This window comes from Watersipora subatra, chromosome 1, assembly GCF_963576615.1.
Source record: "Watersipora subatra chromosome 1, tzWatSuba1.1, whole genome shotgun sequence".
NCBI classification, from domain to species: Eukaryota; Metazoa; Bryozoa; class Gymnolaemata; order Cheilostomatida; family Watersiporidae; genus Watersipora; species Watersipora subatra.
The window spans coordinates 40,316,034-40,423,044 of NC_088708.1; the positions used below are offsets into that span (position 1 = coordinate 40,316,034).

At 36.5% G+C, this 107,011-nt stretch overlaps 6 protein-coding genes across 7 annotated transcripts; 3 read left to right on the forward strand and 3 right to left on the reverse strand.

Annotated features, from left to right (window-relative positions):
• Positions 1 to 1,256: 1,256 nt before the first annotated feature.
• Positions 1,257 to 6,116, forward strand: LOC137403394 (uncharacterized). Its single transcript, XM_068089742.1, has 2 exons — positions 1,257 to 1,466; positions 4,425 to 6,116. The coding sequence occupies exons 1-2, from the start codon at positions 1,419 to 1,421 to the stop codon at positions 6,114 to 6,116; spliced, it is 1,740 nt and encodes a 579-aa protein (XP_067945843.1). The 5' UTR covers positions 1,257 to 1,418.
• Positions 6,117 to 6,158: 42 nt separating this feature from the next.
• Positions 6,159 to 29,948, reverse strand: LOC137404285 (vacuolar protein sorting-associated protein 28 homolog). Its single transcript, XM_068090821.1, has 9 exons — positions 29,867 to 29,948; positions 28,112 to 28,170; positions 25,004 to 25,070; positions 24,630 to 24,719; positions 24,387 to 24,489; positions 22,768 to 22,869; positions 12,942 to 12,995; positions 9,806 to 9,897; positions 6,159 to 6,718 (listed from the first exon to the last, which is right to left on the reverse strand). Exons 2-9 carry the CDS (start codon positions 28,119 to 28,121, stop codon positions 6,598 to 6,600), a joined length of 639 nt encoding a protein of 212 aa, XP_067946922.1. The 5' UTR covers positions 28,122 to 28,170; positions 29,867 to 29,948; the 3' UTR covers positions 6,159 to 6,597.
• Positions 29,949 to 33,326: 3,378 nt separating this feature from the next.
• On the forward strand, positions 33,327 to 45,251 carry LOC137403411 (sperm flagellar protein 1-like). The gene is made up of 6 exons (XM_068089431.1): positions 33,327 to 33,494; positions 33,597 to 33,708; positions 35,830 to 36,008; positions 40,490 to 40,544; positions 41,405 to 41,525; positions 44,223 to 45,251. Exons 1-6 carry the CDS (start codon positions 33,353 to 33,355, stop codon positions 44,331 to 44,333), a joined length of 720 nt encoding a protein of 239 aa, XP_067945532.1. The 5' UTR covers positions 33,327 to 33,352; the 3' UTR covers positions 44,334 to 45,251.
• A 344-nt stretch (positions 45,252 to 45,595) lies between these two features.
• Positions 45,596 to 72,715, reverse strand: LOC137387514 (cilia- and flagella-associated protein 337-like). The gene is given in 18 exon segments (XM_068073961.1): positions 45,596 to 45,952; positions 46,758 to 46,907; positions 47,476 to 47,682; positions 48,704 to 48,874; positions 51,753 to 51,898; positions 54,064 to 54,200; positions 54,497 to 54,613; positions 57,452 to 57,624; positions 57,975 to 58,127; positions 60,211 to 60,375; positions 62,315 to 62,587; positions 63,121 to 63,312; positions 64,059 to 64,300; positions 64,659 to 64,809; positions 66,274 to 66,444; positions 66,915 to 67,079; positions 69,856 to 70,002; positions 72,470 to 72,715. Coding segments are annotated over 18 exon segments (3,345 nt in total). The 5' UTR covers positions 72,698 to 72,715.
• Positions 72,716 to 77,503: 4,788 nt separating this feature from the next.
• LOC137387523 (keratin-associated protein 21-1-like) lies at positions 77,504 to 81,983 on the forward strand. The gene is made up of 2 exons (XM_068073970.1): positions 77,504 to 77,544; positions 81,440 to 81,983. Exons 1-2 carry the CDS (start codon positions 77,504 to 77,506, stop codon positions 81,981 to 81,983), a joined length of 585 nt encoding a protein of 194 aa, XP_067930071.1.
• Positions 81,984 to 83,953: 1,970 nt separating this feature from the next.
• Positions 83,954 to 99,607, reverse strand: LOC137405033 (PDZ and LIM domain protein 3-like). 2 transcript variants are annotated; one of them, XM_068091262.1, is made up of 8 exons: positions 99,506 to 99,607; positions 93,478 to 93,626; positions 92,706 to 92,763; positions 90,873 to 90,942; positions 88,203 to 88,356; positions 87,798 to 87,920; positions 86,389 to 86,457; positions 83,954 to 84,537 (listed from the first exon to the last, which is right to left on the reverse strand). In XM_068091262.1, the coding sequence occupies exons 1-8, from the start codon at positions 99,605 to 99,607 to the stop codon at positions 84,324 to 84,326; spliced, it is 939 nt and encodes a 312-aa protein (XP_067947363.1). In that variant the 3' UTR covers positions 83,954 to 84,323. The 2 variants fall into 2 exon arrangements, with proteins under 2 accessions (XP_067947363.1, XP_067947360.1); XM_068091259.1 differs by having other exon boundaries at positions 90,771 to 90,942.
• Positions 99,608 to 107,011: the final 7,404 nt, after the last annotated feature.

Genomic DNA, 107,011 nt, shown 5'->3' on the forward strand with positions numbered 1-107,011 from the left:
TGTTATACATTCAGCTCATAGGCACTAGTCGCTTGACAAGCGGTGCCGCAGCCGCCTTCCGCAATGCTCGCAGCACCCGTGATCTTGCTGCATTTTCTAGGTAGTCATAAGGCAGTTTCCTAGTCATTGAATAGCGCTACCATTCATTCTATGAACTATTACTAGTGATACCTTTATCAATACCATTCTGATGGCATACTCACATTCTGCCATTAACCAATGATAGTCATTAACCATTCTGCCATAGTCTCTCGAGTAATAGCTGTTGTATATCTATTCCTGCTGCCTGATTTCCCTAGCCAAATGATAGCTAAAATATTGAAACACTCGGCAAAGACTACAAGTTATTTATAGTCATCAATTCAATCACTTTAGGGAAGTTTTTATTTTTAGGAGCAACTTGCGAAGGTGTCAAAATCAGAGTGGGGAGAACCCGTAGGAAATTCATTGTGCAATATTTGCCTCACTCAGTTGTCATAGCATCAATATGTGAATATCATCATCACATCACGTGAATAGCAGGAGAAAAAGCAGGGTTGAAGTGTATCAGCTTTTCACCTTTCAGACAAACATTATATGATTGCACTTGACTAACAACATCTACTTAATAAGTATTCTCATGTATTTGTGGGAGCTGCATTTACTGTTGTTCAAATCCTTACAACATTATTTTCAAATTTATACTTGAGTAGAGAAATTAGTATTGATAATGCTATGCTTTTTCAAATAATTCTATGGCTTTATTCACTTTTATTCTGGAAGGCTTATACCCTTCTATAAAGATAGGATATTTTGTTCTCTAACAACTGGTAGACAATAAATAAATTGCCACAACACTTGGCCATGCTAACTTAATTCTGTGTAGTTGCAAGTTCTACAACTTTATATGGACATATTAATATTTCTTGATTGGCTCCAAGCTACGACATCACATCACCTTTTTTGAGGTCAAATCAATGCGAAACCTAACTACATGCTTCAGTTTATGATGCAAGAAATCATTACAACAAGGAAGTCTCAAGGGGAAGCCATCAAGTCCTTAACAAAGTCCATATGATGCTGGTAAGTTACGGGCTATGATTAAAGTCCATATGATGCTGCTAAGTTACGGGCTATGATTAATGACAGCTAATCTTTCTATGAAAACTTCTCAGTAAGATTGGCTGAGTGAGACAGAGCCATGGATCAAGCGTCTGTGTCATGCCTAGCGGAGAGAGCTGGTCTGTCAAGCGTCTGTGTCATGCCTAGCGGAGAGAGCTGGTCTGTCAAGCATGACAGGTAATTGGTAAATTGATATCCATGTATTAGCATAACTAGTTTGTATCAGTCGTTGCTGAGGGAGGGAGTCAGACGTAGTTCTATAAAGATAAAGGCGTGAGAGAAAGAGGTTTGCTGGTCAGCTGTACTTATATATAGCAATGGCTGCAGACTGTGTACCGCAGGTCAAATGGAGTCACACATCGCAGGTAAAAATGTTATATTTTGTACCAATCATATCTGCTTTATTGTAAAACTCTGATCTTGTAATCTTGCTCTAAATCGTCATTTTTCGTGTGAAGTTTTAACGCAATGTCCCTAAATTAATATAGGCACTAAAGCACTTCAAAGCCATCTATAAACAACACTCTGTAAGCTATGACCAGTGTTAAAACATCAGTTATTTGGAGAAAAAGAACGGTAAAGGGTTGAAAACTTAAGTCTATATAGTTTTTAAGCTGAGAAATAAATAAGTGTGGACATAATTACCATATTGGAGTCAAGTTTCAGCCATAATCACCATACTGGAGTCAAATTTCAGTCATAATCACCATATTGGAGTCAAGTTTCAGTCATAATTACCATATTGGAGTCAAGTTTCAGTCATAATTACCATATTGGAGTCAAGTTTCAGTCATAATTACCATATTGGAGTCAAGTTTCAGTCATAATTACCATATTGGAGTCAAGTTTCAGTCATAATTACCTTATTGGAGTCAAGTTTCAGTCATAATTACCATATTGGAGTCAAGTTTCAGTGATAATTACCATATTGGAGTCAAGTTTCAGTCATAATTACCATATTGGAGTCAAGTTTCAGTCATAATTACCATATTGGAGTCAAGTTTCAGTCATAGTTACCATATTGGAGTCAAGTTTCAGTGCAGAAAAACTTGCGTTGTGGTGATTAAGCTGAACTCAAGCCCTTCTGTCTGTTTTTTCATTACTAAAACTTATTAAAATGCGATCCATTCAACATCCAGCATGAAACATCCAAATATCCCATCCGAGGAACGGAGTTAAGTAAAACACAAAAGTGCTAGATCCTGTACATGTTTCTTTAACTAGCAATACACATTTTCAATACTCATTACAGTATTTCCTTAAATTTAATTTGATTTAAATTTGTTCAAGTTGTGTGATTAGAGATGCAGCAAGACAGAGGCAAACATCCTTCAGTTACTGATTCATTGAGAACTTTTGAACAGGTTTAAATCACAGATAAAAAGTTGATAGAGCTTTAAGGATTTCATACACATTTCCTCAGTTTTTCACCGATGACAGACTGCATGTCCAAATAGCAGGCAGATTAACAAAAGAATCATAGTCATTCTAAGTAAAGTAGCTTCTTTAGCTAAAACATTGAGGCTCTCCGCTGCCTGTAAAAGAACTCAAATGCATGCTGAAGGAGTAAGCTGATGCAGACAACGATTTTACAAATTTGAATTGTTTCGAGTTTTTTTAAAGCTTGTTATGTCTGAGTAAATAGCCGATCTGAAATTGTGTTGAAATTCAAACAGACGAACATTGTTTCAAAATAAAAGCATTTGAGTGCTTTCCTTTTGAAACAATTTTACTACCAATAGTATTTACTGTACGTTAGATTTGACGCATGCTCAAGTCTAACCCTAAAGAGGAGAGTACTGGAGAATTTCTCTTTCAAGTTGGTCGTCAAGTAGAGGCGAGTCTGTTTTAGTTTGGCCATTTTACTAAAACTTAAATACTTTAGTAGTAACTTTGGTATTCGGTTAAGATTGGTTTAGATTTGTCTTTTAAGCATTTCAGTGAACACCCATACTGTCATTGTGCAACAGTATAAGCAACATCTTGTCTATAAAGCAGTATTTCAGTGCAAAAAGAACAGCTAAATATGCATCATACTCTATAAAGTGTACTTGTAATTGAGTCCTAGTGAGCTGCTGTCTGGAAACCTCAAATTAGCCCTGAAGTGAAAACATCCCGGTTCACTTTCAAACATTTCAATATACATAAAACACGCAAGTTTGCAATGACAGCCTGTTGGTTCGCTGAGTACCTATACATCAAGGTAGAGTGTCTATGTATTGTAATTTAGATTAATGATTGTGTTTACTGTTTGGTAATCTTCTATAAAAGGTATGTACATTGTATTTGTCTTGCTCGACTTGGAATTTGAAAGTTAACACAGCAAAACTTCCTTTGTAAATTATATTCAAGTTAAACCGATTTTGTGAAAATGGATGGCCATCATAACTCAAATGTATGTGGTTGAAACTCAATGGTCAAAGACTAAATACAAATCAGATATTTAAAACTTAAAGACTAAATACAAATCAAATATTTAAAACTGAACCCAACAAATTTTGCGCTGGGCACATAAAACTTAGTCAAGAACTCCCTTAAACATGGTTTGTGAAGGTAATTGCTTGTTCGACCTCCAGTCAAACACTAACTAGAAATTATCCTTCATCACTCATCTTTTTCTTTGTCACTTTGGGTCAGTTTGGGTGTTCCCAAGTCATAAACCGAACGAGCCGTCTGTCACAACTCAAAGCATTCGATTCCCAAAGTACTAAATAGGCGCATCAATCATAATTATTTGGTGTGTATCCAAGATTATGCACTCCTCCCTGCCAACCATGTCCTTCTCAAAACAGTTCAGCGTTACTGTCTGAAACTGCTGGTTATAGCAACAAGAAGATGGACCCAAAGCATAGCAGCAGCATTGTGGAAGTAGGCAAGGGTGGGCCTCTTCTTGAACCTCCATTTACTGTCATATGGAAGTGCCAGAATTACCTGTTTAGCAAGTTCCTGCTGCATTAACATCGCTGGTGTAGTAAAATACAATCATTGTAACTCGAATAAGCCTGTGTTCCGAACCACTAGTAACTAAATAACTAACTACTGCTATGGCAGGCCGCTGTAATATACATGTAGCATATAGAACAGAGAGAAGGAAATAGATACCAAGCTTGGGTGTATTACTTGACAATGCCACTTGGATGTCATACATGTAATTTACTTTTTTGTTATGGAAAAGCTATTAGTAAATTTAATACTCTTTGTTTTCAGCTCTTCCACCAGTTGCTTCCTAAAGATAGCATGTGCATAATTGCCCTATTAACTACTATAATTACCAGTTTCAATTGCTAAATAAAATTATAAAGTTTGATTTGATTTTTTTTTAGCAACTCATGCTGAGGAAACACAAGGACCTTCAACAAGAGATGCCGTGTATTGTTCGAATTAGAGACAACCCATTTAGCTCCCATTTGCCAGACAAATTTGTTCGCGAAGATCTGCTTTTGCATTCCGTTGTCACACACCGCAAGGTCGTCTGTCAGTGTGTAGATTTCATAGGCAAAGACGGACAATTAAATTTTTCAAGTCAACGTTTTTCTGTGCCTCTAGCTTACACGGGGTGGTTAGAAATTCTCTCAGAAGACGGTAAAACTGTCAGCCCTGTCAAGACAATAGAGCGAATATCAGAAATGGCAGTTGACAAGTTTTTGATTAGAAGTAAAATAAAGGCATTTTTGTCTAACGAAAATGGCAAGCTGGACATTGATAAGACTGTAATTGTTGAAAAGGGCGAAGTTATGACAATCGTAGGAAGGCTAAGCATCACACATGGTTGGCGTCGCCAAAAGAAGCAAATCATACATTGTCTCAACTTCAGTGGCCAACATATTTATTTTGACATCAAAGCAACTGGTCAATTTAGTCCCATTGCAAGTCCGACGAGCATCGCCGGTGTCCACTCTATAGAAGGCATCATCAATCAATTCCGCCTTCCGCTCACTGTCCGAATTGTGTCTGGCCAAATCCCACGAGTGGCCAGCCAGAACAACCGTCCAGGCGTGTTCCGTCTTTTGGAGACCCAAAAAGACGACACAGCTTTATTTCTTCCTTTTTTAAGTCACCAGCGCCTAATGCCAGTTTCAGTGCGAACAAACATACAGTTAACTAAAGCTTGCAACATGCTTGACATCAAAGACAGTCAATATTACAAGCAACTTCTCAAACTGTGCAGCAAAAAAGTAGAAAAATATTTTCGAACTATGCAAGTTCTTGTAAGCGCTAAACAGCAGAGAGCTGAGACATACACAGCATTTACATTGCCGACAAGACGCAAAGTCAACAGCATCAAAGTTCCCACGCAGAGACAAAATACTTTAGAAACTGAAGAGGATGTGCTATTTGCCGAAGTTGATGATTTGTATGCCTATGTGAGACGAGGGGGTGCCCCACCCAAGCCTCGGCCACGTTCCTGGGCTAATCATTGTGAAGATATAGATGTACCTATGGTTGCGAATGGAATGAGCGCTTCCCAGCCTTCGCTTAATGGCGAGAACAAAGCGCGGGGTCTCCTTGCCATGCTTACTGCGGGAAAGTACCCTACTAGGCCAAGTACGCTAACACGGTCCAGCAAAATGGACCATTTTGCTTCAACAGCGCAGTTCAACACAACAGCAGCCCTTGAGCCAAAGGATATACCAGTCACAAAAAGATCTGACAAGATACGCTCTTATATTGAAAAGTACCATGGATCTCTAGATTCCTTGCAAACAGAAGTGGATCCTTATGTCGAGGAGGCCCACTACAAAACTTCGAACGAAAACATAATCAGCAAGGTAAAACCTGCAGAAAGCCAGCAGCAAGCCTCCAGACCAAGAACTTTGTCATCTTCTATAGAAATAATGAAAACAGTTAGCCCTGTTACCTCCCCGACTGAAGGACAACAAGGATATAAAGGCTCCATATGTCAGTTGGTGGTGGTAAAACCACGGATAAAATCCTATCACCTTTCTGAAAACCAATCACCTACAATCAAGTTTTTGGAAAGCAAACCAATTCATCGCGCAGTCAGAGCAACGTGATAGAGGCCCAAGAACAGTCATCCATGCATTTATGAGAGTCCATTAATATTTGTTTATAATTTATTTATAACAATATCACATATTCAATTGCACAGTATATGAAAGAAGCAATGTGAAAATAAAATCTATAGTTTATATAAGCCTCAGACACTTCAATTTCGTTTTAGCTCGCTACCATGGTAACCAGGCCTACTTGTTATGACATTTTGATTGGAATACTGAATTATGGGAAATGAACAAAACGCGGAGTGTGCCTAGTTATATGTCATCCAATAAAAACCAGTTAGTTGTTTCTCGGAATAAATAGCCATGCGAATAGCGGATATCCTGCATTAGCTATTACGCACAGCATCAGATAAATTAAAGTAAATGGCGTACACGATTCATAATCTACAAGTCATATGCATTTCTCTATTCCATGCCTCATGCATAACCCTAAAGTAATTATGATATGTTTATGTCTTGTAATATAAGAGAGTCTTCACTGGTTATGAAGGAAATTGTTAAATTCTGCATAAGAAGAGTCAAGATCATGCAGGAGTTGACGTATCTGCGAGTCATCAAGTTCGTCAGATGCCTGCATAGAGCTCAGCGTTTGCAGCCTGTAAGACAAAGAATAATACAAATTGTGTTTGTCAAAACATGAGTCAGCTAAACAGGGAAACATTAATGAACTTTGTGCAATGATGCTAGTGATCAAATTTCACAAAGATTGGGCAAATGTTGAAAGAATTCTTTACAAGCAATAATTGGCATCACCATCTATAAAATAACTTGTACCACGAACATAAATATGTTTAATTTAGCTGGAAACTAAATCTGTTTTATTTCAAGTTACAGTATTAATTTTATTTGCTGAATGTTGTGAACAAGTTGCTACAACATACGTACAGATTACACTCATTGGCTAATTTGTGATCAAAACATAACATGGCGATATAACATGGCTTATGATTTATAATGATTTATAACATGATTTATAACATGGCGAGTATTTTTAGATGAAACATATCAATACAAGATGAACAGACATCAACAGCATGCTTACTGAGTAGAGACGATCGAAAACTCAATATTATCTTTACCAACACGATGAGTTCAGCTATAGGCTACCCAAAATTGCCTAACATGTTTGTATCTGTTATTTAGCTTGGCATGCCAATCTCATACTACTACATGAGACAAAATATATCATGAACAACATGAGATTTAGCAAGTTATAAGCAAGAGCTATTCAGGTTGGGTTTGACTGCTGGTTTAGAGCAAAGTCCAATTATGCATCTCTTACTCGAGCATGTTACCCAGTTGATGGCTTGAGTTGATAAGTTAGACCTTCAGACTTGCTAGAGCAACATGATCTACTCTATTTATATACTCAGAACAGAGAACACCCCAGTCATGTGTCCATTTCATTGCTCATCAAATCACCATATGTCAGTCTATTAGTAGCTTTTAAACTTAACGAACCACCTTAGCAAAAGGCACCTTAGCAAATACGTGCTAACATACAGATAGTCATAGCAAGGCTACGGTCGTTACCATACAAATAGTCATAGCAAGGCTACGGTCGTTACCATACAAATAGTCATAGTGAACCTGTGGGTATATGAGTGTTAACATACAAACAGTCACAACTAACATTGTAATCCTGGAACTCACAAGCAGATAAACAGTACCTAGCAAATGTAGATCTGCACTGGATATGGAATTTAATCATATTTTCACAGCTTTTTGCTTTTTTCCTATTTGCAATGCATGGCAACCCTACAGAATGGACACATGGCAACCCTACAGAATAAACACATGGCAAACATGGCAACCCTACAGAATGGACACATGGCAACCCTACAGAATGGACACATACCAAACATGACAACCCTACAGAATGGACACATGGCAAACATGGCAACCCTACAGAATGGACACATGGCAACCCTACAGAATGGACACATGCTGTTAAAAAAAGGAAAATACAAAAGAACCCACGGACATTATTGAACGAGTAAAAGTACACCGCGGGAAGAGGTAGCCAAATCATAGCTGACTCGCCAGAAAACTATTTAATCAAATGAAAAAGGTTTCTCTCTAGCAAACGATCATGTGTATGCGTAAGTATACATTATTTGTTTGTTGCTCGTCACATAATAGTAGTATAAAGAACTCTGTGTTCTTACTAGACCAGGGGTCCAAGTTGAGAGAATTACTGCAATATGTTTAAGTACAGCCAGAATAAACCCGAGCACCTGCAGGTCTATCTGGTATAACGTCTTAGACAATCCTATACCAGTGTGAACCAGGGCTTAGCTTTTCCAGTGACTGTATATAACACTGAACAGAGAGGTTGATTGGTTGAAAGCAGCTCTGTCTGCGCTTGCAAAATTGATTTTTAAGCGTTCAGAACCCTAAAGAGCTTATTTGTAATTCTTACTTTTTTGCGATTGAGCCAAGATTTGAGTCAATCAAGAGATCAAACGAACAAAGAGCCTATACACATCTTAAGTTTGAATCTAACGGCTCGTAGGTAGAAAAAGGCCAACAAAACATGAATTATCTAATCTTAGTAATTAACGGCATGGTTATAGTTTTGAGTTTGTATATAAGAAAACAGGAGCAACTGCTAAATTGAAGCTAAAAATAAACAGAGACTGCCAACAAGGACTGGAGACATCAAGTGTGACCTCTGTAGCATCATAATGATGGCCTGCTTAGTTTGGTCATGAGAGGCTCCCATAACAGCACCAACTACAGCACCAGCTACAGCCAGGTGAACACAAAAGGCCACTTATAGCACATGTACTGTGTGACACCATGGGCTATATCATGGGCTATATCATGGGCTATCAATTATGTTGCTTACAAAACAGTGCATCCAGCAAGCTATAGACCCAGTCAATAATATTTTATGTGAGTCAGGAGTCATTAATGTCAGGGGTAATAAGTCTTCCCTGGTGCTTCGAGAAGATGAGATAATAAAATCCTAAGAGACATGAGGGTTCAAAGTTTGGTTGTCTCTCTGATGACTAACAGATTCACTACCAGATTCACTAACAGATTCACTAACAGGTTCACTAACAGATTCCCTAACAGATTCACTAACAGATTCGCTAACAGATTCACTAACAGATTCACTAACAGATTCATTAACAGATTCACTAACAGATTCACTAACAGATGCAGTAACAGATTCACTAACAGATTCATTAACAGATTCACTAACAGATGCACTAACAGATTCACTAACAGATTCACTAACAGATGCACTAACAGACTCACTAACAGATTTGCTAACAGATTCACTAACAGATTCGCTAACAGATTCGCTAACAGATTCGCTAACAGATTCACTAACAGATTCATTAACAGATTCACTAACAGATGCACTAACAGATTCACTAACAGATGCACTAACAGACTCACTAACAGATTCACTAACAGACTCACTAACAGACTCACTAACAGATTCACTAACAGACTCACTAACAGATTCACTACTCCCCGTCAAACACGTAACATTTGCCAACTTTGAGCCAATTTTAAAACCAAAGTGTAAACTGCTGAGATAATTGGTGATTGGTCAACCAATTTATGTAAAGATTGTTAAAACGCCGAGAAAGCCAACTGGTATTGATAACAATAAGCTAATGAGATTCATGAGACCAAATCAGAACATGGGAGTGAAGTTGACCTACCAGCCATTTATTTTAGTTTTGCCATCAAAGTTGGCAGGAAGGCTGCTCAAACGGTTCATGGTGTCGTACAGCTCTCTCAGATAAGGTTGAACCTGTTGAGACACAATATCATTATTTATTTTAGACAATCATTGCTTCAACAACACTTCAACAAGAGTGACATTTCTGCATATGACCGACATGGCAACATAAAGCTGTGATTCACAGGCTGAAGTGTACGGCACCGATGTTTGATAGCTACCCAGGCCGAGCATGTATATCAATCTACTTTTCCTGACGTCTTATACACAAGTGTTATGTTTAATAATACCTCCATCTGATGATATATAATTGATAATAATACCCACAATAGCTACGGTAGGCCTATATGCATTTTACAATAATATATACATATATATATATATATATATATATATATATATACACACATACACATGTATATATATATATTGTATATATACATATATACAATATATGCATAATAGCCAAGGAAAAACTATTGCGATATGGATTTACAATTTCGCTAACTTTTAAAATGAAAAAGTAGAGCGCTGAGCTAAAACAGAGTAAGCCAATCAGATGTGAGCAGTAATCATGTTTTCCAAAGAAAAATTGACACGCTCAATCGGGTGCTGATGTTACGACAAGCGCGTGCCAGCTTGTCGATGCTGTAGAATAATGCTTCATAATTGTAGTATACTAATGTATACTGTAGTATACATTATTGTAGTATACATTATATTGTAGTATAGTAATGCTTCATAATTGTAGTATAGTAATTGTATGAGACAGGAGCTAAATCTATCTATATATATATATATATATCTATATATATATATATATATATCTATATCTCAAAGTGTGTGTATGTGTGTTTGTGTCTCTCCAGCTATAGCTATTATTAGAATAGCTGTAGCTGGACAACGCTGACTCAACGTCATGGCATACCATCATTAGAAGCCTAGCGCTTATTAACTAGCTTACTGGAGTTTCCCATTGGTATCGTGCCAGGCTAATAGCAAGTGGTAGGCAACTTTCATCACTTCTCATTGTTTATAAGCTGATTTTTTATACCCGGGCAGCGCCGGGAGGCACAGCTAATATATATTTATTTCTCAATGTTGGTAATCTGTTGTTGTATATGTTCATCTAGCAGCTATTAAAATTTTGGAATAGAGAATCCGAAATGCAGAAGATTTGATCTCGGAACCTCCCATTCACCAGTCCGACGCCTTACTAACTAAGCCACACAAGCTTCATAGATTCGCTAGACAATTATATGTGTTGCTATATGGGAGCAAATAAGCTACTGCCTTTGGTCACGATGCAAAGTGATGGCATAATGTCGTAAAAAGAAGTAGCTCTTATTAGTAAGCTTACTCAAATTATCCATTGGCAATGTGCCAAGCTAATAGCTAGTGGCAGGCAACTCTCATTGCTTATAAGCTGATATTTAATACCCGAGCAACGCTGTGTAGCACAGCTAGTTTATGTATAAATCTCAGTGTCTGTTGTCTGTCCAGTTATAGCGATAAATTTTTACTAATGGAAAAATATGCTTTGCAGAGGATTTGATCTTAAAACATCAGGTTCTACAGACGCTGAGCTTATCTATTAGACTACATGTTCAACTAAGCATAGCGATCAATAATGGCGAAAACATTCATTATATCGGTTAAAATAGGCATAAGGTTGCACCACTCATAACGATTACTAGCTGGTCTCATGAGGTGAATGCCCGGCATTACATGAGTGATAAAAACAGCTTATAAACAGTTGCAGGTAATGTAGTGTAAAGATAATGTAGTAAGGAAATGTTTATAAGATGTTTTTTTATTATCCGTGCAATGCAGGGCATTCGGCTAGTCTATACCTATATATAAATCTCAGTGTCTGTCCGTCGGTCTGTCCAGCTATAGCTATTAAAATCTTGGAATGAAAAGCTCGCTTCGTGCTGGATTTGAACTCGCAGAGATTGCAACCACAAGTTTCTAACCACGCATTTAACCACTGAGCTACACGGTCTTTAGAATTCTATCACTCTTATCATATACCGTATACCTTTTTCTCGATTGCTCACGCCAAATGACGTATTAATTGATATATTGCTGCGCCCGCGAGTTACGATGCCCCTGTTACAAAGTATTTCTCGCTTAGCTCTAGATATGAAACACAATGGTTTTTGGTCCTCGCCATACTAGGGCAAATTTATTTTCTGTCATACGATATCAACAATAATTTATCTCAAAATTAAAATTTGGCGATTGTTGAACTGATTACGATGAAGTAACAAAAACGTCGATGTGCTAATTTGCCGATATCTCAGTTCAGCTTTATCCGTTATGGTTAAAACGAATTCGCAAATAGATAAGTGATAAAATTTTAGTTAAAGCTTTGAAGTTTACTAAAATACATACTAAAACTTCCTTCAAGTATGTTTTTAGGAAACTAAATTCAGTTAAGCTAGATTCAGTATTTATATTACACAGCTGTCTCGAAGATAATAACTCTACACGTAGCACGTTGGAATGTTACATTTTCTTGCAGATCTTAACCACGAAATGCACTAAAGTTATCGTAGGTAACTATAGTTACTAAAGTTAACATATTTTTAGTTACTACTTTTAATGATGATTTTGTTCAGGAGGTGATTGCGTTAGATAATTACTATGGGTTTCTATACCACTATAATATACGTCGTCGATACGATATTTTCGCCTTATGAGGCCAACCCTGAAACGAACTAAAATCATATACAAAATAATTTTACATAATTTTACGAAATTTAAAAGTTACAATTGTTTGAAAAAGTTTGAAAACCTTTATAGTTGTTTTATTTTTTCTCTTAATCCATTTGAACTCAACAAAAACACTTTTCTCATGATATGAAGTTTAAAAGTTATAATGGTAAATGTTGTCTATGTCAAATAAAAATAAATTTTCTGTCCAAAAACTTTTTTATTACCCGAGTAACGCCGGGCATTCAGCTAGTACTGCTATAAGTTGAACTGAAATGGTAGTAGCTGATACCAATGATAATTGATACAAGCTGGGGAAACAGCAATGGCTAGACGACAGAAGTCACCAGCATGTACAGGAATAAGAGAATGCAGGCGGTGCCAGGGTTTACTCTTACCTCATCCACTGACCTCTGGTCTAGTTTTAGAGCGTCCATTGTTGTTATGAATCCCTGCAATTAGAAAAGGCTGGTCACATATGAGCCTCACCATTCAAGCGATATTCATCCATTCTTATGGAAATGATATTGGCAAACAGAGACACCGATCTCCTCTAATGAGATCGTTGACACAGGCCAACCAACCAGTTCATGACAAACTAAAGCCTTTATGGCTTTGGAAAAAGTTATCAACCTCTGTGCTGATAGCGTTTGTAGCCAAGTGTGCATACATAGTCAGACAAATTTGAGTATAAATTAGACATATGAGTGCTGATAGTGTTTGTAATCGAGTGTACATACATAGACCGACACATTTGAGTATAAATTAGACATATGAGTGCTGATAGCATTTGTAACCAAGTGTACATACATAGACAAACACATTTGAGTATAAATTAGACATATGAGTGCTGATAGCGTTTGTAACCAAGTGTACATACATAGACAGACACATTTGAGTATAAATTAGACATATGAGTGCTGATAGCGTTTGTAACCAAGTGTGCATACATAGACAGACACATTTGAGTATAAATTAGACATATGAGTTGGAGTTGGTTGCGATGTCAAAAGTGACTGCCGATAAGCCGATAAGCAATCGTAGATGCTTTTGTAGATTTGCGATTGTAGATCCATCCATTATTATATTTAACTATAGCTTAGAATAGGAAGGAAAGACAATTGATATAAAACTGTAAAGGAGAACAATAAACCAGAGAGCTGACACTGAGCAAGACAAACGAGGTACATTAACGACCTAGAACTACATAAAACTACATTCCTTACTCGCTATAAGTTAAATTAACATTTAATAATGTTGCTCCAACTAATTGAATGTGTTTAAAGTCTTTAAATTGCTTTGAGTTATTACAAACCGTATATCTTTGAAAGAGTGAGAATGTATTTACATGTAAGTAGTAATAAGTTAATGCAACAATGGTATTTTATTTGTGGACTAACTTTCTAATCTTTTCTCTCTAAGTACCATGTCATGTGAGGACGTAGGCAATCATGGTTCGCCCCCCATTCCTATAACCACGACTGTTTTTGGCGGGTTTCAACAATGGTTTGCCATTGCTTTCTGTTGGGTGTTTTTATTGAGGCACAAGCTCTAGATAGCTGGCTGTTAGCTTGCAGAGAAGCTCTTCCACCCTTTTTCAGGTTTTGTTTTTAATCCTGCAAAGTTGCTAGCCACCCTCCTCATCCATGCTGGTACGCAGATGGGGAGGGTTGCTAGCCACCCTCCTCATCCATGCTGGTACGTAGCTGGGGAGGGTTGCTAGCCACTCTCCTCATCCATGCTGGTACGCAGATGGGGAGGGTTGCTAGCCACCCTCCTCATCCATGCTGGTACGTAGCTGGGGAGGGTTGCTAGCCACTCTCCTCATCCATGCTGGTACGCAAATGGGGAGGGTTGCTAGCCACTCTCCTCATCCATGCTGGTACGCAGATGAGGAGGGTTGCTAACCACCCTCATCCATGCTGGTACGCAGATGGGGAGGGTTGCTAGCCACCCTCCTTATCCATGCTGGTACGCATGACTCGACTGAGCACAGCAGCAATCGTAGTTGTATGCCCTTCCTAACACTACCAATGGTCCTTATGTGATTCAAACCACTGACCTATTGATCATAAAGGTGCATTTACACCAGGCCGATTTGTCGGAGTTGTTTCAACTTCGACAAAATCGGCCTGGTGTAAAAGGCAAATCGGTTGTAAAAACTGCATCGTCTCCGTCAAAGACACAAAATCGGTGAAATGCTACATACTATGTTGGTCCGATTTTGACGGCCGTCCTTGTCGGAGTGAAACAATAAATTGACCAATCATATCTCGTAAAATTGCAAAACTTCGCAATTGCGCGGGTAATATCATTAGCAATCGTAGCAATCATAAAACATGGCTGTTTATTCCGTTGTTCCTAAAGATCAGTTAAAATTAGCATTGAAAACACTGAGCTCTGAGCAGTTAATCACAGAGTTACAACCACGGTTCTACATATGGAACCATACGCATCCGGAGCATTTTTCACGGGCTCAAGGACAGTATGTGGATTTAGCCAAGTCGCTGAACAGTACAGGTTAGTAGGTCTAGCAATAGTGCGCAGTGTAGTGTTATCTATTGTGTAAACAGCTGATCTAGCAAAGGTAGTAAACATGTAGTAATTAAAAATTATTAATGTTTATGTTAATAGTTTGTTTATTACAACAAATTTAATAATGATCGCTTTTATTTGAACCCTCGCCAAACTGCAACCTATTTTCATCAATGCTGATGGTTTTATTAGAGATCACTCTCGTTGGTTTACCTACACAAAAATTCAATGTGTTAATTATTTATTTAGTTTTTTGTCTCATTTTAGTTCAAATTGTCAAAGCCAAGTATCAAGGGCTACGCACGTACTGGCTTAAAGAATACAAAAAAGTCCTCAGTTCCCAGAGGTCAGGTGCAGGGGCTGGAGATACTTATCAACCTTCTTGGCCATACTACACCAGCCTAATGTTTCTTGCAGCGACGGTGCATGTCAATCAGACTGAGTCGAGTATTGAGATGCCTAGTGAAGGTACGTAGTTCATATAGAGAGTTTTATTATTTGTACATGGTACATGTAACAATACCCACGCTACTGTATGACAAATCGACAACTAACTCATATTCGTCATCTTTTTCAGCACCCGCAGACTCAGCCAGTCAAGCTGACATGAATAAATCCGATTCAGCAGTGTTAGCTGTACCAATTGCCTCGTCTCCCAGTCTCGAGGAAATGAATGGTGATAGTGCGCCTGAAACTGCAGTTCAGCCATCCCGGTCGCTCAAGCGCAAGAGGGCGGAGTCTGAAGAAACCAGAGCTAAAACCTTAAAAGCGATAACAGACACTATGATGACAGTGCAGGAAAGTAGGAACCCAAAATTGGATGAGTATGACTATGCTGGCAAGATGATTGCTGAGCAGCTCCGCCAAATCTCAAATAAACAAGTAGCCTCGACCACATTGTTGAAGATTCAACAAATTCTTCATGAAGCTCGGTTTCAAGAGCAACCACCGGCACCTATATATGGCCAATCAACCGAAGCGGACACTGATCCGAGCTATTTAATATTATAGTACTAACAAGTTTTCATATAATCATAAACTTATATTTTCTGCATATATATACCTTTTTTATGGGAATACTAAACTTCTCATGTACAACATGGTTACCTACTGTTCATTTGGTCCATAACCATATATTATATATTGAATGTATCCCTTTTTTGTCCTTATTTTAAATATGTAAATCAAACAGTTTATAAAATTATGTATTTAAATCACTATGTAGGCTAAAATCTGAACATTTCATTTTTTTAATTTGCAACATTTCAAAAAATTGAAATGATCAGAATTCAGCCTACATAATTATTAAAAAATATAATCTAACAGCTGCTTTGTTTATATATGTGAAACAAGGACAAAAATAGGAGTAATTTAACATATAATTTATGGCCATGGACTAAGTTTACTATGGCGCCTTACAGTGCCTCGCCTTGCGCGTTCACAACTCGAGTTGTACAACTCGAGTTGCACAACTCGAGTTGTGAACACGCAACGCGACTTTTCAAAAGTAAGGTGCAATATATCGGTATTACGGTAGCATAACCGTAGATCTAGTTATATTAACAATGGTACATCAATAGGCACCCGTTAGCTAATAGAAATTAAACTGTATGTACTGTAAAACTAGAGCTAATAGCGAATTATTAGAATTATACTGTGCCGAGTTTGCAACTCGAGTTGTACAACTCGAGTTATATTTACAAACTCGAGTTGTACAACTCGAGTTGTGCAACTCGAGTTGTACAACTCGAGTTGCAAACTCGGCACAGTATAATTCTAATAATTCGCTATTAGCTCTAGTTTTACAGTACATACAGTTTAATTTCTATTAGCTAACGGGTGCCTATTGATGTACCATTGTTAATATAACTAGATCTACGGTTATGCTACCGTAATACCAGTATATTGCACCTTACTTTTGAAAAGTCGTGTTGCGCGTTCACAACTCGAGTTGTGCAACTCAAGTTGATCAACTCGAGTTGTGAACGCGCAAGGCGAGGCACTGTAAGGCGCCATAGTTTACAGACTATATTTACAGTGGATGACAAAGTTTGTAAATGAGATTTTTAGTTTTTTAGAAACGTGGTCCAGTTTATTTTGCACACCACTGTATATGTCATAAGTGTGTGATAATATTTTTACACAGATCAATAGGACTCAAATATTCAATAAACATGCACTTTACAAACTGTCTGTACCATTGAGCAAAATGTTAACTGCTGTACGGTAGATGGCAAACACCGTAATTGCTTCCATAAAAAATGAGCTCTTGTAGTGTTGGTTGATGTACATCGAATATAATAACTCATCAATCCATGACTGCGTTACCATTGCTTGACAGATCTAAAACATAGGTAATTCTCATTCACTACTGCAAGAGACAGTCTTAAATATGCTCACCAAACTACAGGTGAACCGTGTGAAAAATTTTGAAATTATTGCAATTATTTGTATCCCTGCACACAAATTGCTGATGAGAAATGTCAGAACACAAGAGATGAATTTCAAGCAGCCTAGTTATAAAATGCTTTAAAATCAAGCTCACCTGTATCATTGTAACAATGCGTACCCTCTCTGCCACCAGACTGCTCCATCTTTGTTGAGATAATCACAATACTGTTCCCGAACCATCTTAGCAGCTTCAGTTGGTCTAACGGGTCGAGCTTCAACACTAGGTATAGTGTCTGCTAGATTAGACGGTTCTCGAGGTAATGGTGGCACTGTTCCTTCAGGAGGATGGCAAGAACTACGAATCAGATTGTGCAGAGCGCAGCAAGCCAATACAATGGTTCTAGTTTTATCTGGCTGAAGGTCAATGCGACGAAGTAAAATTCGCCATGTCGAAGAGAGAATTCCAAATGAGTTTTCAATTAGTCTTCTAACCCGTGACAACCGGTAATTAAAAATTCTTCTCTCATCTGTCAAAACCCTTTTCGGGTATGGTCGCATCAAGTGAGATTTTAAAGGAAAGGCCTCATCGGCTAGTATTACATAAGGTAAAGGTTCTTTACACCCTGGCAGCAAGCGGGCAGGCGGTACGTTAATATTATTGCTAGTCAATGATGCCTGCAGCGTACTGACTTCAAAAACACCTCCATCTGAAGCTCGACCTTGTGCCCCAACATCAACATACGTAAAAGAGTAATTGGCGTCACACATAGCCAGCAAGATAATTGATTCCTGTCCCTTGTAGTTATGGTACTCAGACCCAGCACGCCAAGGCTTGTTCATCATCACATGTTTGCCGTCAAGGGCACCAATGGCATTTGGTATATTCCATTTCTCTTCCAAATCAGTCGAGATGTTGAGCCATTCTTGCACACTAGACGGAGTTTTAATAAAGTCGTCTTTTAAACAATTGTATATTGCTCTTGAAGTCTCGGAAATTATTTGTGATAAGCTTGCAACTGAGATATACCATTCATAATGCAGTTGAGTTAAACTAGAGCCGGTAGCTAAATATCTCAGTGTTACCATCAATCTTTCTTCGGCAGTAATAGCTTCTCTATAGTGGGTATCTAGCTTCTTTATTTCTAGCTCCACTTTCGATAAAACTAAGCAAAACTCTTCTTTAGACAATCGGAAATAATTTTGGAACGTGCCAACCCGGTTGGACGGTAGCTTGTCATCGCCAGTAGCATCGATTAGCTTGGGCACAGTTGAATAAAAAGCACCATGTATGGTACGTGATCCAGTAATTGGACCGACCCATGGTTTACCCTTTCTCAAATCTTCCTACAAATATACAGAACATGCAGTAGTACAATCATGTGAAAAGTCGGTTTGGGTCACAAACCGAGGAAAGATTTTCCCGATAATTAATAGGCAATATATATATATATGAGCAACCTTTATTGTGATAATCAATAGTCATATTTTACAATATGCTTTCCACAAGGTACCACAGCTAGTAAACTAACTAAAAAGCAATGTACAACAAAAAGTATTGTTTAAACAAAAATTGGACAAACAAAAACTCCGTGAAAATAGTTATGCATATCTATGACAACAAATTTCTAGTTATGAAAACAACCAACGTATAATGTTAAAATAGGTAAGACTAGATGGTTAATGGTATTATTGGTCAGAGAATAGTAGGTGTAGTTTGAGTTTGGTTTTAAAAGATTTTACAGGTGTTGTAGGGTAGAACACATGTAGGCCATATATAAGATAAGAATGGATAAAATTATAGTAATATAGTCTGGCAATATCAAAGTTCATAAGATGACGAATGTTATAAAATAAACGTAGGTTAGATGATGTTATTTGACATGAATGAGATGTGGTCTGGTTGATGACAAAGCCAAGTAGTTTAAAAGTAGATTGCCTTGTTAGGGTACTGTCGAATATAGAAACTGTCAGAGGGAAATGCAATGGTGGATTTACTAAGATATAGTGATATTTCGATAAATATTAGCAATATTTTTTCTAACAGTTTGTCTAACCGGGTACAGTGACAATTAATAAAATTACGTAAATTGAAACATTGATGAAAAACCGTAAACAATATTGTTAAATTAAATGTTAACAATATGAATAGCTTAAATAATTGACTATACAATGTATATCCAAATTAAAATATGCGCACGTACCTGTTTTTCTTCGACTTCATCTAAAATTATAACGGCTGCAGCTGCAGCACAACATAGTAGTAAATCGTCGTTGTCTTGTTCCATCCTTGAAAAAAATTACTTTTGACGAACTAAATTATTACTATTGTTACTATAAGAATTATGGTAAGTTGAAGCTGTGTGGGCGTGCTATGAATCAATGGCAAGGTTATCGTTTCCGTTTATGGTGATAAACGCTCAAAATGGAATAGGTATCGATGTTGTATTTAATTGGTTAAAATAGTGACCCATTTTGTATAATCGGAGTTGAAGTTGGTCCGGTGTAAAAGCCTCTGCAAAAACGTATTTCAAATCGTAGACAGACTAGAAGCGGTTCCAACTCAGATTTCGTCGGAGTTGAAACAACTCCGACAAATCGGCCTGGTGTAAACGCACCTTAAGCCAGCATCCTAACCACTGAGCCACGACTGCCTTTAGTCTTAGTTCAATATTAGTGATAGGATGGTAAACTATTGTTACCCTCTTGGTATGAGTACTTTATGATTTCTGACATATTTTAAATTAACAAGTTAGGACAAACCATAATAGTGCAATCATTGGTTATGGAATATTATACACTGAGAGTGCCGCGAATCATAGCCATACTGGTTATGTGATATCCTTATTGTGTTCAGATGCTTATTGCAAGCCATGGACTGGGACAATATCACAAGACATCAACATCCTGGTGGTCTGAAAGCTATATTGCACCAAAAAGCCAGCTGTTGAAGGCATCCCTTTCATCACATTATTAACTGGAGGTATTCGATGGATTAGTTAAAGTATGGCAAGTAAAAAATGCAATGAATTGCGAATGCAACTGCGGACGGACAACTGGAACAATTTTATGACAACAGATACGACAACAGCGAAATCTAAGAATTCGCCAACTCATTATGAGACAAGCAACGCCATCTTATTGGAAGAATTTACTTGTGGAACAATTCATAATCATTCATCTTGCTTGTGCATGAGCATGTGCGCTAGTCAATGACTCACTGACGAATAGTATTTATTGTCATTATAGCCGTCCAAAACTAATATAACACTTACTGCTATATAGCAAACTATCCATTGAGTTAATAAAATAATTTTATGGTATAGGCAACACATTAATACTGTACCACCTTCTTTTCTCTGAGGATTATCTACAGAGTTGTTTAAGTCCGATATTCTTCACAAAAATAAATCCTACTACAAAAATGGATACAGACTCCAATTTTTTTAATGTGTCACAATGATGTTGAAGTCTATTGCATGCCACTGTCAGATTATCACAATATAAGATCACCATAGCAAAAACCAGCAAGATTTAATTTCATTTAAATATTTGTTTTGTTTTTATCAAACTTGATTAAACTTTGCGAAAATTAGTGTATGCATATGCAAAATTTCCAATTTTCAGCTATTCAAAAAAGATGTAAACAGTAAATTTTTAACACTGTTTTGAGGCGTATGTTTATAAGAAGTACTGCGTAGGCAACACTGTTTTGAGGCGTATGTTTATAAGAAGTACTGCGTAGGCAACACTGTTTTGAGGCAAATGTTTATAAGAAGTACTGCGTAGGCAACACTGTTTTGAGGCGTATGTTTATAAGAAGTACTGCGTAGGCAACACTGTTTTGAGGCGTATGTTTATAAGAAGTACTGCGTAGGCAACACTGTTTTGAGGCGTATGTTTATAAGAAGTACTGCATAGGCAACACTGTTTTGAGGCGTATGTTTATAAGAAGTACTGCGTAGGCAACACTGTTTTGAGGCGTATGTTTATAAGAAGTACTGCGTAGGCAACACTGTTTTGAGGCAAATGTTTATAAGAAGTACTGCGTAGGCAACACTGTTTTGAGGCGTATGTTTATAAGAAGTACTGCGTAGGCAACACTGTTTTGAGGCGTATGTTTATAAGAAGTACTGCGTAGGCAACACTGTTTTAAGGCAAATGTTTATAAGAAGTACTGCGTATGCAGCACTGTTCTGAGGCGTATGTTTATAAGAAGTACTGCGTAGGCAACACTGTTTTGAGGCGTATGTTTATAAGAAGTACTGCGTAGGCAACACTGTTTTGAGGCGTATGTTTATAAGAAGTACTGCGTAGGCAACACTGTTTTAAGGCAAATGTTTATAAGAAGTACTGCGTATGCAACACTGTTCTGAGGCAAATGTTTATAAGAAGTACTGCGTAGGTAACACTGTTTTGAGGCAAATGTTTATAAGAAGTACTGCGCAGGCAACACTGTTTTGAGGCGTATGTTTATAAGAAGTACTGCTTAGGCAACACTGTTTTGAGGCAAATGTTTATAGGAAGTATTGCGCAGGCAGCAAAGGTGAATAGTTAGCAGCATTTGAGCATCCCGATATAAGAAAGCCAGATCAAGGGAGACAAATATGAATTTGGTTTAACATAAATTACAACATATTATGGTGCGAGTGAACTGTTTAGAAGAATCAGCAGAGCGATAACACAACTCCTTTGAAACTATTTCTTACTGAAACATGTCAATGATACTAACAAAACATCGGCAATAAAGAATAAAATAAAACAATTTGTCGAGGTTAAGTTAAATAGGCTCCCATGAAGTATTGTATCATCAGATATAAACTGTATAGTTAGCAGCACGTGACCGCACTGCCTGGCCAATTACAGACTAAAGGCAGCAAATTTTCATTCTATTGTTAATAAAAGGTGTAAAAACTTAAAATTCCTCTGTTCATACCTCCAACTACATCTCTAATTACACCACAAACGGCGTTACATATTTGTTTGTGGTCTTCCTGGCAACCTTCAACTCGTTGGAAATAATTATAATAATTTATACACTAGGCACAATTATACAATTATTATACTAAGCTAGTTGAAATGGTACCTATAAAGAATTGCTTGCTCGCATAAAGCAATGTACCGAGTAGATAACTCCCACGTAAAGCAGACCTGATATGAGTGAATAGCGTTTGGTCTTATCCTTCAAGATATGAACTTAGGTAAAGCAATGCGAGTAAACAGTACTATGTAAACTTTCCTATTTCCAAACGGATGAACTAAGCAATGTAAGAGAAGAGAAGAGAAGAAGGTGACACGTACCGACACAATATCTGCAACACATTTAGTAGTGTTGCCAGCATCATCCTTGACTGTAAGTGGTCGACCTTCTCTAATCCGTTCTAGAGCAGCTGCACAGTCCATCTGAAATACAATGACAGCGATTCATAAAGTTAAAACCAAAAAAACATCACAGAGGGTGTAACTCGTATGTGAAATACAATGACAGATATAAAGTTAAAACCAAAGAAACATCACAGGTGTAACTCGTATGTGAAATACAATGACAGCGATTCATAGAGTTAAAACCATAGAAACATCACAGGTGTAACTCGTATGTGAAATACAATGACAGCGATTCATAGAGTTAAAACCATAGAAACATCACAGGTGTAACTCGTATGTGAAATTTAACAACTAAAATAAATTAATTTTGGACAATAAAAAATGGGGCATGAAAGGCTAGTTTCTCATTTAATCAAAACTGTTGCCTTTTTCAATAATTAATATTGCTCTTGACAAATAGAAACAAATTCATGGCAGAAACCATCATAAAAATAGTCAAAAGTTGCATTTTTACAGATTTTACATATAAGTGTTGCAACCTTTTGCATTTATAAAAATGGAGCTGCAAGTACTCTTCTTTTTTGTGACATGAAAGTCTAACATGTATAATACAGAAATAGGGAGGTATAGAGTAGTGTGGTAGGAGACAAGGAAGAGAGCACAGGGAGGTATAGAGTAATGTGGTAGGAGACAAGAAAGAGAGAACATGGAGGTATAGAGTAGTGTGGTAGGAGACAAGGAAGAGAGAATAGGGAGGTATAGAGTAGTGTGGTAGGAGAGAAGGAAGAGAGAACAGGGAGGTATAGAGTAGTGTGGTAGGAGACAAGGAAGAGAGAACAGGGAGGTATAGAGTAGTGTGGTAGGAGACAAGGAAGAGAGAACAGGGAGGTATAGAGTAGTGTGGTAGGAGACAAGGAAGAGAGAACAGGGAGGTATAGAGTAGTGTAGTAAGAGACAAGGAAGAGAGAACAGGGAGGTATAGAGTAGTGTGGTAGGAGACAACGAAGAGAGAACAGGGAGGTATAGAGTAGTGTAGTAGGAGACAAGAAAGAGAGAACAGGGAGGTATAGAGTAGTGTAGTAGGAAACAAGGAAGAGAGAACAGGGAGGTATAGAGTAGTGTGGTAGGAGACAAGGAAGAGAGAACAGGGAGGTATAAAGTAGTGTGGTAGGAGACAAGGAAGAGAGAATAAGGAGGTATAGAGTAGTGTAGTAGGAGACAAGGAGGAGATAATAGGGAGGTATAGAGTAGTGTAGTAGGAGACAAGGAAGAGAGAATAGGGAGGTATAGAGTAGTGTGGTAGGAGACAAGGAAGAGAGAACAGGGAGGTATAGAGTAGTGCGGTAGGAGACAAGAAAGAGAGAACAAGGAGGTATAGAGTAGTGTGGTAGGAGACAAGAAAGAGAGAACAGGGAGGTATAGAGTAGTGTGATAGGAGACAAGGAAGAGCGAGAGAGAGAGAGCAGGGAGGTATAGAGTAGTGTGATAGGAGACAAGGAAGAGCGAGAGAGAGAGAGCAGGGAGGTATAGAGTAGTGTGATAGGAGACAAGGAACAGAGGCTAGTACGGTGAAAGACAAGCTTCCAAGGTGTTACCTTATAGGCCTTCATGAACTCCTCGACAGTCTTGTACATGCTCTGTACCTGTTTGAATGCTGACTTGTACTGGGCAAGGAGAGTTGCACATGCCTTCTGATAACTGCAAATATGGCATTTACCTAAACACAAGATTTTTTGCACTCGCAAGGCACTGGTGTCTTTTGTCAAGGCAGGTCATCAAGTTTTTAAAAAGTAACCATTAACAATTTTAATCTAACACTCATCAAGATGCCAACTCACTCTTTGGCGTTGACAGCGTCCTTGATATAGGCCTTCTCGAGGCACTGCAATGTGTTAATAACAGCGAAGAGGTCTGCCATGGTATCATACCTAAATATAGAATATTCTTGTCTAAAAATCTAGCATTAGAGTTTTGTAAAGCATATAAATATATTAATTCAAATGTAGGCCTCAGATAAATACAGCTCCAAACTATGATTTATTTAATAATTTGTATAAAAATGTCAGATAAAGCATGAAATAAAAGCCAGTTACAAAGTGCATCTAGTATTATGGATACTGCTTCAGAATGCTACTAAAGGTTGCTGCGAGTTTAAGCAATAAACTTCAGTTAGCAAAAATGGCAGAACTCATCAATTACTATACGGACTTACTTTTCTCGTTCTCGCATATTTTTGTAAAGTTTAACCTCATCATATAACTCTGGCCAATTAGCACTAGCTGCAATATATGAGCAACATATAATTTAACATGAGATTAACATAGTAGAGCTAATACAATATGCCAAATAAAGTTGAAATAATAAAGCAGATTGGCTACATAAATAATAACATTGTCTGCGCTCATTTTACCTATGAAAAATATTGTAAGTTTACCAGAAAATTTTCATATGAATTTTATACTAGATAGTAGTAGAAAGAATTTCCTTAAAAAATGATAAGTGCAGTAACTCTAAAATTTCCCTTATAGTTATTTTAACAAGAGCAGAGTATACTGCGTTCAGACAACCACATACTTTTGTTGAATACTCCAGGAAAACTGACCATAAAAAGAATATTACTTTTTTGTGAATTTCAATGGTTGCTATCTGTAAAACCTACAATTCGAAATTTGACTATTATACCCTTTGTGTGCTGACATCTTTTAAGACCTTGACAAAGCAGTTGAGACTAGTGAGTGGAATACCAATGAACATCTCTCGAATGTTATTTAAAATCTTACATATCCAAGCAATGCCTTAACACAAACTGGAAGAAACATGTGTCGTTTATGATTACCGTAAAATCTCTAATTGAACGCCACGGCGCTCTATTTTTCAACCTTTTTTCAATGGTGGTGGTCGATTGGAGGCGGTGTTCAAATAGAGGCTGACAGTGCATTTTTGAAATGGCTCATTAGAATTTTGGGAAGATAAGTTAAGCCCTTTTTCGGGCAAAGCAAATTTTTGCTATATGTTGCCCTCTTTTTACGGCGGAACGATATTAAACATTATGGATGCAAGAAATCTGCTAACCTACCTCCAACTTGTCAAAGATCTCTTAACAAATATGCATTGAGAAACCGAGAAATATTTCTAGCAGTTGATATCTATTGCTTGTAATTAACCTGCAATGATATTATAGCCTGTATATTGCTTTGCAATTTGTTCGATCTTTCAATTTTTATTTCATTCTAAATTTGAAGACATTTTCCCACGACCAAACAAGAGCGAAGCGATTGATTGGGAGATTTATGATAAATGCACATGTGCACACAACTCCCGAAAAATTATCCGTTAACGGCCGTCACCAAACCCTGGCAACGAAATCCTATCAACAAATTTAACTATTTTTCAGTGAAGTCGTTTAAGTATAATAATGATACAAAACGCATATGAACCTATTTAAATATGTTACCAAGCCTTTGAAAGGTTACCGCAACTTCCTAGAACTAACCCATCTGATCAGATTATACACAAATAGACAGATTAAGTTGGACGAAAATTAAATTAAAATAGGAGTACAGAAATCGTTTCATTTTTGCCAATTTCAATTTTTTCATTTTCATTTGCCGACACATTTGAGTACTTTCGTATTCTAACTGATGTCCAACGCAGTGTAAATAAAAGAAATGACGATGATGTTTTTTTAACGATTCTTATGAGATTATTACAATAATTAATTATAAGTTTGGATGACTACAGAACAATGACTACGTAGTACAGATTTTCTAAAAATCTATATAAATATCACAACTTCGTGATATTGTTAGTTATGACGTTTTGAAATGTAAACAAAATTGTGCATTGGTTTTATATTATTACTATATTAATAATATTGGTTATTCTAATAATATCAGTGCATTTTACTTCTAATATTGGCCAATATTGCATTTCTCTTTTTGCAGGAGGAGAGATATAAACATATAATCTTTTCCTTTCATTATTGCTATTTGTTGTATATAATAACACCCACACCTAGTACATTACAGCTACCATTGCAGTTATCCTATTTGACTGCTAATATTGCATTTCTCAATGATCAGTACCCTTTCTTTTTTCCAATATCACTTTGGCCGTGGGCTGTATGACAGTGGAATTTCTAGTTATTTTATATCTATATTTACCAATGCTACCTGAAAGCTCGTTGCACTCATTGATATGTTTGCTACAGTTTGCAGCAAAAACTAATTTTTTATGTGCAATAGAAAAGGAGTTACGAGCGTCGATCAATTGGAAGATCAGATCACCGCAATGATGCTATTAGATAATATGCTATAAATCTGCAAATTTGTTAGTTATATAATGATAATCCATCAAATGCTACAAATATATGCTCATGAACAAATGACATAAATGAACCATACTTATATTACATGCAAAACAAAAATTAATGTTTTTAAAACAAAAATATTTGCATCGTTTGTTGGGATAACTGCGTTCTGATTGTTGCTTTCGATTGCATGAACATCTTCTGGTTGTTCAATACCTTCCACAATGTCATCTGATTTCAACTCTTCTTCTGCATTGCTGAACTAGTCGACCTTACCGTCCAAACAATTTTTGGCAGAGCAAAACTTTTACGCGTTGCATTTAGCACTAATGCAACGTGTAAAAGTTTTGCTCGCTAAACGTAACCTTTGGCCCAAAACTTGCAAACCATTTTTTTATATATGTACATTGAAGTATTAATTAAGGCTGGGTTAAACAAGGAACTACTATTAGCCTGAGACAGTTACATTGTATTAATTATTTCTATGGTGCTGCTTTCAAAGTTCATCTACCATCATAAGTTTAAACCATTTTTTATGTGCAGTACGAAGTATCAAGACCGCATTAAGCAGAAACCACTATTAGCCTAAGACAGTTATTAACTATTTCTATGGTGTTGCTTTCAAAGTTTTAACAAAAAAAGTGAAAATCTCTGGAGATGGACAACGAGAGAATTGATTGTTATTAATTTGAACGATTCATTATTAATACGTTCTGTGGACACTTTTCTACTGATCACTTGATATTATGGGTTCATAAAGATAGTTAAAGTGGCGGTCAAATAGAAGAGCGGTCAAATGGAGGTGGCGTTCGAATAAAGGGTGGCATTCAATTAGAGGTTTTATGGTAATTCCATTTTAATGTACAACAAAGAGTCATTGAGAGGTCCAACTCGATTAAATGCATCATGCATGCCGGAGGTTTGCAAAACATCCATTCAAAACAATACACACTGCGAGTAAACTAAGACAGCTAGAGCTATGCAGTAGTCAGTAAAGCTAGAATTTGTTACCAGCTGCCATGACGTGCTCAAATCTTCCTCTAGCACAAGAATGTGGCTTGAACGATCGCCTGTAAAGAAAATGATTGCCACCTTTCACAATGGTGAGTAAACTCCATTACAGCTGCTGTCTCATGCAGAGTAATAAAGGAACACTGATTTTACATACTTATATTACGCTGTTATGTATACATGTTTGTATGACTTGTTATAATATGTATAACTATCAAATAACAGACCGTTCTTACTGTTGTATGTGCTGACATATATTATATGACAAGGTGTCTACAAATATTAAAACTTTGTGTCCCACTGTATCCACAAAAGCAGTTGGTTTTGTGTGCGTCTGTCTTGTTATCACAGAGAACTAAAGAATTGCAGCTATAAATACCTGCCTTAAATAGTTATCAAAAAATTAAATGCTGTAATAAGACCTATATTTGATTTTTCCTGTAAAAGTAATTAGACTAAATTGACAGTTGATGAAAAAAATCATAACGAATGCGACCTAGAATGAAAATTCCAAATTTTGCTTGACTCATACATTGGCTAGAACTACCATCAACATTGCCAAGATTGAAAGAAGTGTAATAACAAATGCAAACTAGCCTGGAATAAAAATAAGAGAGTATATCCAAAGCTATACCGTATAAGTTACTAATTTGATTATTTGAATGACGACTCATACTAAAGCCTAGTGCAAATGCCTCCATAACTGACTCGATAAAAAATACCATGCCGCAGTTAAGTCCGCAAATTTTAGTTTCTTCTAACTTTTACAACGCTCAACGCCAACATAGGGAGAATGGTGTTTGTGCAAACTTCTACCTGGGACAAGTTAAACCTATAATTGCACGACTTGTGTATACCAAGTCTTTTGACAGATCACATTGTAAGAGTGTGATAATATGACGCATTGTAGATTTTTGACTGGAAACTCAATATTGTAAGGGCAGATAGAACTATGATGAAAGGGAAATATTTTAAAGACAAGGATAATTTTTTGCAAAATTCAGCATTATTTTCCTTGAATTAAATGACAAAAGTATGCTCACAAAGGTTAAATAATTACTAACTATTTCTTTAGGTAGCTAGTAGCACCAACAAATGTTGAATACTTCTTACTAACTAGTGAAAAGGCCAAATGGAACCAATTTTCTGTGATACGTTATGAGTATGAACCAAAGTTTGAGAAATCATTTCAGATTTTAACAGTGTTGAGGTGATCCAGCAAAGCAAAGTAAATCTAAAGCAGTTAACAGTTCGACTAGGCCAGCCTTTTCTGAAAATCCCAAGTCCTGGAGAAACTAGCCAATATTGTTAACCCAAAACTTATAAATGTTCAATTCATGGTCACACATATCCTAGAATGTAAACACACAAACGATCTACACAAGACACTAAACAAAAACAATACTGCTTTAATTTTGGGCTAACCATAATTTTCAACCAAAAACGTCTGCGGTTAAAATGAGTCCATACTATTTAACAAATATATTAGCGAAATACTAAAACTAGTGAAAACCACTGAGAGATAAAACGTTTAAAAGCTCAATCTTCATAACAATGAATAATATCCAGAAGACTGAATTTTCAAAGAAGCTTTTCATCAGAATTTATTCGTTTTGTTTTCCGGAAAAAAAGTTCAAAAGGATTAATACCGTCGTAGTTGCTGAATGAACTACTAGCCCTAAACTACAAAAAAACCGAGACATTTGTACGTATAATAGTTCATCGTTAGTAGAAATTTACAAAGCAGCGTCACACCTATAGTAAGCGATCACGGCTTATTTTGGTCAAACTAAGTAACTGATGAATCATGTAGACGCAACTAGAAAGTTACAAAAACCACAGTCGATCTTAAACGGAAACATTGGGAAACAATTTCATAACTGCATGGTTCGTCTTGGTGAAGTACGGAAGACGTCAGTTTGATCGAAAACCGAGAACAATTTTGCAACAACCTATCGAGGCGTCGGCTTACCACCTCCGCGTTATGAAGAATCTTTGCTAACAAATTGTTACGCTTTAACGGGGTGTTGTTGCGTTGCCATGTTCTTCACTTTTAATCGGTCGCAATTTCTTTAAGCAGTACATTTGTTGGAACATTCGTGTAGTTTTAAAGCGATAACATTCAGAAATTACTCGTGTAATATAATTATTCAAATTAAGTACGAAAACTGTGTTGTTTAAAGAGCCTAAAATTGTTTAGATAATTCATTTGTTGTGCGATTGTGCTACGGCTTTTTATGGAATACCTATTACTAGACATGCTGTTTTCATCTGTCTAGTTCATAGTTAACAAAGCCAAAATTAATACTTTTTGATAACGTTAACATTAAATAGAAAAAAATAATTAAAATTATGGTCACTAAATGCTTAACGTTTTCACCAATTAGTCTTGGATCAATGACATAAACCCCAACATGGGGGGGATTTTATATCATTGCTTAGATTATTTGCAAATTTACGAAGTTTTGAAAACAAAAGAGCACCGACAGTTAAGCAGTCAATTAAATTTATTTAGACTGATGCGAAATTTATGAAATTTTTTAAATCACGAGAATAGTGTTGTGGAAGTCAGCGCTGACTATCCACTTGCAAGTGGGTTCAGGCCTGCCAACCCAAGAGTGGGGCAATGTTTGAGATTTGGTTTTGGGGCAATTGATGCATCAATGGTAGTATATATAAAATTGGGGAAATTGGGGCAAAAATCTCACGCATTTCTCACTCGTTTTCACTTTTTCTTTTGTGTGATTGCGTGAGTCTCACGCCCAATGCATAAGAGTTGGCAGGCCTGAGTGGGTTCTGGTTACAAGTTGTCTTATACCTTATGAGTATTAGCTCTCATGCACAACTATAATTGTTGCAAGCAAGGTGACTGGTGAATGAGTATGGTTCTTTATTATGCAAGCTCAAGCTGCACAGAGATGAGTTAATGTTACTACGCCGTTCTTAATGATAATCAAGAACGTAACACTCAGTCTTGTAGTTTCGCCACTCGCAGTCCGTATCTTGTGTTCTTTGTTCTTCTGTCACTAGGGTATCTTCTTTTGTTACATATTCTTACCCATCCTGTTATACACTGTCTTACATATCCTTATATACAGAGTTATGTGATAGTCCACTGGCTTTTTATAAAAGCTGGCTTCCATATTACTACACTAATCCCAGGATAGCTTGATGCATATGGTTATTAGAAATAGCTGAGTTTAGCAAATCCATAACATACTCCACCCCTAGATGCGCTGCCAGTATTCAAATATTAGCTTACCGGTGTCTAGAAGGCAATTATGGATTTAAGTAGTGTAACTTAGAGTGTTCTTTTGGCCTGAGTCGAAGTGATACTTCAGGTCATCATATTTGAGAAGCAGCTTTATGTAGTGGTGTTGAATTTCATTCTTTTCTTGGACAACTTCATCAAGGCAAGATTCCAGTGTATTTTTGTAGTCATGTGGTTGCTTTGCATTTTTTTAGCATGCAGCTGATAGGCTGCTGCAGGTGCATGATTAGCTTTGCTACTCGAATACAATCTGCTGCTAACAGCTGTGCTAGCAGTTCAATGCTTGCGAGAGTTACTGGTTGCTCCACAATGCTGTATCTTCGCTGCGAACGGCCTACTGTTGCCGTAAGAGTTGTGCCCAGCATGATTTCGTGGGTGTCTTTTGCAATGTGGGAGCCTTGACTGGCATTGCTCTTGTTTAGCGCCAACCTGCTTTGCTGATGCAAATTGAAGCCGTTTATCTGAACCAACATGCAGCTGCTCCTGCATTCCTGGACCATCGGGCGTCAAGGTTGTGGCAGTATTGTCCGCATGGCTTACCCTTGTTCTTGTTCTTTTGCAGGGTTTTTCCCGATTTGTTGTAACTGGTATAGGACACAGTTCAACCAATTTACTCATAATCTTAGGAGCGAATGTTTGTGATTTTTCTTGATTAGAGCTTATGGATGGCTGTGACCTTTTCTTTGGTACCGTACAATTTTTTATTAGATGGGAGTAGTCTCCGCATCGAAAACAACGTTTCACTTTTCGAGATTTTCCATTGGTTTTTTATCGCTTTGTCTCTTTTGCTCCGGAGCAGCAATTCTGGCAGACTGATCTTTTATCAGCTTGGTCGGTTTTGCCATTTCTAGTGAAATTAAACGTAACACAGAAGCTAGGTTCATCTCATCGCAGTCAGTGTAGGTTTCTGCAGTCTCGCAGCTAACACTGTTCAAACTATCTTTTTGGGTAACGTTAGGAAAATCTCTTGGTGGTCGCACTGGTTGACACCCAGATAATTCATCGTCTGCTGGAGACTATATGCAATTGCTGGCAGCCTGTCTGTCCTGCAGTTCCAGCACATATTTTTGGTACATATCATCAATGAAGGTTGCCCCATCGATGTGTACTGATGTGCACTGACGTATCGGAGTGCATGACCTGTTTAGGCTGTTTCTCAGCAGTATCAGTAAATGGATTAGTCACGTCCAAGAATAGGTTACTCATCAGCAGGAATGGATTAGTAGACATTTTGGGGTCCCTCCTTGAGCCATCTCTTTCCAGAGAGCTGTTTAACAATTACTAGGTTGCGTGTACAGCTAAAATTTCAATAGCAACAGAATTACAGATATCCCACTGCTGCCACCAATGTTGTGGAGGTCAGCGCTAACTATCTGCTTGCAAGTAGGTTCTGGCTACAAGTTATTTAATACCGAATGAGTATTAGCTCTCATGCACAACTAATAATTGCTGCAAGCAAAGTGACTGGTGAATGAGTATGGCTCTGTATTACGTAATCTAAAGCTGCACAGATATGAGTTAATGTTACTACGCCTTTCTTAATGATAATCAAGAGCGTAACACTCAGTCTTGTAGTTTTGCCGCTCGCAGTCCGTATCTTGTGTTCTTTGTTCTTCTGTCACTAGGGTATCTTCTTTTGTTACATATTTTTACCCATCCTGTTATACACTGTCTTACATATCCTTATATTCAGTGTTATATGATAGTCCATTGGCTTTTCATGAAAGCTGGCTTGTATTTTACTACGCTGATCTCAGGATAGCTTGATGCATATGGCTATTAAAAATAGCTGAGTTTAGCAATTCCATAATAATAGTACTAAAAGCTAATATATGATATGCATTACAATAATGTGTCGTTTTAAATGTACACCAGTAATCTGATATACAGATTTGTCAAGTATATTGATATATATTTACTTTGCAGTATTTGGATTAAGCATTATATAGCTTGCTAAAGCCTTTTGGAACATGGCGAGACCACCTCAAAGTACGTCAACCTCTTTTGCCGATGAGATAGATGACGCAGTGCTGCAGGAATTGTACGCGTGGGTAGATCAGATTGCACTGTCAAGACCAAAAAAGAATTTAACAAGAGACTTTTCTGATGGTGGTGAGAGTCTTTTTTGGTAAAAGGTTGTTCAAATGAAAAGTGCAAGATTATGTTTGCTGCTTTGTAATCAGATGAAATTATAAATTCAATGCAATATTTTAGTGCTCGTGGCTGAACTGATTGCCAATTATTTTCCCAAGCTAGTCGAGCTTCACAACTATCCTCCTGCTACTGGAACAAAACTGAAAATGGAAAATTGGAATGTTCTCAACAGGTAAAGGTTTATGTAACGATGTTCATGCAACATGTATGCATCTGAAAACTTGCTATTTTGATGCATTGTCTTTTGGTTTTTAGCATCCTTCAAGTTTATTGAAATTTTTGTGAGAATCCTGAAATAACTTGCTAGCAGCCAGTATTTTAACTATTATAACTATAGTTGATATACTCGTAATTATATGAATAACATTAATGAAAGTAATTGCAATGAAATATACAACTGGCAGTTTATCTAGTTTGATTAAATTAATTAAAATAGTATGAGGAATAGATTTAGATTCTTCGCTCACTTTTCAAACTACATACGTAAAGTAATGTTACAAGTAACTACTCTCAGACATGAACAGATGACACTTTTTATGTTAGGTATCTATTTTGATGATTCAAAACTACTGCTTCGTAGCTAGTTATGCTGCATTTTCACTATTGAGTGATCTTATACTCTGTACTTTATATATGAAGTTTTTACTGAACATCAACACTATTATAATTTATGCATAAGTTAGATCTAGAACTTACTGGAAAGGTTTCGGTCAAGTAATGATTGTATTGCTCGCTATTGTTTAAGATTGATATTGAGCCAATATCAATAGCATCGATAATCAATTTTTCAATACTATTGAGTTTGGAACTCCTACGTTATTTATTTATTTTCCAAATGGCCTTATTTGCTTTCGTCAGCATTGGTTGAGGAAACAAAGCTAAGATCAAATCAAACTCAGTAATGAATACAATTGGTTGAAAGAACTTATACCTTGCTTTAAAGCAGTTCCCATTAAACTGCAAGTATATCAAGTGTCAAGGCTTTGGCAAGTACTTAGAACTATTGATATTAAGTGAACATGGAAATAAAATTTTTCACTTTTCAAAAAAATGTTTATACTTCCTAATGAGTGATCCTATGAGATGATATAAACTGCAGTGAAGATGTTTATCAGATGATATAAACTGCAGTGATGATATAAACTGCAGTGATGATATAAACTGTAGTGATGATATAAACTGCGGTGATGATATAAACTTTAGTGATGATATAAACTGCATTGATGATATAAACTGCAGTGATGATATAAACTTTAGTGATGATATAAACTGCATTGATGATGTTTATCAGATGATATAAACTGCAGTGATGATATAAACTTTAGTGATGATATAAACTGCAGTGATGATATAAACTTTAGTGATGATATAAACTGCAGTGATGATATAAACTTTAGTGATGATATAAACTGCAGTGATGATGTTTATCAGATGATATAAACTGCAGTGATGATATAAACTGCAGTGATGATATAAACTGTAGTGATGATATAAACTGCAGTGATGATATAAACTGTAGTGATGATATAAACTGCAGTGATGATATAAACTTTAGTGATGATATAAACTGCAGTGATGATGTTTATCAGATGATATAAACTGCAGTGATGATATAAACTGCAGTGATGATATAAACTGTAGTGATGATATAAACTGCAGTGATGATATAAACTGCGGTGATGATATAAACTGCAGTGATGATATAAACTGCAGTGATGATATAAACTGTAGTGATGATATAAACTGCAGTGATGATATAAACTTTAGTGATGATATTAACTGCAGTGATGATATAAACTGCAGTGATGATATAAACTGTAGTGATGATATAAACTGCAGTGATGATATAACCTGTAGTGATGATATAAACTGCAGTGATGATATAAACTGTAGTGATGATATAAACTGCAGTGATGATATAAACTGCATTGATGATATAAACTGCAGTGATGATATAAACTTGTTGCAACACAAAAACAACCATCGAAACACATAATCATTCTTGTTATTTTTAAATTGCTCACTTAATAATTTATTTCCGAATGGATGAAAAATTTATTGAGTGTCAATGAAACTGGAAGAAACCGATAGGCAGATGTGCATCTTCGCTAAATGATAGTCTGACTCAGATGGAAAGACATGGATGACGGAATGTTTTTTTTAACTTTTTCGTATGGTTAGTGTTTTCATAAAATAGTCCATCAATGCTTGAATTGTTTTTATTTCTGTCGCCTATTTTTATTCTACTTTTTTTACTGCACACCAAACCATGTAGAGAAACGACTGTTTGCAGGAAAGTATTCAAGAAATTACATTTTGAGCTGGCTGATGATGTCATCAAGCAGGTCGTCAACTGCAAGCCGTTTGTGATAGAAAGGGTGTTATTGATGCTGAGAACCAAGATAGACACAATTATGTGGGAAAAGCACAAACAGCAGAACGAGCAGCCAGAAGCCGACCAGTACAAGCAAGGTAAACACAAACACTATGGGTGGAGCCCAAAGTGTGGTTACTTTCCGAGTCAATCAAGAATTAAACACTGCAAAATTTGTCTGTCTCGTTGCCATTGTTCTTGAAGATTTTAGAGACGATGCTTTTTTAGGCTCCCACATTTCAAGCTACATACAGCTAGCATCCTTACATAGGATATATTGAACTTTATTCGACTTGAGATAAAAGGCCTTTATTAAAGTTTTGTCTCCAGAAATAATTGATTATCTCTCAATAACTTTAATATCTGTTCTCATTCTCCACTAGTTGAGTGTGATGGCTGAGTCGTCGATTGTATCCGCTTTTTCTTTACTATTTTTATAAAATCATAAGTATTTTGTACAGAATAATTATACCTTTCCATTATCAAAAGCATGATAAACCATTAATTCTGTTTTTAGGTTTTTAATCGTAAAAACAATATTAAGCAAATTCGAACTTATATCATTGAGTCTTTGATTTAGATTTCTATATACAATGTAATATATAAAATTCACAATTTCAGAGATAATCCATTCTGTTTCCTGTAGCTAGGGTCATTCTAGTGAATGACAACAGATTTGTAACAGATTATGGTCAGTATAAGATTCTAGTTGTTTATGGATGAGGTGTGGTAGACTCTCTTCTTACCATTGCAGCGTTTCTCCCCTTCCATCCACCAAGTCTAACGCAATAGCTTATCTATTTCCTGTTTTAGTAGTTGGTTAACAGCTCAGTGTTTGTAGATATCAATATCTGCAGTACATTCTGTAAACTAGCTTGTCTCCCTTGTTTCTCGCTAGTCGCTGGTATGCGCTTCTACTGCGCAGTATTTGCTTTTGTGTCAATATCTTTGTCTATTGTGTCACTTTTTGTCTTGTTTTCACACGGTTTAATTTCTGTGTGATCTGTATTATTCATGTTGTTTTTACACTCCATTGTAACACTATTGTTGGACCATAGGCCGTCGTGTAATTATATCTTTGAGGATTTAGCAGATTTTTAAATAAAACTAAAATTCATGTATTACAAGCCTTTCTTTTTACTTGTTCAGTTACTGCTGGTTCTCTTACGTCTCCTAAGCCACTAAGACATACCATAGAGTTTATGGGACCATATCTGACCTTAGGTTTTTACAGTCTATGCAGTCTTTTGGCTGTATCTGTGATGGCTACTGGCACCATGTCTCATTCTGCGCTTGGGCATCATAAAATGAACACACATGATGATTTGGTTTTGCACTTCCACTCACAACGGTTGATCCAGTGTATGCATTTGATTGTCTTTTATTGACAATGCTAACGATTAAATTAGCGATCACTATTATATGGATAAAGCAGTTATAATTGTGGCCTCTCAAAAAAGGGCTTATATATGTGTTTTCAATGAGCATGGTTATAAATTAACATTGCAAAATATTGTAAAAGTTCTCATGTGGGTAATGAAATAGTTTATGTGATGTATATGATCCAGGTTTGTAAATAAATGAATTCATCGGCTTATGCACCCCGGCAGATATGCTCATCATTGACAGCAAGAACGACAGAGGGTAGGGTCATGTTGCTAACCAGGTATTGACACTCGGCTAACAGTGACACTCGGCTAACAGTGACACTCGACTAACAGTGACACTCGGCTAACAGTGACACTCGGCTAACAGTGACACTCGGCTAACAGTGACACTCGGCTAACAGTGACACTCGGCAAACCGCGACGCTCAGCAAACAGTGACGCTCAGCTAACAGTGACGCTCAGCTAACAGTGACGCTCAGCTAACAGTGACGCTCAGTTAACAGTGACGCTCAGCTAACAGTGACGCTCAGCTAATAGTGACACTCAGCTAACGGTGACACTCAGCTAACGGTGACACTCAGCTAACGGTGACACTCAGCTAACGGTGACACTCAGCTAACAGTGACTCTCAGCTAACAGTGACACTTATCTAAAAGTGACACTCAGCTAACAGCCACACTTAGCTAACAGTGACACTCAGCTAACCGCGACACTCAGCTAACAGTGACACTCGGCTAACAGTGACACTCAGCTAACAGTGACTCTCAGCTAACAGTGCCATGAGAAGGATCTACATAAGATACTTTCTTGGGTGGGCACTCTTGGGTGGGCATTCGTACTCGAGTGATTCGCAGCCATCACGGTTTGCTAATAGCGCGATTGGTGTGCAATTTATTTTCTGGGCTACAGAGTTCCTACAGACAACTAATAGAGTATGACTACTGCTTTTTACTCTCAACGGTGAGGAGTAGTGGACAATAGAAAAAGCGCAAATGAGGATGGCATCAAGGAGAATCAGATGATGAAGTTCCGATGGATACTGGATAAGTCAAGAATACAATCAACTCTCTAGATGATAAGCCGAGTTTCCATAAGCTGACTGTATGTGGCGCAAGCAACTTCACATCGTTATAAGCTGATGGAATACTTCTCTGTATTTACCATACCGGTTGTCAGGCTTGCTTATGAATAATCAGCAGTGGCCTTGGGATTCAAGCTATGTTCTCCTAAAAAACCTTACACTTGTTTCTAAGGCAAAGACTCTTCTGTTAATAATTCATCTCAAGTTCAATAAAGCACCTGGAACAAACTATCCGCTGCGGCAGCATGACATTGTTAGTTATACGGCTATGAAATATGCATATACTTACACAATATACGATGTTTAACATCTCTTGTCTCAGTGATTTTGATTATGGTGGATTGGCAGAGAGCTTACGTTTTCACTTCTGCTCCTTGAGCAGCTCTATTTTGTTTTTCATGCAACCAAGCAATATCATTAGTTAGTTGAGAGTTCTGCCATGGCCAGGTCCTCCTTGTCTTGATCTTCTCTAATTGCTTAGATAAGACATTTCGTCAGTTGTTCTTACATGCCAGCACTTTGCAATCTCCTTTCTCCGTGTGGGAGATATTTTTTCCAATTCTTCCATTTCTTGACAATGTTATAGTGATTGGGTACTGCTATATCTATTATAGTAGCCCTCTTGTTCTCCTTGTCCAACACTAAAATATATATTAAAAATGATATATATATATTTAAAAAATATATATACATGTATATATTTACACTACAATATATATATATTAATCAATAATATAGGCCTATATATATTAATAAATAATATATATATTAATAATTAATATATATATTAATAAATAATATATATATAAGTTTGGTAAGAAATTTATTAAAATTTGACTAAGCATAAAAATTATTAAAAGTTTCATATTACACAAAAGGTGTGTAACACTCATCATATAAAATGCTTAGTGAGGACTATACACAAAATTCTGCATTAGCTGGTAAACTGAAATGAAAGCTCAGGTATTATACACAATTTTATTACACACATATTTTAATTCAGTTTACCAGCTAATGCAGAATTTTGTGTATAGTCCTCACTAAGCATTTTATCTGATGAGTGTTACACACCTTTTGTGTAATATGAAACTTTTAATAATTTTTATGCTTAGTCAAATTTTAATAAATTTCTTACCAAATTTATAGTAAGCTCTACTTTAGTATCGAGCACTTTATGCTGACTTTTGGCCTATACTTTATTATATATGTATCTATATCTATATTATATATATATTTCTCAAAGTCTGCTATATTATATATATATTTCTCAAAGTCTGTCCGTGTGTCATCATCAGAAATCTGGCTATAGTTCTTTAAATCTTGGAATAAATATTCCGTACTGAAGAGGATTCGATCTCGGACCAAGCCGTTCACCAGTCTGATGGCTTGACTAGACTACGGAAGTCGAATTGCTAGCCTGCCAATATAAGTCATTATATCAGAGCAAAACCTAACTGCTTTGAGTATGACGCCGGTCATAGCATAACGTCACGAGCTGTTCGCTCACATTATTAAACTGGCTAATAGCAAAACTCTCACTACTTCTCATTGTTTATTAGACAAAAAACTTTTCTCATGATAATTAATATATATATATATATTAATAAATAATATATATATATAAGTTTGGTAAGAAATTTGTTAAAATTTGACTAAGCATAAAAATTAACTTTCAAACTACATATTATGTAGTTTGAAAGTTAGAATGGCAGAATGGCAAATTTTGTTATATGTTAAATACAAATCAATTCTCTGTCCAAATACTCTTCTATTACACGGGCAACGCCGGGTGGCACAGCTAGTATATATATATATATATATATATATATATATATATATATATATATATATATATATATATATATATATATATATATATATATATATATAGTAGGTAGTTTGAAATGAGTTGAATCAGTTTGAAAATCTGTAAACCATTTACTGCTGCTTGTGAAAATAATTTTCATTCAGGATTCAAATGAATAGAAATGATTGACGATTGATTGGTTATATTGACGATTTCACTCTGCTCTTGTCTATTTATTATGTCTGTTTATTATGTTTTAGTGACATGTCTTTAGTAACCTCCTTTGTTGTTCTTGTTTATCAGAAACAACTCCGAGAGCCAGTCAAGCTAAGAAAGATGTCCAAGAAACTCAGCCAAAGTAAGCTCAAAACTCTCATAGTTTATTGATAGTGTTCGTTAGAACTTACATAGATCGTAAGACACACAGTCTCGAGGGTGACTACAGTTTAATACAGACCAGCTCATGACTGATTGTTCGGTTAAGCTGATACCTCAGCTATGTTTTTAGACTATAGTCGTCTTTGGTTTGTGGCAGTTGTTGTACACATTGTATTTAAAGAACAAGCCAACAACCAACAGGAAGTTGATAGAGCGAGTCATAAAAGTATCACATACCCTCATGAGAGTTTTCTGTGTAAATGTAAAGCCGTTAGACATGGTTATCTAATATTACATATAGCAAATGATCCTTCAAACATTTTGAGCATGCAGAACTTCTACCTTGTTCTCAAGGTCGTGAAGTCTGTATCTATTCAATTTTAGGCGGGATGTGCTTTTACCCATGTACTTTTTCAATAATTTAGGCTATACAACATGGTTACATATACTTCCCAGTCATTACATCACAGAAGTTTTCTTGGGTATATGATCTCATAGTTTTTAGCTGAGACCCTTACGATTCATCTGCCTCTTCATAGTTGAGTGTTCGTATGATTCCCCTTCCTCGTCTGACTCTATCCTTCTTGTGATTCTCATCCATTTTTTTCTCAATTTTGATTTGAGGTTCCTATGGTTCTCCATTATTTCATAGTTTGTGTTTTTAAAAATTTCCATTATTTTGTAGGTTGGGTTCTTATAATTTAAAAATGTCTCTGTTGCTGTGATTCATATATCTCTTTGTAGCAGTTCCTAACATTTAAATAAAACTAAAACATTTTAACTTTCACGTTTTTAAAAAATTGTATGTATTTCGGAAAGCAACTTCTACATCTGTTGTAGAGCTATTAGGGGAGCACTGCCGCGACCCTCGCCGCTAGGGACAGTACCACCTGGCTATGTTCCCAAAATACAACTGGAAGAGAAAATTCAAGAGTGTTTATCACGTGATGAAACCATACAGGTAACAATATATAGTAATATTTTAAAATTGTAGTTGTAGCTATGCAACTATATAAATAATTAATATAATATTACATATAAAAATATATAGAAATACTTGTATAATAAAAACAGCTTATAAACATTGGCAAGTAATGAAGTTGCCATTGGCTGTTTTACCATGTCTTCTCAAATTAGCAAATTGGCTAATTTGAGAAAACATGGTATATTGTTAAATTTCAGCTAATTTATTGTTCAACTTACTATAATAAAAGCCACGAAGCCAGCTCAGTGAGGTTATGCATCACACAACCTTGTTATGCGTATTCTAACTGATATAATGACTGTGAGCACGATTAACCCATCGTATCACAAGTAGTAGCGTTGTCGCTCGTGTGGCTTAATGGGTTAATGCCAGTCTCCAGAATTGGAAGTGCTGAGTTCAAATCTAGTGCCAAGCATATTTTTGTTGTTACAACTAACGCTATAACTGGACACACGACAGATGAACAGATCAACAGACGAACGACAAACACCGAGCTTTATGCACATAGATCTGGACAGACGAACAGATGAATGACAAACACCGAGCTTTACGCACATAGATCTGGACACAAGACAGACGAACAGATCAACAGACGAACGAACAACACAGAGCTTTGCGCGCATAGATCTGGACACAGGACAGACGAACAGATCAACAGACGAACGAAAAACACTGAGCTTTACGCGCATAGATCTGGACAGACGAACAGATGAATGACAAACACCGAGCTTTACGCACATAGATCTGGACACAGGACAGACGAACAGATCAACAGACGAACGAAAAACACCGAGCTTTAGGCGTATAGATATGGACAGACGAACAGATGAATGACAAACACGGAGCTTTACACGCATAGATTTGGACACACGACAGACGAACAGATGAACGACAAGCACCGAGCTTTACGCACATAGATCTGGGCAGACGAACAGATGAATGACAAACACCGAGCTTTACGCACATAGATCTGGACACAGGACAGACGAACAGATCAACAGACGAACGAAAAACACCAAGCTTTACGCGCATAGATCTGGACAGACGAACAGATGAATGACAAACACGGAGCTTTACACGCATAGATCTGGACACACGACAGACGAACAGATGAATGACAAGCACCGAGCTTTACGCACATAGATCTGGACACACGACAGACGAACAGATCAACAGATGAACGACAAACACTGAGCTTTAGGCGTATAGATATGATCTCCAAAATTGCTTTAATTACCTTCACTGTTTACTTATTTAGTAGGTAGTTACACTACTAAATCACAAACTCAACTAGCAGTGCACTACAGTACAAATTAAAGCCGTGAATGATTTTAACGTAGCTACATGTAGCGCTTCGAGCACCCCTGCTTTATGTGCGCCATTTAATCTGCATAGCAAAGAAGCAAAAACTTAAATCATACCAAAATAGTGGACCATTCTTAGCTTGTACCAGAATAGTGGATCATTCTTAGCTTGTACCAGAATAGTGGACCATTCTTGGCTTGTACCAGAATAGTGGACAATTCTTGGCTTGTACCAGAATACTGGATCATTCATGGCTTGTACCAGAATAGTGGACCATTCTTAGCTTGTACCAGAATAATGGACAATTCTTGGCTTGTACCAGAATACTGGATCATTCATGGCTTGTACCAGAATAGTGGACCATTCTTAGCTTGTACCAGAATAGTGGACCATTCTTGGCTTGTACCAGAATAGTGGACTATTCTTGGCTTGTACCAGAATACTGGACCATTCTTGGCTTGTACCAGAATAGTGGACCATTCTTGGCTTGTACCAGAATAGTGGACCATTCTTAGCTTGTACCAGAATAGTGGACCATTCTTGGCTTGTACCAGAATAGTGGACCATTCTTGGCCTGTACCAAAATAGACAAACTGTGCTGCTCACCCTAACAGAGAAAGCAAAGAAATGTGCTCCTTGGCTTTTGGGTTATAAGGAAGTACCGTCACTGCTTGCGTGTCACATTTTGGTTGACAAATGCTACCAGCTAGTATCGATCTACTGTTCCCTAAAGTCTGGTTAGTTTATCAAATCTGAATGTTTAGAGTTTCCTTTCACATTCAGCAAGAATTTTATAACAGCTCATCATCACATTACGCCTTACTACTCTGCCCTTACCTTGTGGACACAGACATCTAGCCTATTGCATGGCTTGTGGACACAGACATTTAGCCTATTGCATGGCGCAGGTTTGCGAACTTTCAATGGATAGTTAATCAAAAGTGCTGATTCACTCTATCTACCTATGTAAGCTATCCTGAGGGATGTGATGGTTTCATTTTGTAACTATTGGCTTGGTCTAGCGCCCTGATTAGCTCTAAAATAGTGCATGTAGACACCGATAATTTCTTTTTTCCCTGATTCCTTTTTTATTGATGTGATAGCGTTATGAGAATAACACATTTATACAGATACATTGATCCAGCGAAATGTGTCGTTATTCAAGCTGGTCTATGAACAGGAGTTGGTGCAATGGAAAATTTTGAGTACATGTACAGCAAACTGATATGACTTAATCCGACATAAGGTACAGATAGCGCAGTTATAGTTTAAAACTGAAGCTATGGTTGACCCTAACTGAAATGCTGCCAATATCCGGTTCATGGTGAAAAGATATCTGCGATTAGCTTGTCTTTGTTCTGCTTGCAGATTCTAGAAGCCAAAGTGCGGAGGCTAGAACATCTGCTGCATCTCAAGGACATTCGAATAAATGACCTTCAGACGCGTGTTGACACCATTCGGCCTACTGGTTTGCGCTAGCCACACACAATTTTATTTGTTTTCGCAAACATCTTTCTGACGCCATGTTTGTTGGTCGGTGACAAAACTGTCTATTTTCCGATGATTTTTGTTTGCTAGCTATTATAGCTATCTACGTTATTTACAGAGATGCTTTTATCATGCGCAGTCTTGCCTAGGCGCTATTGATTTATAATATCAGATAGTGTTGCAATATCCACCTTTTAGTTCACCATTAATAGACTGTTCAGGCATTTCTTTAGCTTGTCTAGTTACTCGCTTATGCACAGGGTTAAAAAAGGAAGAGTTATCTCACCTTTACTAGTTTTGTGATGGAGATAAGTTATCTCATTAGTGTTCAAGCGCAATCCATGGGTCTAGAGATAGAAGTAAAATCACATTTGATTCCTGGTAAATTTGTATTTTATTTAGTTTCAAAAACCTATCTATCAAAAGCTCTTTAGCAAATGGTTCTTGGCGTAATCAATTTCCAAGAAGTATTGTTCTTACAAAATGCAAACTGTAGATGGTTGTAACGATGTAATACCAGAAAAGTAAGTTTGACCAATCAGAGTTCACTATTATGAGCTGATGTTTTTGGATTGATAGTATTTGCTTTGTCGCTTATGCTAATGTTACCTATTTGAGTTTTGTATGTTCTTATGGAAATGTTTTATAGGAAAAGAACATCCCATCTAGTAGTTCAATTTCTCCTGCATATGCTTACGTTTCTTTGTTTGGTTTCTGCAGTCAATATCGCCGTTTGCCGACAGTCTAGTTTTTCTGATCTCATTCTCTTTTTCGTTTGTTACAATTTTGTTTCTCTAGTAATTTCTTTGTGCAGTCTGAGCTTTTTTCAATTCTTATCTTTTTTCAAATCAATTTATATTGTAGTATACGGTTATGTTATTACATAATAAAGTTGTAGAAAATAGTTTACTATTATGAGCAAAAATTGATGCACGCCATAGAAGGGTAGAACGCCTTCCTCTGTATATCCATTATGAAAATAAATACATTCATATCGTTAGTTTCTGCAACAGAGCATTAAAATATCCAACTGTTTATACGAATATGTGTGAACAGAGCAAAAATATTTGGATGGAACGAGGTTGAATTGTTAAGAAGCTTTTTTTAACCAATTGTAACATCTAAAATACATATTTATGTAAAGTGGGGAAGTCCAAAATAAGGAATCTTGAAATCTCATTTCTCACACCATTGGAAGTGCCAATAAATAAGAAAGCTTTGCATCTCAACCAATAGTAAAGGTCGTTAGCTTACTACGGCTTTGTAGACACCATCGTATTGGTTCTTGAGTTTATTGTTGGAAGACGAGGTCGCGATTTCTTCACTCGCTTATCTTCATCGATTATTATTGACAGATCCATTGTCTTCAGAGTAGCTTCATCAAGACTCGCTGATGTGTATCCTCTCTGGATCATTCTCTGTGTGACTGGCAAATGCTTTGGTAGCAGGTTGTTGTTTATTTCAGGTGTGGCTAACACTTGAAACGGACAGCAAAGTACTCCAAACTTGTTTGTCTGTTCTTTGTCAACATTTCCAAAGTTGCCGCGTCGTTGTTGCCTGCACAGCCTGGCCCTCAGCAACTCACTCTCCGCCTTCATACCTAACATCGTCTACAACATGTTGATGATGTGCTTGAGTATAGAGTATGTGAGCTTACTTAATGCAATTTTTTCCTTGTGACTCCAAGGAAAAATTGGACTGGATTCCAGTTGTGACGCCCAGTCAACAACTGTCCTTAAAATATTATTTAAAATTGCTAGTAGGATTGTCCTTTCAGGTGCAGCGGTTTGTGAAATAAACTGGATTCCTTTGCTGGAAAACTAAAATTCTCATTTCCAATATTGTTACCCATTGTGAAATTAGAATAGCCATAAATTTTGCATCAAATTAATAGATAGCCACAGGTTCTGCTTCTCAAGAACCCACTAGAGTTTATAAACCAAATATTTTTAGTCACCACGCCGAAGGCACGGAGTATATGCGTGTAACGTTTGGACAAAGTCAGCCAAAAGATGTGGTGCGAAACGTATAGCATTTACATAGACTAAGAGACGGAGACACAATGACAAAGTGGGGTTTATCCATATAGACTATGATGTCTAACAGAAACATCAAAAGTTTTTGAGCTGGTAATTTTTGAAAAAGTTAGCATGAAATTTTCTTAATTTAGGCACTTGCTATGAAATTCATAGATTTTCCTCAACTCAATATCAAAGATTTTGTTTGAAAAACTTTATAGACTACAATAGCAATGTAGAAAAAGAGTAACATTAGATACATTGTTATAATAACTGCTGCCTATGCGGATGAATTATAGATACTTATTTGCATATTCGAATAGCCCTAGCTCATTTAAACTAACTGTCTACACACAGAGTTATCACGTAATAGAAAGATAATGATCAAACTTCTTACTTTGAGCGCTTGCTGTGATTGGTGAAATGTTTTAGCTTTCTCTTTAATCTGCAAATCTGTCTCGAGCCAGGGAGTAAGGTTAGACAACTCATGTCCGCTGACTGTGGCAGCTCTAACTGGCAGATGATGACACTTGGGTGCTGGCTTTATCTGTCAATAACAATGCATATTAACTGGGTACAAATTTATAAAAGTTATCGTTTACAATGACTTAATTTTTTCCGTCTTTATTTTAAACAGCATAAAATCTTTATTTAAAAATTATAAAATATCGAGTGATAAAACATTTCTTGTAAAATTTTTCAATAATACAACAATAATTGTTTTGCTTTGCTATAACCTACATCTACACACCATAATGCAATACGGCCTTTCAAAAGAAATCTCTCGATGTGTTTAAAATCTGGTTAATAAAGCAAAAAAGGGAAGGCATACGTTGATACTACTGCAAAATAACTAATAATACTGTATGCAAGACCTTCTTCAACGCCTGCACACTTACCATGAACTGTTGAAAACAAAATCACAAATTTAGTTTGAATTGTGTTTGTTTTAAAGTGATACTATGGTGATAGGTATGCTGCCATATTATCACTTTAAGCTCTCTATTCAGCTCTTTGTAGGTATGGCTAGGGCTATGGCTAGGGCTTGAACCTTATATTGTGCCATTCTTAACATAATACATTACATCGGTTTTTGCTCGGTCCAGGTGAATAGCAGGTAAAGTTGGTAAAGGTGCAATGGAGCTGACTTCATCTTTTTCTTCCTGTTCATCTTCATCCTCTGCGTCAGCTTCTTCAGTTTGTTCAAACTCTTGTTTCTCAGGCTTCTCTGATTGGTCAAGCTGCTGAAGAAAGTACTCTTCAGAGAATGGTGTGAGAGGATGAATCCATGTACTGACATCAGCAAGGTTCCATTCCGCTGCCTAAAAGTTTAAAGACAGTTCAAAAATAACAATTTAAAAAAAAGGATTAGACAAGAAATTGCAAAGTTTTGCTGTATCTCCGTCTAGTACAGTGGTTCCCAACTAGTGGTCCATGGACCCCTAGGGGTAACAATACCCCTAAGGGTAACAATACCCCTAGGGGTCTACAGGAGGTTTGAAAGGGGTCCACAGGCTGATGCCAGTATTGGTTTTTCTAGCTAGTTATTTACAGCTATTTCTGTTTTATAGTGGTTGGATCAATGATATAAAACCCTAAAAGGATAGGCAACGGCTATCATATGGGCGTGGTTTGATGATTGAGCTCTGTTAGGATTGTGCTATCTTGGGTTTCAGGGATAACGCAATTCTCGCGACGGGGTCACGTTGTCTTGTTAGGTTTTTGGGTCCAGACTTTTATCACCTATGTGCATCAATCGCTGGATAATACCTGATTTTCCGCCAGTAGTATAAAACAACAGAACCTGTAACCGGCCAACACGTAATTTTCTCTCTCCCTCTTCAACTTCAGCGATGTCCATGGCAAATAAAACATTTCAATTTACAATGCATTGTTATAAACACCATATATTATGATGTTTATAAAGGGGTCCGTGACTTTTAGATAAGGAGCTCAGGGGTCCACAGCTTCAAGATAGTTGGGAACCACTGGTCTAGTAGAACTAAGTAAAGTGTGGTGGCACAGTGTGGTATACAGATACGTGGGTAATAAAAATTATAACCTACAAGTTATAGAGGTATGCATGTGTCATGACCTACAAGTTATAGAGGTATGCATGTGTCATGACCTACAAGTTATAGAGGCATGCATGAGTCATGACCTACAAATTATAAAAGTATACATTAGTCATCAACAATACTCCTACCAAATCATCTTCAATTAAAAAATTAAGGTTTATTATATATATTATTTAATGTTCTTTACAATTAATAAATAGAGGTAACCACCTAGAAGAGTACAACAAGCTGGAATTTTAAATTTACTGCAATGGTAAATGCTTACCTGACCAAAAGTACCAACAAAGTGCCCATCAGAGGACCAAAGCCGGGCTGTCCTGTCGGATGAAGAAGATAGAATGAAATCTCCATATTTGTGTTCGATGTATTCAACAGTGACTACTGTCAGCTCGTGTGCCCTCCACAGGTGCCGGATCGCTGGTCTCTTTGTCACAAGCTGATAATAGACAAGATGAGAGAAAATATGTATTCAATGTTGGCATACGTCTTTGGGAGTGGGAGGGATTTTGACGTATAGCATATCGGCGTCTTCATTATTTAGATGTATTCGGCAAACCGACCGAAATTTGAACTGCGAGAGACATTTTTGTCGATGTTGTATGATGACAAAAATGCCGTATAGAAGGACGAAAAAACATTGTGTTCCACATGGTAAGGCAAAAAAATTGTAAAAGAAGGATGCCGTAACCCGGGGTTTCACTGTATGTGATTTATTAAATATCCCGAGATGTAAAATTGGTTTAAAACTAATGCAAGTATAGCCTCAATCATCAACTTTTTAAATCAAACATCTTCAAGTTTATCTCAACTATTTGGCTCGGATGGTTCAAAAAGCACGGCGAGCTTACGCGTAATATATCTATATAGTTCATATGAATTTCCAAAAATTTGTCGTCGTCTTTCGTCGTTTGGTGTGTAACTATAGTGACTAAAATCTAGCAATGAAAAATCTGTAAAGCAGGTTTGATCTCTGAACTTTCCATTCAAAAGGCGACACGCTAACCTAACACTGGATGCAATGGATTCATCAGGCAATATGAGTCATTATTTGGGCTAAAATATGCATAGCGAATCTGCATTTCTTGCTCTCACGGCTCTTATTAGTAAGTTTAGCAATACAGATACTAGCTTACTCAAATTAGCCAATGGCAACTACCTTGCCTGCCACTGTTTATAAGCTGTTTTTAATACCAATGCAACGCAGGACAATCGGCTAATATATATACGTATATCTATACTGTATATACATTTATGTATATATATTATACATACTATATGTTACCATATATATATGGTAATCCACAAATATTATATATATATATTATCATATATATACGGTAATATATAGTATATATAACATATATAAACATATATATTGTATATATTATACATAAACGCATCTACATATACATATATACGTATATATTACAATGTCAGTCTGTCGTTCATTTGTCCAGTTATAGAACTTGAACTAGAACTAGAACTAGTTATGAACTACTACTAAGTCTACTACTAAGTCTACTACTAAATCTACTACTAAGTCTACTACTAAGTCTAATACTAAGTCTACTACTAAGTCTACTACTAAGTCTACTATTAAGTCTACTACTAAGTCTACTACTAAGTCTACTACTAAGTCTACTACTAAGTCTACTACTAAGTCTACTACTAAGTCTACTACTAAGTCTACTACTAAGTCTACTACTAAGTCTACTACTAAGCGCATAATCACAATGTAAAGCCATTCTTATCATTGCCATCGCTCTTACCATACACCTGCTGTATATAGCAATTATGTGATTGTACGCGCTAAATGTGAACTTTTCATTATTAAATAATATTACTTTTTGGGTTTGTTAATTGTTTGGAGTTTTTAAAAAAATAATGTTCTATTATTACCTATTTTTTAATTTGTACTTTTCACATGTGCCATTACACTCCTATTTCCGTTTTTTTCTAAGACTTTATTGATAAATCTCTAAAGGCTAAATATTTTTTGCGTGGACAATTGTATTATCTTATTGTATTGTATTATCTTATTGTATTGGACAATTGTATTATCTTATTGTATCATCTTATTGTATTGGACAAATGTATTATCTTATTGTATTGGACAAAGTATCAGACAAAGACAGTCCGATATGTAATTTTTACATTTAAACCAGTATCGAGAGGTACTAGTGTTGCCCATCAAACTTTGAATACAACGAGTTTTTGCTGCAACATTAACCTTTTTATATACCGTAGTCATTACTATTATTAATTCAACACAGTCATCTTTATATTTTGTTTTCTCAGTTCGTATTAATTGTATCAGTATCAAATCATTCTTCATTGTAACCATTGTAGCAAAACAGACTATCTCACCATTACCTGCTAATGATTTTACATTTGAACACATTTACAGTTGTTTTATATCTTTTTTCAGTTTATTCAAACTGCACAAAACATTTTTTCTCATGATATGAAATTCAGAAGTTAGAATGGTAAATGTTGTATATACTAAATAAAAACAAATTTTCTGTGCAAAGACTTTTTATTACACGAGCAATGTCAAGCATTTAGATAGTAGAGTCATAAAACTGAGGATTCATAGGCTAGGCAGCGTGTCATCATCATCCAGACATGGACATTACACAGACTGTTGAAACTATTAATCTAAATTCTCGCTAAAATCATCTGGGACAAAAATGGTAATCTTTTGTCCCAGACGATTGCTGTTGAGATGTGTTATTTGAAGATGCACTGCTTTGGGGATGTATAGTCGATATGTAACTTATAAGCCAGTAATAGGTTGCTAGGCAGTTGTTACCTGTTGTATATCAATTCAGCATAAGCATTCAATAGTGTGTTAGTTGTTACACTCCCTGATCACCTATAAACTGACTTCAAATGGTGTGTTAGTCAATGCTTTACCCTAATACAACTATTATATTATAAAATGTATATTATTGTTACATAAAACTATCTTAGTATGTATATGTATATACTGTAGTTAGTATATATCATTATTAAGTATATTATTACTACAAAATTACAAGCCAGCAATATACAACTAATATCTGTTAATTTCACCTCTTTTAAAACATTGATTATTGATTTGTGTCACCATGTCCAGCAGTCATACAAAATCAACAATTAATACTACTGATACTATTAAATGCGGCATCCAGTTTGTCACAGCAGCAAAATTTGCGCTTTGACTAGTTCAGACGAAATCTTTGTCTGCGACGTATTTTCATCTATACATGTATAGTATGAACAGGTGTCTGAGATGAGTACAACCTGTAATATGTGACATGTACATAAGATACCTCTGCTGATGGTCTGATACAGTAGTCTTTAATATTCCAACTGTAGATAAATCCCTGGGTATCAGCTGTTATGAGAGTTGTGCACTCTTTGTCACATGACATCGCCAGCACAGACTCATTTGGAAAATCTGTACCCCTGAATTCACCTACAAAAGATGATATGTGATGCATTAACCACTTTCAGCCTTTACCTGCCCAGAGGCGCTTAGAAATGAGCACTCACAGCTAAGATACCTGGTGGTGAATGCTACCAAGAGAGGTCAGTTGAAATTTCTTTGTGTTGTACAAAAATAATAGCCTATGTATTTGGTATGATGCATATCTTTGTTTTTAAAGGTTGACTTGCAACAAAATTCACATTACAGTTATTTTATATCAAAAGGTTCACCATGTCTTACTCTGTTGTGTTGTAGGTGCAAAATATGTGGAAATGTGATTACAAGCTCTTAAAAGCTCAAAAACGAACAGTTATTCGCAGCCGTTACAAAAATGCAGTAGGTTGGAATCCCTCTTAAAACGGCTCAAATGTGACGTCGTTGAATACGATGTGTTTCTTTTTACACTTTCGTGCAACCTCATTTGTTGAAATATTTTCACAAATATACTTCAATAAATTTCTTCAATAATTCGATAAAACCATGTCTATTGTCCTTACGCGTCTATTTCATTATCGTTGTAATGCTGTCACGTTAAGCACTGATATCTCAAAACCTAGCCTAAAAATCAGTTTAATTTTTTAACTATAGCTCGACTGGTGCATATCATCTTCTGATAACCATGAAGAGCCTGTTGGTCACCTGTCATGGTCGGTAACTGCTGCAGGAATTGTTTGTCAGGAAAATATGGGTCACACGATCAGATTATGACTAGATGATTAGACCAAGCTCTGTAAGTAGCTGTAAAGTAACGAAACTGTAAAGTAGCAAGCATCTATATTTGATAAGGACTTCCTGGTGAAACCTGAAGTGTTTGTCATAAACTAGTGCTTCCAAATGTTTTATATTGAGGCATTTATTTAACGTGAAAACTGATAACATCGCGTGTCAAAACAATAACCCCGTTGGGTTGAGTACGTCATCAAAATAAAGGGATTCCAACCTACGGCCATTTTTTTAAACTGTTCATTTTTGAGCTTTTAAGAGCTTGTAATCACATTTCCACATATTTTGCACCTACAACACAACAGAGTAAGACATGGTGAACCTTTTGATACCAAATAACTGTAATGTGAATTTTGTTGCAAGTCAACCTTTAAAGTATTTTAGTCTGCCTCTTTTCTTTTTAGATTCTGTTTTACCAAAAGGGTAAAACAGATGAAGAAAACATTGCAGAAGACTTTAGCTGCTTGGCTTACAGAATACCAACAAGCAACATATCCTAACATCAGGTTATTGTAACAGTATAGCTTACAGAATACCAACGAGCGAGTACACATCTTAACATCAGGTTATTGTATCAGTATGGCTTACAGAATACTAATGAGCGAGTACACATCCTAACATCAAGTTACTGTAACAGTATGGCTTACAGAATACCAACGAGCGAGTACACATCCTAACATCAGGTTATTGTATCAGTATGGCTTACAGAATACTAACGAGCGAGCGAGTACACATCCTAACATCAGGTTACTGTAACAGTATGGCTTACAGAATACTAACGAGCGAGTACACATCTTAACATCAGGTTACTGTAACAGTATGGCTTACAGAATACCAACAAGTGAGTACACATCCTAACATCAGGTTACTGTATCAGTATGGCTTACAGAATACCAACGAGTGAGTACACATCCTAACATCAGGTTATTGTAGCAGTAAAATACTTGAATACAAGAAAACTTCAAATTCTCATTTTGGTTTTTTATCAATCACACCACTGCTTTGACCATTGGCTGCAAAAGCCTTTCTTTTGCTAGCTGGTGGCATATTTTACGGTCCAAAATCAAAAACAAGGAAACAGAATAACAGTCTAACAATATGAAAGAGTGAACAAATGAAATTACTAAAAATAGAACATTATCAAGAAAAGATCAATGCCTGCTAATGCTGACGTCCTTTAGGCTATCACTTTTCTGACTGACTGTGGATTACTACCTATTAACTGCTTCTCTATGGCCAGTTATAGAATCTGTTAACCTAAAATTCTTACCTGACAAAGGAAGTAACTAGCATTATCACTGTAAAGTACTACTACGGACTTGTCTCGCCACTAGGAGTTAAGCATTCTTGCCACAGAACATTGATTCGCCTCTCCATAGTTTACTTCATGCAACAGTTATACAAAGATAAAGCTCAGATGTAACACAAACCCAAAAGGTTCTTTGTGCCAAAGACACTCCACCACTTGAGCTGTCCGGCCTGACAAGAAATGAGTGTTGCCGCTTCAGTCAGCTTGCTGTCAACTCTGTGCTTCAGAAATATCACCTTGTCAACTGGCACCGTTACTCTGCAAGGCAGCATTACCGCATAAACTATCAGATGGCGGCAAATGAATTATGAAAGAATTGCCAAATGCTAGGAGCTCAGACATGTGAGCAAAATCTAAAAATAACTTATTATAATTTTGAAAATTTATTGCCATTAAACTCAAGTAAGTTAGCTAACAGAAAAGAGTTGTCTGCTCTACAATAAAACATTTACTAAAATCTGGGAGCTGTTAAATTACTAAAATGGTTTAAAGATCTTATCGTTAGTTACAATTGAATTTTTATTTTTTATTCAAACGGCTTGTAGGTAGCTCACCCGTTAGCTGGTTTCTGGTTGAGTCGATGACGCGAATTTGGACGACTGCTTCTTGGTTCATCCACAGTACTCGGTCGTCGATGTTTATTTCCACCCGCGTGCTTTGTGCCAACGTTACTAAAATGTTTCAAGAGAAACTGTGGGCTGCTACGCTTGAAGCTCAAATATGGTTGACACGCTTCTGAGCTAACAGCACCCTTGTCATGGCAAAGCAAACTTGTATGCTGCCTCAAATGGACTGAAACGGCAGCTTATAGTTTGGACTTATTAAACAGTCAAAAGCAAATCTACGGTATACTGACTGCTCGAGTCTCAGTGAATACCTTTGGTGAGTTTGTACTCACTACTTTTAAACCTTCCCTTTAAGTAGAGAGTGAGTACCTTAGATTCTGTCTAGTACAGTCATACATGTAACTCATAAAACCAATAGCACGCCAGAAAGCCTAAATCCTGAAGATTATAATATCACTGATTATCTGCGCATATATATCCATTAACAGCCAATACAATGCAGCTAATAACTTTTAGTCTACGCTGTTTGAGTGTGAGTGTTGAAATATTTTGAAGCGAAAATGTACATACCGTACAGGATGAAAATATCCGATGGATATAAAAATTCGCGATTTCGCGAACAGTCAACTCCGCGAATTATTAAATTCCGTGAATAATTAGTTCTATTTTTTATCACAAGGGAGAATAACTACTGCATCAAATTGAAAACTAGTCGCTAGGCTAGTTTTTAATATAACTACTAAACGTAGGTGAGTTCCAAAACATTTTTAAAATCATTACCTAGGCTTTGAGCTAACACCATTGCCAATGCATCACATTTATTTACAAAATTATTCAAGGTTGTGACAAGATAGGCAGAACGGCGTCATAGCGAAAATAGCCACTAGGCAGAAGTACTAAACGTAGCCGAGTTCCAAAACTTCTTTAAAATCCTCGCCGGGGTTCGAGTTTTATTGCCATTGCAGCAAACTTTACAAAATTATTCAAGGTTTTTATAAGTAGTTCGGCATGGCTTCATCATCGCAAAAAGCTCTCCTAGTCTTTATACATTGAAATCAATTCCATCAATCTCGAATACCGAAGTTGAGGACGATCATGATTCTGATCTGGACATTATGGTATGTATTTGATGTGCAGTGCAGATACGTTTTTTCATTATTAACTGCATTAGTTAATTCTTTTGTTTAAAAACTGATCGCTTTCATTAAATACTTCAGCTATTGTTTTTGTACTTCCTTGACACTTGTTAAGATTTTTTTCTTTTTTGTGTTTTCTGCAGATTGAGAATAAAACAACCTACTCCGATTACGAAAACTAGAGACAAGTAGTAATATTCATCAAGGCAGGAATATTGGCAGAGAAGCAACCAGTCAACCTAGACCCCCTTCATTGACAACAACTCCTTGATATCGCTGCAGCAAACATGATTAAATTATATATTTTATTTCATGTATAGATATATTATAATTTATTACAAACTTGAGTGTACAAATAAAATTTTACAAACGATGAATGGAGTAAATATAAATAGTTTAGTCTATATTGCGGTTGTCTAGAGCAATAAAATTAAACTGATACTCTTGATAAGTGAATACTAGCGTGTAATGGCGCTCTCTGACTAGTTATTTTGGTAATAGCAGCTCTACATCGCTGTCACTGTCTTGGGTAGATGTTAAAGGCGATTCTCTTGCAACTACATGGCTGGTAAGGAAGTTATCATCAGAACTCTCCTCGTAGCTTACTATTGCAAAGTTCTGCCGGCTGGCCAAAGATTTGTGCTCGTAAAGGCGTTTTAGCTCTTTTTTTTAAATCAGATATATTCTCCTCGTAAGTAGCTGCGGTCACTTCTATCTGAATTTCCAGACTTCCCTGAATGATTCGTGACATACACCACCCTTGCAATCATTGTTCTTCCGTGTATGATGAAAAATCTCTCACACTAAAACAAATAATGAATTGGTAGGGATGGAAAACATGAATATTGCGTTTTACCGAAGAACCAAAGTAAGATTCAACTAATTTAGTAAATGTGAAAAACTCATTACTTACCACAAATTGTTGGTTCATCTAAGGCCTCCAAATCTGTGAATATTCGTGAAAACCTCTGAACGCAACAAAGAATTTATAGCTTCGTACGATCCACCCGTAGTTGTAAGCTAAATAGAAAACGAAACGCACAATGCGCGCAGCCGCGCATGCGTAAGGTTAACTCTATTGCTAGACGTAATAGAGTTAACTTTTCCTAGAGAGTGGCAGTTTTCAGCCGCGAATAAATTCATCCGCGAATATGCATAAAAATACAATTTTCGCGAAATATAACTCCGCGAATAAATTCATCCTGTACGGTAGTAGTATGTTACTTGCTATCGCAAAGTGACACATGAATAGCTAGTAGTGATTTGAAAATTATTTGGCAATTTAGGAAAAATCAAGCTTACAAAAAACGCCGAAATGTTCACCCGTGACTATTTTAAATTTTACATGAAGTCTATCCTACAAGTCTATGTCTGAAATATATTACATTTCAGTGAAAATGTAGGCTTATTGACACCTGCTATGATACACACCCTTGTCACTCTTCCTCCACATCTAGTTAGGACCAGTCAATAAAACTTGCTGAAAACTGCAGTATACAGCCTTTCCTCTTATATATATATTTAATTAGAAAAATGCCTGAAGTCACTAGGATCATAATTATGATCTCCCTAATTCTGCAATTTAGTAATTAGTTCAAAATACATCATGCAATGCCTAGCCTGTGTTACTTTGAAACAATAATCACTATGTCACTTAGCCTAAAATCTTATGTCTAACAACTCCATTTATGCAGCTATTAATATGAGAAAATTTATGACTAGCCCTCTTTTACGCTTTGCTTATTAAATCAGGTGACTGACCCCAATGACAGAGCCTTCAGCCAGAAACTTAGTCTATAGCACCCACCCTGTAGCATCAATTCTGAGAATTAGTTTCTCTGTTTCCAAGGTCCAGACCAGAATCTCAGCGTCAAAGCTGGCAGTAGCGAGCAGGTTTGGTGAGCAGTAGGCCAAATCAAGTATGTCATCTTTGTGTAGAGTACCTCCTTTCCAGGAGTCTGCGGCCTCAATATACAAGTTCTAGCAAAAACACTTGAAAATCTAGAATTGCATCGCATAGCTATCAGCATTTATGTGGGTCAAGTGTGACACATTTATGGCACATGTCAACAGGTAAACTGTGAACTGTTTGAATAAAATGTGACACATTTATTGCAAATGTTACCAGGTAGGCACTAGCAATTGTGAGCCAAATTAAGTACATCTGTGACACACAACAGCGAGTAAGCTACCAGTATTTTGTCTAACCCAGCATATCTGTGACATGTCAACAGGTAGATTTCTAGCATTCAGTTGTATTAGATATGATCTATCTGTGGCATACCTGCAGGTGTATAAGTCAATTGTATTATTAATATTTTGTTACTAACATCTCCTTCAGAGTCATCATATTTGGTTATCTTGCGACTCCAGCCAACTGTCAACATGAACTCCTTTTCAACCAATGAGAGGACTCCTGTTACCTCACTCTCATCCACTGGCTCTAACTTGTGCAAGTTGTGTCCGTTCTGAAAATTCCACACCTAAAAACAAAATGCTAATGAGAACAAAAACTTTGTATTTAGATACTTTGGTATTAGTATGGAGGAGTTGCCTTTCCATGCCATTTGCTCAACCTATATATATAAATCTCAGTTTGTCATCCACCCCCTGTTCAGCTGTAGCAATTAGTATCTAGCAATGACAAACTCGTATCGCAGGAGATTTGATCTCGGAACTTTCCATTCACCAGGCGATGATAACCTAACCGATTAAGCTACACGAGATGCAATGGATTCATTGGACGATATTAATCATTATCCAGGTTAAAATACGCATAGCACTCTGCGTTATGCAACACCACTAAACTTTGCTTTCACAGCTCTTATCCCACGACCAAACAAGAGTGAAACGATTGATTGGGAGAATTATGATAAATGCACATGTGCACACAACTCCCGAAAAATTATCCGTTAACAGGCGTCACCAAACCCTTGCAACGAAATCCTATCAACAAATTTAACTATTTTTCAGTAAAGTCGTTTAAGTATAATAATGATACAAAACGCATATAAACCTATATGTTACCAAGCCTTTGAAAGGTTACCGCAAATTCCTAAAACTAACCCATCTGATTGGATTCTACACAAATAGACAGATTTTTTTGGACGAAAGTCACCACAAAATGCTTGAAAAGCTTGGATTAATAAAAGTTAAGACCGGAAATTGAATCGCCGGGCGACAGAGAATAGAACGATAAAGTCTTGCGCGTTTCACACCAAAAAAAACGTGCACTTTTCACCAGTCTATAGCATTGTCGAATTGCCGCAGGTTTCGGCAATTAACATAGGAGTACAGAAATCGTTTCATTCTTGCCGATTTCCATTTTTTCATTTTCAATTTTATTTGCCGACATATTTGAATACTTTCGCATTCTAACTGATGTCCAACGCAGTGTCAGTAAAGCAAATGACGATGATATTTTTTTAACGTTTCTTACGAGATTATTACAATAATTAATTATAAGTTTGGATGACTACGGAAAAATGACTACGTAGTACAGATTTTCTAAAAATCTATATAAATATCACAACTTCGTGATATTGTTAGCTATGCCATTTTGAAATGTAAAAAAAATTGTGCTTTTGTTTTATATTATTACTATATAAATAATTTTGGTTATTCTAATAATATCAGTGCATTTTACTTCTAATATTGGCCAATATTGCATTTCTCTTTTTGCAGGAGAGATATAAACATATAATCTTTTCCTTTCATTATTGCTATTCGTTGTATATAATAACACCCACACCCAGTACATTACAGCTACCATTGCAGTTATCCTATTCGACTGCTAATATTGCATTTCTTAACCATCAGTACCCTTTCTTTTTCCAATATCACTTTGGTCGTGGGCTGTATGACAGTGGAATTTCTAGTTAGTAGTTTAACAATATGGATACTAGCTTAATCAAATTAGCCATTGGCAATGTGCCAGTCTAATGGCAAGTGGCAGGCAACTACATTACCTGCCACTGTTTATAAACTGTTTTTAATCCCCGTACAACTCCGAGCATGCGACTAGTCTTTCCTATAATAAGAGCCGTGTCTATCCGCCTGTTCAAAGCCATGGTTAGAAGTTGAGGAAAAAGATTGCATTGCACGGGATTTGAACTGGTTGATATAATAAGAGCCTAAAGCTGAATGACTCTCAAATATAAAATTTGTCTTTTAAACTCCCGAAAAATATCAGTGAGGTGATAAAAATCTTCTTGCGCAATATTTCAATAAGTTATACTATGAGGGTGATCGCATGACAAGAAAATTCCTTTCGTCCACTCGTTCTTGTCATGTTTGCTACATTTTTAGGTCAATATGTCAGATCTCAACATGTCTGTTATATTAGCTCTAATTACCTATTATGTTGGTATACATTATCCTTTTATGTTTCCTATATCTTTATAGCAGAGTGAGATTTGATGGCAGACAGCCAACTTCTTGAGTTGAAAGCTAAACGAGGTTGTTCACTTTATTTTTCTCTATAATAAATGATTGTTTAGAGGCTGCAAACTATAATATAATCCTAATACAAGAACAGGTGGTCACAGTTTTTCTCTTTAGCTTTACCTTGACTGTGCCATTTCTCGCTCCGGTGATAAGACGTCTCCAGTTACCATCGAATGCCATGCTGGTTATTTCTTCCTCTCCGTGAGCATTGGTGAAAACAAGATTTTTGTTGCCAGTTTCAAAGTCCCAGCACATGATGCTGGAGTCGTCTGCTGCTGTCACTACCTGTTTGCAAAATTGGTTACAGTAGAAGTATAGAATTAGTCATGGAATATTCTATGTTGATGATCATTATCTACAAGAGCTCTTTAAAGTACACCAAGTAGATGGAAGTAGAAATGTACACTGACAATATGGCATTTTATGCATTATAACAAATTTTTTATCACTTTCCTTGCCATTATTTTAGCAGTTTTGTTTTACGAGAAATTATATTATTTAACTCGGTTTGATATATTTGTCATAAGAAACAACGGTGGTCTCGGAGTTCAAAGCTCCATGACCTGTGAACAGCGGGCTAAGGTTCAATTCTTAAGAAACGCTACAAATGCTGACAACGAAAGGCATCTGACCTTGAACTCCTCTTTGCTGAGTCGATTCATGCAGTCTACACCCAACAGGAGTTCAGTGAGTGAGACTATTGTTATAATCACTAGTTATATGATGTATTACTATTATTATAATTGGAATGGTACAAAAGAGATGGTCTGAGATAGTTGAGGCTTACATTCAATGATAGTAGGTTACACCAGAACATTATTGTAATTATATTATGTTTAACCAAAAATACAACATCAACTGATATAGAAAAATATTACCTGAAGAACAAATATGAAATATTTTTAGAGATTCTCAGCCAATAATAGGTAAATATGTTGATTTCCTGATTTTAAAGAATTATACAAATAATTGATTGAGCCTCTTCTGATAAGAGTTACCTTTACTGAGTTACTTTGATAAGAGTTACCTTTACTGAGCTACTTTGATAAGAGTTACCTTTACTGAGTTACTTTGATAAGAGTTACCTTTACTGAGCTACTTTGATAAGAGTTACCTTTACTGAGCTACTTTGATAAGAGTTACCTTTACTGAGCTACTTTGATAAGAGTTACCTTTACTGAGTTACTTTGATAAGAGTTACCTTTAGTGAGCTACTTTGATAATAGTTACCTTTACTGAGCTACTTTGATAAGAGTTACCTTTACTGAGCTACTTTGATAAGAGTTACCTTTACTGAGCTACTTTGATAAGAGTTACCTTTACTGAGCTACTTTGATAAGAGTTACCTTTACTGAGCTACTTTGATAAGAGTTACCTTTACTGAGTTACTTTGATAAGAGTTACCTTTACTGAGTTACTTTGATAAGAGTTACCTTTACTGAGCTACTTTGATAAGAGTTACCTTTACTGAGCTACTTTGATAAGAGTTACCTTTACTGAGTTACTTTGATAAGAGTTACCTTTACTGAGTTACTTTGATAAGAGTTACCTTTACTGTAATTACTAGCCATATTATTTCTTCAGTGCAAATGTGTCAAACAATATTACATGATCGAAGCTCCATAACATAATAAATCAATTTAAATATACAATTGTATTGTATTGTATGAAGATATTTTAGTGCACAGCAAGGTTGCTGTACGAACCAAAGAGCGGAGGTTTAGTTGAAAACGGAAAGCATCTGCGTGACAACACAAATGCTGATGAGCTACACTTACACACATTTACTACAGAAGTATGATGAGCCCTGTGACTGTGTACGTCTAAGAAACTATGGTTTTCTTTATAAAGATTAACATACCAAATTAAGTTCACATTAATATACCAAATATCAATTGCTGAGTTTCCAACTCAAGTCTGTAATTTCCTAACAGATCTTTTGTTTCATGTTTTTGAACTTGGGCATTTAAGATAAGATGTTTTCAGTTTTTAACAGGTAAAAATAACTTTATTTAAACTAAACATACTTATGAGTATTTAGTTCAACCAAACCTCACTAGTGATTTTCTTTCACATATTGTGGTATAAGTTAAACCGTTTAATAGCTTTGAATCTGCGAACTGTCCACTGGACAACTCCGTTATCCGTATGCTGCCAATTAAGATTTGGTTGGAATGCAACTCTGCCAAGCCAGATAAGCTCATGAGGTAAACCAAACACTCACCTCTCGGAAGAACTGGTTGAATATGGCGCCGCAGAGAGGAGATAAATGGGTCCTCGGAATGTCGTCTACCGGCTTCTGATAAAGCCCTAGTTTTATTTTAGCGATGTAGTCATTGCAGGCAACGAGGAGACAACTGTGTGGAGAGTCAATACTAGCATTGAGGTGAAGGGGAAAGGAGCCATGCTCTGGTATGTGACCATTCAGGCTCGTAGGAAACTTCAGCAAGATGGTTTGCAGGCAGGTGTAATCTTTGATGTCCCACACCTTGAGCATCTGATCATAAAAAAAGCATAGGGTAAGTTACTGAAATGCGATAAGACAACTCCGCAGTATCATATATATATATATATATACATGTATATTAAAAATGTTGAATCAAGAGAAAAATCTTGAAAGGTTTAGATATATGAGGTTTGGATAAATAACTCATATATAACTATATTTTCTTCTGGTCAGTTTCCACCTCATTTAGACATTCGAGTTGAACTGCTTCCAAAAACTGACATAACTTTAGTAAACGAATTGTAAATTTGAAAAAATATATTTGAAGTCACAGCTTAAGAGTAATAAGCAATAATAAGTAATAATGTAGTAATTATTTGGTTACATTGGCTTTTCCATAATTACAATTTTACTATATGAAATTTGTGAGAGAACATCGGTCAGCAGAAGTTGACCCTTTGACTCTACTAAGAATATGTTATGTTGCTACAAAATTAGAGCAAGTATGATTTAATTCATGCAAAACTCTTTCTTAAGACTAACATGGTCATGCAACATGAAGCTTCAGTGTTTAAAAGACTCACAGCGTCTGCAGAGTAGCTGAACACCTGCTCCAAGTATTCATATATAACCACGTCAACAATAGCTGAGTAGTGTCCTTCCAGCACTGTGATTGGTTTGTTTGGCACATACGGATTCCATAGACGCAGCATGTGATCTGGAGCTCCAGTGACGAGTAGGTTTAGTTGCTTGCTATGATCGAAGCATTGCACGCCCTGTTTGACCGACAGAACTCGGCTATTTTGGTAAGATGATAAAACTGAGTTGGTGTTGTGACTTAAAGTTTGCAAGTTTCTGACAATGAGGTATCTCAGAATAAACCTTTCGATATGTTGTGGAACAAACACTCCTAATTATTGACCTCACTTCTGTTAGAAAGTTCTATAGCAAAGAATTCATGTTTGTGCTTATGTCCGAGGTACAATAATAAAAAATCTTACATCAAAAAGACTTAAAGATGCTCCACTAACTATAAATGGACAAAACTCTACATAATTGTTAACTTTATGGATTTAAACTTGCTTGCTTAGATCGCACATGTCAACCATCAGAATACTTGTATTGTTTGTTAGTTTAGTGATGACTGCATATTTAAATTAAAACAATAATACTCATCATTCATAAACGCCTTAGATGAGCAACAATACTGTCCAATTGAGTTTAGGTCGGGTCGAGTCAGTTGCCCTCACTAGAGTAATGTGTTGAGCAGGATCTAAGACTATCGTCAATATAAAATGTATTTGTTTTGACCTGCAAAAATCCTTGACCCTAATTATAAGACGTCGCCTTAAATTACGTATAGTTGACCTAAACTACATATAGTTGACCTAAACTACATATAGTTGACCTAAATTACATATAGTTGACCTAAATTTCGAGTAGTTGACCTAAATTACGAGTAGTTGACCTAAATTACGAGTAGTTGACCTAAAAAGATATGATACTGTTTGGAAATACTCACCTTGGCTAGTTTGAATGTGTAGGGTTTCTTGTTGCCTTTTCTATCAATGATTACAACAGAGGTCTTTGGGCTCGCGCTTCCACTAATTATAAGGTCATTGTGCGAAATATACTGCAACTTCTTGATGGGTTCATTTTTGTGAACTCCTTCTATAACTGTGTGCTGTACAAACCTCTCATGCTTCCATAGATCCTATGAGAGTAGAACAGGATACAAGGTGTCTGAGCGTTCGCGTCTAATTTCTACCAGCGCAAAACTGATACCCACCCTTTGTTGTAGCAAATGTCAGTCGGTTCTTTTTTCACTAAATTTATTTATAATAAACAATCACCAGAATAAAGGAATAATAATTTCACATCTGTTATACAAAATGTGTAATAATATTTGAAGCTGATCTTTTTGGTTTTTAAAGCATCTATCACCATAAAGGAAAGCGCTCTCCATGCTCTTCATCTTGTGCCATAAAATAAAATCATTGCAATAATTTCTTAATATTAAATCAAATAATAAATGTCTTTAGTTTTAATTGTCATAAATTTGCCATAAATGTGAAGTTTTATTCAAAAAATGAAAAGACGACTACTAGTCCAGCACAGATACTCACATGCATATATATTCTGTTCTTAGACTGCTTTGTAGCCTGTTTAGTGAAAGCTTTCTCAAACAGCTGAGTGACTGGAGCCTTGAACTCTAGAATATGTATATGACCAGCCTCATCTCCCCAGAACAGCTTAGCCTCTCCATTCATGTCCTGAGCAAAGAGAGAACTTATTGCTCTAACATTAATCAATGTGATCAGCTTAGTGAGAATATGCTAATAACATGTGGGTTTTCATAAAGCTAATTTGAATTTTCTTGTAAAAATATAGAATTAAATTGTCATTAACATTGCTGACACGAGTGCCTAATTCTGCATCTTCACCGTCACTTTCTTTGACAACAAAACACCATGAATATGGTGTTTTATGGTGGTTAAAATAAATATGGAATTTTACAGTTTTGTAATTAAACGGAGTGTAAAGTAATGCATGTATGATTCATATAATGGCTACAGCAATGACAACTATGTAGTTTGTAGAAAAATTCTAACAATCATGAAGACTGCAGCGTGATATCTGGGCTAGCTTTGGGTTGTCAAACAAATGCATCACATTGAAAAATGCTTTATTTTAAAGTGTCTTTTTTAACAATTTCAAACCTAAAAATTGTAGCTCAAATTCAGTTTGTTGTGTCGAATAGTGTATGGTTGTGAGTAAGTCATTGGCAGCAATATTATATCTCAAGTCAAAGTATTCTTCAGCTCGCTAATAAGAAAGTGCATGCCATCATTATTGGTAATGTGGTGGGAGCCACCGATCCTGTGTCAGGGCTGACTCTCATCTTGGGTCGGCTCGACTTGGGCCGAATGGCTGGATTTTTGATAAAATGACGAAATGGCCCGGAAGGGGGCAGAGCCAAGAGTATAAAAGTAAGAGCGTACGAGAGAAAAAGGCAGAGCACCCGTATGCCTTGTTCATATATGTACAGCTGTATTTCATTATATACGAATGTAGATATACTAGGTGAATGCCAGGCACTGCTCAGGTAACAAACACTGCTTATAAACAATACATCACCTACATTACCTTACCTACTACATCACCTTTACACTACATTACCTGCAACTGTATATAAGCTGTTTTTATTACCCGCACAACGCCGAGCGTTCAGTAGTCTTTACTATAATAAGATACATGAGGCCAGCTGGTAATCATTACGTGTGATGCAAAGTTGCTATGCATCTTTTAACCAACGTAATGAATATACTCACTATTATTAATAACTATGGATAGCTGGATATGTAGTCTAATGGATAAGCTCAGGGTCTGCAAACTTAGAAGATCTGAGTTCAAATCCTCTGCAAAGCGAGTTGTTCATTCTTATAATTTCAACTCTATAACTGGATAGACGAGTGACACTGAAATATATGTATATAAATTGATCTTCAATAATGTTGCCGTCGATTGAGATTTGGTGTAGTGTGGTAAAGGAGTCTTTCCCGCTTTCCTTGCAATAACTTTCCATTTGGAAAGGAAAAAGCAATTGTTCCCATACTTACATATAGCAACTATTTTAGAAGCTCACTGCGTTTGTTCTAATTTGGATAAGTATAAAGCTGCCCCTATACTTTCTCATGATTAAGTCCTGAAAGACGTGGTCAAATTTTTAGAATTACCTGCTCGTTGTAGTGATACTCCATGCAGTGCGGTACATTGTTAAGTCCATAGAGGTGATAGTCTTCTATCATTTGGTTTCCAGCTATGTCATAGAACCTCAGATCCCTTCTTGTGCTTGCAATCACTATCTTATGACAGTTGGGCATGAATGTGGCATCCATCACCCACATCTGTGGGTCAGCGTGACATACATAAATATGGACTGTTACTGTAAGCCCTTGCAACAAGCAAATGATGAAAATTTTGAAGGGACGGTGTAGTGACACACACTGGCATAGAATTCAGTTTACACCTTTTATATTTTCATTATGTTTGAGTTATTTCTACTAATTAGGTTTCTATTGATTATGTTTCTATTGCAAAATATTGAATGGCGGCACCAGATATTCAAGTGTTACAAAAATTAGGCTGAAACCTACTTTGCAAGTTTGTTGATTCCATTAGCTTCTAATGCACACACTAGCTAATATTTGTTATGAATTCTAACTCCATTTTCTATCATTGTTTTGAAGCAAACAATCCTTGAATGATTTTATCACTTTTTCCATATTTTTTTTGCTTTCTTTTATAAGCTTTCAGTGACGATGCCTTTTGTAAGTTTCTTCAATTTTGGCTGGCAGCATCCTTGAGAAAATCCTACCTTAAATCTACGCTTCTGGCCGGCAGTATCCTCTAACTCCGGGTCAGTGTATGTTGTCCTCTCAAGGCAGAGAGTGGAAGACCATAAGCAAATGGCTCCATCCTTGTTTATGGTCAGGTAACGCAGGGGGTTGTCTAGTGCCACTACGCGCACCGTGCATTCTTGCTACAAATAAAGCGAATATTTCTACAAACATACGCAAGATGAAGAGAAAGTCAGAGTTGAAGTAAGCAAGAATTGCTTTGCTAGTGACACTTGCTGGGGTGAAGTTTAGTCCAACTAGGCACTCATCAGTGTTGTAGGTAGAAGGCATGATCATATACCAAACATCCCTTCCTCGCTCTGATTATTTTATAGATAAACTATTGTTTTAGTTAAGGTGTATTAAAAGTCAAAACACCCTTCTAATTTTGAACTTTTTAGCCTTTTAGTAAATACTACATTTCAGAAAATATTCACCTTTGTTATTACTAAAAAACAGACTAAACTCTACCAGTTACCATAGTAAAACATATATGTTTACAAGCTACCAGTTACCATAATAAAACATATAGCCGGTATGTCTACAAATCTGCCTTTACAAATATTACAAAGGTAATATTGCGGATTGTTGAAATAGCTATTCTGCGTTAGAATAAAATAAATACAGTACGCTCACTGCAACCTAAAACAAACTAATATAAGAAGTACATTAGTTGGGTGTTGTCCTAGCTAATAATAAACCATCCTATGCGTCTTCCATGTATGTTTAAACATTACATTGACTACTCAAGAAGACATCAGCATCACTCAAGGAGACATCAGTGTATTACAAGGTGCATGTCATATTGTCTGCTACTAAGAGTTTTAAAAACTGGAAAATTGAGAGACATAGCATATGAACCAAAAAGACTCGTTTGAACGCCAGTCTATTCCACAGTGGTGCAATGGCTTTCAATAGCTATCTCACCCATTTAAAACTTTTATACATAAAACTGACAATTTTCTGCAATTCATTAAATTAGTTGTATTCATTGCAAGCATAAAAACCAAAAATCAACTAGCATCCAATGTCAACTAACTTTCAAAGCCTCATTTGTCCAAAATTCAAAGACATGTTCAGTTCAGCATTTAATAACAGAAAAATGATAAAAACATTGAAGGTGGTTTATTGCCGGATAGCAACTAGGAGAGGAGCAAGTTTAGGTCTGGAACTAAACATCACTAATTCAGGTCGCTAATTCAGGTCGCTAATTCAGGCCGCTAATTCAGGTCGCTAATTCAGGTCGCTAATTCAGGTCGCTAATTCAGGTCGCTAATTCAGGTCGCTAATTCAGGCCACTAATTCAGGTGGCTAATTCAGGTACGCAAGAAGAAAAACCTATGAGGTAAATTTAAAGTCATAAGTGAGGCATTAATAATTGCTGTAGGAAGTCGATAGGTCATCGCTACAAACCAGAGTCACCAGAATTCTAGATGGCAGTGGTGCAAGAACTTGATCAAATAATTTTAGAGGAGATGTATAATAATAAATATGATATAATAAAGTACTAGAAATTCCACTGTCATACAGCCCACCACCAAAGTGATATTGGAAAAAAGAAAGGGTACTGCTGGTTGAGAAATGCAATATTAGCAGTCAAATAGGATAACTGCAATGGTAGCTGTAATGTACTGGGTGTGGGTGTTATTATATACAACAAATAGCAATAATGAAAGGAAAAGATTATATGTGTTAAAGCAGGTGTGTAAAATTTAGAGTTATCTACACTAGCAGAAGAAAAATCTCAGTTTGCGAAAAACATTTAATTCCAGCTTAATTACAGCAGATTTTATGGTCAATAAACTGAATGCATGTTTACCATTAGTGCGAAAACATAGTTCTGAGAAAACTGGTATTAAAGTTTGAGAAACGAAAACCAATGAAATGTAAACAATATTGTTTACATTTCAAAACGTCATAGCAACCAATATCAAGAGGTTGTGATATTTATTTATATTTCTGAATTTATACCCAAAAAATGGTGCTGAATTTAAAAATCTAAACAAATTTTAGTTGGTTGTCATAGAAATAGCTGTATATCTATAAGAAAATGTAGGCCTATTACTTAATTTTGCAGATATTAAAAACGGCTTGGCAGTACCGCGATATTGGGCACAGCCGTAATATCATCAAAAAAATCTTTAGAAAAATAATAACAGTAACTTAATGCACACCATCGGTCACTATATACTTCAATCTTGTAAATTCGAATGATTATTTTTATAATTAAACTTTATAATAATCTTATAAAATCGAATAATTAAATCGAATAATAAAATCGGCAAAAAATAATTGATTACTAATAATTAATTGATAAATGATTACCTTTCAGTACTTCTACATTAATTACAGAAACCTTCGGCAATTGGACAATGCTATAGACTGGTGAAATGTGCACATTTTTCTTGTGAAATGCGCACGACTTAATAGTTCTACTATCTGTCACACGGCTTTATTGGCATTCTGTTTGCCGGTCTTAATCTTGATTTTAAAAAAACTTGTCAGGTTTTGATGACGATTTTAGGCCAAATTAATCTGTCTAGTTACCTATGTATTGTCCAATCAGATGGGTAAGTTTTAGGATATTGTCTCAACTTTTCAAAGACTTGGTAACATTTTTACATAAGTTTATGTGTGTTTTGTATCATTATTAAACTCAGACAACTCTACAAAAAAATGGTTAAATTTTTTGATGGGATTTTGGTACAAAGGTTTGGTTACGGTCGTTGACGGATAATTTTCGGGAGTTGTGTGCACATATGCATTTATCATAAAGCTCCCAAACACTCGCTTCGCTCGTGTTTGGTTGTGGGATAATATATACACCGTGATGACAACAGCAGGGCAGTCAGTCATACAAGTTTTGGACTAGCCTGCAAACCAAGATATGGAAGGAAACGCGCACGTGTCGGCACTCACTCTGTTATGTAAAATATGTTTTATCCTTGGCTCATCGATGAATGGGATTTCTTTTTTAGTTCTGAGGTAGTCGTTCTCTCTGTAGTGTAGAAGCATGTATGTGGCAAACTCATTCCAGTCAACGAAACCATCTGCTGACGTGTCCAGCTTAGAAAAAGGGAAATAAAATAGATGATTGACTTTTGCAGCTCGCAACACGAAAGAGCAGATGAGTCAAGACCTTTAATTACTCATATAAATGTACATGTCTAAGAATATATTACATTATTTAGTATGTGTAGAAACTTCTCAAATAATATAGGTACACCCTATGTACACTGTGTGTGTGAAATGTTTTTAAAGGAAATAAAGATAAATGTTTTTCTTGAATCAATCCTGTCTGATAATTACTAAACCAGCAACAAGCGCTTGAATAAGGTCTAACATTCTATGTTAGTCTCTCTGAGTCAGTCAGTGTGAAATTCCATGTTATGGCTGTCGCCGCTGCTCTCTTGGTCTGGATTGGACTGTCAGGTTGCATCATGGAGTGTTTGACCAATACTGGGACCTTTCTGGTCATCTATTTTTTATGTTTCAAAATCTAATAAGTCAGCCACCTTCATAAACAGTCAGTTAGAAGTCTTGTTACTGGCAAATTGGTATTGGCAACAGTAAATAGAACCTTTACACAGAACATGATTGTTCATTCATATTATCAACAAAGGTTGTAATAAGGAGACAAAATGTCAGTTAATTTAATTTGTCTGTTCTTATGTAATGTTTTTAATTGTTGGAAAGATATATGTTTTAATAGCAACTCAGTCTAATCTAATAATAATTAACAGAGATTATGCAACAACCAACATTGTTTTCATGACTGCATGTTACATATATATACAATGTTATATATGAAATGTTATGCCTTACTATTTAATGTTATTATGCTAATATTATGCCTGTTTGCTATGCCAGTACATCTCATGTTCTTATTAATTAATTTAACTAGTGCTATGTAATACTTTTGCTTATGTGAAGTTTGTTTTACAGACTTCACGGTAGTCTTAGTACAATAAAGACAGCAATGAAACCAGTCAAACCTTTTTGAAACAACCCCAAGTTTTATAAGCGGGACAAAAGTCTCCACAGTATGTTCACTTGCTTTTTTGTTTTATCTATAAAGTATCTAAATAGGCCCTATATATTGCTTTATTCCTATTACCTGTAATAATATCTTACTCCCTATTACCTGTAATAATATTTTACTCCCTATTACCTGTAATAATATTTTACTCCCTATTACCTGTAATAATATCTTACTTCCTATTACCTGTAATACTATCTTACTCCCTATTACCTGTAATAATATTTTACTCCCTATTACCTGTAATAATATTTTACTCCCTATTACCTGTAACAATATTTTACTCCCTATTACCTGTAATAATATTTTACTCCCTATTACCTGTAATAATATTTTACTCCCTATTACCTGTAATAATATTTTACTCCCTAATACCTGTAATAATATCTTACTTCCTATTACCTGTAATAATATCTTACTCCCTATTACCTGTAATAATATTTTACTCCCTACTACCTGTAATAATATTTTACTCCCTATTACCTGTAACAATATTTTACTCCCTATTACCTGTAATAATATCATACTTCCTATTACCTGTAATAATATCTTACTCCCTATTACCTGTAATAATATTTTACTCCCTATTACCTGTAATAATATTTTACTTCCTATTACCTGTAATAATATCTTACTCCCTATTACCTGTAATAATATTTTACTCCCTATTACCTGTAATAATATTTTACTCCCTATTACCTGTAACAATATTTTACTCCCTATTACCTGTAATAATATTTTACTCCCTATTACCTGTAATAATATTTTACTCCCTATTACCTGTAATAATATCTTACTCCCTATTACCTGTAATAATATTTTACTCCCTAATACCTGTAATAATATCTTACTCCCTATTACTTGTAATAATATCTTACTCCCTATTACATGTAATAATATTTTACTCCCTATTACCTGTAATAATATTTTACTCCCTATTACCTGTAATAATATCTTACTCCCTATTACCTGTAATAATATTTTACTCCCTATTACCTGTAATATTATTTTACTCTCTATGACCTGTAATAATATCTTACTTCCTATTACCTGTAATAATATCTTACTCCCTATTACCTGTAATAATATTTTACTCCCTATTACCCGTAATAAAATTTTACCCCATATTACCCTCAAAATACACAAAACGGGTAAACTTCAAAGTTTTGTTTAACATTCTAAACACTCACATTACCCAGATGTGATAGGTAGATCTTACCATCACGCAGACTATATTGAGCTGTTGTGATCAGGTGAGGTTATTGTTCACTTTTGTACTGCATGTTTTATCTGACAAGCTTGGTGACTGTTTTTATTCAGTGCTTGTTCTAGCAAATTACAGACTCTTCTAGACTTGTCCCATTATTAGTTTCTATAAAAGTTCTGAATAGCATATTAATAAATACCAAGCGATGCTTTGTTTTGAATAAGACAGAAAACTAGTTTCTAAAAAGACGCTAAAAATTTTCCAACTAGCCATTTGCATTTACTAACCTTAGTGAATAGTTTATCTAGCTGGTCGTCGTACCGTCTAGTACCCAGAACCCCTGCTATCGTCTCCTTAAATTCTTCAGGATTTAAAGCCCCAGGCTCTCTGTGTTCATACTTGGTTGGAGAATATTTACTCGTGCCCTCCATTATTCGAGTTTCAGGTCTGTGGTTATCGAACTCTTCCATTAGCTCGTGCAGATGAGAAAGTTCGATATGCTCCTCCAGCCGCATATCCTCTGGTATTTTGTTGAAACTGTAAGAAAGATGAAGAGAGAAATGGTCAAAGGAGTTAGCTTTTCTTTCAGTAGCAGTTCTGATTACAACATATTTTTAGCCAAGATTATTTGGCCTTGGTATGTTGTCAAATTACATTCCATTTGTAAAAGTTGATGAGGCTTTTTCATTTGCTAACTCTGCTTGCAACAAATATGTATTGGTCAGACAGGCAGCCTGTTGAGATCGGCAGCACCAGATATATTTATTAGCCGAACGCACAATCAGAAAAGTATAACAACACTCTATATCTATATTGGTTGGCACACGTTCTGTTGAGAACGGTAGCGCCAAAGATATATTGGTTGAACACCCGGTCTGTAAGGTATAGCAGCACTCTGTCTATATTAAATGAACAAACATTCATTTGGGATTGACAGAACCAAATACGGTATATATATTTGTTGAACTATATTGGTTAAATTATGTTAGTTGGACACACATGCCAAGCATGGCAGCACCAGACATCTATTGGTCAAACTTGCACCAGAGTCAAGCATGGCAGCATATTAGCTGAACCAACAGCGATTGAGATTGATGAATACTACCTCAAGGCTTGTTTAGCAACAGAAGTTGTACATGCACGATACATCCAATTGACTATTTACTGTTTCACTTTTACCTGCCTGAGTTTAGTTTTCAGGCTATGGGTCAACCAAATAACATCCTCAACTCGGTGTAGAATTCGTATCTACCACTAGTTCCTTACAAGCGAGTGTGAGAGCGAGTGTGAGACTTACAGTTGTTTGTAAACTTGTTGTTTGTAAACTTACACCAGACACCAGCCAACTAGGTACTTTAAGCACTCCTCAGGTTGACAAACAGGCGGAGTTGAGAGATCTCTGGCTTATGGTCTCAAGTTCAATTCATGTTAGCGCTGCCGAGCTTATTTACAAGACTATCTGTCAAGTGACTTATCACAAGCAATCAACCAAACAAATAAGTGATATTGTTGGACTATACAAACAGTTTGTGTGATTTTCTTATGTGTTTGTATGCATTACTGAAAAGTAAATCATATGTCACACAAAATGCATCAATGAGCTCTATAATATTAAAGTATAAACCAAAGAAAAAGCCATTTTATTATGAAACACTCCCGGAAGTTCAAAAACCTTCAGTTTCACTGGTTTGACAAACATTTTACGGAATGAATGCGTGTCATTGAACCTAACATCGCCTCAAATCTGTTAAAATACATATTTCACTAACAAACATTTACATTAGGGTTAAAATTAGATACCTTGTGAGTCCAGGAGAATTTGCAGCCATTATTAGGTAATCCTTTGAGACCACCCACCCGTATCATAACTATGATGAGAAACCAGCTACAGATGCCACTGTCTGGACATGTCAAGCCGAGAGGAATCACGCAGCGCTACTAAGCTAATAGTTCATTAAGTACGCTGCCACATTATGCATGGAGTATGGCAGCATGAGCAGTCCTAGTCTATTCAGTGTATTATATAACATGATACTTGAAGAACAATGCTAGCAGCAAGACAACAGCACTCAAGGGAAAAGATGGTTGCTCCCATGAATGCTTATATTACATCTAGTAGCCGACAGGGACTGGCAGGTGGCTGAAAGAAAATCATATTCTAATGACTTCGGCAAGTCTATATATTTTGGTGTATTTCAAAGATTTTGAGAGGCAATTTCACTTTTATTAATTTTGTTGATGAATGAACTCAAGATCAGTGGAACGGAGAACATATTAACATTCTCTTAAGATCACTTTAGCGGGTATGGTACGCTTTGCTATGGCTACTAAATATCTTTAACTGCTTGGTTGGTGCTAAACACAAGTAAAGGGCAAACCTGCCTTTAGCCTTGCAATTAATATATACTACTATCCTGGCAGACTGGTGTGCTATGAGAGACCATCAAGGGTGCCAATAAAGCACAGAGGATAACTACAGTATGTGCACAATAAAGCTAAGAGGATAACTACAGTATATGCACAATAAAGCATGGAATATAACTACAGTAGATGCACAATAAAGCACAGAAGATAACTACAGTATAAGAACAATAACTCTTAAATCCATAAAAGTGAATGATTGGTGCAGACGGCAGCGTACTGGGTGCCAAATTTGAATGTTGCTGGTTCGAATTCTGGCTGGTTTAGTCTTGATTTTTCAACCTCCCACTGTGGCTCTGGGGACAGATGGATGAACAGCCGTGGCTCTTACAGGCTCTTACAGGCTCTTACAGGCTCTTACAGGCTCTTACAGGCTCTTACAGGCTCTTACAGGCTCTTACAGGCTCTTACAGGCTCTTACAGGCTCTTACAGGCTCTTACAGGCTCTTACAGGCTCTTACAGGCTCTTACAGGCTCTTACAGGCTCTTACAGGCTCTTACAGGCTCTTACAGGCTCTTACAGGCTCTTACAGGCTCTTACAGGCTCTTACAGGCTCTTACAGGCTCTTACAGGCTCTTACAGGCTCTTACAGGCTCTTACAGGCTCTTACAGGCTCTTACAGGCTCTGACAGTAATTAAGATACCATAAAGTAAGAGTTATTAGCAGTAAGACTGGTGCTACCTGACAGTAAGAGTTATTAGCAGTAAGGCTGGCAGTAAGAGTTATTAGCAGTAAGGCTGGCAGTAAAAGTTATTGGCAGTAAAAACACACTTAAGTGGCTGGTTTTTAGGAACCAGATGAAGGCTTGAAACTAAATATTTTTAGCAACTTGGTGGATGGAGAATATGGAGAATGGAAGAATGTGTGCGAAGTTTAGTTCACCCTCGCTCTCACACTCTCTCACACACTCACTCTCACACACTCGCTCTCACACACTCGCTCTCACACTCGCTCTCACACTCGCTCTCACACTCGCTCTCACACTCTCTCACCCTCGCTCACACACTCGCTCCCACACTCGCTCTCACACTCCCTCTCACACTCTCTCACACACTCGCTCTCACACTCGCTCTCACACTCGCTCTCACACTCGCTCTCACACTCGCTCTCACACTCGCTCTCACACACTCGCTCTCACACTCGCTCTCACACTCGCTCTCACACTCGCTCTCACACTCTCTCACTCTCGCTCACACACTCGCTCTCACACTCTCTCACTCTCGCTCACACACTCGCTCCCACACTCGCTCTCACACTCGCTCTCACACTCGCTCTCACACTCTCTCACACACTCACTCCCACACTCGCTCTCACACTCGCTCTCACACTCTCTCACACACTCGCTCTCACACTCACTCTCACACTCGCTCTCACACACTCGCTCTCACACTCGCTCTCACACTCGCTCTCACACTCGCTCTCACACTCGCTCTCACACTCGCTCTCACACTCTCTCACACACTCGCTCTCACACTCGCTCTCACACTCGCTCTCACACTCGCTCTCACACTCACTCTCACACTCGCTCTCACACTCTCACACATGCGCACACAATGAAAATGTTGGATTTATTAATATAGAAAATGTAAATGATAAATTTAATCTTTTTCTTCATGATACTGACATGATAGCTATTATAGAGTTCATCATAACAGTAACACTATATATGATAGTTCTTTTAGTCTGCGGAGGGTTTTCATGACAGCCCTAACTTATTAATGAGTTCAGCCACAAATATAAACCTGAGCAATACCATGAATTGCTGAAGACCACCATTTAACATATGTAATGTATCATTGAATAACCAGTCAACTAGGGAAAACTTACCAATTTGAACCTGCCATTGTTCTAGCACCAAATGCTCGGTTACACGAAATATCCAACCTTATCTTTTACGTAATTCTTCTCAAGCTTGTTTATATTGAAAGTGTTTTATAGTCTCTATTCACAATCTAATCTGTGAGCAAATATTACCGAGCCACTTATATGGCACTATTCAACTTGTTTAGCCCACAAGCCTCTAAATGAGAAACTAGCATTGATTTTTAAATCACCGCTTGGCTAATGTTTTGTTGTGCTGGTCAGTATGGCACTTAGCTTATTTGCTATTGACTTTACAATTATTTCTAAGATATCAACACTGTCACTCATTCTCTACGGCTTCAATTCATCAATAGATATCAGATCCAGACACGTGTTTCTACCTTGAAAGTAAAATTACAATCAAACTTTGACAATATATTTGTTCCAGCTAGCTTTTCATTTAGCTAATGTCTAGTAGGTACCTGTGTATTGGTATCTAGGGAGTTCGGTAGAAATACCTTTATATTCATGAGAACACAACTCCAAAATTATTTGACTGACGGTTTAAAGTTAAACACATTAGAACATTAAAAGTGTGGCCAAGCGACGGCTATCTTAGCTGGTTGATGGCGATAAGATACTTTTTGAGCTGAGTGGTCATGCTACGAGCAAAATCGTCTAAAAATATTCTTCGAGAGGTATTATGTGGAGGAGTGTTTCAGTGGCATGCTGGTCTAGTAATAGAGCTGGTAGTACACAATGACAAAGGAGCAATATTACTAAGAAACAGGTTGTGGGAAAGGAGCCTTGCTAAAGAAACAGTGATAGTGCTAACCAGAAGCCTTGCTAAAAGCATTAATCTAGGAGTAATAACATTCAACAAGTGTGGTTTATCAGCAGCACCACCACATGGTAATAATGCTATAGCAGGTCTACCATATCTGGAGATTAGTCATATAGGTGCAAGAATGATTGAACACGATGTTGTAAGACCTACGCTGCCAGAGTATCACTGGGATAATATGGTTTTATAAAGTGAAACTCAAAGGTTATCTCAACGTATAAGTACATGGAAGGCAATAACAATAACGTAAGATGTACGGAAAGCCAATTGTTTACACCGCATTATCGCGAAGGTAAATATTGCAACACTACAGCTTCCTAATCAGTAAAAGTCAGTAAAAAAATCTTCTAGACCCATGACGACAGGATTTAGGTGCATCTTTATTAACGGCTCGTACAAGTGCAGAGTGACAACCGATCATCGAGTACTGGTCACTGAGCATTCACTATTCATTATTGACTATTGATAATTGTCTATAGATAAATTACTGAGGACTGCTGACTACTGACCAATAGCCTCGGATTACTACTGATCTCTGACTATTGGTGGTTGTTTACCGACGAGAAACCACTGATCTCTGAACTTGACCTACTGACTAATAACTTCCAACTACTGATTATTGACTACTGACCTCTGACTATTGCCTATTTATTACTGACTATTGAGTATTACCTGCTGACCGCTGACCACTGACAATTGACCACTGATAATTGACCGCTAAGGATCACTACTGATCACTATACACTGACAGCTGACCAAAAGGTGATTAGCATCATAAAGCAAAACAAGTATGAATTCTCCAGGTTTGATAGTTTGGTTGGTATGGACTATTCACTCTAAAAGTTAAATCTGCAATTCAAATTTATTATTCCAATGCACAAGAGAAAGCTAGTCTTAAATATTCCAAATCTTAGTAGGAAAGTTAACAAGCTGTTTGCCTGTATAATCCTTATTGCTAGGTTCTCGCTGAGACATGCAAACAATCATAACTACTCACTTGTAGAAAATGCTGTGTTTAACTAAGGCACCAAAATCATAAACTGATCAGTCAAAGAGTTATTCAAGCATTACAGATATAGAGCAATCCATCATGACCACTACTAGTAATACTCTAAGGTGTTCCCTAATCTAAACTGTTTCATGAACTGAAACTAACAGTCAATCTATATAAATTTCCAAGTGTGTCGTTTGTCTGTCCAGCTATAGCTATCAGTATCTAGCGATGAACCCGTATCGCACAAGATTCGATGCCAGAACTTCCCATTCACAAGCTAACCCATTAGGCTATCCAAGACATACTAGATTCAATGGCCGATATGAAGCGTTATATGGGTTAAAATACGCATAGAGACTGCATTACGTGCAACGCCACTAAAGCTTGCTCTCACGGCTCTTATTAGTAAGTTTAGCAATGCGCATACTAGCTTACTCAAATTAGCCAATGGCAACTACATTACCTGCCACTGTTTATAAGATGTTTTTAATACTCGTGCAACGCGGGGAATTTAGCTAGTCATAACGTAATAGTGAACTTGATAAAATTGTTTATTAAGGTAAACACTATGGAAATCTGTTTAGCAACTGATCGGTTTAGCAAAAGCATGGTGTCATATATTTTTGTAGAAATTTACCTGAATATGACTAGCTACCTTCATGATAAAAATAAGTCAAGTGATGATAAAATTTTGTCAACGTGTTGTTTTGACTCATTGCACTCTTGATGCTCCGGTTTTTGGTACATCAAAACCGCTGGGCGTGCGCATAGACAGAAAGTGGGCATATAGTTATTTGTAGTTGTTAAACTTGCAAAATGCTGGCTTGCTAAAAACTGATTTGTTTATGATCGTGTGCAAGACGCTAGCTCACTTTTTTAACAATTTACTTTTACTGTCATTGACAGAGTACAATATGGAATTGACCAATCATGTCTTGCAATGTAAATTGTGCCAAAAACACATGCAAATGGAATAGATACCAATGGTGTATTTCATAGGTTAAAAAGGTGACCCATTTTTTATAGTTGGAGTTTAAATTGGTTTGGTGTAAAGTTTTTCCAAAATCGTATTTCAAATCGTAAACCTACTAGAAGCCATTTTAACTCAACACTTTCAGCGCAACAATGACTCGAACAAATCGTGCTGATGTAAATGCACATTTAGACATTTGTTGCCGATTTTAAACAGTATTAAGAATATAATGTAATTTCTGAAACAAAAATTGTAATTTTAAATGACAGACAAATGCTTGCCTTTGGAATCCATAGTCAGCATCTTCCACTGTGTCATCAACTTCTGTTGCCTTAGCAGAAAACATTTTACTAACAACAAAGTCTTAAATCTTAAATTATTGCGGCATGAGTATGTTGAGTGAGATGACTGAACAGTTGTCAACGAAGCACTCGTCAGCTATTGTAAATTTTCATGAACCGTATTCTTGTTGACAATAGACTTGACATAACAGGAATAATGCCTGCTAATTGATGTTTTATCAACTTTAGCGTAGCAAGAGTAGCTCTATAGAAAACACACAGCGGTGTGTGCACAGTATTTTACCTCTATGTTAAATCACTGAAATTAGATAAACAAAAACTGACTTTCAGATATTGTGTTGACTATTATTATAATAATAGTAATACCACCATGACTGCTTTCTAACAAAGCTAATAGAAGCATTTTATCACCTCAATGAGCTGGGCAGTCATCACTCTAGTGAAAAAAGAGACCTCCATGTTGTTGGTGACATTCGAACCAACCATTTTTCAGATACATAGGATGCTATTGTTGAAAGTTCAGTGTGGCTAGGCATTTATGAAAAGAAAGCGTTTTATATATTTTATGAACACATGTTGTGTGAATCTGGAAATTTTGCTTGTTGGGTTTTACGCAAACTGTATATGAATAAATATTGACATAAAGAGGAGACAAGTCAAGCCTTGTAAGTTGATTATACAGAAAAACAAAAGACAATCAGTATATTATTTTTAGACTATTAATAACAAAGAGTACAAACCGGTGAAGGTACAAGTGACTTACTGGAGGCACTAGATAGAACTGATTTTCTCATGACATTTCAATAAAGACAATTGATACTTGTCTAAATAGTGATTAATAGCATCATGCATTAAGATTTTCGAGCATTGTTGATGAGCTAAAAAATATCATCAGAAGTTATAAGTATTAAATTAATGATAGTTGTACTTATCTGTTGGCCGGCATCCAGTTCTGATAAGTTTGATTTGATTATGAAATTAAATTACATTACTGGTATAAACAAGAGCGGCTATTGAATTGTTGAAAATCCAAATTTATACAAATAAAGTTTGCAGTTACAATTGAATATGACTATTTATACCATAAGTGTAACACAGACAAAACTCTGCTAATCTAGCCACATGAGACTGTTGGAGAAAAAGATAATCTAGTCATTAGCCAGACGAGACTGCAGGATAACAATATAATACAATCAAAAGTGAGATGAGACTTTTGTATAACAATATAATACAATCAGTTTTTTGCTGTCAATGTCAAACAAGTAAACAATGATTTTAACCAATCAATGTTGAGTTCCTACCTTTGAAACGTTTCCAAGTTTTCAAAGCTTAGCCTTCGCTCCATTCTGTTGTACTTAATACCCTAGAAATAATAAGAAGCAACCTTCTTGTAACACCTAACAGCGATACGCAGCAATCTATAGCAATCATGTAACAAGGTATTACAGCTTTATGCTCTATCATATCAAACTCTACTACGACGGCTAGTCTCCCTTAGTTATAGTTTTCGATATATGATATTTGCTATTAAAAATTAATTGCAAGGAAGGAGTATGTTCTATATTCCTTGGAGGTCTTCTTATTCCAATTTGTCAATAATGCTAAAAAGACTACTCGCATGAGCATAGCCTATTTATTTAACATACAATGATGCCACCCAGAGATACCATGTAGGATATTAACTGCAACTAACCCTGAATTGTTCCACCGGTTTTCAGTCTATCAACTTTTTTAGACTAGATACCTTACTGGATACCTTACTGGATACCTTACTGGATACCTTACTGGATACCTTACTGATACCTTACTGGATACCTTACTGGATACCTTACTGGATACCTTACTGGATACCTTACTGGATACCTTACTGGATACCTTACTGGATACCTTACGGATACCTTACTGGATACCTTACTAGATACCTTACTGGATACCTTACTGGATACCTTACTAGATACCTTACTGGATACCTTACTAGATACCTTACTGGATACCTTACTGGATACCTTACTGGATACCTTACTGGATACCTTACTGGATACCTTACTGGATACCTTACTGGATACCTTACTGGATACCTTACTGGATACCTTACTGGATACCTTACTGGATACCTTACTAGATACCTTACTGGATACCTTACTAGATACCTTACTAGATACCTTACTGGATACCTTACTAGATACCTTACTGGATACCTTACTGGATACCTTACTGGATACCTTACTGGATACCTTACTGGATACCTTACTGGATACCTTACTGGATACCTTACTGGATACCTTACTGGATACCTTACTGGATACCTTACTGGATACCTTACTAGATACCTTACTGGATACCTTACGGATACCTTACTGGATACCTTACTGGATACCTTACTGGATACCAAGACTAGACATAGACTGGCCTCAGCAATCTCTGCTGAGGCTCTAGTTGCAGTTAGTAAAAATTTAGCTTGAATATTTTGGCATTCAAGTTCAAGTCTCTAGCCTTTGATTCCAATTAGTTTAGCTGCATGCGCAATACTCTAGTGTTTAGCCTAGTCCATAACTATAGGTGCCATACAGAGTCTGGAGTTTTGTGGAGTTGGTGAGAGATCAAAAATTTTGGAGATGGTGCAGCTAGATTTTTTGCTTGCTACCCTATTTGCTGTTACTCTGAATTGAAAATAAGCTCAAAATATATCTGAAAATATATGATCGTAGGAGACCACTCCGCCAAGACTACCTTCAGAACCATGATAAGTAGTATAGATGCGGCTGTGTGTGCTCTATCTCTAGTGTGTTTTGGTATCTTATTTATTGGTTGTGTTAGTATTGAGTAAAATAGAAATGAATGTATAGTTTTTTGTTGAAATGACTACTTATATACATGTACATAGATATTTAGTGCATGCTGATTTATACAGCTTGGAGTTGTCACCACATGCCCTGGTTTAAGATATAGCTTGGAGTTGTCACCACATGCCCTGGTTTAAAAGCCCTGTTTGAGAATAAGTTTGAGAAATAAACTAATAAATGAAGCTACATAATTCTAGTTTTGATTTAATCTAAATTTAGTCATTGTAAAACAATAGTTATAGTTGGAAGGTTTATTCGCTAACTCTTAGTTAAACAAGTGTCTCAAGTTATGCCTTGTTACACTTTTCTATATTCTCAAAGATAACATGTGGAAAGGCAAAAGTTGTTTTGGGTTTTCTTCACTAGCTTTTCTTTTACTGAATGTGATGAGTCATCGATTGCGTTAACTTATCAGGGTCGTGAGCGATTACCAAGACTGCTATAATATTCACAGCTCTATGAAAGAAAGAGGAATCAGGGTAGACCCAGGCTGAGATACAAAGATGTAGCTAAACGTAACATCAAGTTGAGGGAACTACACACAAACAGATGGCTTTTTTCATGCAACTCTGATGCCTAACAATAATATGTTATGGCAACGCGTTAAAGAATGTCTGTTACACTGAAGGACTACTGGCTGTACACGTGGAATAAGTGGGTAATGATTTGTGGATACTGCCTTAAAGTAAATATTAGAATATAAATATACATTTGCAGTTTTCACAGGAGACAATATATATGTATTACAACTTGAGTCACTCTCTGGCAGCGCATTCATTCTTTCGTTACAATTTTCTGAAAAATTGTTTATTTCAAAATAGCATATAGCCAGCATAACTTAAAAACATCGATTTAAAAATATTAATCAAAAGCTTTCTCACCTCCAGCAAGTCGACCAGAGCCCGTTTCCATTTTTGACGGTGTTCAATCTCTTTAGGCAGTTTCACTTTTGACTCTCCTGTATGCTCCATGTTTAGTTTCACTTTTACTTTAAAATGTGATATTGTGTAAAAGATGGAGGAATCTTTCGGTACATGACCCCTTGTTACTTTTGATTTGGCAGCTCTTCCACAGAGCTGGACGCCGAGCAACAACTGCTGATTATAAATTTATCGATTGACTTGTAATACGATTCGGTTTCCCCTAGCTCTGTACACATAACAACCATTACAATGAGTGTCGGCAACTGTAGACTAAATTTTTCTTGTCTATTTGCTCATCAAACAAAAAGAGCTCATGAGAGCTATAGAAATTTTCCTTACACAATCTCTGTAAGCTGGATAAAGTGTCGCTTCACCGTTTACATTTCTTGTTTGCTTTAAATCAAATACCCTAGTTTGACTTTTCCGCTTGCTAAATGTTTGATAAGAAGACAGAACTATTTTGATAAGTAAAGCGAAGTAAAACTTAAAACGATTGGCTTGGTTAAAATATACGAAAAGTTTTAAAAATTTCATACCCCATTTTCATTAGCATCTAAACTACTTAAGTACATTTCCAAGATCGGCATATGCATTAAGCGCTTACAAGCGTTATGCTCTTAAATATATATGCCTGATAAAGAGAAGACATCAAGCGCAATGCCGTAGTCGTATGATGTATAATATAATACAATAATATATCGCTTTACTATCTTGTAACAGATGTTATTTGGTTTGCTATTCAAGTTCTGTGACAGAAAATAACTATGAAACATCTAATCTTGTACGAAACATAAAAAGTTTCCTGTGCTTCATCTAAATTTGTCTTCCTAAAAAGGTATCTTATTGCACTCAATAATATACCGGGTGAAAAAATAACTAGGAAATAACCTAACTGTGTTGATAGAATAAAAATAATGTAAGTTATAGAAACCGGTTAAAATTGTATCATGAAAGCAAAATCATAGCATTTAAAAACATTAAATGCACTCGAAATTCAAAATGGCTTGTTTTGCTTTTAAAAGCGGCTGAACTAAAATTAAAAGTCAGACGTTGGAACAACATCATCGACTTCTTCTTTATAAGCTTTGAGTGGCACCATGCCTGGACCATATTCATGAACCTCTTTGTAGAATCTCATGTCTGCATTGTGTCCTGTTTTGGCCTTGACTTGATCTTCACGAAGAACATAGCGTAAGGTAGGAGAATCTACAATATCTCCCTTCGCTTCTCCTCCCTCATACGCACTCAATCTAAATTGAGATCAAATTACAAATTGAAGTATGACGGTTAAAAGTAAAACTAACATGGCGTTTTTTGAATAGTTCCCATGTTAGAGCATTCAATACTGACATGACATTTCAAAAATCACTAACCTGTCAGTGCACACATTAAAACATAACATCTTAAGATCAACTAGCCTGTCAGTGCACTCAATACGAACATGTTATTTCAAGAATGACTAGCCTGTCAGTGCACTCAATACTAACATGGCATCTCAAGAATGACTAATCTGTCAGTGCCCTCAATGCTAGCATGGTATCTTAAGAACAACTAAGCTATCAGCGCACTCGATATTAACATGACATCTCGAAAATGATTACCCTGTGAATGCACTCAATATTAACATGATATCTGAAGAAGAAGTAACCTCTCGGTGATTATTAGCATGCTAGAATCTAAATTATTAAACTATGATCATTCTATTTTCCATATTTGATTATAGAATCATATAAGAACTATTTAGAAACAGTTTTGATTTTGAGTCTTATCTGTATTCCTCACTCACAGTGTTACTGTCACTACATAAAGCTTGCACTGTATACGGATGACCAATCGCTGTTTGACGGGTTTAAGCGAAGGGAAAGTTTCATGAGGTTTTATTTATAGGGTGCGGCCTTGAATGCGCCTCTTAACACCACAATACCTGATGATCTAAGGTTTTTCACAATACTATAAAAGTTTGTCCTATTGCAAAGTAAAATGACGAGTTAACAAAATGAACTTTTCATCTGTATTTATACTGAACCAGAAAGTTATTTGCAATGTATACAAGCAAACTAAAAGTCATCTGCCCATATCAATCTATAGATTCATTTAAGCTAGCATACATTAGAATGCCATTAACTCATGTAACTGTCTATTAAACCAAAAACATCAAATATTATCTAGAAACATTTTCACACTGTTTGGAAAAAATTTAATTAACTTTCACAAGTTCAACTTGTTTAACAGTTACAACTTGTTCAAAGAGTGCCTCGCAGTCTACAGTTGCCTGACAGTCTACAGTTACCTCACAGTCTACAGTCACCTCACAGTCTACAGCTGCCTCACAGTCTACAGTTACCTCACAGTCTACAGTCACCTCACAGTCTACAGCTGCCTCACAGTCTACAGTCACCTCACAGTCTACAGCTGCCTGACAGTCTACAGTTGCCTCACAGTCTACAGTAACCTCACAGTCTACAGTTACCTCACAGTCTACAGCTGCCTGACAGTCTACAGTTGCCTCACAGTCTACAGTCACCTCACAGTCTACAGCTGCCTCACAGTCTACAGTTACCTCACAGTCTACAGTTGCCTCACAGTCTACAGTTGCCTCACAGTCTACAGTTACCTCACAGTCTACAGTTATCTCACAGTCTACAGTTACCTCACAGTCTACAGTTGCCTCACAGTCTACAGTTACCTCACAGTCTACAGTTGCCTCAAAAACTGACGAAGTCAAAAGTTGGACAATAGCAAAAAAGATGAAGAAATGTCTAGCTAACTAATATTTATATTTGCTATAAATGTTGTAATCTTAGTCAGCACTTTTGAAGAAAAAGTCAAACTATTACAGAAGCAAAAATTTGTCTCCCATGCATATTGGTTTGTTGTATTCAGCATTTTAAGATGAAGTATGTTTGAAGACTGCACAGAGTAAGACAACTCATGCCACAAGAGCTTGCTACTTAGACCAACTATGCACACATGGTAACAAAATTCATCTACAAGCCAAAGGATGTTAGTAATGCTTTGCAAGTCTGCTCTATACAATACCGACCACTTTATGTTGTTAGTCAATGATTTTAGGTTGTATTATAAGGGAACCCATTTGTTACCTAGGCTTATTGATGTCTGTTGGAGCATAGCCCTTGTTAGCGGAGACAACTCCGCCTTTTCTCTGGGCTCTGTCCAATGGCAAGTTGACAACAGTAAATATTGCATTCTATTGAATTCTATTGGTTCAATAAAATCTCAACAAACTAAATTTTACTCAATGTAAAAATATTTAGGTAATTTAATGCCAGCAGTTCAAATAACAAAGAAAATTGTATAAATATATTTCTTCAATACTTTGAAGAACATTTGAGTCAGTATTCAAGCTCACAACACTTTCACAAATTATGTCACAAAATCTTTGAACATATCGCTTTATTCAGAAACTTGCTTGTTTCTTAATTTATGTTACAGGTTTTTAAATCCTGCTTAAACTATACCCAGAATATTTGTATTTACTTTTCCACACATATGACAAACATTCTTTTCTATTCCGTGACACCGGCATACTACATACACCATCGTATGTTTCAGTTGATAAACTTTCTGTTACTACAACCTACAAACTATTATCTACCCTTGTATGCTGACTCATCCATTAGATTACCTACTTTTAAACGACTTTTTCAACTCACCCAATAGTTCCTGATTTATGTTTTATCATTTTTATTTTGGCATGTAATGAGAAACATTTTGGTGATGACTACTAATGCCAATAAAAAGTTACACATACATAGATTACATAGATACATAGATTACATAGATACATAGATTACACAGATACATAGATACATAGATTACATAGATACATAGATTACATAGATACATAGATTACATAGATACATAGATTACATAGATACATAGTTTACATAGATACATAGATTACATAGATACATAGATACATAGATTACATAGATACATAAATTACATAGATACATAGATTACATAGATTACATAGATTACATAGATTACATAGATTACATAGATACATAGATTACATAGATACATAGATTACATAGATACATAGATTACATAGATACATAGTTCACATAGATACATAGATTACATAGATACATACATAGATTACATAGATACGTACTTACAGACAAAGATCGCTGATTTTTTTTATCCAAAGTTTGTGATGCATTTTTGTCTTAGTTCCAGCGAATCAAAATACAACAGTTATGTCAGTTCCTATTATTTTGTCACTATGAACCAATTAAAATTGTGGTTATATTAAACCAGCTTTCATTAAGCGGATGAAAGATATACACAAGATATGTAAAACACAAATAATTGCTGCTCCGAGAGAATATTCAGCAAGGAATGTATCAATTATAAGTTAAATCAATGATATACAGCCCCCATGGAGGGGCTGTATATCATTGGTTGCATAATGAAATCTATGAAAAGCAAAGAACACGAGACAGCAAGCCGTCAACAAAGAGGACGCAAGGCTTAGAAGACTTACTTGATAGTTTGGGCAGCTGATGAATCTCCTGGTACGGCACTATTCAGTGCATTCTGGGCATTTTTTTTGGAGTATAGAGCGAGTGGAGAGTTATACTGCAGGTGGGCTGCTGACGCTGTTGAGCTAAATATAATATCAGTTTAATTAAAATATTTTAATTGTATTATTATAAGCTCTTGTTCAACTAAATACTACATAAACTCAAGAATGTGAGAATATGCAAACCCATCGTACTTTTCTTTCTGTCGACTTACAAAATACTGATTTCAGCTAGTATGAAATGTATATCGTAAATGTTCATTTTATGATAAATGGTATTTTATCATAAATGCTCAATTTATCAAAATGGGTTATTAGCGAAGGCATTTGAATCATTTATTTAGAAATGTCTGTTATTACAAGTACCTGTAAGGGTTTCTGCTAGGCTTGTAAGATAAAGGTCCTGGTGTAGGTCTATTAAAGTTGTGTGGCTGGTAAAAGGTCTTACCAGGCTGGCCAGATGAATTCTGTGAAGGAACCCAGCCATAGTGCTGTTGGTTGTTAGGTTCGTTGTAGTATCCTATGACAGCAGGTTAAAAGTTTATCAAATCACTGAAATACATCTAACTTTATGAGTAATGATTTATAAATTCACGGTATGTAACGCATGAGTCAGAGAAGCAAGACAGGCTGGTAACTTTTTTGTGAGTAATTTTCTATGGTTGGTAGTTCTGTTGGTAACTGGTTGGTAACCCTGGTAATCACTTCAGTGGTAACCAATTGGGAATATAGCCAGAGTCTATGTCAGTGACTCCTTGAATTGCTGAGCTCACTCAAAAATAGCAGTTTTTTTGCCAACAGCTCTTTCTAGAACTAAGCTTGTATTGACCTCCATCTAATTTTATAATGGGAGTTGTCTACACAGCGTCAGCTATTGTAGCGGAACAGACAACTCATCAAATCTACAGTCAAGGTCCTCGCGCTACCTTCTTTCTGCTCGTACTCATGGCAAGTTGTAGGCTGTCTCTTGCCACTCTTGGTACTAGTCGTTGGCGGTTCACTAATCTTATTAGGTAAAGCTCATGTTGACCTAGAAGCTTGACTTCAGCCAAATGATCTAGTGGGGCAAGCATACACCTGCCCAACTAGGTGCCCAACTAGGTCCCCAACTAAGTGCCCAACTAGGTCCCAACTAGGTGCCCAACTAGCTGCCCAACTAGGTCCCCAACTAGCTGCCCTCTAAAGACACGGCCAGCAGAACCAAAAAAGGCTCAGATGCAGCCACCTAACTAACTTCTGTGCTTATCACTCTACAACTATCTATAGATTTATGGTCGGGTTTCGCAAAGTTCAGCTTAGGAAAAAATAGGACATGAACAACCACCTAATAAATTAGCTGTAGCAGCTTTAGCCTGAGACTGCTGGCTGTCTCACAGCTCAGCCTTCATATTATTTTGAATAAAGAATAAAAAATACTGTATAAATCCACTTGTCTGTAGTTGGCATACAGAACATAAATAGAGTCAAAAGGCTGATAGACATAATAATATTAGCAAACCAGTCCATACTAGCCCACACTTTGATCTGACGGCTACACAAGGTTACTTAGGAATGATGACAGAAAGAAAAGCGGATGGCTTTAAAAATCATAAAAACTCATAGCAATCATGATTATTGCTGATTGCTAAATAATTTTTTGTGTAGCTGTAGATGCCGACGTGATGTCACTACATATTCATAAGTTAGATGAACTTTGAGTTTGGGCCCAAGCAGTTGATTGATCAGCGCACAAAAAGAGCTTACTCTGCTCTGCTATATTAAAGAGAGATCAATGAGGCTTAGAAACTATAGAGGTTCTTTTTCCAGAGTTGCCCCCTCTTGGTATGAATGTTTCTACATATTGAAAATAGATTTATGCTTGGTGGAAACGGCTGTAAAAAACTGTTTGCTGCACCAAATGACTTGAGCTAATCTTTTTGTCAGAAAATAATATTTTCTTTAACATAGCAAACAATGTCATTGAAGCGCGTAGCGTGCAGCCATTACCACCACAAAGAAAGCGGTAAGCCATGCCAGGATAACTCCACATGACATGCACCAGAGCCTGAATAAGTAAATCTGTGCATTCAACTGAGCAGACAGAAGATAATCAAACATGTTTAATTGATCTTACAGAAACTATATACTTATAAAAAGTTGCAAGTCTTGCCTTATTTTATATCATATGATCCATTCTACACAAACTTGATTGCAGCACTACTTGCAGCTATTTGCACCTGAGCCTACTTAGAAACAATTAGTTATTGCAAAGTTACAACAAAGTTATTGCAAGCAACATAATCGCTATCAAGTAGACTGTTATACTCAGGAGCAGCGCCTATAAACATAATCGCTATCAAGTAGACTGTTATACTCAGGAGCAGCGCCTATAAACATAATCGCTATCAAGTAGACTGTTATACTCAGGAGCAGCGCCTATAAACATAATCGCTATCAAGTAGACTGTTATACTCAGGAGCAGCGCCTATAAATTGATTTTTATGCATGAAAAATTATTCTCTTTTTTGCCTGCCATGAGGAGATAGTCCAAATTTATATTAGACTTTGACATAGCTGAAAACTGATTGGTGGCTAATAGGTTAGCGGAGTAGCTCTATTGATATGTTAGTATAGCAAAGAAATTAGCATGTCAGTCGAGTAACTTTATTGCCAAGTTAGTATACTAACTATTTTAGTTGGTTAGTAGGGTAACACTATTAATAGGCGAGTAGGGTAATTCTATTAATAGGTGAGTAGAGTAACCCTACTGGCGGACTAGTATAATAGCAATATTAGTTAGGCTGAAGAGCAACTCTATTAACAGGCTAGCGCAGTAACAGTGTCAGTTAGGCTAAAGAGTAACACTATTATTGGTGGGTTAGTACAGTAACACCATTATGGTTATCTAGAAAAAATTCTGTCTACCCAAGCCTTCATGCAGCAGATATTACGAACCCATTGGCTGACCAGGTACATTTGATTGGTGCAATTGTTTGGTTCCAAGGCTATGCGAGACAAGCTGTAGCATAGCCTGATCTTGAGGAGATATCTTACTACCTGGATTTGGAGAGTTGTAGTATCCGTGGGTGTACTGCTTGTCGTAGCCTCCACTCTGGTTATACATATTCTAAAAATACGGGCAACTAATGCATTACGTTGCTCCATGAAGTGCTGGTGGTGATTATTGTCAATAATGATAAACGCTATGATTCAAAAGCAAAAGCTTATCATGTATGAAAATATTTTTGAAGTTTCAAACTGATTGCATGTGCGAGGAGTACGTATGAGCAGCTGTCAAAGCTAAATGTACTTTTTACATTCTCCTGTCAAGGACTAAGCTTGTTACTTCAACTTGTACAGCAATAGAAAAAGTTGCACCAAGTTGCCAAATGCTTGGTGAATGCCTTTTTAACAAATTTAGATGGTAATTCAATGAGCAGATTATGAATATATCACATACAATTGTTCATTACTCACTATGTAATACGAAATTGATTTAAATTCCTTCCTATGTTCGTTGTAAGCGACATTAAGAAAAAGTCAACAACTCTTTCTAGATCCTCTAAAGTGTTTTATCACTCTCTATAGAACTTATATGAATGACTGCCTTAGTCTATAAATTTACAAATTATTTGATTATTCCACGTTTGTTGAGCGGGCAGCGAGTAATCTTTTAAAAGTTAGTCTTAGCTCCTTCACATGTTTCACATGGTTGCTATACACGTACATAGCGACACAAATTAACTAATACAGATCACACTTCTACTCAAAGTTTGAGTGAAGAATTTGTTTTCTCTTCAACCACTTATGATTGAGAATATATACTCTTCCTACAATAAAGTTATCATCCGTAACTACAGACTGAGTAGGTTTTCACATAAACTTACCTACAGATGATAAAAATTAGCAAACTTTAAAGATTTAGCAAAATTTTAGCTATCACATGTAAATCATTTTTTCTATAAAATGATTATGGACTGCCCAATAAAAGTGTATATATATAATATATATATAATATATATCATAACAAAAAGTAAATAATTTTGATTATAACAAGAATTGTGTATTCAAGCCCATAATGAATATATTAGAAATCAACATTAACTTGTACTAAAGTTACCATGTACTGAGAAGTTGCATATGGCCACATTTGTCATTCCTATAAAATATTGTTTGTTGTATTGCTTATAAAAAGAAAGCGTATTAAAATACAACCTGGTATCATGGATACTAACAAGCCAACTGTTTACCTTAATGATGCTCAACAATTATATAGAGCGAGTTAGATTGTTATTAAGTGAGTACAGCCGCTGTAACAGTCATCATAGCTCATCAATTGTATCCAAGGAGTAGCTTACTGATCAATGGAGGATTGAATTATGCATCCGCTTTCCTATAGATCAACTAATAACCTTCATAATTGCCTAGGCCGCGAGCATACCAGCCTCTGTTTATAACGAAATTAAATACAAGGCTGAAAAAACATGCAGTCCAGGCTATGATTGCTGTTATAGCTAAAGCCTAGCTAGGAATACCTATAAACCTCCCTCGAGGTGGGTGCGCAAACAGTGTCTGCTCCCCACAGATGTATATGTCGAAGCCCTCTCTGTTCATTACACAAAAGTCGGCAAATAATGTTCATCACTTTCAATGTTGCTGACCTACCATGCACTTTCATTCTTAGACCTTTGTGAAAATATTTATAATCTGAAAAGTTTTTACTAATTTTATGGTTATGTCAGCAAATACTTTTTACTTTCGCAAAATAGAAGTTTTTACAGAAGAACAATGAATATAAAATTTAAATACTGATTTAAAATTAATTTAGACATATTTGTTAAAGTGTATTCCAAAGCAGCATTAACTACAGAATATACATATAATTCCTACCTGTTGGTTTTGTTGATCTGTAAAAGTGGTGTGAGGCAGGCTATGATTGGGCCCAGTTCTAAAACATTGAAAAATCGAATGACTACAATATATAAAGTGAGAGTACAGTGTGTCACACTTGCAACAACAATGAGTCTATTAAATAGCTTGTTATCCTGACATCTTCAGATGATAGCCGTGGGTAAACAGGCTAATTATATCAATGTCTAATGCCTGGCTCCACATACCTAAGACATTGGCTTAATGCTTTGGTTAAAGTTGCGTGATTATTTAGTGCAGTGAACCAGGAGAAGTGAGAGGCATCGGCAGCGTCAGCGTCGGGTCTAAGTTGTACATACTCTGTTTTACTACTGCTAATCACTTTGAACTTATAAATACATGGCGCTGCTAATTAAGGCTTATCTCAAACCAACAGCGAATGCAATATTGTTGCTGCCATACCACGGCCATCTCTGCCCTATAATACTTGAGTGGTGGGAAAGGATTTTACAGATCGGTAGAATCTTGGAGTGAACTTAACTACGTTCTTGCAATTAGACTGAGAACCCTAAATTAGACAGATACTGAGCCCAAAAATACTTTGTCACATTTTTTATCAATTTTTTAAAATATAGTAGTAGATGTAGCGACTTGTATAAGATATTTATTTAGATGCTTTCGCTGGTGGCAGTGTAGCCCAAGCTGTTCTGAGGAAAGGAAAATATGAACATCACAAGATCTGCACATACCTGCAGGCTGAGATAGAGTTGATGTTAAGTATAATCACACCTACCTTTTTATCCTTAGTGAAAGTTCACCTCCAGCTGACTTTATAGCTTGCTCGGCAGCGGCGTGAGAGAAGTTGGTAGCGTCTCTGTTGTCAATCGACACTATAATATCCCCTTGTTGCAATTCACCTTCCGATGGGCTTCCGGAGAAAACCTGTAATGAGGAACATATAAGACTTATACACTATGAGAGCAACCGCCCCCTACTCTCTCTATCTCGAGCTTACAAGGAACCAGGTGTTATTACTGCAACAGACTCTCTACACTTTTCTGTCAATTAATTCCAATGACTGAGTCAGCTGTTAACCTCTCTTATGAGTTAAATTTAGATTTTATTTGTGAGGATAGGTCAGTTCAATTGTAGAGTTTAATAGAAGGAGAAGGCCTAGTTGAAATATAGAGCTTACGCATGAGGGTTGCAAACTCATATTATTATAGCGCATGATGTATACACACCTGCCGACCATGCCAAGGATGAAAGTTTTGTCAACAACTAGCCACACTTCTAGCCTATGGAAGCAGAAACGATTCATATTTACTTGAAACTAGACAGTTTTGGTACAAAACCAGGTTTAAAAAAGACATTTGAAAGTATCTTTATTTCTCTTTAAGGAAGCAAAATTTTTAGGCTGGGATCTGATCATAAAAAGAGTGATAAAAAATAACTCCTAAAATGAGTTTTGAACCCAGGACATTTACAGATAAAACTGTTTAGTAAAACAAAATCTATCCAAAGCATTATATAACAAGCAATGGAAGCTTCCAAAACTTCCTAAATGTGACTTACAAGTCATTTAGTAGTAGTTCATGCAGCGCAGCACCAGTTCCGTTTAGTCAATGAAGACAATCTATATAAAGCTAGTTTTGTTATCATGTGCATTGGTTGTGCACGGCATGAATGAAATTTTGCAGCTTGCTGATTCCACGCTAGTTATTGTTCGTTGACCTTTGTTTACTGGGCTCCTCCGCCTTATTAATATCATCACCGGCAAACAAAAAGACAAATTGGTGTGTTTGGCATAGTCGATAATTCATCAGCTTTTGTTGATGTTAGAAAGTAATGTCATATTGTAAATACTGTGTGATTAGACTTTACCTGCTGTTGTCATTCAACCGCTATAGACACTGACTACTTTGCTTGCCAGATTTACTCTCATACCATAGTTTGCTCTGTGAAAACTTTATGTTCTGGCTATACTGGCTCAATAGATGACCTACAATATACTTTACCTGCTGGTTTCCCTCTAGTGCTATAAACAATGCATGGGAGGCTCTTTATCTGTTGGTTTCACTCTACAGCTATAAACAACCCAAAAGAGACTTTACTTGCTGGTTTCACTCTACAGCTATGAACAACCCATGATAGACTTTACCTGCTGGTTTCACTCTACAGCTATAAACAACCCAAAAGAGACTTTACTTGCTGGTTTCACTCTACAGCTATGAACAACCCATGATAGACTTTACCTGCGGGTTTCACTCTACAGCTATGAAAAACCCATGAGAGACCTTACCTGCAGGTTTCACTCTGCAGCTATAAACAACCTTTGAGAGACTTTACCTGCTGGTTTTACTCTACAGCTATGAACAACCTATGAGAGACCTTACCTGCTGGTTTCACTCTACAGCTATAAACGACCCTTGATAGACCTTACCTGTTGGTTTCACTCTGCAGCTATAAACAACCCATGAGGAACCTTACCTGCTGGTTTCACTCCGCAGCTATAAACAACCCACCGGATGTCCACTAATGATTAGGACTACTTCAAGAAGCTTCCTTACTCTCTGCATATAATTATCTCTCCACTATACTTGCCATATGTATATGCAGTTATGGCAGATGGTTGTATATCTGCGTTATCAGGCGGGGCGCAATGTATGATTATGTGGTATTGGCTGCCTAGCAGGCATCCGTGAAGCAGAGAGAAATGCGAGTTGGATGACAAGTGGCTGCTGGTTCTTTTGGCAAGCAATTTAACTAAGATAAATGTAATGGAAAGGTTGTTACTAACTTCTATGCAAGGACTGTTTTTCTACTTGACAGTCATGGCGGAGGCGCTTCCAGGTTTAAGTTAGATACTCTATAAACTGCATGAAACAAAACAGAAACTTGGTTTGTGCTGGACAATTTAAACAAATGACCATTGTCAATAGTCAAAGAAAAAATCATAAACCATCGTGCCGAACAAAAGGCATACATACGCCATTAGTATTAGATACACAAACAATATGTACCCAGTAATATTGTTTGTGTATAGCAATACGAGCACAGTAAATACATAAAACACACACAGGATGTATACAACTCATATGATATAGACATAATATATCTATCATACTTACACAATAGATACACGTTACATATGTAATAAAGATGTGATACAGATGTGATATACCTTAGGCACACATACATGACATTCACATGATACACACCATAATTGCACACAGTGCATGCGCATGCACCAGTGCACACAGGCACACGCAAGTGCACGCAGGCACACGCAAGTGCACGCACACACACACTCCATACGTATACAATGCACCCGATACATACACAATGCATCCAAAACATATTTAATACATACAATACGCTTGATACACTTATGATAGATTACAATTATTGTAAATGAATATGGTCACTTTTGGTTATTGAGTTGTCTGTTCCTGCCCTGGCAACATGCTCAAGTAATTATAGATATTGCTCCTCTATCATGAGGCTAATACAGAGAAGGAGAATAAGAAAAAAATTGGTGTTTTTAGAATAATTATCCAAGATAATGAAGTGCAATAATTTTGAGCTTTTACAATAAAATGTATATTATAAATAATAAAGTAATACAATATACATATAAATGTCAACAAGTTGGTCATGAATTGAGACTGACATGATTTGTATCTTTGGAGAGAGATCCTGGAAAATTAGTGTTCTGGAACAGTCCTTTCGAAAATATAGTAGAGGTCCTCTGGAATAATGGTCTGCAAGAAGAGCTTTCCTCAGGAACAGATATCTTTTAAGAGAACTGCTCTTTAGAAAGAATCATCCCCCAAAAGGTCAAGCCTTTGCAAAATTCACCCCTTTACCTTAAATCTTTTTGGAAATTTTGGTCGTGGTTTTAATGATTTTCAAGCAATTTTGGTAAAAGTTTCTCCATAGCTTTGAGTGATTATAAACACAATTCAGATTAAGCTTTAGCTTCCGTTCTGTGTGTACTAGTCAGGACTGTATTGTCCAGGGTGTGTACTAGTCAGGACTGTAATGTCCAGGGGTTTTGTGTGTACTAGTCAGGACTGCATTGTCCAGGGTGTGTACTAGTCGGGACTGCATTGTCCAGGGTTAAATGCCAAACAACTGGCTAACAATACACAAGACAAGTAAAGTTGGATAATGCTCTTAGCGAGGTGCATGTATATGTTTTTCTGCTTTTCTCAACTGCTTTTCTGCCTGCAATACTTGCTTTTTGCATTCTCTCACTAAACTTTCTCCTATTGGCCACTAATCTCTGACTAGTTATTTAAGCAGAGTTTTGATTGGCTGATACTCTCAACTTGGCTAAATAATATTTTTGTGGAAACTAAACATACAAAAACAACATATAAATTGAAGCTTTTCTAAAGCCAATGTAAAAAGGCTTAAGACTTGAGGCTTCAGACTTGAGACTTGAGGCTTGAGACTTGAGGCTTGAGACTAATTATAAAAGCTTTATATGAAGAACTATCGTAACTCTTTTCGGTGAACCATTTTTAATATAATACAAGTCGTGTGCTTCTGTCCATTCAAAGCTACAGTGGCAGTTGGAAAAAAGATTGTATCATACAGGATTTGATCCTATGACATGCAGCTGTGCCACCCCACACATTACCATCTGCTTAATCATTTACCTTCCACAACGTTAGAATGATTGTGCATATCATTATTCTCTGTGCTTAATTGGCACACCTGCCGGTCTCTCGCAGCACCTTGGGCTGCCAGGGTAGTACTGCCCATAATATCTTAGAAGGTATTTTTATACCATGATATATTTCTGTCAATCCTAAACACATTTTCTATCGGTGAGTCACACATATATTTAATGCAAGTTTAGCATACTGGGAATCTCTCACATTTTGTCAATTCACGCATATCAGTACAAAAATAGAAACAGTACAATTTTTGTATGAATGGAAACTTGCATTTTGCGTCTTCGTTTGCCATTAACAAAATTTTAAAATGCATTTTACCAAATCTTCACTCACCACTTATCTCATGAAAATAGCTAAGGAATACATACTTAATACAACTGTTTAGTGGTGCTATGATTGTGCTGCCAAAGAGACTTTAAAAACTGGAAGTAAATGTAATGTTTCTAATACTATTCTGCAACTTAATTGCCCCACTATGTAATCTCCTAGTCTAAAAAAAAGCGTCTGCTTCCTAAACCCCTGTGACTCTTATAATAGAGTCTCTTGCAGCCTTCACCTTCGTATTTACCTGAAGTTACAGGCAGGCAGCCACTAGTCAACCAACTAACTCCATGGCCCTATGTTATATCTTAGTTATGTAAGCCTGAACGACAGAATAATTCTACAACAAGCAAGTTGCTCAAATGCATCCAGATAGTAATTGGAGGTTGTTTCTCATCTTTACAGACAGCATGAGTGCCCTTTATTGATGAAACGTTGGCTCCTTTTAGATGTCATGCTAGTTATTTTTTATTAATGGCATGTCTGTTGCCCTTACAGATGGCATGTCTGTTGCCCTTACACATGGCATGTCTGTTGCCCTTACACATGGCATGTCTGTTGCCCTTACACATAGTGAACTGTAACCTTTCTGATTGTCATGTTGGTTTCCTTTACAGATAGCGTGTTAATTATCTTTACAGATGACAAAATAAGATAATAGTCTCTACCAGCAGAAAATGATTTTGATTAGGAATACAGAATGCTTGTGAGACACTTTTACCGTGTCAAATTTCACGCAATATTGCGCAATAATCACTTCTACACATTTTATTATTAGTTACTTGAAATGGATCGATGGTGGATCTCAAAATGGCTAGTTGTCATTACTGATGGGGTTTTAATTGCCTTTTTGTGCTCGGACTTCTGTGTTATGTATGAAAGTTAGCATTAAGTAGCTCATCCAAAAAGTGACAGGCACAAAAAGAATTTACTTTTGCAAACATTTTTAATCTAAGCGCGCTTAAAATGGCTGCACTCTTTCCTCAAAACAATTTAAGATGTTTTTTACAGTTTTTTATGCACCACTTTTGGTTTTTAGTTAAACAGGATAACGTATACAGCACACGATTTAAAATGTAAACTTGCCAAGTTAAGTCGATAGTTTTTGCAATTGCTAAAAAACTTTTTAAGAAATAAATTGGCCAGTTGTACTGCGATAGTAAGGCAATAATAATTAAGGAATTGGATGGCAATTTTAAATGTTCTGTGAGCAAAACAGTAAGAAGTTCTAGTGAACTTGTAGATAACGGAAAAAGTCGTATTCAGCCTGTTACTAAACTTATCAAAGCAAGCATATATTTCATGTTGTGTTTATGAATTAATTCCTTATGGATAATAAACAAACCATTATTCATCTTTTATTTAGTTTTATTTTTCAACACAAAACTTAAGCACGCACATATCATCGTGTTTACTAATTCTCTCCGCGATGCCATGCGAAGGTACATGAACAGATCTGTGATAACCAACCACAAACATTATCTCCCATCTAAACCATTTTACTAAATCTGCTCTTGAAGACCGAAGGAAATACTATAATTAGCTACAACCTTCAACCTCTAACCTATTGCGGCACCAAACACTTGTACACGAAGAGCTTACTTCCGAAAAGGATTGTGCAAGCCCAGAATGCTTTCAAATAGCCATAATAATGCCTACCAATGAGAGACATTGTCTGTTGCAACTCCTCTCAGTTATGGAAGATGGAGGCATGATTAGGACGGTTATTTAATGTCAAAATTTACTTGAGATGCTCGCATGACTTACCCTCGCATGAGTTACCCTCGCATGACTTACCCTCGCATGACTTACCCTCTGTATTGTTAAAGCCGAGTTCAAGTTTGCACCTCCTTGCATTCGGAATCCCCAAGGAGAGGCTAAAGAATCTCGATGAAGCTTGATGCTGTACTCCATGTTTGCTGCACTCACAGCATGCCAGCCTAATATATCTACTTGTATATCTATATATATGAATCTTTATGCAATGGAGATATGGGAAACTAATGCAGCATGTTTATTCCTCTCGAGGAGAGTTTATAAGGTGAATGCACGCTTCCACATGTTATAGAAATATACATAATTATTTCCGTATACATTATGTAAGAACACCTGAGAGATAATCACATCTAGCCCTATCTTAAGTCATGAAATTAAGATTTTCGGCTATAGAAAAGCGCAATATGTTGATGATGCTAAATTCTGCAATAACCAAGGATAGGTATCTAAGGCTAAGGGGAGCTAATAAAAGCAGCGTATGATGACCAGCTATTATGTATTCTGTACACGCTGACTACATGTATTGCATAGGTGGCTAGCAATATTAAATTTTGATGGTCGATTTAACAGAAGTCAGCATGACACATATTTATCTGAATGCATAAAAGTCAACATAAATTAGATAAACATGATAACACGAAATTATTTGCCTTATTCAAATTCACTAAATGTTGGATCTAGAGAAAGGCAAGTTTAGACAAAGCCTGTTGGAGATGCAACCATAGTAGTTGACTGCGATGTAGCATATGATCGACTGTTTCCACCAGAAATTTGTAATACGATATGTTTACTAATGATATTAGCCAATCACGCTGAGAATAGCATATGTAAGTATTTTCAACTTAACTTATGAACAGGCAGCCCAAACTTGTAAATCAATGATAAAAGATCAGGAATGAAAAGAAACTGAATGAAAATGAATCAAGAAAGAAATGATAATTACACAGATAAATGAGGAAACTGTGATAACTAAACATGCTGTCTTGTTAGTAGTGCAAAGTTGTTAAGTCCTTTGTACTTTTGCCTGCTCGAATTGAGCATTTTCCTCCATGTTAATGCCTCGCAATGCAAGTCGGGGCTGCGAGTGTTTTTAAGAGCCACTGTTGCACAAACAATGGCTCTGTGATTTTGACTGGAGTTGCCAGAGTCCCGTGGCAAGGCAACATTGATGACTAGAGACATGTCTAGTTACAGAGAGGAATTTATGGTTGAATATAATTCTTGTCACCACCAGTGACCTCTTTTTGGGAAGTCAACCCCAACCTGTTGTTTGCGGGTCATGCGTTCTTTGGCCACTGGCTAAGGCTGCTCTCTTGCATGGCAAGACGCATTCTAGTGGGTGTGTATACTGACTCACCTTTCCCAAATGCACTACAGAAGCTAAGTGTTGGGGTCAAGGTTTTAACAAATATAGGACATTTGCTGATGTTTAGACGCTACAAAGGCGCCATTCTACATCTATTGACGGCAACTGCCTTCTGTTTATTTCCCTTTCAGCCACAATTAACTGCTCAAGCTTTGGCACAAACAAAAATTTGTCTGCCCTAGATGTTTCTTTTTAACGAAAGTCATCTACGAAGCAGCAACAGTTTTTTAGTTGCTGACACATTACAACAAGTGAAGGATAATATTGCCATGTTATAAAGGCTTTTTATTATTACTGCTATCTAACATCAGCATGAATGGTTAATGGTTTTAATGTTTGAGAAGCCAATATTTGTTAATGTTCAGTTGTTCTCTTTAGCATTTTTATTATATATCTATTCTATATATGTATATATTTCTCAAAGTATGCCTGTCATTCTGGCTATAAATATAGTTATAGCGAATGCTGATTATTTTACCGATGCGGATATGCGTTACGAGGCCCTGTTAAGAAATTTTTTTTCGGAAGGTTCAATAACTATATCTGGGTCAAGGCCCATCATCTCCGTGGGAAAGCCTCGACATTATCTCTCCGTTCAGTCGGACAAAGACAGTACCATATCTCATTTTTACATTTGTACCTGTATCGAGAGGTACCAGTATCGTCATATACAAAGTTTTGATGGATAGCTTATGGTGGAACAGTAATCTTTTTTATACACACGCGCTTCTATGCAATAATTGTAATTATTAATTCAACATATTCAGGATTTTTATTTTGTTTTCTCAGTTCTTATTAATTGTATCATTACAGAATCATCTTTTGTTGTAATTGTAGCAAAACCGACTTAATTTAGCTATTATTTGCTAATTATTTCACATTTATAATCTAAACCTTCTTATAGTCGTTTTATTTTTTGAATTTATTTGACCTGCACGAAACATTTTCTTTATGATATGAAATTTAAAAGTTGTTTTACAAAGTTTGAAAACCTTCGCAGTTGTTTTTATTTTCTCTCTTAATTTATTTCAATTACACGAAACACTTTTCTCATGATATGTAGTTTGAAAGTTAAAATGGCAAATGTTATTATATGTTAAAAACAAATCAATTTTCTGCCCAAAGACTTTTTTATTAGCCGGGCAACGTCAGGTAGTACAGCTAGTATATGCATAATTACAACATGAGACCCTGTAGCTGACAGTGGTAATACATGCTGCTCTTCAGGGTTACTCATCATGAATTAGCTTTTTGCAACTTTTAGAATTATAATCTAGTCAATTTTCTTAGGAAAAGATACTCTCAGCATAGCATGAATATACCAGAGTGTAGGGTTGATAAAAACCAAGATTTTTTATGAGAAATCTGAATAAAATAGTTTTTTTGGCTTGAACCAAATTTTATAGTTTAAACTTGCTTATCGCACTGCTTATCCCTTTATTTATTATCATTGGTATTATTTACAATATTGTTATATATACTTGTAGACTATACATATGTATCACATTTTACAATACCAAACATTTACGATTTATTTTATTTCAAATATTAATTGACTCGGCTGGAGAAGATAAATATTGTTCAGTGTTATTACTGGATGAGTCCGCGATTGTTAATCTGTAAATAACCAGCTATTTGTGTCCCACGCGCACTTCCAATGGATAAGAACAAGAATTGATAATATTCTCTTCATGCTATAGCTAATTGTTGTAACATCTTCATAATAGGTTCATTAATACCCGGGGAATGTTTGATGATTGTTACCAAGTCAGTAAAGAACTTCATTGACCACTTTTAGTTAAACACAAACTGGTTTGAATTTATCGCTTCTGATTTGGTAGCTGATGACGCAAGGCAAAATTGAAGGGAATTCTAGTCTTCGACAGCTACTTCCATTTTTTCTGATGTCAAACAATAATCGGTGTACATTAATGTCAGGAAAATTCCAGTGACACGGTGTTAAGTTACATTCCTAGCTAATTTTATATTTTTATAACACTTGGTAACAATTCACTTAATATAGAATTTTTCCTTGGGATCTTTCCAAATGTCTATAAACTCGGCAATTGTGCAATTTGCTTTCTGTAAATGGTGTACATGTAATGCCTTTGATATTGAATATGTTCTTCAGTTTCTTTGAAAGCTTAGGTCCTTAACTTTGACGTCTTTGCAGACTGAATGAAAAGTTGGCTATTTGTTCAAAAAAGACTTGGTGAAGTTGCACTACTCTCTACAAAACTTAAAACTTTTAAACATGCTATAAGTCTTACACGGTTTGATTTAGTACATAAATATCCTTGAAGTGATTCGTGAACCGCTTTTCTTTTCTTGTAGAATCGATACCATCACTAGTTGCTGTGACTGCACTAGCTCTGTAGACAATTGGTGCTAACTCTATAGCTGTGGTTGACTGTCCGGGTTACAAGTCCACCTATGACTTCATTTGCAACACTGTATGCTTTTTTAGTTAACCTTGATGACCTCACATGACAGGACTACTTGATGTATTTAGCTTTGAAACCATTTTTCCTCCTCGGTTCATGAGAAATACTGAAACACAATGTTGAGGCACCACCTTGTCATACTGAAGTACTGAAACAGATTGTTGAGGCACCACCATGTCATACTGAAATACTGAAACACAATGTTGAGGCACCACCTTGTCATACTGAAGTACTGAAACACAATGTTGAGGCACCACCATGTCATACTGAAATACTGAAACACAATGTTGAGGCACCACCATGTCATATTGAAATACTGAAACACAATGTTGAGGCACCACCATGTCATACTGAAATACTGAAACACAATGTTGAGGCACCACCATGTCATATTGAAGTACTGAAACACAATGTTGAGGCACCACCATGTCATACTGAAATACTGAAATACAATGTTGAGGCACCACCTTGTCATACTGAAATACTGAAACAGATTGTTGAGGCACCACCATGTCATACTGAAATACTGAAACACAATGTTGAGGCACCACCATGTCATACTGAAATACTGAAACACAATGTTGAGGCACCACCTTGTCATACTGAAGTACTGAAACAGATTGTTGAGGCACCACCATGTCATACTGAAATACTGAAACACAATGTTGAGGCACCACCATGTCATACTGAAATACTGAAACACAATGTTGAGGCACCACCATGTCATATTGAAATACTGAAACACAATGTTGAGGCACCACCATGTCATATTGAAATACTGAAACACAATGTTGAGGCACCACCTTGTCATACTGAAATACTGAAACAGATTGTTGAGGCACCACCATGTCATACTGAAATACTGAAACACAATGTTGAGGCATCACCATGTCATACTGAAATACTGAAACACAATGTTGAGGCACCACCATGTCATACTGAAATACTGAAACACAATGTTGAGGCACCACCATGTCATACTGAAATACTGAAACACAATGTTGAGGCACCACCATGTCATATTGAAATACTGAAACACAATGTTGAGGCACCACCTTGTCATATTGAAATACTGAAACACAATGTTGAGGCACCACCATGTCATATTGAAATACTGAAACACAATGTTGAGGCACCACCTTGTCATATTGAAATACTGAAACACAATGTTGAGGCACCACCTTGTCATATTGAAATACTGAAATGCAATGTTGAGGCACCACCATGTCATATTGAAATACTGAAACACAATGTTGAGGCACCACCATGTCATATTGAAATACTGAAACACAATGTTGAGGCACCACCATGTCATACTGAAATACTGAAACAGATTGTTGAGGCACCACCATGTCATACTGAAATACTGAAACACAATGTTGAGGCACCACCATGTCATACTGAAATACTGAAACACAATGTTGAGGCACCACCATGTCATATTGAAGTACTGAAACACAATGTTGAGGCACCACCTTGTCATATTGAAATACTGAAACACAATGTTGAGGCACCACCTTGTCATATTGAAATACTGAAACACAATGTTGAGGCACCACCTTGTCATATTGAAATACTGAAACACAATGTTGAGGCACCACCTTGTCATATTGAAATACTGAAATGCAATGTTGAGGCACCACCATGTCATATTGAAATACTGAAACACAATGTTGAGGCACCACCATGTCATATTGAAATACTGAAACACAATGTTGAGGCACCACCTTGTCATATTGAAATACTGAAACACAATGTTGAGGCACCACCATGTCATACTGAAATACTGAAACACAATGTTGAGGCACCACCATGTCATACTGAAATACTGAAACACAATGTTGAGGCACCACCATGTCATACTGAAATACTGAAACACAATGTTGAGGCACCACCTTGTCATATTGAAATACTGAAACACAATGTTGAGGCACCACCATGTCATATTGAAATACTGAAACACAATGTTGAGGCACCACCTTGTCATACTGAAGTACTGAAACAGATTGTTGAGGCACCACCATGTCATACTGAAATACTGAAATACAATGTTGAGGCACCACCATGTCATATTGAAATACTGAAACAGATTGTTGAGGCACCACCATGTCATACTGAAATACTGAAACACAATGTTGAGGCACCACCTTGTCATATTGAAATACTGAAACACAATGTTGAGGCACCACCTTGTCATATTGAAATACTGAAATGCAATGTTGAGGCACCACCATGTCATATTGAAATACTGAAACACAATGTTGAGGCACCACCTTGTCATACTGAAATACTGAAACACAATGTTGAGGCACCACCATGTCATATTGAAATACTGAAACACAATGTTGAGGCACCACCTTGTCATATTGAAATACTGAAACACAATGTTGAGGCACCACCTTGTCATATTGAAATACTGAAATGCAATGTTGAGGCACCACCATGTCATATTGAAATACTGAAACACAATGTTGAGGCACCACCATGTCATATTGAAATACTGAAACACAATGTTGAGGCACCACCTTGTCATATTGAAATACTGAAACACAATGTTGAGGCACCACCATGTCATACTGAAATACTGAAACACAATGTTGAGGCACCACCATGTCATATTGAAATACTGAAACACAATGTTGAGGCACCACCTTGTCATATTGAAATACTGAAACACAATGTTGAGGCACCACCTTGTCATATTGAAATACTGAAATGCAATGTTGAGGCACCACCATGTCATATTGAAATACTGAAACACAATGTTGAGGCACCACCATGTCATACTGAAATACTGAAACACAATGTTGAGGCACCACCATGTCATATTGAAATACTGAAACACAATGTTGAGGCACCACCTTGTCATATTGAAATACTGAAACACAATGTTGAGGCACCACCTTGTCATATTGAAATACTGAAATGCAATGTTGAGGCACCACCATGTCATATTGAAATACTGAAACACAATGTTGAGGCACCACCATGTCATATTGAAATACTGAAACACAATGTTGAGGCACCACCTTGTCATATTGAAATACTGAAACACAATGTTGAGGCACCACCATGTCATACTGAAATACTGAAACACAATGTTGAGGCACCACCATGTCATACTGAAATACTGAAATACAATGTTGAGGCACCACCTTGTCATATTGAAATACTGAAACACAATGTTGAGGCACCACCATGTCATATTGAAATACTGAAACACAATGTTGAGGCACCACCATGTCATACTGAAGTACTGAAACAGATTGTTGAGGCACCACCATGTCATACTGAAATACTGAAATACAATGTTGAGGCACCACCATGTCATATCGAAATACTGAAACACAATGTTGAGGCACCACCTTGTCATACTGAAGTACTGAAACAGATTGTTGAGGCACCACCATGTCATACTGAAATACTGAAACACAATGTTGAGGCACCACCATGTCATACTGAAATACTGAAACACAATGTTGAGGCACCACCATGTCATACTAAAATACTGAAACACAATGTTGAGGCACCACCATGTCATACTGAAATACTGAAACACAATGTTGAGGCACCACCATGTCATATCGAAATACTGAAACACAATGTTGAGGCACCACCATGTTATATTGAAATACTGAAACACAATGTTGAGGCACCACCATGTCATACTGAAATACTGAAACACAATGTTGAGGCATCACCATGTCATATTGAAATACTGAAACAGATTGT

Coding starts and splice junctions, on each gene's coding strand:
- LOC137403394 (XM_068089742.1), top strand. CDS start 1,419: ATGGCTGCAGACTGTGTACCGCAGGTCAAATGGAGTCACACATCGCAG. Junction 1,467..4,424: donor AATGGAGTCACACATCGCAG/GTAAAAATGTTA, acceptor ATTTTTTTTTAG/CAACTCATGCTGAGGAAACA.
- LOC137404285 (XM_068090821.1), bottom strand. Junction 22,870..24,386: donor AGTTCATGAAGGCCTATAAG/GTAACACCTTGG, acceptor ATTGTATTTCAG/ATGGACTGTGCAGCTGCTCT. Junction 9,898..12,941: donor ACCAGAGGTCAGTGGATGAG/GTAAGAGTAAAC, acceptor GTGTCTCAACAG/GTTCAACCTTATCTGAGAGA.
- LOC137403411 (XM_068089431.1), top strand. CDS start 33,353: ATGGCGAGACCACCTCAAAGTACGTCAACCTCTTTTGCCGATGAGATA. Junction 36,009..40,489: donor AGCCGACCAGTACAAGCAAG/GTAAACACAAAC, acceptor CTTGTTTATCAG/AAACAACTCCGAGAGCCAGT. Junction 41,526..44,222: donor CACGTGATGAAACCATACAG/GTAACAATATAT, acceptor TTCTGCTTGCAG/ATTCTAGAAGCCAAAGTGCG.
- LOC137387523 (XM_068073970.1), top strand. CDS start 77,504: ATGTACGGAAAGCCAATTGTTTACACCGCATTATCGCGAAG. Junction 77,545..81,439: donor TACACCGCATTATCGCGAAG/GTAAATATTGCA, acceptor ATACCTTACTAG/ATACCTTACTGGATACCTTA.
- LOC137405033 (XM_068091259.1), bottom strand. CDS start 99,607: ATGGAGTACAGCATCAAGCTTCATCGAGATTCTTTAGCCTCTCCTTGG. Junction 88,357..90,770: donor TGTACCTGGTCAGCCAATGG/GTTCGTAATATC, acceptor CTGCTGTCATAG/GATACTACAACGAACCTAAC. Junction 87,921..88,202: donor CCTAGCAGAAACCCTTACAG/GTACTTGTAATA, acceptor TATTATATTTAG/CTCAACAGCGTCAGCAGCCC.